General features: G+C 44.0%; 4 protein-coding genes across 8 annotated transcripts in view; 3 read left to right on the top strand and 1 right to left on the bottom strand.

Annotated features, from left to right (window-relative positions):
• The window catches only part of ARVCF (ARVCF delta catenin family member), a gene marked incomplete at both ends in the record, with an annotated part of 67357 nt that extends 58482 nt beyond the window's left edge, over positions 1 to 8875 (top strand). The window contains 7 exons of the mRNA XM_083373412.1: positions 875 to 1025; positions 3118 to 3310; positions 4391 to 4502; positions 5584 to 5674; positions 6113 to 6166; positions 6390 to 6481; positions 8774 to 8875. Coding sequence (XP_083229538.1) covers positions 875 to 1025; positions 3118 to 3310; positions 4391 to 4502; positions 5584 to 5674; positions 6113 to 6166; positions 6390 to 6481; positions 8774 to 8875 — 795 coding nt within the window. The remainder of the gene's footprint in view (positions 1 to 874; positions 1026 to 3117; positions 3311 to 4390; positions 4503 to 5583; positions 5675 to 6112; positions 6167 to 6389; positions 6482 to 8773) is intronic.
• A 13243-nt stretch (positions 8876 to 22118) lies between these two features.
• Positions 22119 to 44743, bottom strand: COMT (catechol-O-methyltransferase). 5 transcript variants are annotated; one of them, XM_083373312.1, is made up of 5 exons: positions 44672 to 44743; positions 29370 to 29658; positions 27447 to 27640; positions 26292 to 26423; positions 22119 to 25978 (listed from the first exon to the last, which is right to left on the bottom strand). In XM_083373312.1, the coding sequence occupies exons 2-5, from the start codon at positions 29656 to 29658 to the stop codon at positions 25799 to 25801; spliced, it is 795 nt and encodes a 264-aa protein (XP_083229438.1). In that variant the 5' UTR covers positions 44672 to 44743; the 3' UTR covers positions 22119 to 25798. The 5 variants fall into 5 exon arrangements, with proteins under 5 accessions (XP_083229438.1, XP_083229437.1, XP_083229436.1 ...); XM_083373311.1 differs by lacking the exon at positions 44672 to 44743 and adding an exon at positions 42630 to 42661; XM_083373310.1 differs by lacking the exon at positions 44672 to 44743 and adding an exon at positions 38529 to 38859.
• TXNRD2 (thioredoxin reductase 2) lies at positions 42969 to 74814 on the top strand. The gene is made up of 18 exons (XM_083373264.1): positions 42969 to 43062; positions 46488 to 46556; positions 48688 to 48744; positions 48905 to 49049; positions 50227 to 50301; positions 52372 to 52450; positions 52860 to 52922; positions 54097 to 54167; positions 58751 to 58770; positions 59649 to 59740; positions 61486 to 61657; positions 67536 to 67672; positions 68422 to 68517; positions 70290 to 70382; positions 70709 to 70780; positions 71981 to 72078; positions 72810 to 73020; positions 74342 to 74814. The coding sequence occupies exons 1-17, from the start codon at positions 42990 to 42992 to the stop codon at positions 72931 to 72933; spliced, it is 1536 nt and encodes a 511-aa protein (XP_083229390.1). The 5' UTR covers positions 42969 to 42989; the 3' UTR covers positions 72934 to 73020; positions 74342 to 74814.
• Positions 74815 to 78801: 3987 nt separating this feature from the next.
• On the top strand, positions 78802 to 124783 carry GNB1L (G protein subunit beta 1 like). Its single transcript, XM_083373295.1, has 9 exons — positions 78802 to 79144; positions 83812 to 83916; positions 107291 to 107708; positions 108570 to 108709; positions 110164 to 110292; positions 111121 to 111283; positions 115963 to 116061; positions 119750 to 119965; positions 123459 to 124783. Exons 4-9 carry the CDS (start codon positions 108594 to 108596, stop codon positions 123723 to 123725), a joined length of 990 nt encoding a protein of 329 aa, XP_083229421.1. The 5' UTR covers positions 78802 to 79144; positions 83812 to 83916; positions 107291 to 107708; positions 108570 to 108593; the 3' UTR covers positions 123726 to 124783.
• The last annotated feature ends 17561 nt before the right edge of the window (positions 124784 to 142344 follow it).

Below are 142344 nucleotides of genomic sequence, written 5' to 3'. Positions count from 1 at the left end.
AAGCCGGCCACTTAAAGTTTCTGTAACCCTTCTGGGATGACCCAGGGCACAGCACAGAGGCCAAACAGTCAACTGGCAGTTCAAACCGCCCTTTATTTGCTCCAATTTTCCCCCAAATGCTCCACGTTTCTGACAAGCCCCAGAACAAAAGGAAGACACACGCACACACCTTCAGCGGCCTCTGGCGGCAAGTAGTTTCACACACAGTTAGATCAGAAGAGGAATTTACTCAAGGCCACGTAGATAACAAGGGACGAAAGGTACATCCAAAATCTAACCAGACTGTGGAAACACAAGCTTGCCCAAGCAGTTTTGGAAGAGAAGCCAAAATCCAATCCGAGGTCTTTGAACACCAAATCAAGTTTGTCAACCAGTCCAGTGGTTAGAGTTTCAGGGTTTCCAAGCAGAAATCACAACGCCGAACAAGAGATCGGAGAGTTGTTTCCGAGATCAGCGACAGCACACAAAACTCCAAGGAATCAGCTGTTGGTTCCCCATAGTGTCTCCTTAATCTCAGTCTCCAGGTGTGCCTTGTGGAGAGGGTCGGAACGCTGTCCTCCCGAGTAGTTGAGCCTGCCTGCATTGTTCCCTCCTACTCTCCACTCTCCTTGCTCTAGGATCAGGAGGGGCTGGCCCTCGCTCATTGCCCGAGCTTTGTCTCTCCTGTTCACCCTGTCCCAATCCTGAAGGGCTCTGGCCTGCCTCGGCCTGCTCTTCCCCACATTCCTCTGAAGCCATATACACCCCTCCCTCGGCCTCCATGGGGTCCCATTCCAGCTCATTTTCCTCCGCAGACTCAGGGTCTGACAACAGACGGAGTCATGACCGCTTCTGAGCGGCTAGCTTTTCATCTTCTCCCTTCCTTCTTGAACAGTGGTCCACGTACATCCGGGCGACAGTGCGAAAGGAACGAGGACTTCCGGTCCTGGTGGAGCTCCTCCAGTCAGATTCGGACAAGGTGGTGAGGGCGGTATCCATAGCCTTACGGAATCTCTCCATGGACCGCCGCAACAAGGATCTGATAGGTGAGCTCTGCAAGGGGATTGATTGTGCTGTGCGCCAGAGCGAGGCTGCCCGTTGCGTTCCAGTTCAGCGGGTTGATTGCTGAGGCTTAGATGCTGATAGGATGATGATGATGACGATGGTGATGTTACCCATTTGGTCGAGCCCGACTCTTGGAGATTCTGCGGGCCGGATCTCTCCCCATCTTCCAATCTTCTAACACCAGGAAGTTTCTCCTTAGTTCCAGGTTGCTTCACTCCTTGATGAGTTTCCATCCGTTGCTTCTTGCCCTGCCTTCAGGGGCTTTGGAGAGTAGCTTGGCTCCCTCTTCTTTGTGGCGACCCCTGAAGAATCTTTGTTTCTTTCCTGAGCCTCACATCAGGAGGTTTTGTGTGGACAGGCCTACAAGAGTCCTTTAAAACGTGGATTCCAAGGCTCTAGTGAGAGAAACACTCCCCACAGTCAAATATACAGTAGTTTTAAGAAGGGGAAGCAGAAAGAAAAGGCGAATGATCTTTATTCTTCAGAGAATAAAGGTGAGGTAAGGTGAGATGTTCTTGGAACCCAGAATGGACTACAGATAACCAGTTTTGAGTTTTGCCATTCATCTATGGCAGGCGTGTCAGACTCACAACGTTGCGCAACGTATTGCGACTTTTCCCCCCATTGCCGGCAATGGGGTGGGTGTGGTTTTGACATGACGCATCCGGCAGTTTGACATGCCTGATCTATAGGGTTTCCTGCCTGAGCAGGGAGGTTGGACTAGATGACCTCCAAGCTCCCTTCCAACTTTACGATTGTTATTGTTATTATTATTGAATCTGGTCCTAGTTGTGTTCTGCTCTTGCCTATGTTGCCTTTGCCATTTGCAGCATCTCTAAAAACAGCATCGGACCTCTGCCGGTATCCCTTTTAAATCGAAAGAGAGGAAGAAAAAAAAATCGCAGTGTCAATCATCTTCAAGCAACCGACTGCCGTTCCCGCTGAAATAAATGCATAATGGCTAGTATTCCACAAGGGCTCGTGTAGTTTAATTGGGCTAATTGCAGTGGAATTTGGAAGAGAGTTAAATTCCCCAAACCAAACAACAAAGGTTAATCGTACGATGTTTTTATGATGGGCAAAAAAAAAAAAGCGTTTGGTGCCAAACGCAAATTAGCTGATGGATCTCAAAAACGTGAGGCTTGTTCGGGAAAAAAAAAAAAGCAGCGGTGGGCTTGTGGAGGTTCCTGGAATCTGTTTCAAACTTCTGATCCTAAAATGGTTCTAAACCTCGCTGACATTTTAAGGAGAAATGCTGGAAAATGAACTCGGGGGCGTTCTCATGTTGCAAGTACGGGGAGTCCTTGACTTGAGACAGTTGGAAGCAGAACGTCCGTCGCTAAGTGAAGCAACCATTAAGTAATCTGATGTAATGACCTTTTTTGCTGTGGTCGTTAAGCAGATCACACAGTCACCAAGTGAATCTGGCTTCCCCTGTTGGCTTTGCATGTCAGAACCCTGCTGGGAAAGTCACATGATTTCAGCAGCCCTTGTAAACACACCCCAGTTGCCAACACCCAAATCTTGCTATTCAACTGCAGGGACATTGCTGCAGTCTTCAGAGCAACGGTTGGTTGCAAGTCCCCTTTTTTCAGCACCGTTGTAACTTTATGCAGCTGCTAAATGAAGAGTCACAAATCAAGGGATGGCAGAGCACGCACAGTCTTTTTGCGCTGAGGTAACCCAGGAGTAAATGCGGTACACAGTGGTTTGTAATTAAATGTGGTTTATCATACAATATCTACAAATATAGGCATAAGATCCATACGTGTGGTGAAGCAGCAAACTCCAATACACAGCAATTACAGCAAACGGACGAGAGAGAAAAAATTCCAACAAAAAAAACCTTCCCTTTTATACTCAGGCTCTTAAAGGGATACACACACCTGCTGAGCCATTCCTATGATTGCATCATCCGCATTACATCACATCTTTACATAAGCTATTTAGCTATTAAATTATTATCCTGACAAAGGACTACCTGTAGGGGTTCTACCTTTAACTATAGCTGCCTTATTTTTCAAGTTAATAAATTCGGTTTGCAATGACAGACACGCCTTCTAATTTTTTCAGGTAGCTACGCCATGGGGGAACTGGTAAGAAATTTGCCTAGCCGGCAACAGCGATCTTCAAAAAACCTTGAAGAGGACACAATAGTTGCCGTCCTGAACACCATCCATGAAATTATTACCGACAGTTCTGAAAATGCCCGGTCCTTGATCCAGACGCAAGGCATTCAGAAGCTGGTGGCTATCAGCAAATCCAGGTGCGCATCTGCAAAAAAAATAATTCCAGTAATGTACAAAAATGTCAAAAGACATTGTATAAAGGAGATGACTTCTAATCACATCATCTGCTCTGGGGTTTCCTAGACTCAGGCACTGGATGTGGTGTAGACTTCAACTCCTAGAATTCTTAGCAAGAGTTGGCCGGCTGGGGGATTCTGGGAGTTGAAGTCCATACATAAAAAAGTGGCTTCTGATACTCTTCGCACCAGTGATAAGTACAATTATAGTTTAAGCTCTCAGTGGCTCAGCGGCTGAATGATACGGGAGATCAGGGGTCTTCAAGCTTGGCCCTTTTATGACTTGTGGACTTCAGCTGCTAGAATTCCTCAGCCAGCGTGAGGGAACTGTGACCCTTTCACGACTTGTGGACTTCAACTCCCAGAATTCCTCAGCCAGGCACGCTGGCTGAGGAATTCTGGGAGTTGAAGTCCACAAGTCATAAAAGGGCCACGTTTGAAGAGCCCTGCTGGAGATGGTCTCAGTTCTGGCGCTTTGGAGCCCAGGCACTGCGTGGCAGGGTGGACTCCTGTCATTTGCCTCAGCCTCTGGCCATCTATATTAATTTTTACTCCCAAAGACATTATTAGAGCTTATTTTCCAGTTAGGTCTTATTTGGGAGGAAATACGGTACTAAATGCATCCGTCTGGCTGACGATCTTAACAGGGCTTTATTTTGGGTGGAAGGGCTTACATTACGAGCATCCTGAAAAATGGTGCTAGGGCTTATTTTCTGGTCTTATTTTGGGGGAAACACACAGTAGCAGTTCGATAGCAAGCTCTATGCAAGTAGAAGTTGTCTTCTACAATCTGTGGTAACTTTAGTTCATCTGATGAAGCTACCCGGACTTGCTTTATCAGTCTCCGCGATGACAGAGTGAATCAGGACAATTTCCCTCGGGAGAGTCCCATGAAAGGCTTCCACCATGTCCCTGCAATAGCCAGGAGCAACGTCTTGGAAATAGTTTTGCAGATATGGCTGACCAGTTCTTCTGCAACTTATGTTTGTTTTTCCTTTTTGGGGGGCCTGTGTATTTCCTCTCCCGCCTCTCCCAAATCAGCCAGTCCTCCAGAGAAACGAAAGCAGCGTCTCACGTTCTTCAAATGACCTGGAGCTACAAAGAGTTAAGGAATGTTTTGCAGAAGGAAGGCTGGAATAAGTCTCATTTCCAGGTAAGGAAAACCCATGCAGTCTCTAGCTGGGAATTGCAGTAAGAGCTGAGAGCCACTTTGGTCTAGTGGCTAAGGCACCAAGCTAGAAAGCAGCAAGAGGTCGTGAGTTCAAGTCCCACCTTAGCCAATCACTTTGGGCCAATCACTCTCTCTCAAACCAACCCGCATCATGGGGAAAATAGGCAGTTATGGGGAAAATAGGAGGAGAAAGGTGTGTTTGGGTATGTTCACCACCTTAGGAGTTACTTGTAAAATCAATAAAGGCAGGATATGATAGATAGATAGATAGATAGATAGGTAGGTAGGTAGATAGATAGATAGATAGATAGATAGATAGATAGATAGATAGATAGATAGATAAATAGATAGATAGATAGATGATAGGCAGGCAGGCAGGCAGGCAGGCAGACAGACAGACAGACACACAATGAGATAGATAGATGATAGATAGATAGATAGATAGATAGATAGATAGATAGATAGATAGATAGATGATAGGCAGGCAGGCAGGCAGACAGACAGACAATGAGATAGATAGATGATAGATAGATAGATAGATAGATAGATAGATAGATAGATAGATAGATAGGCAGACAGACAGACAGACAGACAGACAGACAGACACACAATGAGATAGATAGATGATAGATAGATAGATAGATAGATAGATAGATAGATAGATAGATAGATAGATAGATAGATGATAGGCAGGCAGGCAGGCAGACAGACAGACAATGAGATAGATAGATGATAGATAGATAGATGATAGATAGATAGATAGATAGATAGATAGATAGATAGATAGATAGATAGATGATAGGCAGGCAGGCAGACAGACAGACAATGAGATAGATAGATGATAGATAGATAGATAGATAGATAGATAGATAGATAGATAGGCAGACAGACAGACAGACAGACACACAATGAGATAGATAGATGATAGATAGATAGATAGAGCGAGCAAGTAAGGATGGATGGATGGATGGATAAATGGACAGATAGATGAAAGAAAGAAAGAGAGAGAAAGAAATGTTGTACGCAAACCGCTAACAATTACCTTTTAAAAAAAACATTCTAGTCTGCCTCAGCAACTGCGAAGGGATCCAAAAGCACCTCTTGTAAATCTGGATATGATGACAGCACGTTGCCTCTGGTGGATAAAAGTCAAGGTCTGTGGTCTTTCCAAGGGCGTAATTATGGCTGCGTCCAAGTGAGATGAGATTTTATTTATTTAATTGCATTTCTGTGCCGTGGTGGTGCAGGGGGGTTAGAGGGCAGCACTGCAGGAAAAAATCTGCTGGCTGCCAGCTGCCAGCAGTTCGATTCCCACCGGCTCAAGGTTGACTCAGTCTTCCATCCTTCTGAGGTCAGTAAACTGAGGACTCAGATGGTTGGGGACAAAATTCTGACTTCAACTCCCAGAATTCCTCAGCCAACGCACCTGGCTGAGGAATTCTGGAAGTCAACAAGTCATAAAAGGGCCAAGTTTGAAGACCCCCTTGCTTAAGCTTTCCCTCTTGGCTTAGAGAATTCTTTGTTCTTCAAGAATGATGTCCTGGAGTTGGATCCCATACAAACTAAGTTCTGTTTTTTTTCCCTTTTTATAGATAACGAGAAGACCGGAAGCCAGGATATGATTCCAATGGATGAACTTGGACCAGGTAATGGTGGATAAAAGCAATGTCATGGTTTTGACAGATGAAACTCTTCAAAGAACTTTGAGGCATTGTTTACCTCAAAGAATCTTTATTTGAGTAGCATACAGTTGGCATGAACATAGGCAAAGCCCAAATCTGAATTCTGATAGGTTTTCAACAAGTTGAAAAGGTGCTCATTTTGGGCCAGGCAACTGCTTTCTTTAAAACCAGCTTCTGTTCTTCACAGATGGCTACTCTACCATCGATCACCGGGACAAGGAGCGGAAATACAAAACCAACGACAACATGGGCGATGCCTCAGAGAAGGAACCACTAAAGGTAAGCAGCTCTCTTTTGAGTCCGTTTCCTTGCAAAGATACATTTGGTCTGCCCTGCATTTGCAGGAAGGAGTAAGGCAGAGCATGTGTACGCTTCTAGGCGGCCATCAGTGTGAGTTGAGATGAGTTGGAGAGGAAGTCATTTACTATTGGTCTTCACGGCACACTTCTGACAATCGCAGTGTTGCAAGGAAGGCGTTGTCCCTTGTAAGACGGGCAAACTCTTCATATATATTTTATTTTGTTTTATTTTATTTATTTGTTTGTTTGTTTTGTTTATCATATTTTATTTATTTTATCATATTTTATTTATGTATTAATTTAATTTTATTTATTTATTTCATTTCATTTTATTTTATTTATTTTATTTTTGTTTATTTATTTTATTTTATTATTCAAAACAAAGTTAAAATACAAAATACCAAACTCAAAAAAAAACATCCAAGAAAAAAAAAGCACAAAACACAAAATATTAAAAGAGGTATATAAAACACACACACACACACACACACACACACACACACATATTATACCCTCCAGTTGAATACTAATATATTACTTACAAGGTTAGTTCTCGCCTCCTGTGAAACAAGCCCTCTCAAATTTTTTAAAATACTCACCTATTTGCAACTTGTTGACCTATCTTCTATATGTTATATTAATGACAAAGTAGTTAATAGGAAGAACAACAATTTTAAAGTTTCCAAACTCTCTGAACACAAGCTGTTTGTCAACATCCAACTTGAGGAGACTAATAAATGACCGGGTTCGTTTCCTTTCTGAAATTCTTACTATTTATTAAATACACAGCATGGGACTGTCAAAGCAAAATTAGCTCTGAGTTTCCCAGAGACCAGATCATAGAATGAAACAATGGTCTCTCTGGCCAAAGCCCTACCCTCTCACATAGTCCCTCTAAACAATTTCACTTTGTTATGGGAACCGTCTGCTTGTTCCCCACACCTGCTGCAGTGTCCTTGGAAAGCTTTCAGGCTTCACCGTCTTCAATGAATCTTAGAAGTTTCTTTTCTCCCTCTACACCATGGGTGACAAACCTGCCAGGTCACAGCAACTTTTTTCGCATTGCCAGAGCTGGGATGGGCAAGGCCTCCGCTTGGTGCAACCAGTTTGACACCCCTGCTTTACACACTTCTAAAACAACATCTCCCCCCCCTTCCTTAATTCTACTGGCAAGTCAAAACAAAGAGGCGCACAGCTGCCAAAGTTTCATTCTTGACACTGTTATTATAATCTACTCATAGAAAATTTACCACGGCATCTTAGCTATCTCCAAAATCATTCCCCAAATTATAAATAGATCAAAAATGGGTCAAATATCAGGTACAAACTCTTCACATTGAGCCTGGTGTGTGCAACCTTTCTCAGGCTGACAAACCACATTTGGCCTCGAACTATTGGAAGTGTTTGTAACCTTTGTAAGTGTTCATTTGGTCCGGTGTCCACCAAGCAGGAAATATCGGTGAGGTGTCTATGCCATATTTCACACTCTGGTTAAACTGGCTATAGCCATTGTGGTAACACAGAAAAGTCTAGCACTTATTCTGATGCATGCACACGTGTACACGGGAATTTAATGCTGTTGATTTCCAGTATTTGTTCATGAGTATAGCTATTCCTCAACTTACCACTCAAAGTGACAGCAGCACCCCCAAAAAAAGTGATGTAGGACCGTTTTTTTCACACAACCTGTTGTGTTTTGCCTTTTTAATGCCCCCTCGCCCCGTTGCAGCCTTCCCCCACAGTCATATGATCAAAATCTGGATGCTTGGCAACCGACTCGTTAATTAGGATGATTTGCAGCATCCTGGGGTCCCCTTTTGTGACCTTCTGACATGCAAAGTCAACAGGGGACGTCAGCTTCACTTAAGGGCCGTGTGTCTAACTTGACTCCTGCAGGGATTCGGTGAACTCCTGTTGTAAAAAAAGGGGGGGGGAGGAAAAAATCCTCACTTAGCAAGTGTCTCATTTAGCGACAGAAATTTGGGGCTCCCTTGCGGTCGTAAGTTGAGGACTACCTATATCCAGCAATGTTTTGCGTGTCAGCCACGCTCCTCTGATCTGCTCGGCCTTCCCAGTTACGACTGATGTTTGCCACGGACCAGCCACAAATCCTCGGATCCTCCGTTTCTCTTTCTTGTGACTCCCCATCTCAGCCACTAATGCTTCCTGCAGACCTTTTGAACGGACGTGTGTGTTGGCTGGTTCCGTTTAATCGATTAATCTGTTGTGTTTTGCCTCTTTAACACCTCCCCCCCCCCTCACCCCGCTGCAGAATGACACAAATAGGAAAACGCTTAACAGGAGCAATAGGCCTTCCGTGACTTTGGTGGACACTCGAGATTCTAAACCCCAGCCTGTTGACTCCTGGGTCTAACATTGCATGTATGGTAGGTTCGTGTGTTGTTGTTTTTCCCCACACACACAATCCTTGGCCCCGGTGATTAACCTGTCTCCGTTTCAGCATGACTTCGCATCGCGACTTGTTTTCTCTCTCCGTTGGTCGGGCTCTTTTTGAGACAGAGGCAGAGATGTAAAGAAGGCAACTGAGAGAACTCGGTGGCGCAGGGGTTAAGAATGCAGCCTTGCAGGCTAGCTGACTGCCCACAGCCAGGAGTTCGATACTGACCAGCTCAAGGTGGACTCAGCCTTCCGTCCTTCCAAGGTCGGTAAAATGAGGATCCAAACTATTGGGGGGTGGCAACAGAGGCTGAAATCTGTAAACCCCTTAGAGAGGGCTGTAAAACACTGTGAAGCGGTCTATAAGTCTAAGTGCTTTTGCTTTTGTGATAGGTAGATAAGATGATAAGATAAGATAAGATAAGATAAGATAAGATAAGATAAGATAAGATAAGATAAGATAAGATAAGATAGATGGTAGAGAGGGAGCAGACACAGAGAGATGATAGATAATAGAGAGGGGGTACGGAGAGAGAGAAACAGGCAGGAAAATAGATGATAAATTATATAGATAGAAAAATAAATGATAGAGATAGATAGATAAGATAAGATAAGATAAGATAAGATAAGATAAGATAAGATAAGATAAGATAAGATAAGATAAGATAAGATAAGATAGATGATAGAGAGGGAGCAGATAGAGAGAGATGATAGATAATAGAGAGGGGATACGGAGAGAGAGAGAGAAACAGGCAGGAAAATAGATGATAAATTATATAGATAGAAAAATAAATGATAGAGATAGATAGATAGATAAGATAAGATAGATAAGATAAGATGAGATAGATGATAGAGAGGGAGCAGATAGAGATGAAAGATAATAGAGGGGGTACGGAGAGAGAGAAACAGACAGGCAGGAAAATAAATGATAAATTATACAGATAGATAGATAGATAGATAGATAGATAGATAGATAGATAGATAGATAGATAGATAGATAGATGATAGATAGATGATAGATAGATAGATGATAGAGATTGAGCAGATAGACAGAGAGAGATGATAGATGATAGAGGTGGGAGAAAGAGAGAGAGAGAGATGATAAATAATATAGATAGATGATAGAAAAATAGAGCTGGGAGGGTCCTTGGAGGTCTTCTAGTCCAACCCCCTGCTCAAGCATAAGACCCTATACCATTCCGGAAGAACGGCTGGCCAATCTTTTCTTTTAGTGATGGAGCATCCAGAGCTTCTGGAGGCGAAGCCACTCCATTAGTTAATTTGTTCTAAGTGTGACTTTGTGACTTTCATGCCTGTTCTCAGTGGCAAGGCTGGTTAGGCCTCCATCCTAACACATGAGGGACGCGCCCCAACTTTCCACGTGGACAGAGCACATAAGGATCTGGGATGCCGTGAAAAATCACCGGGCTGAGCAACCAGGATATATAGTAGCTTTTACAAGGAGCATCCATGGAGTAGAAAAAGTGAAAATAAATCATAAGTGTTTTGAAATGAGAGGAGAGGCCGGGATTGCACAGTTAACCTCGTAAGGGGCATCTCTCGCCATGGGGATAGAATTAGGGGTTGGGGTTATTGTTTGAAGAAGGGGAGGATGCTCTACATCAGGGGTCCCCAACCCCCGGTCTATGTACCGGTACCGGGCCACGGCATGCCAACAACCGGTCCGCACAAACAAGCAAAGCCCCATCCGCGGGATGCAGGCAGCACACAAAACCACGCACCCTCCAGTCCGTGGAAAAACCTCTCTCCACGGAACCAGCCCCTGGTGCCCAAAAGGTTGGGGACCTCTGCTCTACACGCTTGTTTTGAGTGGGTGGGTGGGTGGGCCGATACTGTTCTCTCTTCCCATCTGTTGGCTGCAAAACCTGCCTCGCCGCCGCTGTTCTTGAAATTAACCATCCTTGGTTTGCCTTCTTTCCGCAGGGCTAAAATCCAGCCGCTTGTTTTACGATTTCTCGTTGTCCATTGTTTCCCTCGACTCAAAAGAAGACTCAACGCAGACACACAGACACACCCAGACACAAACATACAAACTCGAGAAAGGTTTGCAATTACCCACCACTGCCATTCTGGACCGCAGAATCGGTGAAGCCAGCCAAAGCTGCAGACTTGAAGGTTGAGGAGAAGAGCCACTCAACTCTCAACTGTAATCTGGAGGGCTCGCTCGTGCCCGGGACCGTTCTGCGTTGGAAGGAAATCTCCCCATCCAGGAAACAAAAAAAAAGGAAGGCAGAACGGAAAACACTCTCTCCCTCTCTCTCTCTCTCTCTCTCTCTCTCTCTCTCTCTCTCTCTCTCTCTCCCTCCCTCCCTCCCTCCCTCCCTCCCTCCCTCCCTGCAGGAGGAATCGCAATTCCAAAAGAGAACGGCAAATTTAGGTCAGCCCGATGTAGTTCTTCATGGACTCTTCCGGCATAGATGGTGCCAAATTGGGAGATGAAGGTCGAGAGAAGAGGAAAGGGGAGGTGGGGAGAAAGGAAGAACCAAAAGGGTTTTCTGAATGAAAATCTCCGGGATATTTGAGACAATAAGTATAATTGGTATTAAAAAAGGCACTTTTTTCTTCCTTCCTTCCTTCCTTCCTTCCTTCCTCCCTCCCTCCCTCCCTCCCTCCCTCCCTTTTTTTCCTTCCCTCTATCCCTCCCTTTCCTTCTTTTCTCTACCTTCCTTCCCTTCCTTCCTCCCTTCTCTCCCCCTCCTTTTACTTCATTCCTTCTCTCCCTCCCTCCCTCTCTCCCTTCCTTCCTTCCTTCTTCTTTCTTTCTTTCTTTCTTTCTTTCTTTCTTTCTTTCTTTCTTTCTTTCTTTCTTTCTTTCTTTCTTTCTTTCTTTCTTTCTTTCTTTCTTTCTTTCTTTCTCTCTTTCCTGTGAATTTTTAAAAGAGAAAACCAAGATGGAGAGTGATGGGTTTTTCTTTTTCCCTCTCCCTTTTTTTTCTTTTTTCTTGATTTTTTTTTTTGGGGGGTGGGGTGGGCTGTTGTTGAAGTTTTCATTTGGATCCTCGGGGGGAAGCGCAGAGTTTGTGCCGAGTTGGAGGGTTTTTTTTATGAAAAGAGAGAAAGAAAACCCAAATGCAAACGAATGTTGGGGCTGTCAGGCTTGGGAAAAAAAAAGAAGATGCCAACCTTGATGTGAGAGCGCCAATCTGCTTTTCAAGTTAAGGGCATCTCGCGTGGCTTATCGCTATTATCCTTGGCATATAAATCATCTGCCTTTCTGCCCTGGTTTTGGACATGGGAACCAATGTGCAGTTTTGCTCTTCCGAAAAAAAGAAAGAAAGAAAGAGAAATCTCAGCTCACCGTAGCTGATTTTTCCCCCCTGGTTGACGATGTCGTTCTTCATATCCAAGCGGTTCTAATGTCCGATGAGATTCAAGCTGATCTAATTTCCCCTCATCCTGAGCCACCTCGACCCGTCTACCATGGACAGCGCTTCTGATTTAAGAAGAGCCTTTTATTTTACGGTCAGATCGAACCCCAAATTGTCAATTCTTTCTGTGGTTTTCTTCAGGAACCACTTCCTTCCATCTGCTCTGTTTTATTTTTCACTCTGCTTTTCACTAAGATATACACACACACACACGCACACACACAAACACATACTTGCTGTTGATTGGTTTTAAAAAAACAAAACAAAAAAAAATTACCCATGTCTGGATAATAGCAGGCCGTCTTCTGAGGCCTGATAGTAAATTCCATCAGACTAAAAGGATGCTGCTTTTAGTCTGTCCTTGGGGTTGTATCCGTGAGGAAAAAGTGACATTTGTGTGTGTGAAAAACGCTTGTTTCTGGTTTCAGCGGCCCTCTGGAACTCAGTCGACGCATACAGACGCTCATTTGGTGACCGCGTGAAGTCACGACGGCGACGGAAAAGGGACTTCTGATCGCGTTTCACCCTTAACAACCGTTGCCGCATCCCTTATGCGCTGTGTACAGATAGTCCTTGTCGGGCCACCGCAACTCAGCCCCACATTTCCATGGCTAAGCCAAGCAAGTGAGGTTTGCCCCATTTGACAACCATTTTGGCCCCAGTTGTTAAGTGAATCGTACAGTTGTTGAGTCAATCTGATTTTGCTTGTCAGGAGGTCGCAAATGACCCCGAGGCCCTGCAACCGTCATAAGTAGGAACCAGTTGCCAAGCATCCGAATTTTGATCACATGACCTTGGGGACCCTGCAACCGTCACACGTACATGCCAGTTGCCAAGCGTCCGAATCTTGATCACATGACCAAGGGCAGAGGTAGGCAACCTTGGCTCTTTTATGACTCGTGGACTTCAACTCCCAGAATTCCTGAGCCAGCCATGCTGAGGGGAAAGGGAGAGGTTTCCAAGCTGAGCCAGGCTGGCTCAGGAATTCTGGGAGTTGAAGTCCACGAGTCATAAAAGAGCCAAGGTTGCCTACCCCTGACCAAGGGGATGCGGCAACAGTTGTAAGGGTGAAACGCGACCAGAAGTCCCTGTTTCGTTGCGGCTGTGACTTCGAACGCTCACTAAATGAACGATTGTAACTTGAGAACTTTCCTGTAGCGGTCTTTTTGAGTTTTAACCAGGTTAATTTTGTTGGGGTTATGACTGTGGTAAGAAAAGAAAAAAAAGCTGGATTTTCATTTTTATTTTTTTGATTTTTGATTTTATTCCGATGGCTTCTCTCTTTCATGGGTGGTCAAAAAAATTATTTGGTTGCCGGATATTTACTGAAAGTGTGTGGTTTTTGGGCTTTTTTTTGTTTCGTTGTTGGATTTTTTTCAATCCAGCGAGATTAATTTGAGGGATATTTTTTTCCCAGTGCCTGCTGCGTACTTTGTAATTTAAACATGAAAAGGGGTGAGGGTGGGGACAGCGGGAGGGAGAATAAAACACACACACAAAAAAATCCTGTATTCGTTGAGCATCTCACATTTTTGTAAAAAAATATATATATATATATTAAAAATTCGTTTAAAAAAAAGGGGGAAAGAAAATATTAACAAAGGGGGTTAGGTGAGTGGGTGGGCGGGAAGCAAGCGTCAAAAGCTTTGTATCTTCTGGAGTATAAAGAAAAATAAAATTTGACATGAATGACATATATAAATAAATATCTATATCTCTATATATTGTTGTGCAGAAAAACTAGGTTGCCAAACGTAAAATAACCTTTGTAGCAAAGAAAAGCATTTCCCCCCCCCCCACACACACACACACTTCGATTCAGGGAAAGCCGGTGTTGTTTTAGCAATTTGAATGATTACAGAGACATTATTTACCACTCAGACTTCTTCCCCTTCCGACATCTCAATTCCAAGTTGCTTTTTAAGTAATTTGAAAAAAACAAACAAACCTTCGCAGCGTCGTCCAGCTGCTTAGGAGGTAGGCAAGGTGAGTCAGCCTTTCCATACGGATCAATTTTGATTCGAAACTCCTTCGAACGGTGCTTTTTTTTTCATATTTCTACTCTTGATAGCTGGGAACCAACTTTCTTAACGGAAGCTGTACATTTTATACCATCTTTAAAACTCAAGTAGCCGTCTTTTCTTTTTTCTTCTTTTTTTTGTATAGGAAAATTGGAGGGGAGGGTGTTTTGGTTCCGCCTTTGCGTTTGTTTCTTAAAAAAAATATAAAAGGAAAAAAAACTCATCTGCATGGTTTTTTTTAGCAAACTCGAGTCTGCTGAGTTTTAGGCTGATGGGAGGGAAGAGGCTTAAAAGTCACTTTTCAAGTCATTTTCTTCCTCTCTAGGGTTAGGGTTTGGAAATCAATACAGGTAGTCCTCGGCTTACGGCAACGGAGCCCCAAATTTCCCTTGCTGAGCAAGACAGCTGTTAATTTTGCCCCCTTTTGCGACCTTTCCTGACACAGCTGTTAAGTTGGGCTGTTGGTTTGAGCTCTGAGCTGGGCAATTTGGTTGCAAACGTTTCATCACCATCCGAGGAGACATCGTCGGCGCGCTTTGAATTGTGCTCGTCTGTCAGAGCACTGGCCTTTAAATACCTTTATATGTGATGGCAATTGGAATGAATGTTATTTGTTTGGATATTTCTGAGTCCCGGTCTGGTTTTGGGCTGTTTTGATTGGATGGTTGTTGTGGCTGGGCCACAGTCTTTGGTGTTAAGTACTGTCTGTGTGATGCAAATACTGCGGCCCAGCAACAACAACCATTCAATCAAACAGCCCGAAACCAGACAGTGACTCAGGAATATCCAAACAAATAACATTCATACCAATTGGCATCACACCAAAACGTATTTAAAGGCCAGTGCTCTGACAGACGAGCACAATTCAAAGCGAATCCCTGCAGTTGTTAAGTTAGAAACACTTTGCTTGTCAGAAGGTCGCAAAAGGGGATCACATGACCCTGGGACACTGCGACCGTCATAACTATGAGTCAGTTGCCAAGGGTCTGAATTTTGATCACGTGACCAAAAGTTGTGAAAAAGAGCGGTCACTTTTTTACAATGCCGTTATAACTTTGAACAGTCAGTAAATGAGTGGTTCTAAGTCAAGGACTATCTCTATCATACTGATTTGGTTGCTACTGTAATTTTTTTAAAGCCTGCATGAGACCAGTGACATTTTGGAGAACTATCTGGATAGCGTTTTTGTTTTTCTAATAAAATAAAATAAAATAAAACCAGCCATCACTCAGCTCTTCTGATAATTTGCGGCAGGAAGGAGGTTTTGAAGGGCCGTGGAGATAAAGCAGAGAAAAAAAATAGAAGGAACTGTTTTATTCCCTTCTCTGACTGTAAAAACTCTCCACGGAGTGTCTATGGGGATTCTCAGTCATCCACCTCATAATTGTCCCAAAGGTGCTTTTTTTTTTCCAGAGGAAACGGGACTTTCTTGTTTTTCCTTGGAAGACCTTTTGCTTCTCATCCAAGAAGCTTCCTCAGCTCTGCCTGGATGGCAGAGAATGGAAGGATTTATACTCCTTGCAGATGGCTGGTCATTTGCAGTCTTTTAGAGAGCCGTTGAGGCCACTTGGAGGTTGATCTGTGTCCTCAGAGTCACCTGAGTGGTGCAAATTGGGTGTGGAGCTTCCAAAGGAAGTTGCCTGCTGAAAAAGCAGCTTTGGGATCTCCGCAGAGTGCAGTAACCTCCCCCTCTCCCCGGTAATTTCTGTTTTCTGTCATTTTCTCTTTTCCTCCAGATGTGTGCATTCCCAGGAGACATTTCTTGTAGCATCTCATTGTTTGATGGGTGTAAAAACAAAAAAAATGGGGAAAGTTAATCGATTGCAGAGAAATGGTACAGAGAGAAGAAAATCGGAAATGTAGGCTGCATAGATGCCAGAACACATCTGGCACGGGGGAGGGGGAAATACATACCTCACTTTGTCCACCCCCTCCCTCCCCCCCAAATTAAGAGTCATCCAACGTGCAGCTGATCCAAAACATAGGAAAGGGTTGTTGTTGTTTTTTATTCTCTCTGGATGGAAAATACGGACACCTTGGCTAAGTCTGGGTTTTTGCTTGCCCGGTAATCTTATTTCTGCATTGTGGAACTGTGAACATCTGTCAGGTAAGAACATCCATTACCTTCTCTGCATTGTTTGGGTCTTAGGGATCCAGGGTGGACAGTACGCACGCTGTCTAGATTCTGTTGGTCCACAAAAGTTTGGAGAAATACCAATGAAGGAGAATGTTTTTAACTCAGGGTTGAAATGAGGGGTATTTGCTGCTCCCTTCAACTTGCTTGTTTTCTGGCAGACGTTTCATTACCCAATCTAGGTAACATCATCAGTGCTCACGGTGTTAGCATTCAGCTCTGATGAGGTTACCCAGTTGGGTAATGAAACGTCTGCCAGAAAACAACCAAGCTCAGAAAGTTTGGAGAAATATCATTCCGGAGGTTGGTGAGGTCTAGCATCATAGCTGGACTTTTTGTGTCTCTTGCTAATGGATGAAGTAGCTTGCAATGAGTTAGACCTTTGGTCTTCCTGGACTTCTTTGGTCAGCCCGGGGTATCTCCATAAAGTTTTCAGCAGTTGCTTGCTTTGAGCCGTCAGCCAACGTTGAGTTGATCCCAGCTTTTGTACTTTGGTTGTTGGGTTCTTTCTCCCCACCCCCACCCCCCATCGCCTTGGAAAAGAGGAAGAAGCTAAGTGAGTTCAAAGTTCTGTCTTCAAGTTTGTTCAGTGGCTGCAAAGCCCTTTCTAGGGCTTGTGTGACCACTTAGGAGGATGATCAGGAGATGTTTGTGAGTCCTCAGCAACTTTTAAGATGTATGAACTTCGTAAAGGTAAAGGTTCCCCCGCACATGCGTGCTAGTCGTTTCTGACTCTAGGGGCCGGTGCTCATCTCCGTTTCAAAGCCGAAGAGCCAGCGCTTGTCCGAGGACGTCTCCGTGGTCATGACTAGATGCCAAAGAAAGCTAATAAAAAGGTCAAGGTTCCCCCCGCACATACGTGCTAGTCGTTTCCGACTCTAGGGGCCGGTGCTCATCTCCGTTTCAAAGCCGAAAAGCCAGCACTTGTCCGAGGACGTCTCCGTGGTCGTGTGGCTGGCATGACTAGACGCCAAAGACGCACGGAACGCTGTTACCTTCCCACCGGAGTGGTCCCTATTTTTCTACTTGCATTTTTACGTGCTTTTGAACTGCTAGGTTGGCAGAAGCTGGGACAAGTAACGGTAATATTATGAACTTCATAATACATGGAATAATAAGAGTTGGAAGGGACCTCAGAGGTCTTCTAGTCCAACCCCCTGCTCAAGCAGAAGACCCTATACCCATTTCAGATAAATGATTTGTCCAGTCTTCTTTTTTGAAAGCCTCCAGTGATGGAGCCCCCACAACTTCCGGAGGGAAGCTGTTCCACTGATCGATTGCTCTCACCGCTAGGAAGTTTCTCCTTAGTTCTAGGTTGCTTCTCTCCTTGGTTAGTTTCCAACCATGGTTTTCTTATCTTGCCCTTTTGGTGCTTTGGAAAATAGGCTGATGCCCTCATCTTTGTAGGAGCCCCTCAAACATTGGAATTGTGCTTCAACTCCCAGAATTGCCCAGCATGCATGCTGGTCCGCATACCTTAAAGTTACTAAGGTTAGAGCCTTGGTGGAGCAGTGGGCTAATGCCTCCTTAAGTAACACCAGCTGCCTGCAATTAGTGCAGGTTCGAGTCCCACCAGGCTCAAGGTTGACTCAGCCTTCCATCCTTCCGAGGTAGGTAAAATGAGGACCCAGATTGTTGGGGGCAATAAGCTGACTTTGTAATAATGCCGCTTGGGGGTGTGTGAAAACCCTAACAAGCAGGCATATACATAGAATGAAGGCTACTGCTAAGCTTGTAAGCCGCCCTGAGTCTTCGGAGAAGGGCGGGATATAAATGGAATTAAAATAAATAAATAAAATAAATAAATAAACATGGTTCTTTCTCACAAGATCCAGAATAAAAGCAAGGAGGATTACTTTTCCCCTGATTTGCTAAGGTTGTTCCTTTCTGATTCCCACACTCAAACACTGTGTAGGAAAGCGGGCAGGTGTCTCTCCTACCCGGAGGAGCCCAAATTTGTAATAATAATAGTAAAGTTGGGAGGGATCTTGGAGGTCATCTAGTCCAACCCCCTGCTCAGGCAGGAAACCCTATACCATTTCAGATAAATGGTTGTCCAGTCTGTTCTTAAAAGACTTCCAGTGTTGGAGCATTCACAGCTTCTGGAGGCAGGTTGTTCCACTGGTTAATTGTTCTAACTGTCCGGAAATTTCTCCTTAATGCTGGTGGCGATCTCCACCTTGTTAGTCCTTTTTTCCATATAGACCCTCAAAAAGGCTGAAGTGGTCTCAGCAGGTTTTTTTTTAAAGCTGTGATCAGGATAGCAAATGTCTCACCACTTGTGATAGGATCTCGTAAGCATCCATTTTGCACGCTTGCACCTCGGTGCGTCTTCTTCACATTTGGGGTTTTCATGGATAGGAAGGCGAAAGAATCCATACCGTGTACAGCTTTATATATATAGCACCGGTCTGGAGTACGCACTTTGACAAGACCAACAGCAACAACAACAACAAAACTAACCCAACAATGTAGGCCGTCAATATCATCTCTTCTTCTGGACTTTTGCAGCCAGAGGTCCACATGTCTTCTGTACCTTTAGATAGTTGCCTTGTGAGGATCCATTATCTAAATTCTTGGACCTGAATTGACCAAAAGGCATTGGGTTTTTTACTTGATCAAAGCGTTCTCTCCGCCATGGCATTGCCAACCAAAATAGACAAGCTTTCTTTAGAGCTCAGACTTGTGAACAGATTGAGGTGGTAGACGAAATATTAAGAGTTCTGGGGCGGACGGTGTTATTTAACCCAGTCAGACAGCATCGGAAAGGAATTAATAGAGAAATGCATGTGCCTATCAATCTGGCCTGGCTAATTTTTTTTTCATTTCCGCTTTCTTCTTTGCAACTCCAACCTGGGGGGAAAAAAATAAAATAAAAATAAAAACGGCCTGCATGAAAACGTGCATGCATTTTTCCTTGTGCATTTCTTTTGTGTTTTCCAATATGCAAACATTGTGTGGCCAATGTTCCTCCCACAGCAATGCACCTTTTGTGTCCGATTTTCCCTAGTGTGCGGTGTTTGCGTTCTTTGGGTGGGTTGCAATCAGCGTTGCAAACGTCTGGAAAATTTTGGGGGTTTGGGTAAGGCGACTGCGGCAGCACAGATTAGATTCAGGCAACATGGATTAGAAGAATCCTTTTCAATCTTGGCAACTTTTATGGTGCGTGGGCTTCAATTCTCATGGGGAATTCTGGGAGTTGAAGTCCACGCACCTTAAAAGTTGCTAAGGTTGAAATGCACTGGATAAGAAAACACACAAACATATTTACATACCTCCCAATGGGAAATTCAGATGTGCCTCTTCTTTTAAAAAAATAAAAATTGACATTTAGGAGAAAACAAATCTCATTCAACATTGCTTTGTTTTTTAAAGTCTAGGATTTGGACTCTGTCTTTTTAATTGGATTAGTCGTGCACTTGAGCTTGATTTTTTTTTTTTTTTGGAATTGTTTTCATTTACAAAATGTGGAAAAGAATTGAAACGTCTAGGTTGGCCCATCCGTGTTTTGTGAGGAAAAATTAGAAGGTAAGGTAGAAACACGGTACCTTGTTGCATATGCAAGTAAAATTAAAATAACAGACAGGCCTCGACTTATGACAATTGAGCCCCAAATGGGTTTGCTAAGTCAGACCTTTGTTAAGTTGAGTTTTGTCCCGTTTTTCGACCTTTTTTGCCCGTTGCTAAATCAAATCGCTGCAGTTGTGAAGTTAGGAACACAGTTGTGAAGTGAAGCTGGCTTCCCCATTGACTTTGCTGGTCAGAAGGTTGCAAAAGACCCCGGGACGTGATGCCGCCAAAGGGGATCCGGAGAGCATGTTGAATTGCATCGATACGTACTGTGGTCAGTATGAATGGGCCGTGAACGTTGGGTACGAGAGAGGTAACTAACACTTCGCCTTCTTTTAAGAGATTTTTTTTAAAAAAAGATGTCGGAACAGATGGAATATTCCTAGCTAAGAATCGAGAGCCTGTTTTAAATTAGCCTTCTGTGTAACAAGCTGCCTTCTCTTTTGAGCTGGTGAAAAGGAGAAACAGAAATACGTAGATGGGGGGTGGGGGTGGTCAAAGAAACAGAGGTGTGAAAAGCTGCTCAAAGCAAGCAAATTAGGTAGTCCTCGTCTTATGAGCCCAAAATTTCCATTGCTAAGCCAGACCTTGGTTAAGCAAATTTTGCCCCGTTTTGTGACCCTCTTGTTCAGCGAATCACTGCAGTCGTTAAGTTAGAAACGACGGATGTTACGTGAAACTGGCTTCCTCGTGGACTCTTTGCTTCGTCAAAAAGGTCGTGCAATTTGATCGCAGGACACGGCCGATGATGCGAGTGTGTGTTCACCCTTCACGCCCGATGTAAGATATGGTGGGAAACCAAACATCTAGCCCCCTAAACTGACGTGTTTGTAACAATCATGTGCCTTAAATTTTTTTCTTGTTGGAGGGGGGAGGATTAGGGATGCGGTGAAGGGTTGGGAAGGATCCTAACCCTAAAATGAAACCCACACTTGTCTTTCTGTAACCTTCCTAAGACTAATGCGGTGGTTTTAGGCTGGAGGGTGGGGTGGATGGTCCCCCTTTTTTTTGCATTGTATTTGTACTGTACAACAAACCGATCCGTTTGGTTTTAAGACTATAGGGAGCGGGCAACGGATTTTGCTTTCACACAACCCATGTCTAAACGTAATCCGAATGTATTAATATCACTCTAGGACATTTCCGTAACCCTGACGAGTAGAATGCTTGATGAAAACCAGGTGTGTAGGTTTAACAATTTGGTGTGTTTTCAATAAATGATGCCTGGAACGAATATGTCTCATCTCTGTTCTTTTGGGCCTGCCCTGCAAAATCAGAGCTTGGCAGGCAGGTGTTTGTGGCATTCAGCGTGGGTCTTTGATGGAGGGGAGGGAAATACTTTCTCCTTCCTTTTAGTTGTTAAATAATAAATTTTATTAGAGTTTACAAATACAAAGATAAAGTAATAGGAGCTAATAAAAATGTAAAAAGGAGACAGATGCATTTAAAAAGTGCAAAAAATAGATGGTTGGTATATATATATATATATATATATATATATATATATATATATATATATATATATATATATATATATATATATATATATATATATGTTTAAGTATTTGTCAAGGTTTTTTTGAGTGGACCTTGCTAATTAACTCTTTCATTCCTGTTTTGGCCCGGCTCAGGGCTTATCCGCAGGAACTAGTCAACTTATGACAGCTCATTATTTGTGCAAATTATTCAAATTGCTAATAAAGAATTTGGGAGGCTAGCCTCCCAAATTCTTTATTAGCAATTTGAATAATTTGCACATATATATATATATATATATATATATATATATATATATATATATATATATATATATAGAGAGAGAGAGAGAGAGAGAGAGAGAGAGAGAGAGAGAGAGAGAGAGAGAGAGAGAGAGAGATATGAGAGGGAGAGGGAGAGACATGGGCAATGTGCCTCTGTCAACTAGATAGATAGATAGATAGATAGATAGATAGATAGATAGATAGATAGATAGATAGAGATAGATAGATAGATAGATAGATAGATAGATAGATAGATAGATAGATAGGTGGGTGGATGGTAGAATGACTGATGGAGCAACGAATGGATGGGTGGATTAGACTTAAGAAAAAGCTTACAAATGACAAATACAAGACAAATACAACCAATTTCAATAACTTATCACCTTTCTTGATACAATAACAAAGGATATCTTCTTTACAAATCTCTTGTCAATAAACAAATTCTTAAAAGCTCCCAATCTTTAAATCCTAATCAGCAAAAGTCCATTAAGATTTACCAGAAACAGCAACGTACATATTTTAGCCTTAGTCAAATAAATCTGTTTTATATTCCTTTACTTTTAACATAATCATTTACAACTTTCTCTAAAATATGCATTTAAAAAAAACCACCACCACCACCTTCTCCTTTCTTTCCAAGTGTGCTAATACGACCATGAAGCCACTAGTAAGGGGAGGAAATTAAGCGTTTCTCTTTTTTTCCCCTTTTAATTTTCCCTTTTATGGCTCTCATTCTCTCTTGGTTTGGAGCTTATCATGATGGGAGGATGGAGACGTAACGAACGATTCATCGGATATTAGGTTGTGGTTGGTTCGGATATCCGGCTGAATCCAGTTCGCCACTTGGTTGAAGTATAATTTGTGGGAATCCCTCTATCAACCTTACTAAGTAGATCAGGCAGGAAACCCAGGCAGATAAATGTATTGTAAAGCTAGATTAGCAGAATCTTGCAGGTCTGAAATTACAGCTCTTCCCCCCTTCCTATACAAGCCCCCAAATTAGGGAGGATTCTCTCTGGGACTTCTTGTTCCTTCCATTATACAGCTATGGGCCATGCAATCTCTTATCTGGCAGTTCGTTAGGTGGTGTCTCTTGATCCAGTCTCTCGAGATCTTCCCTCTCATCTCTCTTACTATGAACAAGCAGATTCTGATCTCCAGTTCCCCCTCTGTACTGTACTGGATGATATTTATTCCAGGACTGGCCTGAAGTTCGGTACAAAAAGGACTGGGATGATGCAAAGAATTTTAAAACCAGGAAGGAAATTTGTTTGGAAACGTGATTTGTTCTGGCCTGAAACTGATTTTCAAACTCATGGGGGTTAAGCTTTGGCAGAAGCTGCCATTTTGTCCCGTTGCTTTTGACCACTCTTTGCCTTCTTCCGTTTCCTTTCATCTCCCTTCTGAGGATAATTCAAGTATGGTGGGGGCTGAATTGCTTCCCTTCCTTGAAACCGTCTTAAGATGATTGATAATGATCAGAAATGGTGGTGATGAATTCTTGGCTTTAAGCAGGTGGCTGGCTCTGTTTTATAAGGTGAGTGTGCAAAAGAAAAGAAAAAAAATATACGGAAAAGTGTTTTTCCTTCTCCCAAGAGTTTTTTTTTTTAAAAAAGAGACAAATCTGGGGCTTGAAATTTAGGAGCTGATTCTTGTGGATTTTAAAAGCCTGCTGCAGGAAGTTCCTGCCAGACAATCGAACTACTATTTGCAAATAGCATTTGGATGTTCACAATTGGGGGGTTATCTTGTGGAATGCAAGTTCCCTGCAAGATATTAAAAAAAAACACTTGGAGGGTGGAATGATGACAGGAATGTGTTCACCATGCCAACATAAGATCATTGTGGGAAACCAATCTAACACCTCACCCCCTCATCAAGGTATTTGCCACAAGCAAGCTGCAAGGTTTAGCTGGGACTCAAATTTTATTTCATAGGGAATGTGCCATTTCTATTCTGACTTATCAAAAATGGAGTCCCGAGTTTGACATTTTTCCTCGCGTTTAGGAGCCACTGTGAATAAATCCCAGCTTTCCTCTGCTGGACTTTATTAAACCAAATTAAATGTCTCTTAAATAAACTGAGGGTGCTCCTAATTCCTTTTTAAGTGTTAGCAAACTGACTTAATTGCCAGGATCTGCCAATATTTCTCATTTAGCTAATTGGTCTTCATTAGGATTGCCAGGATTATTTAGGGACTGAATTAACGGGAAAAAATGCACGTTCTTGCTGAGGTTGGGAGAAGATTTAAATGTTACGTGTTGGCAACTTTCTTCAAGGAAAGTTACTTCGGGATCGATAAAGATTTGTCTTGGAAAATATTTGAGTCTTAAGTTGCATTTGTGGTTCGTTCTTTACCACTTGAGTCTTTTTGCTGTTTTTTTTTTAAATTGTCTGTTACATTCTGCCTCTCTAACCTTTTGTGGGGAGGGAGAGTTGAATGCAAGGAAATTGGAAATGAACAAAAGAGGGCAAAGACGTACACAGGTTTGCAATAATTTAGAGAAACTAAGGATGAAACGGAAATGCATCAATTTAAAGAGCGATGCTTTCTCAGGGCTGCAAGTAGTTCCTGGAAGTGGTGGTGGAGGAAGCTGCCTATTTTATGTATAAATCTGAAAAGTCAGTCGTGGAGAATGTATGTCACTTTGAGGTGGATATAATAACTCTATTACTGAGCAATCATAGCTGAATCTCTATAACCAGGACCCTCCGGATAAGTAGGACTACAACACCTAGAATGCACAGGCTGAATTGCAGTATGGTCCTTGGTGCTCTCTGAGCTTGGCCGCCTGCTTGCAGACATTTCATTACCTGACTAGATAACATCATCAGATAACATGTGGGGTTTATTCTGTTTATAGTACGTTGGTTAGCACATAATTTTCTCCTTGGTACTTCCTTGAATAGGATATTGCTTTCTGCTGGATTGTTTGTCTGGTGTTAATCCCTGCTTATCTGGGTGTGTGCTTTTTCTCATTTCCTTTTCATGGGGGAAAATGAAGTCCCACTGTACAAAAGAAGCACATTTATTACGTGACCAAGAGACAGGATGTGGATTTTAGCCTGGGCTACAGTGTTGGACTTATTAAGCAGAGCATCACTGCTGCCATGGATTTTTTTTTAATGAAGATATCACTTTTTTCTATATATTGTCCTAGTAGCATTCGAAGAACACGGCAAAGTTGAAGGTGACTTTTTCTTTTGTCCCATATTTTACCAAAAAAAAATATTCCCCAATTCTTGGAAAGGAGATAATTTGTCCGTCCCCTGGCCCCCAAACTCTGTATTTCTGGGAGGGGGGGAATTAATTGATCCTTGCAGAACACAAAAATAGACCTTTACCCTTAGCGATCAAGCCAGCTGACGTCTAGTTCTGGGGTAGCAGTGAGGACAGAAAGGAAAGAAAAAAAGAAAGAAAGAAAGAAAGAAAGAAAGAAAGAAAGAAAGAAAGAAAGAAAGAGAAAGAAAGATAGAAAGAGAAAGAAAGAAAGAAAAAGAACGAAAGAAAAAGAACGAAAGAAAAAGAACGAAAGAAAGATAGAAAGAAAAGAAAGAAAGAAAGAAAGAAAGAGAAAGAAAGGAAAGAAAGAAAGAAAGAAAGAAAGAAAGAAAGAAAGAAAGAAAGAAAGAAAGAAAGAAAGAAAGAAAGAGAAAACTAGGATGGAACCATAACGAAAGGGATTCCCTAAGGCAGTGTTCTTCAACATCAGCAACTTTTAAGATGGGTGGTCCTCAACTCTCAGAATTTCCCAGCCAGCTTTCGTAGACTTCAACTCCGAGTATGCTGGGTAGGGAAGTCCACCCATCTTAAAAGTTGCTGAAATTTGAGAAACTCAGGTATAAAGAAGGGGAACTTGAGTAGTCCCGGCTGAGGATACCTAAATTCCATCTACAACCAGCTCTGAAACTTGCAGAAGGCTCAAATTGGCAAAAGTGAAAGCGAAAGTACTAAATTGCCTAGGCTTGCATGGACAGATAGAAAGGCTAGTCGCTAGTTAGTTCTCCTTCCCTGCCTCTTCCCCTTTATCCCATATAGACGGCTTTCTCCATGGCATCCTCCACCTTCATATATTCCAAAAAGGTAGGGTAGCTAGTACATTCGTAGCGGTTGTTACTCCGAATGTATTTAATGAACTCTGGAGCTCCTGGGTAGATAATGTTGTCGGCTAGAAGGATGGAGCCCTTGCGCAAGAGGCCACATTCCTGGAAAGAGGAAAGAAGGGGGGGAAAATTTAGACCTCTCTGAAAAATGTCCCCAAAGTGCTTTCCCCCCGCCCCCCCCCCAAAGGCAACCAGACTTTTTGGTTTTTTTAGAAGCAAAACCCAAATCGCCTCCAACTCGGCGTCTCCTTGGGCCTCAGAATAACACTTCTGCTCAAGAAGGGGAAAACAACAACTTCTCAGAATCCCTAATAAGGCTGCAAAAAATGCAAAACGTGTTCATGGGGGGTGGGGGTGGGGAGAGGAAAACTATGTCCAAACCCTTAAGATTTTTCCAAACGTAAAAATAACTTACTTCAAGGAGAATAGTGTCTGGGGCGTATCTCTCCTTCCAGTGGTCGAGAAAGACAAAATCCAGGGTTTCCACCTCGTATTTCTTCTTCAGCTGAGGGATAACATCCTGCGAATGGCCTTCAATGATGGTTATCTGCAAGCAGGAGCAACGAACTGATTTGAGCAAGGATCCTTGGACTGGGATCTGTCTCAGTTTTTCTGTCTCATTCTTCTCCTTCTTGATATGGTGGGAAATTAAACCTGGCTGCTATTCCCACAATGATTCCCAATGCCCAGGCAGCATTCTTGGGAAATTAAAGTAGCCTAACGATGAGGACTGCTCTCCTGGAGAGAAAAAGGCCAATACAAAATGAGGAGTCCCTGATGCTTCCTGAGTTTGGTGGTTTTCTTGCAGACATTTCATGACCCAACTAGGTAACATCATGAGTGTTAGAAAGGAGTGGAGAGGAAGAGGAAGAGGTGGGCAGTAGGGCCATTGGTGTTCTCTGAGCTTGGTGATTTTCTTCCAGATATTTCATGACCCAACTAGGTAGCATCATCAGTGCTAGGAAGAAATGGGATTTGGTCTCTTCTTTCTAGCACTGACGAGGTTACCTAGTTAGGTCACGAAACACCTGCAAGAGAACTAACTACCCAGCTCAGAGAGCATCAAGGACCCCTCATTTCAACCCTCAGCTGCGAATATTCTTCTTTTCCTCTATACTTGTATGTAAACAGAGGGCAAACCCTTCTCACACTGATGATGTTACCTAGTTGGGTCATGAAATGTCTGCAAAAAACCCACCCAGCTCAGAGAACCACAAGTACCCCTCATTTCAACCCTCAGCTACAAATATCCTCCTTTATAAATACAAAATGATTTCCAGAGTTATTGTTTTGCAGCAGAACTGAACAAGAGAATATAGTAAGAACACAGTGATGGTTTTATTATGGAGTGTTCCAAACGTTGGCCTTGTGGCTTGTGATTTATAAGGACTGGGCTCCTCCAGAACGACTGCCATTTTTGGTCCAATTTCTGCATTTGAATCAGTTGCTAACTAAACCGAGAAGCAAGGAGGGAAAAAATAATAATAATAATAATAATTGGGCACATTAAACAATGAAATCCTTCTCTTCTCTCTTGCCGGGAAGAACACGACACAAGCGTCATCCAGACCTTATCGCTGAGTCCTGCAATTTCAATGATTTCTTTCGCGATGGCGGCAAACTCGGGGTTGAATTCGATGGTGAGGAGGCGAGCGTTGGGTTTCAAGAGGCGAGCGATCCTGATGGCCGAATAACCACAGTAGGTTCCCATCTCCAGAGCTACAGTCGGGTCGGCTTCCTCGACAGCTTTGTCTAGAATTAACCCTAGGGAGGACAAAATAGAAATGGGGTGGGGGGAAACCGATTGGTTTTCATTAAATTAAGCCATTAAGTGTTCTGTCGATTCTGTGGGAGCCTTTTCATATCCTAAACTTTAGGGAGATTCATAAGAAAAAGGAGATTAGAACAATTAACCAGTGGAACGACTTGCCTCCAGAAGTTGTGAATGCTCCAATACCGGAAGATTTTAAAAAGAAATTGGGCAACCATTTGTCTGAAATGGTATATAGAGTTTCCAGCCTGAGCAGGGGGTTGGACTAGAAGACCTCCAAGGTCCCTTCCAACTATTCCCTCCTCTCCTCTCCTCTCCTCTCCTCTCCTCTCTTCTATTTCCATTCCATTCTAGTCTACTTCCATTCCATTCTTTCCATACAAGGGAAGAACAATTTGCCATTATAATAAATGAGCAAATGGACTTTGCTTTCTCTGAAGATTTAAGATGGATTTCAGGATTTGCTACATCTCGACATGTGACATTTCTTTTCCTACTGTAGGGAAGAGCCGTGTTCTCCAACTTGGCCACACTGAGATGCGTGGACTTGCAACTCCCAGAATTCCTCAGCTAGCATTCATGGACTTCCAACTCCCAACATACTGGATGGGAAGCTTTGGAAGTTGCAAGCCCACATGTCTTAAAAAGATGCTAAGTTTCAGAAAAACTGGCCCAGGGTGTCAAAAAATCAGGAGCCTCGTAGTACTTTGATAGCATCCAGACCAGTGTTTCCCATTTTCATATGTGGGGAATTCAACTCCCAGAATTCCCCAGCCAGCATGTCTAACCACAATTGTGCTTGGTGCTAGATCATAAATGTTTGGACTCAAAGAAGCCCAGGTCCAGATAATTCTCAATTTGGAAAATGAAACAGAAGAGATTTCCTCCTATACCGCCTTGCCAATTTAATTCCTTCTTAGTGCAAAACACAAACCCCAAGCGTTATCCGTTGTCTTTCCTGCTGTTCATATCAGATACAGCTCCCCTGAAAATGCGCGACAGGATGTGTGTTTGCCTCCAAAATAAATCACAAGCACTGCGAACAAGAGAACGGGGAATATGAAATCGAGAGAAAGACAGGGGGGAAGCTAATGAAAATTTCAAAATATTCACAAGTACCAGGTAGTCCTTGACTTAACATTTACGGACTGTTCAAAGTTACAACGGCACTTATAAAAAAAAAGTGACTTGTGAGCGTTTTGCACACTTGCAACTGCTTCAGCATCCCCAGGGCCACATGGGGCTTGGCCACTGAGCCACATTTATGACAATTGCCGTATCCCCGGGGATCACGCGATCAACTTGATGACTTTCCGACGAGCAAAGTCAATTTGGTAAGCCAGATTCACTTACCAACCGTGTTTCTAACTTAACAAGTGCAGTGATTCGCTGAACAACTCTGGCACACACAAAAAAGGAGGGGGGATGATAAAACGGGGCAAAATTCACTTAACAAATGTCTCGTTGGGAAGCAGAAATTTCGGGCTGAATTGTCGAAAGTGGAAGACTACATATTTGCTTGCTTTGATCTGCTTTTCACCTCTCTGTTTCTTTGACCCCCGATCTACGTATTTCCGTTTCTCCTTTTAACCAGCTCAAAAGAGAAGGCAACTTGTTAAATAGCCAGCTAATCTAAAACAGAGGCTGTTAGCTAGGAATACTCTATCTGTTCTGACATCTTTTTTAAAAAAAACTCTTAAAAGAAGGTGAAATGTTAGTTACCTTTCTCGTCCCCAACGTTCATGGCCCATTCATACTGGCCACAGTACTTATCGATGCACTTCAACACGCTCTCCGGATCCCCTTTGACGGCGTTGTACGAGACCGAATTTAAAATCCTCTGCTCTTTGCTCTGATCCATGACGAAGTTGGTGATCTTCTCCAAAACCAGCTCGTTCCAGAAGATTTTGGCGTGGACGTTATGCTTGACCAGCAAAATCGTGGCCACCAGGACCAGAACGGAGCCAACGCCTAGCGAAACGAGGATGGTCAAAATCCAATTTTCCAACATCTGGAAGGAGAGAGAGAGAGAGGAGAGAGATGAAATCAGAGAATCCGTTAAGGTGGCAGAGAGATGGAAAAGCCTCCGCGGTAGGGCTTTTAAGGAAGAGCCTCTGCAAGACAGGAATGAATTCAGGGAGATCTTAAATCCTCCCAAAAGCTTCCTTTTGCTTGAAATGTCTTCTGCTTACGGTTTGACAGCACCTGTTTGTGTGCAAATAATGTACACGTTTTGCATCGGCAGGTACTCTAAAAATAGAAACAGTGGACATTCAGTGACAATGTAATGTACTACAGGATGAAATCGTACTGTTCAATCCAGAAGAGAATTTGTCCCCTTGCTAAGCTCAGTGGAGAAGACAGAAAAGGCTCTAGTGTGTGCGTATGTCTGCCTGCCTGCCTGCCTGCCTGCCTGCCTGCCTATCTATCTATCTATCTATCTATCTATCTATCTATCTATCTATCTATCTATCTATCTATCTATCATCTATCCACCCATCCATATCTATCTTATCACCTATCTATCATCTATCTATCTATCCATCTTTCCATCTTCTATCTATCTATCTATCTATCTATCTATCTATCTATCTATCTATCTATCTATCATCTATCCACCCATCCATATCATCACCTATCTATCATCTATCTATCCATCTTTCCATCTTCTATCTATCTATCTATCTTATCTATCTATCTATCTATCTATCTATCTATCTATCTATCTATCTATCTATCTATCTATCTATCTATATCTATCATCTGTCTGTCTGTCTGTCTATCATCTATCTATCTATCTATCTATCTATCTATCTATCTATCTATCTATCTATCTATCTATCTATCTATCTATCTATCCTCCCAGTCCACTCCCTTCCCCATCACCCACCAATGTCTAACCTCCTCTACAGCAGTTCGTAATTAAGCAACTAAGTAAAAAAGACTAAGAAAGGTGCTGTTTTTTTAAAATCTAGAGTTACACCATACTTTGGGAAGCCTGCAAGAATTTAAATGCTGAGTCAGGTCAGTTAAAGATTAAAATATTGCATGCGTCCGGGTACATATCATTCCTCCTTACTTATCAAGCAGACCGCTATCAAAGAATGACCTTTATACTCAGGCCCTGCCAGTTTTTCTAGACATTTGGTGTCTTGACAACTTTTTGCTGGGCTGCAAGCATGTGAATTAAACCCCAAAGAATTTTTTTTAAAAAAAAAAAAGCAGGAGAAGGCTAACAGAACAACAGGACATGCTTTTAGTCCTTGAGATAGCTGCAACTTTGCAAATCTCTGTGGGCCGGTTGTTTGCCCAAATTTATACCCCCAAATTCTTAAAATCTAAACTAGTCACATTTTAAAAGCAAGGTTGCAGGCAGCAGGAAATCCTGCATGGCGGAAATTGAATATATTTCTGCTCCTCTTGGTTGCTTGGTGTAAGACAATGTCTGACTAGATGCAGGGTGGAGAAAGATTCAGCAGCCAGCACAGTTCTACCCCTTCTCATTAAAATTCATGCTATTATGCAGAGCACTTTTTTAATTCAGAATATAATTAAAGTTGCTATGGAGACATGGCCTTGCAACACAATGGGCATTTGTTCACCCATCTCTTTATTCAGGTCCTCAGATGTTGAGTTTCCCAAACCACATTGCAGAAGCAGCAAGGACCACGTCATCCGAGTTGCTTCCATTTCTGGAGGCTAATTCCTTTTCTCCACCAGACAGACTGCAACGAGGGCCCTTGGTTGTTTTCTTGCAGACATTTCATCACCAAACTAGGTAACATCATCAGTGCTAGAAGGGAGTGGAATTTATGCAGAGGAAGGAAGGAAGGAAGGAAGGAAGGAAGGAAGGAAGGAAGGAAGGAAGGAAGGAAGGAAGGAAGGAAGGAAGGAAGGACTATGGGGTCCTAGGCACTCTCTGAGCTTGCTTGTTTTCTTGCAGACATTTCATCACCAAACTAGGTAACATCATCAGTGCTAGAAGGGAGTGGAATTTATGCAGAGGAAGGAAGGAAGGAAGGAAGGAAGGAAGGAAGGAAGGAAGGAAGGAAGGAAGGAAGGAAGGAAGGAAGGAAGGAAGGACTATGGGGTCCTAGGCACTCTCTGAGCTTGCTTGTTTTCTTGCAGACATTTCATCACCAAACTAGGTAACATCATCAGTGCTAGAAGGCAGTGGGGTTTGCTGTTCTATTTACATTGCCCTGTCATTCTTCTTGGTGGTTTCTTGATTAAGCTGTTGTTTACTTGAGTTGGTGGTTGAGTTGATTGGGGTATTGTATTGGGGTATAAGCAGAGGCAAGCCCCACTCTTTTCTAGCACTGATGTCGTTACCCAGTTAGGTAATGAAACATCTGCCAGAAAGCAGCCAAGCTTAAACAGCACCAAGGATCCCATACTCCTCCTCCTCCTCTCCTCCTTCACTCTGCAAACACGACTCCCTTCTAGCACGGATGATGTTACCTACAAGGGTAATGAAACATCTGCCAGAAAACAACCAAGATCAGAGAGCACCAAGGACCCCACAGTTCAGCCCTGAGCTACCTACATTCTCTGTTAGAATCTGGATCTCCCCAGTTCTGATCCAACACCTTCTCTACTACCCCACACTGTCTCTGGGAGAGAATCCAGGAGCTTCTGCAGATGGTGGGGAGGGGACTAGAATTCAACAGTTGGGGAGGGGGAGGACTAGAACTCAGATCTCTGTGCTCCCAGGCCACTACCTTCCCCATCCCCCACCAATGTCTAGAAGAGCATCAGAATCTCCTCTACAGCCGTTCATAAGCAACTAAGTAAAAAAGACTAATAGTGTTTTTTTTAAAAAAATAATTATCTATAGAGTTACACCACACTTTGAGAAGCCTGCAAGAATTAAAATGCTGGGTCAGGTCAGTTAAAGATTAAAATATTGCATGCGTCAGGTGGCTCCGGGTACATATCATTCCTTACTTAACAAGCGGATTGCTATCAAAGAATGACTCAGGCCCTGCCAGCGTTTCTAGACATTTGATGGTCATTCAAGTTCAGCCTTATCAATAAACTTCCTTTCTTTTCTTTTTTTTAATTCTATTTATATCCCGCCCTTCTCCGAAGACTCAGGGCGGCTTACAAGCTTAGCAGTAGCCTTCATTCTATGTATATGCCTGCTTATTAGGGCTTTCACACACACCCCAAGCGGCATTATTACAAAGTCAGCTTAATTGCCCCCAACAATCTGGGTCCTCATTTTGAAATCTATACAGGCGATCCTCTACTTACAAGCACATTTGAGCCCAACGAGGGTTTTTTGTTGTCGTTAAGCGAGACAGTTGTTAAATGGGTTTTGCCCCGTTTTACGACCCTCCTTGCTCTGGCTGTTAAGGGAATCGCTGGAGCTGCTCAGTTAGTAGTAACCAGGTTGCGAAAGGAATCTGGCCTCCCCATGGACTCTTGCTTGTCCTAAGGTCGCAAAAGGGGCATCGCGGGAACCCGGGACGCTGCGACCGTCGTAACTAGGGAGTTAAGTTGCTACGCGTCCGAATTTTGATCCCGTGACTATGAGGATACTGCAATGGCTGTAAGTTGTGAAAAATGGTGATAAGCCCCTTTTTTTTCCAGTGTCGCAACTTCGGGCGCTAGGCAAACGGGCGTAAGTCAAGGACGGTATGTATTCGTTTGTTCCCATGACTTAGCTCTGTCTGGTTTTGGAGTTCCCCCCTCGGAGTTGCTAAAGGCCTCTAGCCTGATCTCGTTCCCTGGTGTACCAGCCCCGCTGTTTTCCCCTAACCAAGATTACTCTGTTGTTGTTTTTGGCTGAAGCTCTAGCAGCTGCTGCTGGCATCACGGTGAGAGAGCAGATCTGCCTTCTCCGCTGGGAAGGCAGAGCTGGGTGCCCGAGTCTGCACCAGGGTGGCGGGCTTCGTGCCGAGATAGGCTTCGCCACGAAGCGGGCTTTGTGCAAACAAGGAAAGACTGCTGCCCCCAGGGCTGAAATTGTCAAAAAAGAGAGAAATGCTTTGTGATCAGGAGGGTTTTGTATCAGCAAGGTAGTAAAAGGATGTTCAGAAGATACAGGAGGAGGAGGAGGAGGAGGAGAAAAGAAAAGAAAAAGAAGAAGAGGTGGAGAAGGAGAAGAAAAAGAAGAGGAGGAGGAGGTGGAGGAGGAGGAGGAAGAAGAAGAAGGCAGAGAAGGAAGAGAAGATGGAGGAGAAGGAGAAGAAGAAGAAGAGAAGAAGAAGAGGAGGAGGAGGAGGAGGTGGAGGGAGGAGAAGAGGAGGAGGAGGAAGAAGAAAGATGAGGAGGACAAGGAGGAGAAGAGGGAAAAGGAGAAAAGGAGGTGGAGGAGGAAGAAAGGAGAAGAGAAGAGGAGGAGGAGAAAAGGAGGTGGAGGGAGGAGGAGGAAGAAGAGGAGGAGGAGAAGAGGGAGAAGGAGAAAAGGAGGTGGAGGAAGAAGAGGAGGAGGAGGAGGAGAAGAAGAAGAAGAAGAAGAAGAGGAGGAGGAGGAGGAGGAGGAGGAGGAGGTGGAGGGAGGAGAAGAGGAGGAGGAGGAAGAAGAAAGATGAGGAGGACAAGGAGGAGAAGAGGGAAAAGGAGAAAAGGAGGTGGAGGAGGAAGAAAGGAGAAGAGAAGAGGAGGAGGAGAAAAGGAGGTGGAGGGAGGAGGAGGAGGAGGAAGAAGAGGAGGAGGAGAAGAGGGAGAAGGAGAAAAGGAGGTGGAGGAAGAAGAGGAGGAGGAGGAGGAGGAGGAGGAGAAGAAGAAGAAGAAGAAGAAGAAGAAGAAGAAGAAGAAGAGAAGAAGAAGAAGAGGAGGAGGAGGAGGAGGAGGAGGAGGTGGAGGGAGGAGAAGAGGAGGAGGAGGAAGAAGAAAGATGAGGAGGACAAGGAGGAGAAGAGGGAAAAGGAGAAAAGGAGGTGGAGGAAGAAGAGGAGAAGAAGAAGAAGAAGAAAAAGAAGAAGAAGAAGAAGAAGAAGAAGAAGAAGAAGAAGAAGAGGAAGAAGAAATTAACATACCTTCTTAAGATATTAAGTCATCTTTGCCCTATTTTACAACCATTCTTGCTACAAGTTGTTAAGTGAATCCACGCAGTTGCTCAGTTCGGAACACAAGGGAACCTGGCTTCCCCGTTGGCTTTGCAGGTCAGGAGGTCGTCCAAGGGGATCACGTGACCCCAGGACACCGCCACCGTCATAACTATGAGTCAGTTGCCAAGCCTCTGGATTTCGATCCCGTGACCGTGGGGACGCTTCAACGGCCGTGTGAAAAACAGTGCTAAGTTACTTTTTTCTTTTTTATTCAAAAGTTTTACAAACATTTTTAAATACAATAAACTCCCTCCTCCCCCTCCCCTCTCCCAAACCCTCCCCTCCCCGACTTCCCAGAGCTGAATACAGGGTGTAACAATACAAACATAAACTAAAATATGCTAACAACAAAAATAAAACATTAAGTTCTATCGGACTTTAACTCTCCATCTAAGTTACTTTTTTTCCAGTGCCGTTATAACTACTACTTCTTTTTTTTAAAAAAAAATTATTGTTATTTTTTAATCTCTACATACATATGTTAAGTTTTTCAAACAACATGCGAACTGGGTTCATAACACGCTAATACACAGTCAGATCCTACTCTTTGTTTCTCTCTTCTAACCATTTATAAAATAAATTCCAGCTTGGATAATATTCTGATTCTCCTTTTGTCTTTGCCATTATAACTTCTAACGGTCACTCAATGAACTGCTGTAAGTCGAGGGCTACCTGGAATCATGGAACAGGAACATGAGGACTAGACCCTTGATGTCACTCAAGCTATCATTGCTTGCCATTAGGCAAACTGTGCAACCAATTGCAATCTTGATTTGTTTTTTCTCTCTTTTTTGGAAAAGAGACAAATATGCCAGGAAAAAAAAGGAAAGAAGCAAAACTTATGAAATACGATTTCTGACTTTTTCTCCAACAGACAATTACCATCTCACGCAGTCTTCAGCCCTTCCCTTCATCCACCTCTTTTTAAAATCTTCCAATCGATCAATCAGCGTATCTCTTCTTCTTCTTTTTTTTTCCTTCTTCGTCTTTTTTCTTCCAGCAAAAAAGTCCATATAAGGTTTCCAGTCTTTCGGAAAAGTTTTTCTTTGTTTTGTTTTGTTTTTTCTCTGACTAAACAGATCGGGCTCTGCTATCTCAGCAAATTCTGACATCCTTCACAAAGTTCACAACCGGGACTTCCGGCTTTGTTTTCAAATGGAGTGTTGCCTTTGCTAAAGACTTATCAGAAGGTCAATATCTGCAAATGTGCACAAATTAAAATGGAATTTGTCTCTCTCTCTCTCTCTCTCTCTTTCCCTCTCTTTCTCTCTCCCTATATCCCTCTCTCTCTTCCCCCCTTTATCTCTTTCTCTTTCCCTCTCTCCTTTCCCTTCTTCTTCCCTTTCTCTCTTTCCCCCCTCTCTTTCCCTCTCTTTCTCCCTATTTCCCTCTCTCTCTTCCCCTTTCTCTCTTTCCCTCTCTCCCTCTCTTTCTTCCCTCTTTCTCTTTCCCTCTCTCTTCCCCCCTTTCTCTCTTTCTCCTCTCTCTTTCTCTTTCCCTCTTTTCCCCTTCTCTTTCACGCTATCTCTTTCCCTGTCCCTTCTTCCCTTTCTCTCTTTCCCCCCTCTCTCTTTCCCTCTCTTTCTCTTTCCCTATTTCCCTCTCTCTCTCTTTTCCCCCTCTCTCTCTTTCCCTCTCTCTTTCACGCTACCTCTCCCTTTCTCTCTCCCTCTCTCTTTCTTCCCTCTCTTTCCCTCTCCCTCTTCCCCCTTTCTCTTTCTTCCCACCGCTTTCTTTCTTTCTTTCTTTCTTTCTTTCTTTCTTTCTTTCTTTCTTTCTTTCTTTCTTTCTCTTTCTTTCCTTCTCCCTCTCTCTCTCCCTCCCTTTTTTCATATCACCTCCCAAAGTCGCCAAAAATGAGTCAATCAATCAATCCTATCCTTGAACCCCGAATGCGTTGTCCACACCAAAACACATTTCTGGTATTCAATATTTTCTGTGCAATCGATACGGACGGGTTAAGTCGGTGTTTCTCAACCCTGGAAATTTTAAGATGGATGGATTTCAACACCCAGAATTCCCTGGCCAGCCATACTTCAAAGAATCCAAGTCGGATCAAAGGAAACGTCTAAGTAATGCCAGGATTGTAAACTAAACCAAGAAGCTGGGGGATAAAAAGATCCTCAGAAATCCACTTGAATCTTAACCTTATCTGTCCCAGGGAAAACATAAGTCATTCTCCTCTGATTTTCCAGAAATTATGAGCAGGTTTCTCCATGTCTTGAAATGAAACATAGACGCGTGGGTTTTTTCCACGCTTAAAACTGCACACCAGGAAAAAGGAGACATTAAGGAAACAAATCTCAACAGATCCAGTGAAACTACCTTATGAGTAGGCCTCTCTGTTTCACTTCCCTAATCTTCTACTTGAATTCTGATTACAAATAAAAACACAGAGCAAACCACAGGATCAGGTGTCAAAGTTTGTTTGCTGATGTTGCAAGAATTAAAAACTGTAACGAACTAAAGTCCACTCTCTAGAACTATACCTGGAAGAGTCCTGCTTCTCACCACCTCCCCTGCAAATATTCTAAATATTTGGAGCCATATAAAAAGCCCCATGAACTTTGGTTAGGCTTTACTATTCTGGTGAGCAGATTAATTCACCTGCAAATAAGCCTGCTTGTTTCCTTCCTTCCTTCCTTCCTTCCTTCCTTCCTTCCTTCCTTCCTTCCTTCCTCCTTCCTCCCTCCCTCCCTCCCATTTTTCTCTCTTCCTGCAAATAACCCTTCCTGTCTTTCCTGTTCAAGCAAATCCATCCTTCCTTCTTTCGTTCCTTCTTTGAACACCGGGATGGATAAAAAAACAGTCGTTTATTGCTAAAAGATCATAATAATCAATAAAAAGTAACTGTTTAAAGCATATCTGCCTAATCTAAGCTTTCGCTGGTCCTCTGCCAGCGTCATCAGAGAAAGCAATTTATGTAACTAGCATCTTTTCAACAAACAAATTAAGCAGACCCAAACCCACAGAAAGTTATTTCCAGAATGGGACTTCTAGGACAGGGAATTTGAGAGCTTTAAAAGCATTCCAAGATCAGAAGCGTTCAGCCGTGCCAAGGAGCCCTTGCAAAGGATCGAGGCCGCGCCATTCAACTGGTGTTTAAGGACAGCAGAGGCTGTTGCCTTGTCTTTCAAAAGGAGAGAGAGAGAGAGAGAGAGAGAGAGAGAGAGAGAGAGAGAGAGAGAGAGAGAGAGAGAGAGAGGAGGGTTCCCCCCCTCCCCACAAAGGATGAAGTCCCGACCTTGACCCCAATGAAGTCTTTTTAGAGTCTCCGTCAACATGTAAACCAACTTGACCTGTTCCATTCCATTCTTTCTTGGGCAAAAACGCCTCCCGTCGTTTCTACTACACCGGAATGCAGCTCAGGAGAGGAGAAGACCACAGTGTGTGGAGACACAGATTTTTTGTGGCATTCCTGCCTCTGAACAACACACACACACACACACACCTCGTTCCCTTTCTCAGATCGGCTGTTCTGAAATCTGCCTCCCCCTCTAGTTCCTCAATTTCTCTCTCTCTCTCTCTCTCTCTCTCTCTCTCTCTCTCTCTCTCTCTCTCTCTCTCTCTCTCTCTCTCTCTCTCTCTCTCTCTCTCTCTCTCTCTCTCCCTGATAAACAGAGAAGGAAGGGAGAAAGAGACAAAAGCTTGCTTTCTCTTCTCCCCCCCCCTCCTCCGGTCTGTCAGCCATTGGGAACAGACAGGGGGTCTCTCTCTTGCATGCACACACAACTGCAACAGACACACGCACACCCCACACTCCCCAGATTGAGAGCTTCAGAAGAGAGGGCGGGGGGGGGGGGGGGAAATCAGAAACGGGTACCTTTCCAGAGAGGATGGATTTGGGTCTTGGTGGAGAGGCGAATCCTTCCTGGTTGAGTAAGCGAGGATCGGGTTTGTCTTTGGTTACGATGGATCACATCCCTGGGAGGCGGGGTGGGGTGGGTGGGTTCAGGAAGAGGGCCAAGCTTTGCCCCTTCCTCCTCCTCTTCCTCCTCCTCCTCCTCCTCTGCTCCCAATCGTCCTCCCTGCCTCGGCTTGGCGGTTTCTTAGGGTGACCTTCAACAGCACCACCTGCTCGGCTGGCTGCCTTGTCTTCTGACAGAGGACTGGTTCCTTGGTTACGGTGCTCGGTCAGGTGTGCTATAACTACAGCTCTGGGCTGACTCAAACTACAGCTCTGAGGTTTATTTATTAAGTTTTTTAAAAATTATTATTATCCCATCTTATGGCAGGCTAGCTAACTCAAGGTGGCGAACATGCCTAGTAGCAATAGCACTTAGACTTATATACCGCTTCACACTGCTTTACAGCCCTCTTACAGAATCAGCCTATTGCCCCGCAACAACCTGGGCCCTCCTTTTACCAACCTAGGACAGAGAATAGAATTAGAATTAGAATAGAATAATAGGGTAGGGTAGAAGAATAGAACAGAATGGAACAGAACAGAACAGAATAGAATAGAATAGAGAAAAGTAGAATAGAACAGAATAGAGAAATGTAGAATAGAATAGAATTAGAATAGAATAGAATAGAGAAATGTAGAATAGAATAGAATTAGAATAGAATAGAATAGAATAGAGAAATGTAGAATAGAATAGAATAGAGTAATGTAGAATAGAATAGAATTAGAATAGAACAGAACAGAACAGAATAGAGAAATGTAGAATAGAATAGAATAGAATAGAATAGAATAGAATAGAATAGAATAGAATAGAACAGAATAGAACAGAATAGAACAGAACAGAACAGAATAGAGAAAAATAGAATAGAATAGAATAGAATGGAACGGAATAGAATAGAATAGAATAACAGGAATAGAATGGAATAGAACAGAACAGAACAGAACAGAACAGAATAGAATAGAATAGAGAAAAATAGAATAGAATAGAATAGAACAGAATGGAATGGAATGGAATAGAATAACAGGAATGGAATAGAATAGAATAGAATAGAATAGAATAGAATAGAATAGAATAGAATAGAATAGAATAGAATAGAATAGAATAGAATAGAATAGAATGAGTAATTAGACTACTTTCTATCAATCTAAATGGACTTCTAGTCCTAGAAATACCTATTGCCCATTTGTACAGCAGATTGTGGAATTCAGGGGTCTGAAGTCCACACACCTGGAAATAGGCATGCAATACTTTTCTAGTTTTCAATGCACAGTCATAGGGACTGGAACCTTGCCCGATTCACAAAGGCAGCACGAAACTGGAGGGTCTAACAACGCTGAATGCCAAGCTCTATACCACATTGCACCTCCGTAGCTCAGGAACACCCGGTACACACACGAAGAAACGGGCACAATTAAGATCTCTGAATTTTCCCCGAAGCTGCAGGATTTCTTGAGAAAAATGCTACGGCTGTTTTTTTTATTTTCATCAATCCTTTCACAGTCACTGCTATTGTTCTAAGAGGCAGGACGAGTTCTGCAGAAAGGAAAATGATAAAAAATCTCTCCCGGACGCAACAGGATTAACTGGGCTTGTGCAACAAAATAGGGATTTTGAAAGACTTTGAAAGCAAGGAGAAAGTGTCCGGGATTTACTAACTGCAAAGGGCATACCAGAATTTTGTGTCATGCATTTTTGATAGATTGCATGCTTCAGGAGTCATCAAAGGGATCCTCCTGTTTTCCCACAGGAGGCACCTCCCAAACAAGTCCTTTTCCAAGATGGCGCCCTTCCTTTGGAACAGCTTACCTGCAGATACCAAATTTCCTTGCTACATTCCCGCAGAACTCTCCCAAACTAAGGAAGGAGCGTTATCACTCAAGAGAGTGATATTAGCGCGTTAGCACTATCACAAATGAGCTGCAAACCCACCAGGCCAACACTAGAGGGCAACGAGCATGGATAGAAAACTGGACCTGGTGCTGCCATCTAGAGATCAGCCAAATTTTTGCAGCTCATTATTTCTCTGTGTGTGTGTGTGTGTGTGTGTGTGTGTCCCTAAAAATCCCATAGTGGGCCGTGTTCTGGATAAACCAAGTCTTTCTACGGTCTGTCTGATTTCTAACCCTAACCCCCTCCCCCAAAAGAACAAAGGATCTATTCTGAGTACACAATTATCTCTTCTCTGGGGAGTTTATTGATGCACTTGCCATCTGCCCAACATCTAATTATGGCTCCTCTGGAGAGTTTTAAATGCTGAGGTGCCAAAAGCCTCTACAATTTTTTTTTTTTTGGTAAACAGGGATCATACGGTAGTTCAGCTTTGCTAAGCTGGCTTGAGGGCGAAGCAGAGTAAAGCAAGAATCTCAGGCGGCAAACAATGGGCGTTTCAGAAGATTTCCATAGTTCCGACAGATCTACATTTAGATCACAGAATCACAGAGCTAGGAAGGGACCACTGCGACCGTCATAAATGTGAGTCAGCTGTCAAGCATCCAAGTGTAAATCACGTGATCACGGGGATGATGCAACTGTCATAAGTGTGAAAAATGATCATAAGTCACTTTTCCCACTGCCATTGTTACTTCAAACGGTGTCTAAACAAACCAAGGACTAACTGTATTTAGGAGTGAATTACATTCCCAACAGCTATCAACTCTTCTTCCCAAGAGTACCACCAGCCAAATATTTTTATTCGGTTATTCCTGGTACAGTTATCAGCCAGGCCCCAGACGTCCGATTTTATCAAGCAACAGGCATGCAAAACGAAACACAATATTTAAAAACAACATCATACTGTTACAGTCTCTTATAACAATGCTAAAACAACGTTTCTGAATGATACTTCATCTTCCTTGCTACATTTCCCCCCCTCTTTTGGGGTTGGGACACTGGTCAAGCAAACATTTAAGAAATACACTAAACATTGGGGGGGAAATAGCCTCTTTCCCCACCTATATTTACAACAAGGAAAATCTGTCGAATCTCCTATATTTTTAACAGGCTGTCCTTCAACAGATCCCTTTTTCTGTGGCATGAACAGCAATCAATAAGAGAAAATCCATACTTGCAGGGATATCTATTATAATTAATTAAAAATTAAAATTAAAAATTAAATTAAATTAAAATAAATTAAAAAAATATCTATTTTCAGTTTTCAGGAGATGAATATTCAACCCAGTTGAATATTTTAAATAAATCCCAAACTACAAAGTTGGGAGGTTGAAGCATCATCGGCAGAAGGTCTTAACCCATGCAATTTAAAAATATCGATTAAGCCATGCAACTTTGAGGGGGAAAAAAATAGCGATTATTTACAGGGTGAGCTAGGCAAAGATTCCTCCTGCCCAATTTGATTTCTCCCTAGCCCCGTGCGTTCGTGCCAAAACATATGTCTATATGGAAAAAAGCACTTTGGGGGCATTCATGCCAAGGAGAACTGCACCGGTTGGATGCCTGCCGTGCAGGAAGAAGAAGAAGCTGCAATTTTTTTTTCTTCCACCACCCCCCCCCGTCCATTTCGGATTAATGCATTAGACCAAGGGTCTTCAAACTTGGCCCTTTTATGACTTGTGGACTTCAACTCCCAGAATTCCTCAGCCAGGCACGCTGGCTGAGGAATTCTGGGAGTTGAAGTCCACAAGTCATAAAAGGGCCAAGTTTGAAGACCCCTGCATTAGACCATGAGTCTTCAAACTTGGCCCTTTTATGACTTGTGGACTTCAACTCCCAGAATTCCTCAGCCAGGCACACTGGCTGAGGAATTCTGGGAGTTGACGTCCACAAGTCATAAAAGGGCCAAGTTTGAAGACCCCCCTGCATTAGACTTTTTGGATGGAGGGCCAAACTTCTTTAAAAACAGCCCGCAAGGCTTGCAACGTCCAAAATGAAAACAACAACAAAGAATACAATGCAAGAATCAGAATACAATGCATTCATCAGAATCTAGTACCCATATTGCTACGCTTTTGACTACATCGGACATGCATATATAGGAAATATAATAAATATGAATACTGTACCCAAGCTAATGAGATCCGTAGGGTAAATGCCACGCCTCCGCGGGCAGCAGAAACTCCTCCCCCTTCTCCCCCCCTCCCCACCCTCGCAGGTCGAAATAAGCCCCTCTCTGGGATTGGCGCCTACTCAAGTGCCTGTCTCTCACCTCGCCCTGCCTCGTCCGCGAGCTCGGCTTTTTCAGCCCTGAGGAGGAGAGACAGAGCTCTCCTTCTTTACTAGCTTCGTCTTATCTTTCCCCGGGAAAGGAGAAGACGACCATCTCGCAGGCGCCAGGAGGAGCCATCAGGCACTTTTTTAGACAGCTTTCCAAAGCACCGCCTGCCTTTCGGGGGCCCTGGGGCGAAGCGAAGCTGCCGTACAACATGGCGGCGCTCTGGCGAGGGCGCTTCCGGGTTGAATCCTGGCTCCGCTGCACGGCGCGGGCTCTTTCAGCAGGTAGGGGTGTCCCCCCAAAAAAGCAAAACTGTGGTGGGGGTGCTTCGAGGTGGGCTAGGGAGTGGCACGAGGCTTTTGGGAGTGGGGGGGGAGTAGAGGGGTTCTGCATTTTCAGGAGGGCTAGCAGAAAGCGCCTGGGCTTGCACAGGCAAACGTTCAACAGGTCGAGCTTTGCCTGGGATGGCTGCACCTGTTGCATTTCTGCCGGCTGCAGCCTGGCAAAAAGTTGGGGCGCAGAAGGGAGAAAGAACGCAGTCTGCCCTGATGGACATTTGCTCCCCCCACCCCGCTTTTGCAAAAGGAGCCCATGAAATCGAAGTGGGTGGATTCTTGGGGTGCACTGGGGGGGGGTGCGGGAACAAGTCAGCGCGCCTGGCTGTGGGAGATGGGCATTGCAATCCCCAGCCCCAGCTGCAAAAAGCATGCTCGGCCCTGTTCTGTTCCTCTTCCTTGGGATTTATTTGTTTGCTTAAAAGTTGCCAAAACTTCCCCAAACTTTTTTTTTAAATCCCATTTATATCCCACCCTTCTTCGAAGACTCAGGGCGGCTTACACTCTAAGCACAAATCAATGCGCTTAGCAATGTGCTTAGCATTCCTGGGCCCCAGGAATGCCACCCTATGCTTGCAGGGAAAATGCAGGCTGGCACCCAAGGAGGCAACCGGAGGCCCCATTGCATGCACTTTGTGCAGTTCCAGCTAGCCTACGGTTCAGTGGGTTGTGTGAACGAGGTCAAATCATCCCAAACCAGGTCAAGAAAGAAAGCAACATGGATTGGGGAAAGGTGCGTGTGCAGAAGTTACATTCGGGTGCAATCTGGATGAGCGGCTTCTGATTTGTCTGCCGCAAATTCTCTGGTGGTTTTCTGACTTGGCTTGATCTAGAATTCTCACACCAAGATTAATACTGGATTAACAATCAAGAATCCAGAGTCACCTCACTGGAAGATGGGCAGCAAACCAATTTAATAAATAAATATAAACAAACTACCAATGCAGACAAAGATGCTAATTGTAAACAGTTGGTGGCTTGAGAGTGCTGTCTCCGTCTTTGTAACTTGGCCTATTTCTGTACCATCTTATGGTTTGTACTTGAAATCTGCTCACTATCGCTTAGATAGTGAGATGGATGGTAGTACAAATTGGATGCACAAATGCACAAAATAAAATAGGCCACCGTGCCATAACCAAAAGTCTCTAACAGTTCCTACCAAATTGCCATGATGTTAATGTTTCAGAAAAAGAGAAGTGAGTCCATTAATGGGCTGTTGCTACATTAAAACTGTTTTAATAATTGCTGAAGCTGAAAGGAAATATTTATTTCAAGCATGTTCTGCTGTTCACTCTCTCTCAGCTTTTCAGGACTTTTAGCAGTTCGGTTCGTTTCCCCCCTGTTTCTTTAACTCAACCCTGCCCACCCAGACAGCTACAAAGCCAATCTAGAAATTCCTAACTGGATCTACACAGCTAGTTCACAGGGCCAAAGCTGATCTATTTCCAGCAAGATATGCTTCTAAGCTATAGGTCAACCCTTCTGGCCTTAAATCATGTTACCTGTTAACTGATTAACCTGGGATCTGGAGTACTGAAGCTTTAGCAGGATTCCTTACCTCTTCCTCCACGGGTTGAAGAATGTAGTCAAAGAGGACAGATTTCTACGTCAGGGCTCTGACTGATCCCAAATCCTCCCTTGTGGATTCTTGTAGAACTTGTTCAGTTTGTTGAGCAAGTCAGGCAGTTGTCCAGAGATATCGTGATGGTGTCGAATGCAAGGAACTGGATGGACTCCAACCTCAAGTCCGGAATGCAGGCAATGTAGAGGCCTGATTTTAGTTAACAATTAAGGCTATAGCTAGGAAACCAGCGTGGGTACCTCATATTTATAACTACTTGCTGATCTTTTGGATGGTTCTCCACATTGGCAGATGTGCAGACCACAAGCCCAGCTTCTCAGTTTCCTCAAGGGCAAACTACAGAGATAAGTACAGGTAATCCTTGACTTACGAGCGCAACTCAGCCCAAAATTTCTGTTGCTAAGCGAGACACTATTTTTATCAAAGAGAAATCCAGCCTAGAACTAAGGTGAAATTTCCTGATAGTGAGAACAATTAATCAGTAGAATAGCTTGCCTCCAGAATTTGTAGGTTTTTAAGAAGAAATTGGACACCCATTTGTCTGAAGTGGTGTAGGGTCCCCTGCTTTGACTATAGGACCTCCCAACTCTGTTATTCTCTTACTGTTACCTTAGATGCCAAGTTGGTCCAAATAATTCTGGGCTATTTAATAAGCACTGGATTTCCTGAATCTTCCTGGGTTTTTGCCTGCAACTTGTGGCTTCTCCGTCCATTCCTGTTGGCTACACGATGTGACATATTCTGCTCTTGCAACAGAGTTGGGATTCATAATCTGAACAATACATATTTGTGTGACTTATCTCTCTTCCCCCATATGTTTGGCCTGATGCTCAGAAATCCCAAAAGGAAAAAGAGCAGAGGATCTTTGGCGGGTGTCCACCCTTTCAGAAATAATAACGAAAGAGTTGCAGAATTGTTTGCGATGAGAACTGTTGGTGCAAAACACTCAAAAAAGTGAAATAGGTCTTTCTGATGATCGGGGGCATTTCAAAGGATGGGAAAATCACTCTGACTGCAACTTTAAGAGCAAAGAATTTGGGGAAACTCTTAAAACTAAATATAATTTAATTCGCACCGATGGTTGGGAATTTTTGTTTTTTGTTTTAGCTATAAGCACATTTTTATTTGTGTATGTGTGCATAAATAACTTACTGGTCACCCATCTTGACACAAGGCAAACTGGGCAGCTTGTAATCGTAAACATGTGCATACTTTTCTGGATAGCAACATTGAATAAGGCTGTTTAAAAATGATATCATTGGCTTCCCAGTGTAAATAGTGGCTTAGAGCTTAGAATAGAATAACAGAATTGGAGGGACCTTGGAGGTCTTCTAGTCCAACCCGCTGCTTAGGCCATTTCAGACTAATGGTTGTCCGTGGCTTCTTAAAAACTTCCACTTGTTGGAGCCCCCACAACTTCTGGTGGCAAGTTGTTCCGCTGGTTAATTGTTCTCACTGTTAGGAAATTTCTCCTTAGTTCCAGGTTGCTTCTCTCCTTGATTAGTTTCCATCCATGTTGTTGATTTCCTTTGGGTTTAGAGTCTTTTCCATTTTAACTTTCTTTTTTTAATTGATCCATTTAAATAGGGGGGGGAACGTTTTAAAGTTCTTCCCTCTATCCTCCTCTCTGGAATACTGTTGCCTTTTGAAGAAACAATGCAGAAATAAGGTTATGATATGACAATTCGTTACATTACTGTGGGTGCCCGGGCTTATATTTGAAGGCAGACCTTGAATAATATCTACTGCTGTTTTAAAATGTTTTCTTTTCTTGTTTTTTTTTTAAACACAGGGAAGAAGAATGAATATGACCTTGTGGTTATCGGAGGGGGCTCTGGCGGATTGGCCTGCGCTAAAGAAGGTTTGTGGATGGGATTTTATGGTGTGGCATTGTCACCCTTAGATGGGAAACACAACCAGATAAGCTAATTGTATTTATTTATTTGGAAAATTCATCTTGCCGCCTACTCGCTGGCGCCGCATACAGGAAATAAAAACACAGTATAAAAGAAACAAAAATAATAAAATAATTGCCCTTTTAGAAGATGAAGGGTTTTTACAAACCCCCAAATGGCCAGCTGGTAATAATAATAATAATAATAATAATAATAATAATAATAATAATAATAATAATAATAATAATAAAGTTGGAAGGGACCTTGGAGGTCATCTAGCCCAACCCCCTGCTCAGGCAGGAAACCCTATACCAGACATGTCAAACACAAGGCCCGGGGGCCGGATTCGGCCCGCGAAGTGGTTTCATGCGGCCCGCGAAGCCATCCTGGAAACAGTGAGGGAACGGCCCCCACTGCCTTGGCCCTGGCCCAGAGACCCTCCTTCTGCCAGAGACCCTCAGATCTGTCCCTCTCCTGCCCAGGCCCCCATAGGCACCCTTGATGCGAACGATGTAGAGCTGGCCATGCCCACCCAGTAGGCCATACGCACTTTAGCCACGCCTACCCAGTAGGCCACGCCCACCCAGGCCACACCCACCCGGCCCCCTGAGGGCAACCGCAATGCTGATGCGGCCCTCAATGAAATTGAGTTTGACACCCCTGACCTAGACCATTTCGGACAAATGGCTGTCCAGTCTCTTCTTAAAAACTTCCAGTGTTGGAGCATTTGCAGCTTTTGGAGGCAGGTTGTTCCACTGGCTAATTGTTCTCACTGCCAGGAAGTTTCTCCTTAGTACTAGGTTGCTTCTCTCCTTGATTCCATCCATTGCTTCTTGTCCTGCCTTCGGGCGCTTTGGAGAATAGCTTGACTCCCTCTTCTTTGGGGCAGCCCCTGAGATGTTGGAAGGCTGCCATCCTGTCACCCCTGGTCTTTCTCTTCATTAAGCTGGACATCCCCAATTCCAGCAGCCGTTCCCTATATGTTTTAGCCTCCAGTCCCCTAATCACCTTTGTTGCTCTTCTCTGCACTCTTTCTAGAGTCTCGACATCTTTTTTACATCATGGTGACCAAAACTGGATGCAGTATTCCAAGTGTGGCCTTACCAAGGCCTTGTAAAGTGGTATTAGTACTTCACTTGATCTTGATTCTATCCCTCTGTCAATGCAGCCTAGCACTGTGTTGGCTTTTTTGGCAGCTGCCTCACGTACTATTTCTGATGCTCTCGTGCTTTGACTTTGTACACTTTGGTCCTTTTCCATGCCATATCCTATTTTATCATCAGAGCAATCTTTATACTTCTGGAACCAAGTATCTTCTCCCAAAGCCTCTTTAAACCTTCACCTCAGTGAATCGTAACGCTAAACCTGGGAGGAATTTTCCCCTGCTCAGAAACCCCCTCCCCCAGCTGGCACTGCTTGAAGGGATCATGAAATTTACTACTACGTACTACTACTTACTACTACTTCCCTGGGACCTTTCTCCATTTCAGGTCTCAGAAGGGAAGAAAACCCAATTGGGCTTCTAGAAAGGGTTAGTTTAAGGTTGGCATAACAATGCGGTGTATTCAATAAACTTGAGTAAGATTTTTGGGAATGACAAATCCCCTTCATGACTTCAGGGCTTTCTGGAAGAGTGTCAGAGTCGGGGTGGGGTGTCTAATTTCCAGAAGGATGGTGTTAGAACAGGGGTCTTCAAACCTGGCCCTTTGATGACTTGTGGACTTCAACTCCCAGAATTCCTCAGCCAGGCACCCCTGGTCTAAAGCGGAAAGGAACTCTTTTTATTATTTTTCTGTGCACAATTCTCCCAGAATTGTTATGTTTGCTACTAACCACTAGAGGCTTTTATTCTTGTATTGTATTGGGACTCAAGGTCAAAAGTGGTCCTATAGTGCCCCCTAGTGGCCCGTACTAAATCTATCAACTTGCAAGGAAAAGTTGGAAACCCCGTCTCCACGCGAGAATGTTTGGGACAACTAATATAACAGCTTTATCTAAATAAAGCTTCAGTTGTCTTTGGACCAGTTTGAAGAGCATCACTATTACTGCATCCTTTTCCTCAAACACATCTGCAACTTGTCTTTCTCTTTGTTTCAGCTGCCCAGTTTGGAAAGAAGGTGGCTGTCCTTGATTATGTGGAGCCTTCTCCAAGAGGTAAGCCACAATCTGAGTGAATTGGAAAAATCTGCCCTCGTTGTGATCTTGAATGTATTAAGGCTGGCTGGGGAGTCGAATGGGGCATGAGAGCAAGTTGCTCAGGACTTGAGAACAAGCTGCACCCATGAATGAGCATGTGGCTTTTCCCCTTCCCCAGGAACCAAATGGGGGCTTGGTGGGACATGTGTGAACGTGGGTTGTATTCCAAAGAAGTTGATGCACCAAGCAGCTCTCCTGGGACATTCGATCCGAGATGCCCAACATTATGGCTGGAACGTACCCCACCGTATCAGTCACGACTGGTAAGAAAACTCTCCTGCCTGTTCTTTACAACTTAAAAAGGTAAAGGTTCCCCCGCACTTGCGTGCTAGTCGTTTCCAACTCTAGGGGCCGGTGCTCATCTCCGTTTCAAAGCCGAAGAGCCAGCGCTTGTCCAAGGACGTCTCCGTGGTCATGTGGCTGGCATGACTAGACACCAAAGGCGCACGGAACGGTGTTACCTTCCCACCGTAGCGGTCCCTATTTTTCTACTTGCATTTTTACGTGCTTTCGAACTGCTAGGTTGGCAGAAGCTGGGACGAGTAACAGGCGCTCACTGTTACGCGGCACTCGGGAGTCGACCCGCCAAACTGCCGACCTTCTGATCGACAAGCTCAGCGTCCTAACCCACTGAGCCACCGCGTCCCTGACTTTTGCAACTTACCTGTGCATAAATCCTTCATAAGATCCTCGAAGGACTGGGAAGATTGTGTTTCAGAAAAGAAAGGCTGTAGGACATCGTCTTCTCCTGAGTTGGTCTGTGGATTCATCCACTCTATTCTATGTGTTTGTCTAGAAGGGAAGAGGATTTTTTTTTTGGCCCCAACTAATTTCACTTTCAAATATGAAGATTTTAGATTTATCGAGAATATGCTAAGCCAGGACATTTTTTTCCCCTCGTTATCATCTCTGGGTTAGGACAGGGGTCTTGAAACTTGGCCCTTTGATGACTTGAGGACTTCAACTCCCAGAATTCCTCAGCCAGTGTGCCTGGCTGAGGAATTCTGGGAGTTGAAGTCCACAAGTCATCAAAGGGCCAAGTTTGAAAACCCCTGATGGTAAGCGATCTTTGGACACAACCAAAGGACTCTGGAGCAGGGGGGGTCTCCAAATTTGGCAATTTTAAGACTTGTGGACTTCAACTCCCAGAATTCCCCAATCAGCAGGGCTGGTTGAGGAATTCTGGGAGTTGAAGTCAACAAATCATCAAAGGGCCAAGTTTGAAGACCCCTGGGTTAGGAGGACTTACCATTTGGATTTTAAAAAGTCCATCTTTTCTAGGTTCCTCTTTTTGTCTCGTATGCTTCGACTGTCCTGAACATTTCTTTTTTTAAAAAACAAAAAAACCCAGCTACTTGTACTTATATTTTCCACTAACGCCCGTCAGTTCCTGTCCCTTTAATCCATTGTAAATTCTCTCCCTCTCTTTTTGCCTGCCAGGTCTGTGATGGCCAAGGGGGTCCAGAACTATGTCAAATCCTTGAATTGGGGACACAGGTTACAGTTACAGGATAAGTAAGTGCCTCTTTTATTCCCCTGTGCCGCCAAACACTTGGATTTAATTTTTGAAAATTCAGTGTAAAGATGTGTGAAGAGTTCAAGGGTAACATTGCCTTCTCACTAAGGAGAAGGTGAGTTTCCTCTCAGTTGTATCTTGCTTCAGGATCCCTGGCTTCTGATGGTCGTTTTGCACATCCAAGTCCTCCTTGTTTTGTTATTTATTATTATGCATCTTGTTTTCTCAAGATTTACTTGTACTTTTATTTCTATTTCGCATTGATTTGCTTCGTTTCAAAACCACTTACTGATTTATTTTATTTCTCATCCTTTCCTAATGGTAGTAGTAAAAGGTAAAGGTAAAGGTTCCCCCGCACATGTGTGCTAGTCGTTTCCGACTCTAGGGGCCGGTGCTCATCTCCGTTTCAAAGCCGAAGAGGCGGCGCTTGTCCGAGGACGTCTCCGTGGTCATGTGGCCAGCATGACTAGACGCCAAAGGCGCACGGAACGCTGTTACCTTCCCACCATAGCGGTCCCTATTTTTCTTCTTGCATTTTTTTTATGTGCTTTCGAACTGCTAGGTTGGCAGAAGCTGGGACGAGTAACAGGCGCTCACTCTGCTACGCGGCACTCGGGATTCGACCAAACATCTGGAGCACCACTTGAATAGCATCGGCATTGATACAATCCCCATCAGTCAATTGCCAAGGGCAGCTTAACTCGGAACAGCTTACATCCTGGAAGGATGTTTTAATATAATTAAACAACAGCAGCAACATATGCCAGGTCCTTAATTAAATGCTTAGTTGAGAGTGAAACTGGCTTGCAAAGATGTTTGATACAGGAGTTGAGTGGGCCTCTGGCTATTATTACTGCTGCTCTTGCTGCATTAATCATCTTCTTATTTTCCTCCTCCATCTCCTGTTTCTTCCCCTCTATCTCCTTCTCCTCTTCCACCTCTATCTCTTCTTCCTCCTCCTCCTCCTCCTCCACCTTCCTCTTATTCCTCCTCCTCTGTCCCTTCTTCCACCTTCTCCACTCTTCTCCTATTCCTCCTTCTCCATCTCATCTATCCCTTCTTCCCCCTCCTCCTCCCTCTTCTCCTATTCCTCTTTCTCTATCCCTTCTTCCATCTCCTCCTCCTCGACTCTTCTCCTATTCCTCCTTCTCCATCTCATCTATCCCTTCTTTCCCCCTCCTCCCTCTTCTCCTATTCTTCATCCTTCTCTATCCCTTCTTCCATCTCCTCCTCCTTCTCGACTCTTCTCCTATTCCTCCTCCATCTCATCTATCCCTTCTTTCCCCCTCCTCCCTCTTCTCCTCTTCTTCCTCTTTCTCTATCCCTTCTTCCATCTCCTCCTCCTTCTCGACTCTTCTCCTATTCCTCCTTCTCCATCTCATCTATCCCTTCTTTAACCCTCCTCCCTCTTCTATTCTTCATCCTTCTCTATCCCTTCTTCCATCTCCTCCTTCTTCTTGACTCTTCTATTCCTCCTTCTCCATCTCATCTATCCCTTCTTCTTCCCCCCTCCTCCTCCCTCTTCTCCTATTCTTCATCCTTCTCTATCCCTTCTTCCATCTCCTCCTCCTTCTCGACTCTTCTCCTATTCCTCCTTCTCCATCTCATCTATCCCTTCTTCCCCCCTCCTCCTCCCTCTTCTCCTATTCTTCTTCCTTCTCTATCCCTTCTTCCATCTCCTCCTCCTTCTCGACTCTTCTCCTATTCCTCCTTCTCCATCTCATCTATCCCTTCTTCTTCCCCCCTCCTCCTCCCTCTTCTCCTCTTCTTCCTCTTTCTCTATCCCTTCTTCCATCTCCTCCTTCTCGACTCTTCTCCTATTCCTCCTTCTCCATCTCATCTATCCCTTCTTTCCCCCTCCTCCCTCTACTTCTATTCTTCATCCTTCTCTATCCCTTCTTCCATCTCCTCCTCCTTCTCGACTCTTCTCCTATTCCTCCTCCATCTCATCTATCCCTTCTTCCACCTTTTCCTCCTCCTGCTCCACCCTCTTCTCTTATTCTTCCTCCTCTTCCTCCATTTTCCTTTATCTCTTCTTTCATCTCCTCCTCCTCCTCCTCCTCCTTCAGAAAGGTCAAATACTTCAATCTGAAAGGCAGCTTTGTGGATGCACACACCATCCGTGGGGTAGCAAAGGGCAACAAGGAGGTAAGAAGACTCTAACCCCTACCCCTAATGTTAAAAAGTTAACCACTCTCCCTTTGGGTGGTTTGCCCGGTGCCCGTGCAAAGGGCAGGGCGTAATTCACGTCAATGCAGATGCCATTTTAACTGTTTCGACAGACTCCCCCCCCCTCCGATGCCATTGAACCAGGTTGCTGGGGTTTGTTAACCCTGGTTTCTGGATGAGCCCAGCCCCTGCAATTGTTCCAGAATAAAAATCCCTTTTAGTCTCAAGTACGCGAATCAGATTATTGAGCTATAATTACAATGATATTATATTTTGGGAGATAACCACCTTCTCCCAGTGTGACGTGAAGACAGACCCAGGATGGTCTATAGAGAAGCTCAGTCTGAATTCTTCTTCCTGTTTTTCTTTTTCCTTTAATTCTTCCTAGACGCTGCTCACCGCAGACCACATAGTTCTTGCCACTGGTGGCAGACCAAGATACCCCACCGAGGTAACCCCTCTTAGTTTGTTCCTACTTGACATTAACCCGAGTTAACTTCAGGGCAGCTTTTTGGCTGATCTGTGGTTAAAGATTGATTTACAGCAAGGCTTCTCAACCTTGGCCACTTTGAAGATATGTGGACTTCTACTCCCAGAATTCCCCAGCCAGCATTCGAGGGCTTGACACTCCCAGAATTCCCCAGTCATGCAGATATTGCAAAGATTTTTTTTTAAAAAAAAGAAACAAAACCAATAACCTCCCAAAGCAATTTCAGTGCACGGAGAACGACAGAGTCCCATTTAATTCTTCGTACATGTTGATCTTTACCTGTCCATCTCTTCTGTGAATAATTCCAGAACATTCTCTCGTATGATGAACAGTTGAGGGAGCTAAGTAGGTTTAGTCCAGGGGTAGGCAACCTTGGCTCTTTTATGACTCATGGACTTCAGCTCCCGGGAATTCTGGGAGTTGAAGTCCACAAGTCATGAAGGGGCCAAAGTTTCCCCCATGCTGGCTCAAGAATTCTGGGAGTTGAAGTCCACAACTCATGAAAGGGCCAAAGTTTCCCCCATGCTGGCTCAGGAATTCTGGGAGTTGAAGTCCACAAGTCATGAAAGGGCCATAGTTCCCCCCATGCTGGCTCAGGAATTCTGGGAGTTGAAGTCCACAACTCATGAAAGGGCCATAGTTCCCCCCATGCTGGCTCAGGAATTCTGGGAATTGAAGTCCACGAGTCATAAAAGAGCCAAGGTTGCCTATCCCTGGTCTAGTCTAACGGAGAGAAGGAAGACATGACAGCTGTCTTCCGATATCTGAGGGTTCTCAAAAGGGGGTTGATTTATTCTCCAAAACACCTGAGGGCAGGACAGGATGTTACAGGTGGAAGCTTACTAAAGAAAGACTCAACTTGGAAGTAAAGAGACTATTTCCTGACAGCTTAGAACAGGAGTCTTCAAACTGGGAGTTGAAGGTCCACAAGTTATAAAAGGGCCAAGTTTGAAGACCCCTGGTTTAGGACAATTAATCAGTGGAACAGCTTGCCACTTGCGACTGTGGGTGCTCCATCACTGGAAGTTTTCAAAAATAGACTAAACCGCCTCTCCTGCCTTGAGGGAGAGGGTTGGACTAGAAGACCTCTGAGGTCCCTTTCCAGTCCTATGATGCCCTTTCTTCTTCTTTCCAGGTTGCAGGAGCCCAAGAGTTTGGGATTACAAGCGATGACATTTTCTGGCTAAAAAGATCTCCTGGAAAAACGTAAGTCCTTTCTGTCTAGTGCTGTTTTTTCACCGTTTGGGCAGGGAGAATTTTTTTACTTGATTTTCACGGTTATGCAGGCTCCTCTCGGCTTCTTCTGCTAACATTTGGCTGCTAAATAGAACTATCCTTTGAGGCGGGCGTTTCTCCAAAGCCTGTGATGTCGTATCATGCCCCCCAAATTGTGTGCAGGAATATTTGTGTTGTGTTTTTTTTTTAAAAAAAAGTTTTGTGTCCAAATGGGGATGTTAACAAAAAACAGGCGTAACTGAATAAATACAAATTAATATGGACTGATCCTTTTAAGCTTAATTCTCTCTCTCTCTCTCTCGCTCTCTCTCTCTCTCTCTCTGTGTGTGTGTGTGTGTGTGTGTCTTGTCTTCCTCTGAACATATACTTTCTCCCTTTGGCTTTTTAAATTTCGTTGTTGGCTTTATGACTTCAGCAGAGCCAGCAACGTAGGCTCCAGTTCTGGATAGGGAATCTGTAAATTGGATTGAACAGAGATGTATGTCCGAATAGAGTAATGGGTGGCTGTGTGTGTTTATGTGGAGTAAACAGTAGCCATTCCAACTGAGTGTCCAATAATCCTGGCTGTGTGTGGTTTGCTGTACTTGCATGAACCAGGAGAGGGCAGCAAAGGTTTATATTACAGAATAGTCTTCTTTCCATTGCTGCGGTCTCTTTGCTATTATTCCCTTCCCTTCCCTTCAGTCCACTTCACTTCACTTCACTTCTCTTCTCATTTACTTCCTTTCCTTTCTTTCCCTATTCCTTTCCCCCATTCCTTTTTCCTTCTCCTTCCTTCCTTCCTTCCTTCCTTCCTTCCTTCTTTCCTTCCTTCCTTCCTTCCTTCTTCTCTTTCCCTCCCTCCCTCTCTCTATTCCTTCCTTCCTCTCTTTCCCTCCCTCCGTCCCTCTCTTTATTCCTTCCTTCCTTCCTTCCTCTCTCTTTCCCTCCCTCCCTCCCTCCCTCTCTCTATTCCTTCCTTCCTCCCTCCCTCCCTTCCTCTCTTTCCCTCCCTCCCTCTCTATTCCTTCCTTCCTTCCTTCCTTCTTCTCTTTCCCTCCCTCCCTCTCTCCCTCCCTCTCTCTATTCCTTCCTTCCTTCCTCTCTCTTTCCCTCCCTCCCTCCCTTCCTTCCTTCCTTCCTTCCTTCCTTCCTTCCTTCCTTCCTCTACATTTAATTACCCGACTAGGTAACATCATCAGTGCTATTGGGTGGGGTGTTTATATACACTTGCTTCCTCTTCCAGTGTTAATGGAGGAATCATTTTCTCCTTGGTCGTTCCTTGATTAGGGCATTTGACTTTGTTTGTTTGTTTGTTTGTTTGATGGTTTGTCCAGAGTTAATCCCTGCTTATCTGGGCATTGTTTCAAAACGTGCAGAAGCAATGAGGGTTGTTATTATTATCCAGATAGTTCTCTCCCCGTCTTAGGCCCAGTACTCTTCAATATGTTGATAAATGACTTAAAGGAGGGAATAGAAGGGGAATTCATCAGATTTTCAGACGACACGAAGCTGGCAGGAACAGCCAACATCCCAGAAATTTAAGCTCAGGATACAAAAGGAGCTTGACAGACTTGAAGGATGGGACCCATCCAGCGAAATGAAATTTAATGTGGGGAAAAGCCAGGTTTTAAACCTGGGCAGGTAAAAACCAAAGGGACAAGCCCAGATTAGAGGTGAAACCTGGCTGAAAAACAGTAACTGTCAGAGGGACCTTGGAGTCCTCGTGGACGATCGCTTAAACCTGAGCGGCAGCAGCCAGAAAAATTTTCTGTTTTTTCTTCTTGTTACCTAAGGGGATACTAATAGCAGTGCCGTAGCCAGGGAAGTTGAATCCTGTCCCCTTTCTTTTTAAATGTACATTTAATAAAAAAAATTCAATTAAAAAAACAACAAAAAACCCCAATTAACTTAGTGCAATGGCTTGTGACTCCAGAAGTTGTGGGTGCTCCATCGCTGGAGGCTTTTAAGAAGCGTTTGGACAACCTTTTTTTTTTTAATCCCATTTATATCCCGCCCTTCTCCGAAGACTCAGGGCGGCTTTTACAATTTTAAGCACAAACCAATGTGCTTAGCAATGTGCTTAGTTTGTCTGAGATGGTATAGGTTCTCCTGCTTGAGCAGGGGGTTGGATTAGAAGACCTCCAGGGTCCCTTCTAGTTGTATTCTGATGGATTGTCTGCCGAAGATTCTCTCGTGGACGGCTTCGGATAAATACCTGCAGGCGCATTCTTTCAAATGGAGGGCTGACAGCTCACAGCCTCCCTCCAGAAGTACACCGTGCTCACTGCCGCCGCCTCCTCCTCCTTCTCCTCCTCCTCCTCCGAAATGGAATTACATTATTAGTACCTAGTGAGGATTAGCAGTGACATGGCCATTGTCTTGCTGATTTGGCCACCCGCGTTTAAGTTTGTCTTCTGGAGCAGCCCCTCACTTCGGCGCACTGTCTTGGAGCATTCTTTCCATTTTCTCTTTCGGCTAAGGGTGGTGGTGGAGCGATCTCTGGGAAAGGGTGTGTGTGTGTGTGTGTGTGGAATCCCGTTTACAAATTATCCATATTAAGTTGGGCGGACTGTATTCCCCACCTCCATTTTCTGCTTTCAAGGCAGCTAGGTTTAAAAAAAAAAGAAAGAAAGAAGAAAAAAGTTTTGTTTGCAAAAGGAATTCTTTCTCCTGCATTTGCGTCTCTTTTTTTTTTGCTCTTTAGGAAAAAAGAGAAGACTCTCCCCCCCCCCTTTAGTTCGACAGGCTCCAGCTTGCCCCAGGATAATGGTTTCAGACCCTGATGGTCTTTTTATCTGTGGTGTCCCCCTTTGGGTGTGCTTTTAACGGGTTGTTCTACTATCCGATGTGTTGCGGTGGTTCTTTTTAATTACCGTTTGGCTGGTGAAATTCTGGATTGCGAGAATACGTTTCCGCAAAGACCTCTTTTTTGTGTGTGTGTGCTGAGGGGCCTCGGAGGTCTTCTAGTCCAACCCCCTCTTGAAGGCGGGAGACCTTATGCCAGGGATGGCGAACCTTTTAGAGACCGAGGGCCCAAACTGCAACCCCAAACCCACTTATTTATCGCCAAGTGCCAGGGCTGTATCAGCATTATGGTGCCCTTGGGGAGGGGGTGGGGGGAACGTGACCCACTGGGTGGGTATGGCTGCAGTGGTCACGGCAGACTGGGTGAGCGTGGCCGGGAACAGTCCCTCGCCATCTCTGGGGCATCCCTGGGGGGGGCAACTCCGCTTGCTCGCTCACTTTTTTTTTAATTTTATTTTAATTCCATTGATATCCCGCCCTTCTCCGAAGACTCAGGGCGGCTTACAAGCTTAGCAGTAGCCTTCATTCTATGTATATGCCTGCTTATTAGGGCTTTCACACACACACACCCAAGCGGCATTATTACAAAGTCAGCTTATTGCCCCCAACAATCTGGGTCCTCATTTTACATACCTGGGAAGGATGGAAGGCTGAGTCAACCTTGAGCCTGGTGGGATGCGAACCTGCACTCATGGCAGGCAGCTGGTGTTACTTAAGGAGGCATTAGCCCACTGCTCCACCAAGGCTCTTTTATTTATTTTATTTTAATTCCATTTATATCCCACCCTTCTCCGAAGACTCAGGGCGGCTTACAAGCTTAGCAGTAGCCTTCATTCTATGTATATGCCTGCTTATTAGGGCTTTCACACACACCCCAAGCGGCATTATTACAAAGTCAGCTTATTGCCCACAACAATCTGGGTCCTCATTTTACCTACCTCGGAAGGATGGAAGGCTGAGTCAACCTTGAGCCTGCTGGGACTCGAACCTGCACTCATTGCAGGCAGCTGGTGTTACTTAAGGAGGCATTAGCCCACTGCTCCACCAAGGCTCTTTTATTTATTTTATTTTATTTTATTTTAATTCCATTTATATCCCACCCTTCTCCGAAGACTCAGGGCGGCTTACAAGCTTAGCAGTAGCCTTCATTCTATGTATATGCCTGCTTATTAGGGCTTTCACACACACACCCCAAGCGGCATTACTACAAAGTCAGCTTAATTGCCCCCAACAATCTGGGTCCTCACTTCCTGCCCTTTTGCATCCAAACGCCACGTGCTCACTACTCTGGCGAACTCTGCTGGGGCAATGGCACGCGTGCCCACCGAGAGGGCTCCGAGTACCACATCTGGCACGCGTGCCGTGGGTTCGCCACCACTGCCTCATACCATCCAGTCAAATGGCTGTCCAGTCTCTTCTTGAAAGCCTCCAGTGATGGAGCACCCACAACTTCTGGAGGCCGTTCCCCTGGCTAATTGTTCTAAGTGTGACTTTCTGACTAAGTGACTTTGCTGTGCCTGGTAGTGGAGCTGGTTACACCTCACTTAACAACGGTCTTGCTTAGCCATGCAAATTTTGGGCTCCGATATGGTGGTAAGTTGAGGACTTTAACCTGTACTTTGCCTTTGATTCCTTTCTGGAATGTTAATTAAAAACTGTTTGAAAAAGAAGTAAGTCAATCGCTTCCGTTCGGATTGAAGGCACCGGCTGAGTTTGATTTATTTTTTTCCCCCACTTTCTTTCTCTCTCCTCTGTTCCTTCAACAGGTTAGTCGTTGGCGCCAGCTGTATCTTTCAAACTAAGCTGCATTGTGGCATGGTTGCGGCATTGTCGCCTTGCCGCTTGGAGGGCTTGTGCCGTTTTCTGCACGTTGAAATCCACAGCGAAGTTGCCGTTGTAAAGAAAAGCGCCCCAACAGATTTATTCAGGGATCCAAAGAGACATCTCCGCTTGCAATTCCATCAGGCTTTCTTGCCTTTTTAAAAAAAAAATCAGTACGCACAAGAGCCGTGTTGTGTACAGGCTGAGGGTAAAAATTCTATCGGTCTATCCCAGGGGTAGGGCAACCTTGGCTCTTTGATGACTCGTGGACTTCAACTCCCAGAATTCCTGAGCCAGCCATGCTGAGGGGAAAGGGAGAGGTTTCCAAGCTGAGCCAAGCTGGCTCAGGAATTCTGGGAGTTGAAGTCCACGAGTCATGAAGGGGCCCTAGTTTCCCTCATGCTGGCTCAGGAATTCTGGGAGTTGAAGTCCACGAGTCATGAAGGGGCCCTAGTTTCCCTCATGCTGGCTCAGGAATTCTGGGAGTTGAAGTCCACGAGTCATGAAGGGGCCCTAGTTTCCCTCATGCTGGCTCAGGAATTCTGGGAGTTGAAGTCCATGAGTCATGAAGGGGCCCTAGTTTCCCTCATGCTGGCTCAGGAATTCTGGAAGTCCACGAGTCATGAAGGGGCCATAGTTTCCCTCATGCTGGCTCAGGAATTCTGGGAGTTGAAGTCCACGAGTCATCAAAGAGCCAAGGTTGCCTACCCCTGGTCTATCCGGATGCAAGGGAAGGTTTGCAAATTTTCTCGCCGTTTTTAGTTTTTCCCGTTTTTCCTCTTTCTCAAAAAAAAAAAAAATTCAAGCAGAATGATTTTTTCCTTGACCCGGATGCTTTTCTAGATGTATCCCTCGAGTGTGCCGGCTTTCTCACCGGCCTCGGATTGGATACTACCGTGATGATCCGGAGCATCCCGCTTCGAGGATTTGATCAGGTAGCTTCTGCGGCTTGTGATCTGCTGTTGATCCCTATCTTGTTGTTTTTTTCTTCGAAGACGTTTCGCTTCTCATCCAAGAAGCTTCTTCGGGTCTGGCTGAACGGTGGGGAAGGGAAGGATTTATACTCCTTGCAGACGGCTGGTCCTTTGCAGTCTTTTAGAGAGTCGTTGAGGCCACCCACCTGGAGGTTTATCTGGGTCCTCAGGGTCACCTGAGTGATGCAAATGGGGTCCTGGAGCCTTCTTGGCTGCAGGATGTTTTTTTCTGCCCTGTGTCCGTTGAAGGCGGGTGAAGTTCCTGAAAAAGCACCTTTGGGACAGTCGTGACCCGGGTGATTGAGAATCTCCGTAGACTTTTGATCCCGAGTTGACAGAGCGTCACCCAAGACCTTCGCTGGAGTCCCATCACAATGTGAGCAGAAGTGACCAGCTCACCTGGACCACTACAGATCAGTGGTCCAGTGGATTCAGCCGGTTAACACCTCTGTGGAAGAACCGGTAGCTAATTTTTTGTCGCTCAGGCTCAAAAAATGGACTTCCGGAAACGGCACCCACGCAGAGACCCGGTTATTCACATATTTGAATCCCACCACTGGAAGAAGGCATAAGAGAGATAGCAAAAGGAGGGAGGGAGGGAGGGAGGGAGGGAGGGAGGGAGGGAGGGAGGGAGGAAGGAAGGAAGGAAGGAAGGAAAAGAGGGACGGAGGCCGTGGTGGAATTCAGCCGGTTCGCACCACTTCGGCAGAACCGGTAGCTAATTTTTTGTCGCCCAGGCTCAAAAATGGACTTCTGGAAGCAGCACCCACATAGAGAACCAGTTGTTTGCCTATTTGAATCCCACCACTGCTACAGAGAGTCCTCATCTTTCAACAGTCCATTTAGCGACCATGCAAAGTTACAACATCACTGAAAAAAGTGACGTGCGACTGTTTTTCCGCACTTAACCACCGTTGCAGCGTCCCCCCACGATCACGTCATCAAAATTCAGGCAGTCGCCAACTGACTCATAGTTAAGATGGTTGCCATGTCCCAGGATCACGTGATTTCCCCCCTTTGGTGACCTTCTGACAAGCAACGTCAGTGGGGGAAGCCAGACTTAACCATGTAAGAACTGTAGCGATTCCCTTGTGGAAAGAAAGGGTGTAAAAATGGGGCTGTCCTGGTTCCGACAGATGAAACTCTTCAAAGAACTTCGAGGTATTGTTTAGCTTAAAGAATCTTTATTCGAGTAGCATAGCATCGGCGCTAACGCAGTTGAAGCCAAAAATTGAATTCCCCTCCCCTTGAGCACATAGTATCAAAGCACAATTCCCTCCTCCAATTAACAGTCATAAAGCACGTTCTCCAATTAGTTTGAAATGCGGGCTTCCCCTCCAGTTCTCCAGCCCGCTAATTCTTTATCATCTCTTATTTCGATAACCTTGGTTCTCACACTAGGTTCAGTATTGTTATGTCCAGCTAAACTCTCACGCACATTCCTCTCCCCAGAATTGTCTAACTCTAAGAGTAAAACATAAGGAGAAAAGGGTTGCATCTCCATCTGTCGTCAATGCAAAAATGTTAGCAGCGTGGACAGGGGCATAACTCACTTGAGAAATGTCTTGCTTAGTGACAAATTAATCCAGACGACCTGGATTAAAAATTAGCATATATAAACCACAGACCTCTGCCCCCCCCTCCTTCCCCCTTGCCACAAAGGCTTTGACGGATTAAAATTTGGGTTTACTGTTGTCTCTTGTTAGCAAATGGCCGGCCTGGTGACCAACCACATGGAAGCGTCAGGCACCCGCTTCCTGAAAAAATGCACCCCGACTAAAGTCAAGAAGCTGGACAACGGCCGTCTGCGGGTGACCTGGAAATATGACTCTGGCAAAGAAAAATCGGATGAGTTCGACACAGTGATGTGGGCAGTAGGTAAGGACACACACAGCCTCCCATACCTGTAAAACGTTGCTCTGGGCAAGGTGAGCACCTGTGAAGTCAGAACTTGTCGGCTTCCATTTTTTTTTTTTATTGAAAAGTTTTAACATACAATTTTTCCCTTAAAAAACCCCACTCCCTTCTCCCTCCCCCCCTACCTCTCCCCCCTCCCCCCCTCCCCCCCCCCGACTTCCCAGAGCTAAATACAAGGTATATATCAAAGAAAAACAATCATAAACAACCATATACTAACAACCATAAACTCTAAAATCTATCACTCTCTAGCTTATATAGGACAAAACAAACCTTAGTAATATTAAATATATATAAAAAAAAACTAAGATAGAAAAAGAAAAAAAGAAAGAAGACTTATTCAAATGCTACATGAAACTTCTTAACCCTATACTTGTTCTGGATAAACTCAATCCATTTTCGCCATTCCATAATATAGCGTTCTTGCGAGTAATCTTTCAAGTAGGCCGAAATCTTCGCCATCTCAGCCAGGTCGGAAACCTTTAAAGTCCACTCTTCTATGGTCGCAATAGTGCTTTGAATGAATGATCTGATGGGTGCCCGATCCAGGTAGTTCTCGACTTACAACCACTTGTTTAGCAACTGGAGTTTACGACCACTGGAAAAAAGTGATTGTTTTTCACCCTTACGACCGTTGCAATAGTGAATAGTCAGTGGTGGCTTGAATGAATGATCTCATTGAGTGCCGGACTCAGGTAGTTCTCGACTTGCGACAGATCGTTTAGTAACCGTTCGAAGTTACGACGGCACTGAAGAAGCTGACTTATGACCGCTTTTCACAGTTACGACGTTTGCGGCATCCCCGGGGTCACGTGATCAGAATTCAGATGCTTGGCAACTGACTCGTATTTACGACAGTCGCAGTGTCCCCTTGCGACCTGACAAGTGAAGTCAATGGGGGAGGGAACACGACCGTGTTACAAACTTAATCACGGCAGTGATTCACTTAGCAACCGTGGCAAGGAAATTCGTAAAACGGGGCAAATGTCACTTAACAACTGTCTTGCTTAGCAGTGGAAATCTGGGGGGCTCAGCTCCTGTCGTAAGTTGAGGACTGCTTGTAGACGCATATAGGAATATTCTTGCAGCCTGTCCAGTTGTACAACTTGGGGAGAATGTATTGAGTCTTCTGAATTGTTGGGTGATTTTTTTTTTTAAAAAAAAATTAACCTTAAAGGCAAAACAGGCTGGCTAGAGAATTCTGGGAGTTGAAGTCCACCAGTCTTAAAGTTGCCAAGGTTGAGACACACTGGAACAGACTGGATGATGTGACCAGATGGGTGGAAGTCTTAAGAATGGTACAACCAGCCACCTTCTGGAGCCAGGTTGCTCTGTTTCAGAGTCAGAAAACTGGCATCAGAACCATTAGCTTTTATATCTAGGACTGTTGAATGAATCCTGATTTGTTTTTGGTCATGGACGCAGCTGAGAAACGTGGAGAACTTGATGAATATTCCGGGCAAGGGTTGTGTGGGTTGAATTCTCTTTGCACAAATCCATTCGCTTTGGATCCTGTCTTGTGACCAAGCCATCTAGGTTTGTTAGCTGCCCTCCAAATCATTGGCTCGGCTTGACCTGCTTCTCTTCCAGCTGCAGGAGCCAGATGGTGTAGCTTGGAAGATATGTGTCAGCTTACTTACTCGTTCCCTGCAACGCTACAGTCTTGGAAGAGCCCTAGCTTACCCTGGAATGCAAACACAACCGATGTTTTCAGATTCCAGTCTTTTATTTTTGCTCATTAGCAAGGATTTTTTTTCACGCCAGCCGCTGGGGGGGGGGGGGGTTAACCAAACCGGCTTTCCCATCCCTGCTGCCTCAGATCCAGAGCTAAAGTCTAGGCACTCCACCCCAAGGGACTAAGGATTAAGTTGGCTAAGGACTAAAGCTGCCTAATTGATGCGCCCTTCGCTGTTGGTTTTGTTTGTCTTTGGTCTTTTAATTCTCTATCCACACACATCAACGCCAGGTGTCTGCGCTAGCCCTGACTGGGAAACTGGAAAAGCATTTCCTGCCTCCAGAGGTGTCCATCACAAGCCCTGAGTGAAAAGGGACAGCTTACAGAGGGGGTGGGGTGGGGTGGAGATAGGACTCCTGTTGAGCCTCTTAAAACAACGAATCTCGGGAGTTGAAGCATGCTCTGTAAATTGCATGCAGGCTTGGAGTCACCTTTGTAGAGTTACGGAATACTACCAGGCTGATAAAACTTCATGCTTCTTGCATTTGAAGAGAAGGACTTGTTTTCATGCAGTTACCAGCCCAAGTAGATCTGAAGAGCGGGCTTGGAGGTGTCAGGCTGATGGATTGAATCGCTGAATGACTGACTGATCATGGTCTTGTCAAGTTGGTGTTGACTCTTAGCAACCACTCAGATGGATTTTCCTCCAGGATCATCCATCCTGAGTTGGCCCACCAGGCCTTCTAACAGTACTCCTTACCACTAGTATATCCTTACCACTTTCCGCAGAGGGACGATCGGGAGCATCGCAGTCTGGTTTGGAAGCATCCCTGCTTCAGACAGGAAGGCGGTGCAGAGAGTGGTGAGGACAGCAGAAAAGATCATTGGCACTTCCTTTCCATCCATGGCACATAATCATTGCTTGAGCAGGGTCCACAAGATTGTCTGGGTCGCTACACACCCTCTTCACGACCTGTTTTCCTTGTTACCTTCTGGGAGGAGGGGGCTCCGTGGTATCCAAAGCAGAACATCTAGAATCAGTCACGGTTTTGTTCCAGACAATATCGACTTTGCGAACTCTCAAGCTTCCTCTCTCCGCTACGTATTCAGGATGGACAGTGATTAATATTTATATGTTGCTTATATGTAAGGGGGTAGATCTGTACATATGTTGCACGTAGTATTTTTTAAATGTGTGTTTTGTATGTGTACACTTCGAGAGCAAGCAACTAAATTTCATTTTGAATGTGGGCCATTGTTCCCACAGGAAAAGAATGACAACCAAGCTTATCTAATCTAAATCTAATCTACTCCATCAACTGCTGCAATAGGTCCACATATGAAGGCAAATATATGTGTCCCAGGATGACATTGCAGGGTCCAATCTGGGAACCAGAGGTTTTGTCTTCTGAGTTTTCAGACCTGTGCTGAAGCCCATCTCTAGGGAACGTCTCTCTAGCAGTCTGTGTGCTGTTCTTTGTGTGTGTGTGTGTGTGTGTGTGTGTGTGTGTGTGTGTGTGTGTGTTTGCAATAGGTCCATCCCTCTTGTTGTTTCTGGAGGGTTCAGAACCAAACCTGCTTCACAAAAAGGGCCTTCAAAACCAGCCAACTTTTCCAAACAAAAAAAAAGAAACCAACTTTTTTTTTTAAAAAATGAAAGAAGAAGAAGCATCAATATCTCAGGGGCTGCCCCAAAGAAGAGGGAGTCAAGCTATTCTCCAAAGTGCCCGAAGGCAGGACAAGAAGCAATGGATGGAAACTAGTCAAGGAGAGAAGCAACCTGGAACTAAGGAGAAACTTCCTGACAGTGAGAACAATTAACTAGTGGAACAACCTGCCTCCAGAAGTGGTGGGTGCTCCAACACTGGAAGTTTTTAAGAAGAGACTGAACAGCCATTTGTCTGAAAGGGTATAGGGTTTCCTGCCTGAGCAGGGGGTTGGACTAGATGACCTCCAAGGTCCCTTCCAACTACTACTACTACTACTACTTCTTCTTATTATTATTATTATTATTATTATTGTTGTTGTTGTTGTTGTTGTTTGTTGTTGTTGTTATTGTTATTATTGTTATTATTGTTATTGTTATCGTTATCGTCATCGTTATTGTTATTATCATTATCATTGTTACTCTTGTTATTATTTTGCCCTTATGGATTGCTTTCAGACTGCTCCCTTTTTCAGGCTTGTCCTTTATTTTTTATTCATTTATTTATTTATTTTCCCCCAGAAAATACAGTCACTGTAATTTAGCACTGAATCCTCAAAAAAATCCCTAATAATTATAATAATATAATAAAAGACCATCCTGGCTAACAGATTTCAGTCCATCCATCTCTTGATTTTGGTCATTGTTCCACAAGTAACGGGCAGTGGCATTCAGCGGGATTGTGTCTCCACGCCACACAAATAACACAACTAATATTATTGTTGTTGTGAGGTTTATGCCCTGCCTGTGTTCTGTACAACTCAGAGTAGTTTACCTCATGTTCTCAGTTAGGCTTTGCTGGCACACAGGTCAAGTTAAGTTGAGTTCCAGATGGATGAGATACAGTCAGTTTTAATGAATGAATCAATCTCCATTTAATTGTGTTAGTTTTAATGGGATGTGTTGTTTTTCTTTTGGTATCTTGATTAATGGATTTTTTTTCAATGCTGCCCAAGAGTCTCAGCTGACTTGGGCAGCCTTCGATATGTCTTAAATAAATAAACGTCTCAAATGGCGATATTATTGTAAAATTAGAAATAACAATCCGTAGGGCCGGTGTCACCATTACTTTGTAAGTCCTTCTGTTTCCTTCTTTTCTGCTTGTAGTTCTGGTTGTAACAGATGCGTGTGAAATTGGCAGCCTTGCAAACTTCAACAGGAGCTGATTGCTGTTCGGGTTTAACCCTCATTCTGTCTCTGCCTCTCTCCTTCCCTGTCTCCTCCTCCTCCTCCTCCTCCCTTCCTCCTCCTCTCTCCATCCCCTTCTCTTTCTCTCTTCCGCCTCTTCTTCCTCTTACCCTTTCTCTCCTTCCTCTCCTCCTCCTCTTTCCCTCCTCCTCCTTCTCTCCTCCTCCGCTCCTCCTCCTCCTCCTCCCTTCCTCCTCCTCTCTCCATCCCCTTCTCTTTCTCTCTTCCGCCTCTTCTTCCTCTTACCCTTTCTCTCCTTCCACTCCTCCTCCTCTTTCCCTCCTCCTCCTTCTCTCCTCCTCCGCTCCTCCTCCTCCTCCTCCCTTCCTCCTCCTCTCTCCATCCCCTTCTCTTTCTCTCTTCCGCCTCTTCTTCCTCTTACCCTTTCTCTCCTTCCCCTCCTCCTCCTCTTTCCCTCCTCCTCCTTCTCTCCTCTGCTCCTCCTCCTCCTCCTCCCTTCCTCCTCCTCTCTCCATCCCCTTCTCTTTCTCTCTTCTTCCTCTTACCCTTTCTCTCCTTCCCCTCCTCCTCCTCTTTCCCTCCTCCTCCTTCTCTCCTCCTCTGCTCCTCCTCCTCCTCCCTTCCTCCTCCTCTCTCCATCCCCTTCTCTTTCTCTCTTCCGCCTCTTCCTCTTACCCTTTCTCTCCTTCCCCTCCTCCTCCTCTTTCCCTCCTCCTCCTTCTCTCCTCTGCTCCTCCTCCTCCTCCTCCCTTCCTCCTCCTCTCTCCATCCCCTTCTCTTTCTCTCTTCCGCCTCTTCTTCCTCTTACCCTTTCTCTCCTTCCCCTCCTCCTCCTCTTTCCCTCCTCCTCCTCCTCTCCTCTGCTCCTCCTCCTCCTCCTCCCTTCCTCCTCCTCTCTCCATCCCCTTCTCTTTCTCTCTTCTCTTTCTCTCCTTTCCCTCCTCCTCCTTCTCTCCTCCTCCTCTGCTCCTCTTCTTTCTCCTTCTCCTCCTCCTCCTCCTCCCTTCCTCCTCCTCTTTCCATCCCCTTCCTCCTCTTTCTCTCTTCTGCCTCTCCTTCCTCTTACCCTTTCTCTCCTTCCCCTCCTCCTCCTCTTTCCTTCCTCCTCTCCTCCTCTGCTCCTCCTCTTTCTCCTTCTCCGCCTCTTTCCCTCCTCTTCCTTCTCCTCCTTCTCCTTCTCCTTCTCTTCGTCCTCCTCTGCTCCTCTCTTTCCCTCCTCCTCCTCCTTGTCCTCCTTCTCCTCTTTCCCTCCTCCTTCTACTCCATCCCCTTCCTCTTTCCCTTTCCTTTGTGCTTCCTCTTCCCTAAAGGCCGAGCTCCAGACACTGCAGCCCTTAATCTGCGTCATGTGGGTGTGGAAACCAATCCGGAAACGGGCAAAATCCTTGTCGATGCAGCGGAAGTCACTTCGAACCGCCATGTTTTTGCAATTGGGGACATCACAGAGGTATAAACGCTTCAGGAAACCCAGTGCGAGAGAGAGCAGCAGGGACCCCACTCTTCAGCCCCCAGCTTCTCATCTATCTTCTCTTCTATTTAAAACCTATTTATTCCACAGGCAGGAGCGATCGTAACAAGGCCTATGAGATACTCCCTGACATACGACATGGATAGAACAGAACAGAACAGAATAGAATAATGAAGAATAGAGTAGAGTAGAACAGAACAGAACAGAACAGAATAGAATAATGAAGAACAGAGTAAAACAGAACGGAATAGAATAGAATAAAATAGAAAATATGGAATGGAAAAACAACAACAGAACAGAACAGAACAGAATAGAATAGAATAGAATAGAATAGAATAGAATAGAATAGAATAGAATAGAATAGAATAGCTTTATTGTCACTTTAAATGTAGACTAATCAGCATACATTAAAATGAGATTTCGCTCCATACAGCTCTCAAAGGGTAACCACCTCCAATATACACTGCATAAACATGACCAATAAAATAATAAAATAATTATGCATATACCCACATACAAACGCATATATATGGCCCCAGAGAAACCCATATTGCAATATTTTTTTTTAAAAAAAAGGACCAGGGGAAATGAATTTAGAAATGGCAAATCCTAAGATGCTGAATAGTTAAGCAGAACGGTTGGGGAAACTTTGGGACTTTGGTCCTCGCTGCTTCTTTTAAAGAAATCTTGTAAAAAAAAAATCTCTTCTAATGTTCTCATTTTTAAAGGGCCGTCCTGAATTAACGCCCACCGCAATTGCTTCTGGGAAATTGTTGGCTCGGCGGTTGTTTGGCGCCTCTGCCGAACTCATGGATTACGACAATGTGAGTAAGGCTCTCTTTGTTGAGAAAATGACAGCTGTGGTGGGCCTGATCTTCACCAGCCCCTCTTTTTGTGTGTGTGTGTGTGTGTGTGTTTTATAATCACGTGCTTAATATTTTATCCGCAACATATTGTCTGGATTCCAACACCTAGCTTGTAATAGATATTAAGTTCCTTTCTCTCCACCTCTAGCCAATGATAAAAGGTATCCCATGTTCTGAAATAAACCGAATCTTCTTTCTCTTTCATTTTCAATGTCAATCTATCCATTCTTGCACACACTTAAGGGTTTTTTTTAATTAACTCTTCCTCCGTTGGTAAATCTTCATTTTTTCCAATGTTGAGCGAATACAATTCTTGCTGCAGTTAATATATGGAAAGTTAAATATATACACTCTCTCATAATTTCCTACAATTATGCCTAACAAAACTAATTCTGGCTTAAAGTCTATACATTTTTTTAGTCATTATTTCCTAAACATATATGTATTCTTAACCAGAATCTTTTAGCTTTAGAGCAGGTCCACCAAAGATGGTAATAAGTGACTGGTTTTTGTCTACATGTCCAACAATTGCTTAATATGTTTTTAAACATATTTGCTAACCTCACGGGTGTTAGATGCCATTTATAAAATGTTTTATATAAATTTTCTTCGTACGCTACCTCTTTTGTCATTCACCAGCCCACCTTGACTAGATCTTCACTCTCTTGTAGTTGAGGCCTTCCTGAAAATAGACACCAAGCTAGAAATTTATTCTTTACTCCGAAACGTTCACTTCATTTTTGGGGAGTGGGTGGGTAAGAATTAATTTTATTATTAAAAAGTATCCCTAAGGAAATAAAGGTCGTCCTTGACTCACAAAAGTTCATTTAGTGACTGCATGATGTTGCAACAGTACTAAAAAAAGCGACGTACGACCATTTTTCACACTTAACGGCCGTTGCAACGTCCCCACAGTCACGTGATCAGTATTCAGATACTTGAGTCAGATAAATGAGTCATGTTTAGGATGGTTGCGGTGTACCCCCAGGGGTTGTGTGGTCCCCTTTGGGGACCTTCTGGTAAGCAAAGCCAACGGGGGGAATGCCAGATTCACCTTAACAACCGTGTGACTCATTTAACAGCAGTAGTGTTTCACTTAACGGCTGTGGGAAGAAAGGTCGTGAAATGGGACAAAATTCTCTTAACAGCCATCTTGTTTGGCGACGGACGTTTGGGGCTCAGCTGTAGTTGAAAGTCAAGGACCTGTATCTGGAAGTAGTAGGTCCTTCAGGCTTACTGTCAACGCTGTTAACCTTGGATGTTTTTGCATTGACAACAGATGGAAATGTAGCCATCCTTTCCCTTTCGCTTTTAGAGTTAGATGATGCTGGGAGGGGTGGGGAATGTGAATGAGAGTCCAGCTACACGAAACTTAGCGTGAGAATCAAGGTTACTGAGCCCAGAGCTGATAAAGAATTGGTGGGCTGGAGAGCTGGAGAGGAAGCCCGCGCTTCAAGCTAATTGGGGAATGTGATTTATGACTGTCAACTGGAGGAGGGAATTGTGCTTTGATACCAGGTGCCCAGGGGAGGGGAATGCAGTTTTTGGCTTCGATTATGTAAGTGCCGATATTCTGCTACTCGAATAAAAGATCCTTTAAGGTAAACAATGCCTCGAGGTTCTTTTGAAGAGTTTCATCTGTCGGAACCATGACACTTAACGTTGCTAAAAATGCAGGAAGGAAGTCTCTGGTTAACGACTAATGTTATGGCTTCACCTTCTACCCGTAGGTTCCTACAACGGTTTTCACCCCTCTAGAATATGGCAGCGTTGGCATCTCAGAAGAAGCAGCTGTCCACCGCTACGGTCCAGATAACATAGAGGTAGGCTCTCATCCAGCTTTCTGGCCATCCGAATGATGTAACCAATTTATGGTGGTGCGTCCTACTTTGCGCTTTTCAGCCTTTGAGGTGAACCACAATTTTAGAAGCCGGTTAGGTAAGATCCAGGAAAGAGGATCTTAGGGTTTGAGAATGGGCTTATTGCAAGCAAAATGGTGGAGTAAGGTAGAAGAAGAGAGAGAGAGAGGAGCGAGGGAGGGAGGAAGAGGGAGGGAGAGACCAATTCAGAGTTGCAAGTTTCTGTTACTATTCCCAGTCTCAATGCAAGTAATTTTGGCCTTCGCGATAGAGTAACAACTCTCTTTCAGGTATACCACGCATTTTATAAACCCTTGGAATTTGTTGTGGCCGAAAGAGATGCTACTCAGTGCTACATAAAAGTAAGTTGGCCTTCCTAATGTCTCCTTTGGTTCAAGGGGCTTACGATCTCTATCAGAAACCCTTGTGGGTCATACAAGGGCTTTTTTTTAAACAAACAACAACCAAATAAAACACCTTTGTTTTTGCTTTTTTTTCCTGACCCTTCCATCTTCCATCCTCCCCGAGGGAGAAAAATACCTTGTGCAAATTCCTTGCACAAGATTTCGAAGGTTCTTGTTCTGTTCTGGCCTGGCCTGGCCTGGCCTAGCCTAGCCTAGCTTAGCCTATTCCATTTCAATCCATTCCATGCTTGCTCTACATTCTCTTCTGTTCTGTTCCGTTTCGTTGTATTCCATTCTTACTGTACATTTAATCTATTCTATTCCATTCCATTCCATATATTCTATTCTATTCTATTCTATTCTATTCTATTCTATTCTATTCTATTCTATTCTATTCTATTCTATTCTATTCTATTCTATTCTATTCTATTTCCATTCCATTCTATTCTATTCCCATTCTATTCTATTCTATTCCATTCTATTCCATTTTTTCTATTCTACTCTACTCTACTCTACTCTACTCTACTCTACTCTACTCTACTCTACTCTACTCTATTCTAATTCCATTCCATTCCATTCCATTCCATTCCATTCCATTCCTTTCTATTCTATTCTATTCTATTCTATTCTATTCTATTCTATTCTATTCTATTCTATTCTATTCTATTCTATTCTTTATTCCATTCCATTATTATATTATATTCTCTATTCTATTCTGTTCTATATTCCACTCCATTCCATTCTATTATTCTATTCTGTTCTGTTCTGTTCTGTTCTGTTCTAATCTAATTCTTATTCTATTCTTATTCTATTGTTCTATTATCTATTCTACTATTCTATTCTATTATTATTATTGTATTCTATTCTATTCTATTCCATTCCATTCCATATTTTCTATTCTATTTTATTCTATTCTATTCTATTCTATTCTATTCTATTCTATTCTATTCTATTCTATTCTATTCTACTTCATATTTTCTATTTCATTCCATTCTATTCTATTCTTTCTGTTATTCTATTCTATTCTACTCTACTCTACTCTACTCTACTCTACTCTACTCTACTCTATCCCATCCCACCCCACCCCATCCCATCCCATCCCATCCTCTCTAATCCTGGCTAGTTGCAAACTCCTTGTTCTTTGTGAATCCTTCGCAGATGGTGTGCCTGCGTGAAAAAGATCAGCGAATCCTGGGTTTTCATTTCATTGGCCCAAATGCTGGCGAAGTTATTCAAGGCTTCGCTCTTGGAATCAAGTAAGTTTAAAGAATGCCAGCCCCCACACCCTTAGCCTCCCCCAGCTGCTGTGTTTCTTAAACCTGCTCTTTCAAGTCGCTCCAAGATAATAATAATAAAAAAAAAATCACGATTGCCATTTTAGCCGGACTAAATCATATCCAGTGTTTGGGGTTTCTTTTATCTTCCTATTACCTCTGGTTTGATGAAAACTACGGCATCCTTTATTAATAAAAGTGCAGCTTAGGAACGGACGTACCAGCTTTGGGGTTTTTTTATGTTTACGAAATAGGTTTCTTGGCGAAACCTGCGTTTTTGATCCCTTCCCTGTTCTGCAAAAAAAAAAAGAAAAATTAGCTTTGCAGTCCAGCTGCTGCTGACTCTTCAAAGTGTAACGAAGGGGGAAGGGGCTTCCTGTTATGCGTTCCCCCCCCCTATTCTCAGGATAATAAATGATCATTCAGAAGCTTTTTTTTAAAAGAGAGAGGACTAAAACCTTGTTTTGATTACGTTTCTCTTTTGACAAAGAGAGAATCATTAGAGCTTTGGAGGGGGAGGGGTAAATCAGGATTTTTTTTCCCCCTCTTCAGATGTTTCCCTAATATTTTTTTGGCCCACGGTCTTCTAGTCCTGCCCAAAAGACTGTGTAAAGTTACTTGAAAACCTTAGATTGGATATAATTCAATTCATTTTTGCCTTTGGTTTTTTGTTTTTCATTTTCTTCTCTTTGGTTCTCCACTGTCTTCTGCAGGTGCGGGGCTACCTATTCTCAAGTGATGCAGACGGTTGGGATCCACCCAACCTGCGCTGAAGAAGTGAGTAAGTTGCACATCACTAAGAGGTCAGGTCTGGATCCGACCGTCACGGGCTGCTGAGGTTAAGCACCATCCCTGGTTCACCATGCGAAACGTGCTGGGCAGAAACTTCCAGAAGAGAAGGGAGGAGCAGATCAACACCTAAAGGTCCATTGTTTCAATTCTAAAACATCAATAGGTCTAAACTAAAAATAATATGTTTAAAAAAACTATATATATATCCCCCTACTGTTAATAGTTAAGATCTATCGACCCAAGTAAAATTCCTTGATTTTCTTCCGAAGTGGAAAACAATCAATGCAGGTGGTCTCGGCTTAATGACCATAATTGACCCCAAAATGTCTGCTGCTGCTAAGCAAAACATTAAGTGAATTTTGTCCCATTTGACAACCTTTCTTGCCACAGTTGTTAAGTGAATCTGGCTTCCCCTTTGGCACTGCGACCGTCATCAATGTGAGTCAGTTGCCCAGCATCTGAATTCTGATCTTGTGACCATGGTGCAACGGTCGTAAGTGTGAAAAACGGTCGTAAGTCCCTTTTTTCAGCGCCGTTGTAACTTCGAACGGTCACTAAATGGGCAGTTGTAAGACGAGGACTACCTGCATATTCCTGATGGTAGAAGAGTTGTGGTTTCCCCCCCCCAACACACACACACAAATTGTTTCTTATTTTCGCCTCAACCAGAAGGTGGAGATGCTGGCTAAGATATTAGCCCAGGAGTTAAGTGATATCAAATGATAATAAAATGGGCCGGATTGCTAGGAAAATGCCAATAAACTGCCATCCGCGGTGATTTCTACTATTAGCGATTGGATCGGGATAACCCTGCCTTAGTGTTTTAATTCCAGGACGAATAAAAGGTTATCTGGACTCTGCTCACCCCAAAATGTGTACCGCTTTATACTGCACTAGTGGAGGACACACTTGGAAAAACTGCATACAGGTCCTATCACTACAATCCCAAAAAGAGGTTGAGACCTCTGGAAAGAGTCCAGAGAAGAGCAACAAAGATGATTAGGGGAGGCTAAACCACACAAGGAACAATTGTGGGAAATAGGTATGCCTAGCCTAACAAAGTGGGGACGCGGTGGCTCAGTGGGTTAGGACGCTGAGCTTGTCGATCAGAAGGTCGGCAGTTTGGCAGGTCGAATCCCGAGTGCCGCGTAGCAGAGCGAGCGCCTGTTACTCGTCCCAGCTTCTGCCAACCTAGCAGTTCGAAAGCACATAAAAAAATGCAAGTAGAAAAATAGGGACCACTCCGGTGGGAAGGTAACAGCGTTCCGTACGCCTTTGGCGTCTAGTCATGCCGGCCACATGACCACGGAGACGTCCTCAGACAAGCGCTGGCTCTTCGGCTTTGAAACGGAGATGAGCACCGGCCCCTAGAGTCGGAAACGACTAGCACGTGTGTGCGGGGGAACCTTGACCTTTATCCTTATGCTGCCAATATTTGTTTTTGTGGTTTTAGACTTGCAAGGCCCAACTCCAGCGAAAGGCCTTCTGCAAAGCCACCCCATTTCTGGAACATTCGCTCTTCCTGTTTATTTCATGGGACGGAGACATCCAGATGGAGGTTGATGAAGCTGGAACTGGAGGAGAAGGACAGACGCCCAAAAAAAAGATCCACTGCTTTTTCTGAGAAGTTCTGCCTTGTGCTTTCCAGGGATGGTATTTTGTTTTTTTGCCACGACAACTTCCAGCAGCCTCATGCCGATGCCAAGAACCCAACCAACGTTGCGAGAGGTTTCCTGGGCGCGCAGCTGTTTGTGCCTTTGAGGAACAAGCTCAAAGTCGCGAGACACCGGCTGATGACGGCTTGTGTATAAATCCACTCAGCGGGGTAGACAAGTCTGATGCTTTCTGGTGCCTTATTGAGCAGAAAGAAATGACGTTGGGATCCGTGGGAGGCAATTTCATAGAAGGATTAAAAAAAACACACACCACCTTTTTGCTGAATTTTGTAGAGGCTGTGGGTCATTCGGGATAATGTTTCCTTCCCCAAAAGTCAAAAGCAGACTGCATTTTTTTTTCTTTTCCAGTTTCTCTCTCGTCCCTTTCCAAGGGTGTAGAACTCAGCATCTCCTGGTGATTGGCCCAAAGTCACCCAGCCAGCTTTCATGACTAAAGTGGAACTAGAACTCACCATCTCCTGGTGATTGGCCCAAAGTCACCCAGCTGGCCTTCGAACCTAATACGGGACTAGAGCTCACCGCCTCCTGGTGATTGGCCCAAAGTCACCCAGCTGGCTTTCTTACCTAATGTGGGACTAGAACTCACCATCTCCTGGTGATTGGCCCAAAGTCACCCAGCTGGCTTTCATACCTAATATGGGAATAGAACTCACTGTCTCCTGGTGATTGGCCCAAAGTCACCCAGCTGGCTTTCTTACCTAATGCGGGACTAGAACTCAGCAACTCCTGGTGATTGGCCCAAAGTCACCCAGCCAGCTTTCATGATTAAAGTGCAACTAGAACTCACCGTCTCCTGGTGATTGGCCCAAAGTCACCCAGCTGGCTTTCTTACCTAATGCGGGACTAGAACTCACCATCTCCTGGTGATTGGCCCAAAGTCACCCAGCTGGCTTTCATACCTAATATGGGACTAGAACTCACCGTCTCCTGGTGATTGGCCCAAAGTCACCCAGCTGGCTTTCTTACCTAATGCGGGACTAGAACTCACCATTTCCTGGTGATTGGCCCAAAGTCACCCAGCCAGCTTTCATGACTAAAGTGGAACTAGAACTCCCAGTCTCCTGGTGATGGGCCCAAAGTCACCCAGCTGGCTTTTGTGCCTAAGGCGAGACTAGAACTCAGGATCTCTCAGTTTCCAACCCTAGCACCTTAACCACTAGGCACAGCTGGCTCTATGGTAGATCGATATAAACTGGATTTGTCTCTTTCATCCATTTTCTATTATCTCTCTCTTCGCCCACCACTTTGTTGCAAACTTTTCAGCAGTCAACAGTGAGAAACCTTCAGGAAGAGAACACTTGGAGGCACTGTTTGAAAAACACCCTCTCCCACGCCCACCCCTCGGGATGACAACCGGGACAGGACTTGATGTAATTACTTGATCAAGTCTGAAAACCTGTCTGCCAGATGTCAGGGAGTTAATTGCGGCTCCATTGTGCCCGTCTTAAGTCGACATTGTCAGCTATTATTCCTCTTAATCTCCCAACATCGTGGTTTAATGATGGGCCGTTGAAGACGTTCCCTTCAGCGCCTCTGTGGCTCAGGTTCACCCATTTGCTGCAGGCAACAGGAGCGGTAGATGGCGCAGTGGCGTTAGGTGTTTGGCTGAGCTGTCTTTATTCTGGCAGGCAGGTTGTCCTTTACAACCGTTGTTTAGTGACCGGTCATAGTTACAACAATATTGAAGAATGAATTCCCCAGACGGCACGGAACCGAGGCCCAGGTATCTTAAACGTTGCCAAGTTTGAAGCACACAGATCTAGTCCAACCCAGTAATTATATTTATATCAGTCTGTCTGTCTGTCTATCCATCTATTCATTCATCTATCACTCGTCTCTGTGTGCCTCTATCATCTCTCTCTCTCTCTCTCTCTCTCCATCCATTCATCTATCAATCATCTCTGTGTGTTTCTATCAGCTCTCTCTATATCTATCTATCTATCTACCTACCTACCTACCTACCTACCTACCTATCTATCTATCTATCTATCTATCATCTATCATCTGTGTGTGTCTATCATATCTATCTATCCATCCATCCATTCTGTCATCTATCAATCATCTCTCTGTGTTTCTATCATGTCTCTGTCAGTCTTGTCTGTCTACAGGTAGTCCTCGACTTACAACAGTTCTCTTAGTGACTGTTTGAAGCTACAAAGGCACTCATAAAAGCAACTTACGATCCATTTTCCTACTTAACCGTTGCAGCCTCCTCACGGTTGAGTGATCAAATACTTGATAAGACGCTTGGCAACCGGCTCATACGTACGACGGTCGCAGTGTCCTGGGGTCACGTGACACCCCCCTTTTGTGAGCTGCTGATGAGCAAAATCAACCGGGAAGGCAGATTCACTTAGCAACCGTGTTCCTAACTGAACGACGGCAGTGATTCACTTGTGGCAAGAAAGGGCGCAAAACGGTGCAAAACTTGTTTGAGAATTGGCTCACTTAACAGAATTTTTGGGCTTAGTTGTGGTCTAGGTCAAGGACGACTTTGTGTGTGTGTGTGTGTGTGTGTGTGTGTGTGTGTGTGTGTGTGTATGTGTATTTGTGTGTGTATGTATATTATCTTGAGCCTTGGTGGAGCAGTGGGCTGATGCCTCCTTAAGTAACACCAGCTGCCTGCAATTAGTGCAGGTTCGAGTCCCACCAGGCTCAAGGTTGACTCAGCCTTCCATCCTTCCCAGGTAGGTAAAATGAGGACCCAGATTGTTGGGGGCAATAAGCTGACTCTGTAAACTGCTTAAGAGGGCTGTAAAGCACTGTGAAGCGGTGTATAAATCTAAGTGCTATTGCTATCATCTATGTATATCATTCATCTATCATCTATATCTATCTGTCTATCTATCTATCTAATCTATCTATCAATCATCTATCATCATATGGCTATTATCTATCCATATCTATCTATCTATCTATCTATCTATCTATCTATCTATCTATCTATCTATCTATCTATCTATCTATCATCATCCAGCCTTGGTGGAGCAGTGGGCTAATGCCTCCTTAAGTAACACCAGCTGCCTGCAATTAGTGCAGGTTCGCATCCCACCAGGCTCAAGGTTGACTCAGCCTTCCATCCTTCCCAGGTAGGTAAAATGAGGACCCAGATTGTTGGGGGCAATAAGCTGACTTTGTAATAATGCCGCTTGGGCCCCCCCCAAAAGCCCTAATAATAAGCAGGCATATACATAGAATGAAGGCTATTGCTAAGCACATTGGTTTGTGCTTAAATTGTAAGCCGCCCTGAGTCTTCGGAGAAGGGCGGGATATAAATGGGATTTTAAAAAAAATCTGTATATATATATATATTTATTTATTTATTTATTTGTTTTTATAAACCGCCCTTCTCCCAAGGGACTCGGGGCGGTGTACAGAATAAGGTAGGCATACAGAATGAACAATAGTGGAAAAAAACAATAGTAAAATACAAACTGGGACCCCAATTAGAGCTATCAGGCCAGGCCGGACTGCTGGAACAGGTAAGTTTTTAAGTCGCGCCGGAAGGTGCGGAGGTCGGGGGCCATCCAGATTTCGGTTGGTAAGCTGTTCCAGAGGGCTGGCGCCCCCACTGAGAATGCCCTCCCCCTGGGGGCCACCAGCCGACATTCCTTGAGCGGTGGCACCCTGAGGAGGCCCTCTCTGTGGGAGCGCACAGGACGGTGGGGTGCTGACATTGGCAGAAGGTGCTCCCGTAGGTAGTCCGGACCCATGCCATGTAGGTCTTTGTATGTCATTGTTAGCACCTTGAACTTCACATGGAAGGCAACTGGAAGCCAGTGCAGCGCACGGAGGAGAGGTGTGATATGGGAGTATCGGGAGGCTCCCAAGAGTGTCCGTGCCGCTGCACTTTGCACCAGTTGAAGCTTCCGAGTGGATCTCAAGGGCAGCCCCATGTAGAGAGTGTTACAGTAGTCTAGGCGAGAGGTCACAAGAGCATGGGTGACTGTACGTAAGGCATCCAGGTCCAGATAAGGCCGTAATTGGCGAACTAGTCGAACCCGGGAGAAGGCCCCCTTGGTCACAGCTCCTATGTGATCTTCCAGGGAGAGCTGCGAGTCAAGGAGGACACCCAGGTTGCGGGCCCTATCAACGGGGTAATAACTTGTCCCCGATGTTAAGGGATGGGATGTTCTGAGTATCCTGGCTTGCCGGTACGTACAGCCATATATATATGTGTGTGTGTGTGTGTGTGTGTGTGTGTGTGTATGTATATATGTGTGTGTGTATATGTGTATGTATATTATCTCTGTGTTTGTGTGTGTGTGTGTGTGTGTATCTTACAGGTGTTGCCAGCCTTGCTTCCGATAAGATCTGGCCTATCTGAGTGCAGAAAAAAATGCAACCTCGTTCCCAGGACCAGCTCGAAAGCGACGTTTCCAGAATTCGATTGCATCAGTCGGAGAGCGAAGAGCATGATAAGAAGTTTTTTAAAAAAGAAAGAAAGATCTAGCCAGGAGGATGGGAAGTGGGGAAGCCGTTCCTGTCTCAACAGGGCCCTCTACATTGTTTGTGGCGGAGATAAACGGCGAGATGGACGTGTGCCAGCTTCCCGAAGGAGAATTCATTCCCGAGAGCAGGTATGGGATAGGTGAGCCTAACAACAACAATAATAATAATAAACGCCCATCAGCATGTAAAGGTAGACTGTATTTATCACACACACACATACACACACACAGGCAAACGGAGAGACATTTTTTCCACTCTACTGGAAAGAAATGCAGGTAGTCTTTGACTTCACAACGCTTCGTTTAGTGACTGTTCAAACTTAACAACGGCACTGTAAAAAAAGCGACTTTATCCACATAGCCGTCGCAGCATCGCCACGGTCACGCGATCGAAAGTCATGAGGCTTGACGGCTGCTTCATACATACGACCGCGCGATCCTCTTTCCCCATCTTCTGACAAGCAGAAGCCCACGGAGGGAAGCCAGATCCGATTAACCAACCTGTTACCAGTATAACAGCAAAGAACTCACTTAACAATTTGACTTGCTTCACCACAACATTTTTGGCTCCGTTCTGGTCGTAAGCCGAGGACTCTCTTGTCATTCAGGGAGGGATGAAAGGAAGGAGGCAAAACAGGTGGCGTTGGAAGAGCCAAGAGCAGGAAAAAATCCAGGGAGCAAAATGGTGGCTTGGAAACCAAAAAAAAAAAGAGAGAGAGAGAGAAAGATCTGCAGCCAAAACTCCGTATCTCGTTTTTACAGCCCTGCAAATCACACCCAGCATGGAGTGGGGTTTTTTTGTGGTGTGTTTGTTTCCCTCCCTCTCCATTGTTTTTTAGCTAGTTGCGTTTTTTTTTCTACGAGTCACGGTGAAGAGAGGGGAAAAAAAACCCTCCGCATTTCCTTCCTCTGCGGGGCTGGCATTTCCCCCTCCTCTCATTTGCAAACCTGCCAAAGTTAGCCAGAAAAGTTCCAGATGGGATTTGCAGTAACATTTAAATTCCGAAGAATCCCCCTCCTCACCTTAGCCAGGGCAGGCAGTTTTGTAGGACTATTCAAACGTGGAACGATAGGCTTGGAAGGGACCGTGGAGGTCTTCTAGTCCAGCTCCTTGCCCAAACAAGAGACCCTATACCAGGGGTAGGCAACCTCGGCTCTTTTATGACTCATGGACTTCAACTCCCAGAATTCCTAAGCCAGCCAAGTCCATGAGTCATAAAAGAGCCGAGGTTGCCTACCCCTGCCCTATACCATTATAGACGAATCTCTGTCCAGTCTCTTAAAAACCTCCAGTGATGGAGCGCCCACGATTTCTGGAGGCAAGGCGCTCCACTGATTAATTGTTCTCATTGTCAGGGAATTCCTCCTTAATTCAAAGTTGGATCTTTTGTTTAACGATCAGATTCAGCCGTAGTTTCGTTCCATACGATATTCACCTTGTGGTCTCTAAAGCTTCCTCTTTCTGCTATGTATTCAAGATGGACAGTGATTCATGTTGATATGTTATTTATATGTAAGGGTGTAGGTTTATACGTATGTTGTATGTAGCATGTTTAAAGTTTTGTTATGTGTGTGTGCATTTTGAGAGCAAGCAATTAAATTTCATTTTTAATGTGTGCCAGTGTGCCCACAGTAAAAAATGACAATAAAGGTTGTCTATCTATCTGTCTGTCTGTCTATCCATCCATCCATCCATCCATCTATATCTGTCTATCTATCTATCTTTCTATCTCCATCCATCCATCTCACTATCCATCCATTTCTATCTATCTATCTATCTATCTATCTATCTATCTATCTATCTATCTATCTATCTGACAAGTTGAAACAGAGAGGCACGTAGCTGCCCATGTATCTCTCTCTCTCTCTCTCATCTATGTCTGTCTGTCTGTCTATATCTATCTATCTATCTATCTATCTATCTATCTATCTATCTATCTATCTATCTATCTATTTATCTATCATCTATCTATCTATCATCTTCCACCCATTACTTCTCCTGCCCTCAGAAGCTTTGGAGAATTGGTTGACCCTCTCTTCTCTTTGACAGCCCCTCAAATATTGGAAGACATCTATCATGTCACCCCTTGTCCTTTTCTTTGTTAAACTAGACATACCTAGGTCCCCTCATCATGCGATTTAGCCTCCAGACCCCTTACCATCTTTGTTGCCGTCCTGTGGACACTCTTCTAGTTGACCTTGATTCAATGAACAGGCATCTTTAGAGAAATATAGTCATCATCAGTGAGGATCTAATCCTTGCTTACCCTTTGGTGACCCTTCATCTTGGCCACCTCTGGGGACCGCTTCCTTCTGCCTTGTTATTATTGGTCTGGCTTTTGTGTCACTTTCAGGAAAATCTGGGCCGTGTGTAGCACAATAGGAGCTAATCTCAGCGAGAGAAGCCTTCTTCAGAACACCATTAGTGTAGCGTTGAGGAAGCTGTCGAGACTTGGGGAGACTTTTCAGAAATAGCTGAAAGCTTCCGTGGGACCCCGGGGGAAGGAAGCCCACAAATCGACACATCAGCTTGCCTGTCATCGTGTTTTATTTTTCTTCCAACATTAACTAATGATGTGTTTCCTCTGACTTCCTTCTGGGATCATCTGTGGCTCTCTTTATGGTCTCCTGCCTCCTTGTCTCCTGTCTCAACTGGCTGCCCCAAAGACTAGATCTTTGGGTGACTTCACTCCTCCTTACCTTGGCCTGAATGGATCTGTCATTCTGTCTCGTACCTTTCCCCCCCCCCTAACATCTACTTCCCACGCAAGCGGGTAACCTTGAGGTGTAGAATGAATTCGTAAGTCTCCTTTGCTTTATTTCCCTGTTCATCAGAAGGCAGGGCAAGTCCCCTCGTTAAGATAAGAAAATTGCCTTGGTGGCTGAACTTGTGAAAACAGGACCTTGCTGTTTGTACTTAACAAAGAGTCCTCCCTTTTTAATTTTTTAGAGTAGAGGCCAAGTGGCTTTGTCTCAGAAAAACCTGCATCTACATTCCCTGGTCAGATTGGGGTCAGTTGAAGTCTCATCGCAGTGGTCAACTTTTCCAAGGACAGATTTAATGCTTGTTCATCAAACAGAGGCCTCCAGGTGTTGAGTTCCTCAACATTTTCATGATCATTTCATTCCAACGTAGCAGAAGTCAAAACGCCATGTTTCATAATCTCAGGAAGAAATCCTACAGCTTCCTTCCTTCCTTCCTTCCTTCCTTCCTTCCTTCCTTCCTTCCTTCCTTCCTTCCCTCCTTCCTTCCCTCCTTCCTTCCTTCCTTCCTTCTTTCCTTCCCTCCTTTCTTTTTCCTTTCTCCCTTCCTTCCTTCCTACCTTCCCTCCCTCCATTGCCCTCCCACCCTCCAATCCATCCTTCCTTCCTTCCTTCCTTCCTTCCTTCCTTCCTTCCTTCCCTCCCTCCCTCCATTGCCCTCCAATCCTTTCTTCCTTCTTTCTTTTTCCTTTCTCCCTTCCTTCCTACCTTCCCTCCCTCCATTGCCCTCCCACCCTCCAATCCATCCTTCCTTCCTTCCTTCCTTCCTTCCTTCCCTCCTTCCCTCCCTCCCTCCCTCCCTCCATTGTCTTCCCATCCTCCAATCCTTTCCTCAACTTCTTGTGGTGGGTGTCCTGAGCAAAGCTAAGGCTATGTTTGATTTGGCTCACAAAGTTCTCCAGATAAGTCATCTGATGTTTCCATGTGTTCTCCACTGCACTTCCAAATGTGGGTGGCGATTTTTTGTTTTTTTTTTTTTGTTTTGGATCAGGCCAGCTGAGTCACGTCTTCCCAGCAATGGGATGATGGTTTGAAGCAACATGTTTTATGGCCCCATGGTGCGTCATTTGTGTGTCTCAATGAAGAAACCTGCAAGGAAGGAACTCTTCATCGAGTCGTGGAATCTGGGGTGGGGAAGAGAAGTTGGAGAACTAATTTGAAGGTTCAGGTATGTTTAGACAAAGCCGGGAATGAGAAAGAATTGTTGCTTACGATGAGAATAGAATAGAATAGAACCTTGGAGGTCTTCTAGTCCAGCCCCCTGCTCAAGCAGGAAACCATATACCATCTCAGACAGGTGACTGTCCATTCTCTTCTTAAAAATCTCCAGCGATGGAGCACCCACAATTTCTGGTGGCAAGATGTTCCACTGATTGATTGTCCTCACTGTCAGGAAGTTTCTCCTTAATTCCAGGTTGCTTCTCTCTTTGATCAGTTTCCAACCATTGTTTCTCGTCCTTCCCTCTGGAGCTTTGGTGAACAAAGTGACCCCCTCTTACTTGTGGCAGCCCCTCAAATACTGGAACACTGCTATCCTGTCACCCCTGTTTCTTCTTATCTTTAGACTAGCCAAACCCAAGTCCGGCAGCCATTCTTTGTATTGTTTAATCTCCAAGCCTTGGATCATTTTAGTTGCTCTTCTCTGAATTTTTTTCAAACTCTCAACATCTGTTTTTGTGATACGGGGACCAAAATTGGCTGCCGTATTCCAGGTGTGGCCTTTGTGGGCATTACTTCAACCCATCACCACTGCTAGTCTTCCCTTCCTGATTTCTCTTAATTAGATGAAGAATTGACTGCCCTAAGGCTGGTTTGGTTTGGGTTCAACCCGGGAAGCCACTGCCAGATGCATATCAGGACCAAAGCCAGTTTTGGTGCCTACGTTCTCTTATCTAGCGTCTTTGGCACAAAGGCAGCTCACACCCTACCTGTGGAAGAACAATTTAAAACATAAAAGATCTGATTTTTAATGCTTCCGGTGTATTTTGGAAAAGCAAATGGCGGGGTGTGTGTGTGTGTGTTTTTTTCCTCAGGGATCTGCACATTAGACCACGGAGAGGGTGACCACACGCGACTGCAGGATACTGCAACTGTTGTTGGCCTGCTGCTGTGAATTCTCATCAAGGGGTGCGGCAATGGTTGTAAGTGTGAAGCAATAGCACGTAGACTTATATGCCGCTCCACTGTGCTTTACAGCCCACTCTGAGCAGTTTACAAAGCACATTGGCCCCCAGCAAACTGGGTCCTCATTGTACCAACCTCAGAAAGACGGAAGGTTGAGTCAACTTGGAGCCAGTCAGGATCAAACTGCTGGCAGTCGGCAGAGTTAGCCTGCAATGCTGCTTTCTAACCACGGTCACGACTCAAAAGTGGTTGTAAATCACTTTTTCCTCAGTCAGTGTCTTTGTAACTTCAAACAGCCGCTAAACAATTGCTTGTAAGTTGAGGACTCCTTGTATTCAATTCGGCAGTGAGATTAGGGATAAGATTTCAGCAGCTCTGCGGTCACTACGTTCAATTTTTAGTTAGCATTTTGGTGCCCAGATCCAGCTTGGGAAGTAGCTTAAAGCGAGCTTCATCCTCACCGACATGGAAACTGCTGGATAATAAGGATTCAGTGGGGTTTAAGCGGGAAGCACAAGCAGTTTTTCGAAATAAATAACAGGATTGTGAACGGTTTGCCTCGATCGTTTTATAACCGACCGATTCGATTGGCTGGTTTTATTTGGATCTGTCTCCATCATAGACTCTTCAGCCCAAGTGGAATCCGTCGAAATTGTTTGGCTAGAGAGATAATTGCAGGTCTCCAAGGCCTTTTTCCAAAGTTTTATAAGAAACACTGGCTAACTCACAGAGCAATTGTACCCTTGGTTTGCATTCCGGATCTAAAAATACTGAGCTATACTTCCATTTGATGGGAGGGGAAAAGAAACGGATATCGTTTCTTTGTCTACCACCATCCGGCAGAAAAAAATATATTGATGTAATTCTCAGGAATGTGGTGCAGGATTTATTTATTTTATTTTTTGCCCTTCTGTTACAAGGTAGCTGGGGAGTTGTTAAAACCTGGTGGGCAACTTTCTCTGCGGCTCTTCTCTTCCGAAAAGCCTCTGGCTTCTCACACTGCTGTGAAATCACAAGGGTAGGTGTGAATTTGCAAAGTATAGGACACTTTTTTAAAAAATGACCTTGATAGGGCGAAGGAATCTGGCTGAAAACAGTGGTGACATTCCACGCCGTATTTTTTTCGCTCAGGAAAAAACGCAACCAAGAGTCTCCAGCAGTTGTGCAAAGGTTTTTTTTTTGGGGGGGGGGGTCCTGAACCTGAGCTCTGACTGAATTTATTTATTTATTTTTTATTTATTTTAATTCCATTTATATCCCGCCCTTCTCCAAAGACTCAGGGCAGCTTACAAGCTTAGCAGTAGCCTTCATTCTATGTATATGCCTGCTTATTAGGGCTTTCACACACACTCCAAGCGGCATTATTACAAAGTCAAGCTTAATTGCCCCCAACAATCTGGGTCCTCATTTTACCTTCCTCGGAAGGATGGAAGGCTGAGTCAACCTTGAGCCTGGTGGGATGTGAACCTGCACTAATTGCAGGCAGCTGGTGTTACTTAAGGAGGCATTAGCTGAATAGGAGTCAGCGACAAGCTCTGGGTTCGGGTTTTGCCTGCATGGCTAGGTATCGCTTCCAAATCCTCCGAAGTAATATTTCCAATTTATTCTGCGTTGGGGATCCATTGTGGCTCTTGGTGATCTTGGTGGCTTTCTTTGAAGATCTTTCCTTGCCAAACTAGACAACGTCATCAGTGTCAGAGAAGGAATGAGGGGTTAAGGGCAAACCCCATTCCCTTCTAGCACTGAAGACGCCAGCTGGTAGTTAATGCTTTAGCCTGAAGTCCTGCGTGGTACAGAGGAGTAAATTCATCCCTTTAGGTGACCCCTGTTATTTTGTGATCCTTTTTCTCTCTTTCTTTCTGTTCTGTTCTTCCCCGACCAAGTGAGCAACTCAAGAAACCTTGCAGAACTCTCGTCTGATCACTGATAAGAGGTTTTTGAATGTAGTTGTAAGAGGTGTGCAGAATTAATCCAAGGGTTGGGTGGGATTTAAAGCCTTCCCTCCCTCCTTCCTTCCTTCCTTCCTTCCTTCCTTCTCTTGAACCTTACTCCCACCTTCTTTTTTTCTTGATCCTTCCTTCCTTCCTTCCTGCTTTTCCTTCCTTCCTTCCTTCCTTCTCTTGAACCTTACTCCCACCTTCTTTTTTTTTCTTGATCCTTCCTTCCTTCCTTCCTGCTTTTCCTTCCTTCCTTCCTTCCTTCTCTTGAACCTTACTCCCACCTTCTTTTTTTTCTTGATCCTTCCTTCCTTCCTGCTTTTCCTTCCTTCCTTCCTTCCCTTGAACCTTACTCCCACCTTATCTTTTTTCTTCTAGATCCTTCCTTCCTTCCTTCCTTCCTTCCTTCCTTCCTTCCTTCCTTCCTTCCTTCCTTCCCTTGAACCTTACTCCCACCTTATCTTTTTTCTTCTTGATCCTTCCTTCCTTCCTTCCTTCCTTCCTTCCTTCCTTCCTTCCTTCCTTCCTTCCTTCCTTCCCTTGAACCTTACTCCCACCTTATCTTTTTTCTTCTAGATCCATCCTTCCTTCCTTCCTTCCTTCCTTCCTTCCTTCCTTCCTTCCTTCCTTCCTTCTTCCCTCCCTCCTGTTACCAGAACAGAACTGAGTGCTTCACCTGTCCCTGACACACACCTCCATCAAAAGCAATGAAAACATCTAATGTAAGAAGAGGTTAAGGCAAAACAGAAGGGAGGTGTCCAACTCCCCTTTACGTATGGAGAAGCTAGTCCTTAGCTGAGCTGCTAGGCTGGGCCAAAACAAATAGGCTGTTGAAAGAAAGCACACACTGAGTGGATATTGAGGAATTAGAACAGCCCCAACAACCTGGAATCTGATGCTACCGACAGGTTAGGGCTTTGGGGCTGAAGCTGGGGTCCCCCCCCCCGAGCAATAAAATGGGTCAATTGTTCCCAAACGGAACAATATTCAGGTAAAACAAATTCCCAGTATTTTCCCTGAAAAAAAGAAGGATATGTAGGGAAGAGGCGTGGATTTCTCCTGCCATACATTGCTGTCTAATGTGCATTTTCCCCCTCTTACTGATCTCATAAAATGTGCAGTTATAAGTACGTTTGCACCTTCAATTGTGCAAAAAGAAAATTTGGGGTCCTTCCTTCCCTTGATCCTTCCTCCAACCATAACATCTGTTCTTTTTCTCCTTCCTTCCTTCCTTCCTTCCTTCCTTCCTTCCTTCCTTCCTTCCTCCCTCCCTCCCTCCCTCCCTCCCTCTCTCCCTTTCATATAGTCTCTCTTGAATTAAATCAATTTTTTTCTCCATTCATCACTCGAGGATCTATTCATTAGAGTCCACTTTCCTGAAGACAGAGCCCCCGTCAGGCTAAATTCAGCTTCTAGTGCCTTTATGACTAATAGGTGCTGCCTCTAATCTGGAGAAGGATGGCTCCTTTCCCAATGAAAACATTTCATGAAAAGGCACGTGAGCTTCTACTAAAGGCGCTGCTAGTTTCCTTCTGATTGCTTTGCCATCATAGACCTTACTTTCCGCCTCAACTCCCCCACGGCTAGGTTGCCGTCTTTACTGCGACTTTCCTCCTACAACCCCTATCCCCAATGGATCTTAAATTAAAGAGGAAAGAAAAGAAAGAAAGAAAATCAACCCCCCGGGGGTAATTTGACAAGGGCGGGCGGCGGTGGTGTTGGGGGTGAATGGAGGCAATTTGTAACCCGCTTGTTTCTGAATTGATTGTCAAGGCGTGTGGGAAAGACCAAGGCAGCCAACGGACCAGACACAGATAAGAGATAGCACAGCCCTCACCTGCATAATGGGCGGGGTAAGAAATTCAGACGTTGTGTCATCCTGTAAAGGAGACGGCCTGAGAATTGTACTTGCGAGCTTCAGTCAAAGTCGCTTTGCAATAAAGTGGAAAAGCTTATCGGATCACAATTCTTTCGCTGTCTCCTTTATAGCCTGAGAAACTAAAAGACTGTACATTAGATCAGAGGTCCCCCGACCTTTTTGGGCACCAGGGATCACCGGTTCCGTGGAGAGAGGTTTTTCCGCAGACCGGAGAGTGTGCGTGGTTTTGTGTGCTGCCTGCATCCCGCAGATGGGGCTTTGCTTGTTTGTGCGAACCGGTTGCTGCCATGCCGCGGCCTGGTACCGGTCCATGAACCGGGGGTTGGGGACCCCTGCATTAGATAGTTCTGGGCTATGATGTCTCTTCTCTGACGGGTCCCTTAGCTGCATCTCTTCTCCTCTTGTCTCCAAGATCTTTCTCACAGGCTATTGTAGTTGAAGATCCAGTTTGAGACAGCTGATGGTGTGTAAAACAACACATTCTGTGGGATTTGGGGGTAATAACAGAATAACAAGAGTTGGAAGGGACCTTGGAGGTCTTCTAGTCCAACCCCCTGCTCAAGCAAGAGACACCTTGTATCATTTCAGACAAATGACTGAAACGACAATCTCTTCTTAAAAGATTCCAGTGGTGGAGCACCCACAACTTCTGGAGGCAAAGCTGTTCCACTGGTTAATTGTCCTCACTGTTAGGAAATTTCTCCTTAATTCCAGGTTGCTTCTCTCCTTGATCAGTTTCCGTCTGTTGTTTCTTGTCTTGCTTTATGGTGCTTTGGAAAATAGGTTGACCCCTAGTTCTTCTTTGTGTCAGCCCCTCAAATATCGGAAGACTGCTATCGTCTCACCCCTAGTTCTTCTTTTCACTAGACAAACCCAATTCCTGCAACTGTTCTTCATATCTTTTAGCCTTCAGCCACCCAATCATCTTCGCTGCACTTTTTTCCCAGAGTCTCAACATCTTTTTTATATCGTGGTGACCCAAATTGGATGCAGTATAATTCCAAGCGTGGTCTTACCAAAGCATTATAAAATGATAGTAATGACATTGTTCAAGACAGGGAAAAGAGGTAAGTGGGTCAAACCGTTTGACAAATCACCGCCCTGCCTATCATTTCCGTGGCTCTTACATTATTACTTGATGGGACAGTTCTAACCTTTTGAAATTAGCTCCCATAATCCCTGCTTAATAGCCATTTTGAGAGAAGGCCAAAACTTCTAGGTCTAGGAAGTATCTGGATAATGGTCCCTTGCTTTAGAGCAGGGGTGTCCAACATTTTGCAACTTTTAAGCCCTGTGGATTTTAACTCCCAGAATTCCCCAGCCAGTGTAGCATAGCTGGCTGAGGAATTCTGGGAGTTGAAGTCCACAAGTCTTAAAGTTGTCAAGGTTAGCCATCCCTTCTTTAGAATATGGTTTCACCCTTTTTTAAAAAAAATGCAGCAGAACATTTCATTCTGAAAAGAAAATACTTTATTTTTCTTTGTTTACAAATTCTGGACTTTTAAGCCGGGGAGGACGTGCCTGATTTGGGGCAACCTTGAACTTTATTGAGGCCCATAGCATGTTTTTAATTGTTAGATCACAAAACTTGCTAGATCATGAAGAAATTAAGCACGGAGACAATATCTTTATTTATTAGTGGCTGGAAACCCTTTATAGACTTTTTTGCATGAAGGGAAAAAAATTCGACGTATGATTTACGGTTTTGATGACTGGACAGGATAGATTGTAGAAAGAGGAGAGAGATGCTGTAACTACAGAGTAAGAAGTAAATTTGTAATTGCATTCATAGCTGCTGTAAATATTTACAGCTTCTTCATATCTTTTTCTATGCTGTTTTCCTTGTTTTCCCCTTTTCTTGCTCTTTTAGCTTTCTCTTTCATTTCTTTCTCTTTCTCTTTTCTTTCTCTTCATTTATATGGGTTTGAATTAGTCTTTATCTGCCTTTTAAAAAAAATTAATAAAAGTTACATAGAAACATATATAAATTAAAGCATTAGCGCAAGAGAGAAAACAGCCCTGGGTTTTATACAAAGTCTCAACAACTTGACTTATACAGTATTTAAAACATCCCGAACAATACAGATGGCAAAGAAATTTTTAAAATAAGATCACTTCATCTGTCGTTAAAGGGCATTTATTCTTTCGGCAAGATTAGGGTGAAAAAAAAAACCAGCAAGTATCTTTTCTCTCCTCTTTAATTACCAGCCTTCAGCAAGGCAGAGGAGATGATCAATGTATAAAAAGAGAAGCAACATTTACCCAAAGATTTTTTTTAATTAGGCTGTTATTCTTGTTTGTGTGTGCGTGTGCGTGTGCGTGTTTGTGTAGAGACCCTGCTAATCTTTGGTCTAGATTTTGCAGATCTCAGCTAGACATAATCATAGTGTTTATTGGCCAATGGCCAAAGAAATAATAATGCCATTATGGGACATATTGGCAGAGATTTTCACAGACTGCAATTATTACAGCTTTTAGATAAGAAACACATCCTATGCTCTATCATATTAAGGCGGAATCTGGCAACCGGTGCCAAATTAGTCACCTTAAAAATGTCTGGTTTTTTCTTCTTGCGTTTTAGAACTGTTCTTCGTGGCTGTTGACATGAACACGTAGAAGAGAGACTTGGGGCACCAATAAAGGAGACGATTTGTAGCTCAGGGTTGAAATGAGGGGTCCTTGGTGCTCTCTGAGCTGGGTGCTTTTCTTGCAGACGTTTCATGACCCAAACTAGGTAACATCATCAATGCTAAAAGGGATTTATGGAGAGGAGAGGGAGGGGGGGAGGAAGGAAGGAAGGAAGGAAGGAAGGAAGGAAGGAAGGAAGGAAGGAAGGAAGGACTATGAGGTTCTAGGTACCCTCTGAGCTTGTTTTCTTGCAGAGGTTTCATGACCCAAACTAGGTAACATCATCAGTGCTAAAAGGGATTTATGGAGAGGAGAGGGGGGGGGAAGAAAGGAAGGAAGGAAGGAAGGAAGGAAGGAAGGAAGGAAGGACTATGAGGTTCTAGGTACCCTCTGAGCTTGTTTCCTTGCAGACGTTTCATGACCCAAACTAGGTAACATCATCAGTGCTAGGAGGGAGTGGGGTTTGCACGGATGATGTTACCTAGTTGGGTCAAGAAACATCTTGAAGAAAGCAGCCAAGCTCAGAGAGCACCAAGGACCCCACGCTTCCTCTTCTCCCTCCTCCTCCTCCTCCTCTTCCTCAGTGACCCCAGAACACTGCAACCGTCATAAATATGAGCCAGATGACAAGCATTCGAATTTTGATCGCTGCAACGGTTGTATGTATGAAAAACGGTCCTAGGTCACTTTTTTCCAGTCCCGTTGTAACTTTGAAAAGTCACCAAATGAACGCTTGTAGACGGAGCACTACCTGTAAAGCCAAAGCAGTAAAAAGAAAAAAAGAAGAATACTGCAGCTTACAAGGATGTGTGTGACGTCTGTACCCTTTCAAAAGACTCTGCAGGATAAGGGCCCTTGTTTCAAATCTAACCCAAGCTGCCTTTGACCATGATTCAAGTGAAGAAATAGGATCTTTCTCTTCTCGGGAATTAAGCTGTGGTTTTGGAAAGTGAAAAGAAGTAAATACGGTACCTGAATCAGGGGTTTTGGACTCATTTTAAAACCAGTGATGGATTTGCTACTAGCTCAAACTTTTTTAATTTAGAGTTCAGTGTACCCTTTCATTTCACAAACCCAGCAACGGCATACAGAAGAAAACTCCCACGTCCCTTCTCAAATATTTTCGTCCTTTTATGATGATGGCCTTGGCCAGACTGCTGATAGTTTTGTCTACATTTTCCCTTCTCTCGTTAGGATATCAGAAACTCCTTCGGCATGTGCCGAGATTCCACCGTAAAGGTCAAGTCACCTGCCTCTCCTCAGTCGTAAATCAAGGGCCTCAGTCTGCCGTAAATCTCATCACCGTGACTTGAGGAGCTGTCCTTCCAACCGGCCGTTCCGGCTTATGGTTCTCATGCTGTGGCTGCAAAAATCAGCCAGGAAAATAGATAGATAGATAGATAGATAGATAGATAGATAGATAGATAGATAGATAGATAGATAGATAGACAGACAGACAGACAGACAGACAGACAGACAGACAGACAGACAGACAGACATAGATGATAGAGATAGAGATATAGAAATAGAAATAGATTAATAGATGATAGATATTAAGATGATAGACAATGGATAGATGGAAATTGATATATGGATAGATAGACATAGAGAGATGATAAAGATGGATAGAGATAGATAAATAGAGGGGGGTAGATAGATATGTTTTTCAAACAGCAATTTTAAAGATAGGTGGAATTCACCTGCCAAGGAGTTCTGGGAGTAGAAGTCTACCTGTCTTAAAGCATGCTGGGGGATGCTGGGAATGGACGTCAACCCATCTTAAAAGTGGCCAAGTTTGAAAAATTTTGCCTTAAATCATACCGAACTTTGCTTTGGTTGAATGAATCTGCCGTGTGAATGTACCCACTGCGGTTTGAAGGTCCTTGATTGCGCACTTCCTGCCCTGTGTCAGCTGTGGGTTATTCAGCTAAACAGGCCATAATTTGGTGTGGCGGGCAAGTCCTGATAATGGATTCCGGCTTGTGAAACATGACCATCACATTCCTCCACCTCTGATCTAACATTTTGGGTGTTGGTTGAAGAGGTTGGAAAATAGTGCCAAGCTATTCTCCAAAGCACCAGAAGGCAGGGCAAGGAAGCCATGAATGGAAACTAACCTAGAACTAAGGAGAAATTAACCAGTCGAACAACTTGCCTGCAGAGGTTGTGGGTGCTCCAACCCTGGAGATTTTCAAGAGGAGACTGGGACATCCATTTGTCTGAAATGGTATAGGATTTCCCGCCTGAGCAGGGGGTTGGACTAGAAGACCTCTCAGGTCCCTTCCCAGTCAGTTATTCTGTTTTAGAGCAATATTCATTTCATGACTCTCCCACTGCTAAATCCCTCTCTCTCTCTCTCTCTCTCTCTCTCTCTCTCTCTCTCTCTCTCTCTCTCTCTCTTTTTTTTTTTTTTTTACAAACGGTGTGCTGCTTTTTTAGCCAGCGCTCAGGTTTCAAAAATCTTCCCCCTCCTGCCTGCCTCTTCCTCCATTGCTTCTGGTGGGGCTTCCAAATACCTGTGCCATTACGGAGCAACACAAATATGCTTGCTGTTTAATTTAGCTTTACCTGAGGAGTGGGCCTGAGCAGAGCTGTCTTAGGCGGGATGTAGCTTTAATCCACACTCTCTAAAGAGGTTTAAGGCACTCCAGTTTCAGCTAATCCAGAAACCCAAGCCCAAACCTTTTGAAACCTTTCACGGGCCACCAGAGCAATAGGCAAAGAGAAGAAGATCCTTCCACGTTAAAATTATATGAAAAGGACACAGTGTGCTTTTCGGACTAAAAGCTTTACTCCGTCCCCAATAAAAGAAGATTTGTTTTGCAGCCAGTCCCGAGGATTTTGCTGACAATCTCTTTCTCCGTGACAGTTCGCCTGGTCTTAGAGGTGGGCAAAGAAGAGAAGAGGTTGCAAAAAAATGATTTATTTATTTTTTTCTGAAAAAGGGAATCAGGGTGGCAGGAAAAAAAAAAAAAAGCAACGACAAACCAACGGTGAAGTGAGGCGTCCAGACACTGTGAGCAACATTTTGCCTGCAAGACGGTGTCTTTTATCGATTTTATTGATTCTTCCAACTGTTCACAAGATATCGGAGAGGGTTCTTTAGCCACGATTCTTAATACAGGTAGTTCTTACAACCAGAACTGGACCATAAAGTATATCTTGCCAAACCAAGAGAGTAAAGTGAGTTTTGCCCCATTTTAAAATCGGTTTTAATTTAGTAACCGGTTCTAAAGTGAATCTGGCCTCCCCACTGGCTTTGCTTGTCGGAAGGTTGCAAAAGAGGATCACATGACCCCTGGAGACTGCAACCATCACAAATATGAGCAGTTTTAACGATTTGAATTTTGATCCTGTGACCACAGGGAAGCTGCAACTGTCCTAAGTGTGAAAAATGGTCATAAGTCACTTTTTCCAGTGCTGTTGTTACTTTGAACAGTCACTGAATGAAATGGTTGTAAGTCGAGAACTATCTGCAATGCTAATTTACAGGTGGGGCAGGGGGGGGAATGGGAAAAAAAAACGTGACTAGAGATATACTGAAAATCCTGGCAGCAACTGTAAAAATAAAAATATAACTTGGTTGCAAATAATTTACTAAACGTTTTGGTTTTACAAAGAAGCAAGGCAAATCAAGCAAGGCATTGCACGAACAAAAGCAAAAATATGAAATTATTTGCAACAAAGGAAAATGTTTTTGGGCGTCGTGGATAACCGGTGCTCTGAATAATATTATTTATTCGGAAATAAATCACTTGTTGGAGGCGAGGAGTTTGAATGAAGTTTTCCAGCTTTGGTTTCTTTTCAGAAAGCAGCCAGAGCAGCCACATTGGCTGGGGATGATGGGAGATTGTGGGTCGGCATATTTTGGAGAAGAGCGAGTTAATCGGGTTGCAGGTCGAATGCAGGAAATGATAGAAGAAAAGAAGAGGAGGAGGAGGAAGAAGGGACCTTGGAGATCATCTAGTCCAACCCCCTAAACCTGGATGCAAAGCAATCCAAACTCCAAACTTCTTAAGCCTGATGTGTTGGAACTACTGCAACGCCCAGGTTCCACGTTCGTCCAGCAGGTGCATCCCTCTGCATCCGCCTGGGAACATCCTGGACTACAAACCCCATCAGCCTTCAACTGCTTTAAACTACAAGCCCCATAACCCCGGGAGGGTACTGTGCATCAACCCTACGCATTTAATTTCAACGGCCGCTGGGTTGATTCACCCATCCCCCGGCTAACCCCCAGGGATGGGGACGATGGGAAGTGTAGTAGTCTAGCATCACATTGCAGGGCGCCAGGTTGGAGAAGCCCAAGTAGCCCTTCCAGCTAGCGCATGCGCCTTAGAAGGAAAAAAAAACCAAAACAAAACCCCGCAGCGCCGGGGAGCCGCCGCTACCACGTGACGCGACTTGCCGCCCTGGGCGCTCTAGTGGCTCGGCGCTCGGCAAGCCAGCCTGAGCGCTCTTTCCGTACATTGTACAAGCCTGGGCAGGCGTGGCTGGGCGAGTGCCGGAGCATCGATTCGTCCACGCTTGTTTGCTGGCAGTTTTCAAGGCAGAGGAGAGAGAGAGAGAGAAGCCCAGGTGGGGGGGGGGGGCTTGGGGGGAGGAATTGGGGTCTCTTTCCTGGATATGGGGGTGCATGGTCAGCCTTTCGCTCTACATCTAAGGGCTGGGGATAGTGGTGCAACGAGAGGGGATAATACAGTAATTTTAAATCTCCCCCCCCCCAAAAAGATGCATTTTCTGGTATTCAGTGTCTTTAGACCCCTTTTCGCACAAAGCAGGTTTGGAGAGCCGAGTAGCTTTGAAAACTGTTCTTCCTTCCCTTCCTCCCTCCCTTCTTTCTCCCTCCCTCCCCCTCCTTCCTTCCTCCTCCTCTCTTCCCTTCCTTCCTCCCTCCCTCCCTTCTTTCTCCCTCCCTCTCCCTTCCCTTTCCCCCTCCCTCTTTCTCCTTCCTTTCTCCCTCCTCTCCCTTCTTCCTCTCTCTCTCTCCTTCTTTCCTCCCTCCTCTCTCCCTCCCTCTCCTTCCTTCCTTCCTTCCTTCTCCTCCTCCTTTCCTTCCTCCCTCTCTTCCCTCCCTCCCTTCTTTCTCCCTCCCCCTCCTCCTTCCTCTCTCCCCCTCCCTTCCCTTTCCCCCTCCCTCTTTCTCCTTCCTTTCTCCCTCCTCTCCCTTCTTCCTCTCTCTCTCTCCTTCTTTCCTCCCTCCTCTCTCCCTCCCTCTCCTTCCTTCCTTCCTTCCTTCTCCTCCTTTCCTTCCTCCCTCTCTTCCCTCCCTCCCTTCTTTCTCCCTCCCTCCCTCTCCTTCCTTCCTTCTCTCTTCCCTTCCTCCCTCCCTCCCTTCTTTCTCCCTCCCTCCCTCTCCTTCCTTCCTCCCTCCCCCTCCTCCTTTCTCCCTACCCCTTCCCTTTCCCCCTCCCTCCTCTCTCTCCTCCCTTCTTTCTCTCCTTCCTTCTTCCCTTCCTTCCTTTCCTCCCTCCCTTCCTCCTCCCCTCTTCTTCTGTCCCTCTCACTCCTCCCTCCCTTCACTTCTCCCTTCCCTCTCTCCTTCCTTCCTCCCTTTCTCCCTCCCTTCCTCCCTTGCCAGATAGCTTCAGGTCCTAATAGCAGAACTAACCTTTTTTCACCAATGTAAGAAGCTTGGCAGAGTTTAATGAAACCAAAATGTTTTCCCAACCACATTCAGACAAACGATAATATTGGTAATTTGTACCCAATTCACTGATGTGTTTTGCAGACTGTGTTGCAGACCTGAAATTTGCTACAGGGACCCCTGGTTAAAATTCCTTTTGGATCATCTGCGATTGTGTTTGAATTCTAACTCCTCTGAACCGATTTCCTTTGCGACTGGTTTTAGGACTTGTTCTGATGCTCTGCAGGCTCTCCTGTGCCCTCCTTGGCCCTTTGGGTACCTTCCCTTGTGTTTCGGCAAAAGATACTTGCTAAATATTGCAAAGAAGGTTGCAAATACAGGTAGCCCTACGGCTTACGACCGCATTCGAGCCCAAAATTTCTGTTGTTATGTGAGACCTTTGTTAAGTGAGTTTTGCCCCATTTTGCAACTTTTCCTGCCACCCTTGTTAAATGAATCCCTGCCGTTGATAAGTTAGTAAGACGGCTGTTAAGACAATCTGGTTTTCCCGTAGACTTATGCTTGTCAGAAGCTCGCAAAAGGCGATCAAGTGACCTTGGGACACAGCGACGGTCGTTGCCAAGCCTCTGAGTCATGATGGGGATGCTACGAAAGTCCTAAGTGTGAAAGAGGCTCGTAAGTCACTTTTTTCAGGGCTGTGGTAACTTTGAATTGTTACTAAATGAACTGTGGTTAAGTCAAGGGACTACCTATATTAACAAGCCGGAGGTTGCCGACGTCTTGCTGAAACGTTCTGCCTTGCTGAAGTAGAGGAATTATTTTATTATCTTTTTTTTCTCCCCTGTGTGAAAAGCCCTAACAGACTCAGAAGTGCCAGATGCATCTACCAGCGATAGCTGAAGGCTGCATTTCCGCTCAGTCTTCAACACTACTTAGGAGATATTTGTAATAGGATCGCACAGATGCATTCCAGGGCAAATCCCTTTGAGGGATTCCCAGTGTAGCAGAACCACCAAAATACCTTAAAAAGTTGAGTCCTTGAACTCCAGCCAAGTCTCATAAAGACGTAATTCATCCATAAGCTTGCAAGAGGCCCTCCTCTCCCTACGCACACACTTTGACCACCAAAGTGACGATTGCTTCTGAGGCAATTAACCATGTGTGTAAAATAACTACCTTATCTGGAAGGAAAACAGTGCTTTTCCACATCAAAAATGCAAATGAGTAAGTTTTCCTTTCTCTATTATTTCCCCCCCCCCAAAGGAGTGAAGCTGCTAGAGAAAAGCGTTGGGGGGGAGAATTCTGGCACCTAGAGGAGCCATAGAGTGGGAGGTGGGGGCGGGGCTGAGATTGATGTTGAGTACCTTGATGAGAGATGAAGGTGGTGATTTTTAAGAATTAGCAGCATAAAGGTTGGGTTAGAACTGGAGTGATTTCAGTTCCATACTCCCATTGGGGCATGAAGTATGTTGGATGTCCTTGGATCAGGTAGACCGGTCTGATCTGGTTCCTGGAGTAGACGTATGGTCTGGTCTGGTTCTTGGACCACATGTATGGGCTGGTCTGGTTCTTGGGCCTGATCTATGGGCTGGGCTGGTTCTTGGACCACATGTATGGTCTGTTCTGGTTCTTGGGCCTGATCTATGGACTGGTCTGGTTCTTAGACCAGATCTATGGTCTGTTCTGGTTCTTGGGCCTGATCTATGGGCTGAGCTGGTTCTTGGGCCTGATCTATGGGCTGGGCTGATTCTTGGACCACATGTATGGTGTGAGCTGGTTCTTGGACCAGATGTACAGATTGGTCTAGTCTGCACTGCTAGTGGTTGCAAAGATGCAGTAGGGGTTTGAGGGGTGGTGGTGGTGGTGAAACAGTGTGAATTGTGATGCTACTTAGTTGGGTCATGAAATGTCTGCAAGAAACAACCAAGCTCAGAGACCACCAAGGACCCTTCATTTGAAACTTTTAACTATGCTTTGATTGAATTGGTATTTCTCAGTAACAGTAACAATATTTCATCCTTTCCATCATTAAAAATAATCTTTAAGAACAAAGCCATGACAGTAACCACTCTTTGATAATTACTGAAATAATGAAACACACCACCATGACACGACAAACTTTTGATTATGCATAATTGTTTATCATGATTATTATTTTTGATGCCAATGATATCCCATAGCCAACAGATGGCACTCGAGATGGTGAATTAGAGTCTTAGACCTGGTTGTTTTAGTCATGGTTGGTTGACACCAAAACAATAATCACACTTGGCTAGCTTCGCACAAAGAGCGACCCCATCCTATGCAAACATCTATTTGTGTAGAGTTCCAGAAAAAGAAATCCCTAGAGTACAGATAGTCCTCAACTTATGACTACGATTGAGGCCAAGATTTTGGTTGCCAAGCAAGACGTTTTACAACCTTTCTTGCTACGGTTTTTAAGGGAAACCCTGCAGTCGTTAAGTTGGTAATACGGCTGTTACTGTTAATGAATCTTGACTTTGCTTGTCAGAAGGTCGCAAAAAGGGGATCATGGGATGTTGGGACCCTGCAATCGTCGTAAAGACGAGTCAGTTGCCAAGCGTCCGAATTTTGATCGCGTGACCCTGGGGCTGCTGTAACAGTTGTGTGAAAAACGGTCACAAGTCCCTTCCAACTGCAAATGGACTGGACAATTACAAAGACTGCTTGTAATTGACGGCGGATGCAAAGATAGCTTCATTAAAAGGACACAATACTTTCCATTTGATTTTCAACCGCCGCGTTGATTATTTTGGTTGCAAGCCTTGAACCCTGCCAATGTTATTCTTGTACAAAACGCTTTGTTTGTGTACGTGTGTGTGTGTGTGTGTGTGTGTGTGTGTGTATTTTCTTAGCTGGAATACAATACCAAGGTGAATTTTGTGGTTTTCTGCTCCTGTTGCATAACGTGGGTGTGGATGTGAATATTTCCCTGGAATTCCCGCACTAGGGATCCGTATCTTTTGAAGCCGGTGATGATGCTACAATTACTACCTGAATCTTTTTCAAAGGCGGATACAGAGAGCAGATTCAATGAAATTGAAGGTCGCCTGGGCCTGGGAAGCGTTGAAAGATACCCCTGCCATGATACTCTTTCTGATTTAATAATGCCAATGAGAAGCTGGCCCTTTGTAATAATTAGGAGTAATTACGGAAGAGGTGTTGACAGATGGGCTAAGAAGAAACAAACTGCCTTTATCCTGTAGCTTAGAGTCAGATTACTAGGACTGCCTTTATCTGTTTCTCAGAAAATAGACACTTCAATCAAAGGCGAGCAGAGTTCCTGACAATATTCAGGATTTGGGGATGGAGCTATGAAATAACTCTTTGATTCAGGAACGACGCCATTAATCCCCCTTTTCGACAACGGTCCCATCTTGCGGTTGTGTGCGTTTTTTTTTTAAAGTTTGAATTACAGATGGAGAATCTGATTTGGAATTTTTGGGAGGCCGCTCCTTTCTTCCCTGGTGACAATAGACGTTCCTGTCCCTTCTCAGCCTTGTTCGTGGCTGACATTGCAAAGGGTGGTGGTGGTGGAAGGTTGTGTTGAGAACTTTGGTGTGTTTGCAATAGTGACGAATATCTGTAGCTCGGATGGAGGATGAGGGTGAAGATCTGTTCTCCCAGCTTCTCAAATCATTCTTCCTAAACTCGGGACAGCAACAAAGGGACCCACACGCAACTTTCCCCTGTTCCACCCCAGTATACTTGATGCATTCTTTAATTTTTTTCCCAACAAGGTTGGGCCTTCCCTTGACAATAGTCCTGGAATAGCCAAGTCCCATGCCTATAAGCACAATTGTCAAGTAAAGCAAATGTTCCAGAACATTGTGTTATTTCCAAAAACTGCACAGGGACCAAGAGTTCAAAATAAGGAATCCTTTTTTTAGTTCTATGCTGGTCTATGGCCATAATAAAGAGTTGGGTTGGGTTGGGTTGGGTTGGGTTGGGTTGAGTTGAGTTGAGTTGCATTGATTAGGTTGGGTTGGACTGAGTTGAGTTGCATTGATTAGGTTGGGTTGGACTGAGTTGAGTTGCATTGATTAGGTTGGGTTGGACTGAGTTGAGTTGCATTGATTGGGTTGGGTTGGATTGAGTTGAGTTGGGCAGGGTTGAGTTGGGTTGAGTTAATCTAGTTAGCTCTTGCTTATTTACAACTTTTTAATGACATAGTTGCCTGGAGTGTGATCATCTTGATGTAAAATATGTTCTCATTTGAAGTTTTGAAATGCTTTTTTAAGGCATGCTTCAATTTAAGGTGGTGTGGAATGTCTGTCGTGTATCATGTTCAGTCGCCTCAGGGAGAGGAAAGGAAAGTAACAGAACAGACAAATAAAAAAATGAAGTGTTGAAATTCGCTGACTTGGGTTGTTGTGCAACTGAACTGCAATCAGCTTACCATTTTTCTGGTGGGATGCCAGAAAAATTCTATAAACGTAGACCAAGGCTACATTAATTAAAGGGTAATTAGAAAGGAATAAATCGAGTAATCGGGGGGGGGGGAAGTTTGTCATGAGAAAAATATTTGTCTAAGATTAATTAAGTTTCAGAGGAAGAGTAGCTTCAAATTGCTGAAAATTACGGAGCCTTTAATTGCAGCTCAGCCCTAATTAATTTCAGATATTGTAACAACTTGACGCATAACAAGGCCTGTCATTTCCCCTTGGTTGGCACAAAGAAAGCCAGCCAGGGGATCCACCTCTTCTCTCAAGGGAGTTTATTTCAGGAAAATGTCTGCTAAAATGACTGGAAGGTGTTTAATTAAACCTTTGCTGTCTAAAGATATTAGCTAGATCTCACTGTTGGATAGAGGAGGCTTCTTCCTAATATATTTTCATTCTTAATTAAGGGGGGAGGGGTTTGAGCTTCCTGATTTCTAGCTGACAGATGACTGCATGGCTGAATGGGTAAAGCTTTTGTTTTTTGTTTTTCTAAATCACTTTTTCAAGGTTTGTTGGCTTGTCAATTTTCGGCTAGATTGCCGTGTTTCTCAAGGGGGGGGGGCATGCAAAATCCTTCTTCCTAAACATGGACAGCCACAAAGGGACCCACACGCAATTTCTCCGTTTCACCCCAGTATACTTGATGCGTTCTTTAATTTATTTTTTTTCCCTTTCCCAAAATTTGAGTTGGTTTCCAAATGTTTCGTTACCAGGCGAGGTGGCACCTTCAACGCTGCTGGAGATGTTACCTAGCCTGCTAATGAAATGTTTGGGAACCAACCCACAAGTTCGGAGGATGGACCTCCACCCTCAACACTGTGTGTCTTTCGTAGCGTGGGGGGGAATGACCCAGCTGCTGGCCGTTCGGGGAACATGAGAACTTGCGTGTTAGAAGAATGCTAGCGGCAAGGGTCACACAGAAACGCAAACCACAATTATTCATTTAGAGGGGAAAAATTAGGATGCAAGCATTCATTTTAGCCTCCAATGTAGTTCCCCTTACATCAGGGGTCTTCAAACGTGGCCCTTTTATGACATCTGGACTTCAACTCCCAGAATTCCTCACCCCAGGATACTTGATGCATTCTTTAATTTTTTTTCCCCCAACAAGGTTGGGCCTTCCCTTGACAATAGTCCTGGGATTACGAGCCCCAAATTTCCATGGCGAGACAGATGTTAAGTGAATTTTGCCCCATTTTATGACTTTTCTTGCCCGGTGTTAAGGGATCCATTGCCATTGTTAAGTTAGCAACAGGGTTTATTAAGTGAAACAGGATTCCCCATGGAATCGACTCGTTGATAGGTTGCAAAAGGGGAATCGCTCGGCCCGGGGACGCTGCATCCGTCATAAATATGAACCAGTTGATAAGTCACATGGCTTTGGGGACGTTGCAACTCGGAACATGGGGTGCTATCTAACAAAATGAAATTCAGTAGTGAAAAAAAGTAAGGTTCTACATTTAGGCAAGAAAATCCCAAATGCACAGGTAATAGTATAGGGCGGTGCCTGGGTCAGTAGCAGCAACTGTGAGAGGGATCTTGGGAGTCCCAGTGGATAATCAAATATGAGCCACAGTGTGTGCTGCAGCCGCCAAAAAAGCCAACACACTGCTAGGCTGCATTAACGGAGAGATAGTATCAAGATCATGTTAATACCACTTTACAAGGCCTCGGTAAGGCCACACTTGGAATGCTGCATCCAGTTTTGGTCACCACGATGTAAAAAAAAAAAGATGTTGAGACTCTAGAAAGAGTGCAGAGAAGAGCAACAAAGTTGAACAGGGGACTGGGAGCTAAAACCTATAAGGAACGGTTACCAGAGGATTGGAAAATTGCTGATATGCTTCCCATCTTCAAAAAAAGGGAGGGGGAAAGAAAACAGACCCAGGAAACTACAGACCAATCAGCCTAACATCAATACCTGGGAAGATACTGGAAAAATAATAATCCAAAAACAGATCTGTGAACATCTAGAAACAAATTTGTCTGGAATGGTATAGGGTTTCCTGCCTGACCAGTGGGTTGGACTAGAAGACCTCCAAGGTCCCTTCCAACTCTTTTCTTCTCTCCTCTCCTTTCCTCCTCTATTCTATTCTATTCTATTCTATTCTATTCTATTCTATTCTATTCTATTCTATTCTATTCTATTCTATTCTATTCTATTCTAATTCCGTATTTCTATTCTAATTCCGTATTTCTATTCTAATCTAGTCTACTCTACTCTACTCTACTGTACTCTACTCTACTCTACTCTACTGTTCTATTCTATTCTATTCTATTCTATTCTATTCTATTCTATTCTATTCTATTCTATTCTATTCTATTCTATTCTATTCTATTCTATTCTATTCTATTCTATTCTATTCCATTCCATTCCATTCCATTCCATTCCATTCCATTCCATTTTCTATTCTATTCTGTTCTGTTCTGTTCTAATTCCTTATTTCTATTCTATTCTATTCTATTCTATTCTATTCTATTCTATTCTATTCTATTCTACTCTACTGTTCTGTTCTGTTCTGTTCTGTTCCGTTCCGTTCCGTTCTGTTCTATTCTAATTCCTTATTTCTATTCTATTCTACTCTACTCTACTCTCTACTGTTCTATTCTATTTTATTTTATTCTATTCTATTCTATTCTATTATTCTATTCTATTCTATTCTATTCTATTCTATTCTATTCTATTCTATTCTATTCTTCATAATTGTCTTCTATTTCTATTTCTATTCTACTCTACTCTACTCTACTCTACTCTACTCTACTCTGTTAAATTATAAGTACCGGTAGTAGCCATCACGGGTTTGTTAAAAACAGATCATGCTCAACCAATCTTATTTCATTCTGGGACAGAGGTGACTACATATACATTCTCTTGGTTGCAAACCAGAGATAATGTGGTCATCTCTGTTTTCCTAAGTCTGATCCTCCTGTCCCAGACATATATATATATATATGCCCGACTTCCCTTAAGCTGAGGTGCCTTTTTTGGGAACTGGAGAGAAAGAGGAGGGCAAACCAAAGTTTCTGGTGTTGATTTCAGTTGCGTGCTTGTGTTTTATCGGAGGAATTTACGGCTTGGTGTAATAGGACAGCTGTCTGTTCCTCTTCTTCTTTTTTTTTTTTTTCTTTTTTCTTTTTGCAAAGTTGAGCCGGTGGTGCACTGCAGAGGAACGTCTCTTTGGCTTCAGCTGTTTTTTTCATGCTTCATTTTAATGTTTAATGTGTTTTACAGCGAAGGCTTTAAAGACTTTTCCCCTCAATTCTTTCTGCCTTTACATCACCGTATTTTTTTTTTCCCCTGAATATGTTCTATGTTTTTGCCCAGCCTTTGAAAAGTTATTTTTTTTTTATTCCTGGGCTGGCGGTGTGTGTGTGTGTGTGTCCCACACAGCTGAGAACTGAAGGCAACTGTGTCCGATGGTTGGAAAGGGGGGTGGGGGTGGAGAGAGAAAAAAAACACACACGCACCACTTTTGACACCTTGAGAATATTAGAATGATGAATGTTTATGTTACTCTATGGGTTGTTCATATTGATTAATAGCTCTCTCTCTCTCTCTCTCTCTCTCTCTTTTTTTCTTCCCGTGACTCGTCTATATAAATGGCAATGAGATCCATATGCTTCGCTCGGCCGTCCTAAAAATAATTACCATCGCTCTTAGTTTTGGCCCCTTTTTTTTGCTGAATATGGGTTTTCGTGTGGAAAATGGTTCTAGCAAAAGTTCACGACGCCCAGATGGAAGCATTTGGAAACGAGCCTCAAGGCGCTAAGCTCAGATTCCAGGGTTTTTCTGGAAGTTACACTCCAGGCAGCAGAAGTTTTACTTATAGGGCATTATTTCCTCCAAGGAAAATACTCTTGACTTTGGGGTTATGCCGATGGCAGCGCCGGCACGAGGGAGGGGGCGTTGCGTTTAGCAAGAAAGAAGCAGTTAATGAAAGTCACTTTACAAGTGCTACTAAAGTTTTAACCTCCTTCTGTTTAAAGAATGGATAGGGCACCACTCAGAGCTCCAGCTCTTTCTCGGCTACATGCGTTTGGGTGTGGTTTATTCCTGCAAACACTGTTGTGAGCTGTCGCATCGTGCTTGGGCAAACGGTGGTTAGAACGAATCATTGCCTCTCTGTCACAGGCTGTGTGGTGGTGGGTGTTTGCGTGTCTGTACCGTGTGCGTATGTGTGGGGTTCTTGGTGCTCTCTGAGCTTCGTTGCTTTGCTTGGTTGGTAAGGCACTGATGTTGTTGCCTAGTTGGGTCATGAAACGTCTGCAAGGAAACAACCAAATTCAGAGAGCACCAAATACCCCACAGTCATGGTCCTCCTCTTCCTCTTCCTCCTGTGTCGCCTCCTCCTCCCTCCTCCTCTCAGCAAACCCCACTCCCTTCTAACACTGATGTTGTTACATAGTTGGGTCATGAAACGTCTGCAAGGAAACAACCAAATTCAGAGAGTACCAAAGACCCATAGTCATCGTCCTCTTTCTCCTCCTCCTCCTCCTCCCTCCTTCCTCCTCCACTCACAATCCCCACTCCCTTCTAACGCTGATGTTGTTGCCTAGTTGGGTCATGAAACGTCTGCAAGGAAACAACCAAATTCAGAGAGTACCAAAGACCCATAGTCACCTTCCTCCTCTTCTCCGCAAACCCCACTAGTACTGATGATGTTGCCTAGTTGGGTCATGAAACATCTGCAAGGAAACAACCAAATTCAGAGAGTACCAAAGACTCATAGTCATCGTCCTCTTTCTCCTCCTCCTCCTCCCTCCTTCCTCCTCCACTCACAATCCCCACTCCCTTCTAACGCTGATGATGTTGCCTAGTTGGGTCATGAAACGTCTGCAAGGAAACAACCAAATCCAGAGAACACCAAACAGCCCACAGTCGTCGTCCTCCTCCTCTTTCTTCCTCCATCCTTCTACTCTCCGTAACCCCCCCCCACACACACACACTCCCTTCTAGCACTGATGGTGAGCAACAGAAAATTTGGCCTCAATTGTGGTCAAAAGTCAGGGACTACCCGTATCTGATCAGTAGCACATCAGAATGGGTGGAATAACTATAGAAACACACCTGCTGGTCTTGTGGGTTAGCTAGACGCAAGGCGAAAGATTTATTCCTGTCACCTCTGTCTTTGGATGGTGTTTAAATTGGGTAGAAAAAGTAATGTATTTTTAGTCTGGGCTTTGGACGTTTTTTTGCTTATCACGGGAAGCAGGAGAATGGGAAAGTGCACGATACGATACACGCAGTTTTGTTTTTATTTCAAAATGTGAGACTGAAATGCAAGTGACAGGACTGGGAACGCGAGAGTTGCCGAATTCTGCTGGAATTTTTCCTGTGGGAATCGGGGAATGTTTGTAAAACTCCGGGAGGTAGGGATTGTTGTTGTTGTTGTTGTTCTTATTCAAGAGGTGACCCTCTCTGACACCTGCATATTTTGAGGGGATCTGATGAATTAGAAAACGAACCTTTTGGGGGACCCCGGGTTGAAATAACGAGCGCTGGAATTTGGAACAACGTCAGAAAGATTAAAAAAAGCTACACTTAGTTGGGAGACAATCAGCGTACGACTGAAACACTTCTATTTTTCCTGCTGAGGTTTCCAAATTCCAGAAGTGAATTTTACTCCTGGTTGGCTACTAGAATGCACTTGGTTTGAAGGCACTTGGAGAGAGTTAGGAATTAGGGGCTCTTATCACACGGTATGTTAGTGAGATCTATGGTTGATGAAAGGACCAGCTTGCAACCCACCTTAGTTTTATTGCATCCGTGAAAGCATATTGTAAACGAGCCCTTATTTCAATCAATCAGAATAGATTTGGAAGGGACCTCCGAGGTCTTCTAGTCCAACCCCCTGCTCTGGCTAGAGACCCTATCCAATTTCAGACAAGAGGCTGTCCAGTCTCTTCTTAAAAAACCTCCAGTGATGGAGCACCCACGACTTCCGGTGGCAAGCCGTTCCACCGGTTAATTTTTTTTTAAATTCTATTTATATCCCGCCCTTCTCCGAAGACTCAGGGCGGCTTACAAGCTTAGCAGTAGCCTTCATTCTATGTATATGCCTGCTTATTAGGGCTTTCACACACACCCCAAGCGGCATTATTACAAAGTCAGCTTAATTGCCCCCAACAATCTGGGTCCTCATTTTACCTACCTGGGAAGGATGGAAGGCTGAGTCAACCTTGAGCCTGGTGGGACTCGAACCTGCTGTAATTGCAGGCAGCTGGTGTTACTTTAAGGAGGCATTAGCCCACTGCTCTACCAAGGCTTTTCCTCACTGTTAGGAAGTTTCTCCTTAATTCCAGGTTGCTTCTCTCCTTTTCCATCCATCGTTTCTTGTCCTTGCTTTGGAAAATAAGTTGACACACACACACACCGCCCCTCTTCTTTGTGGCAGCCCCTCAAATATTGGGATAGTGCTACCATGTCACTCCTAGTCCTTCTTTTCTGTAGACTGGCTATAACTTGTAACCTTTCTTCCTGTGTTTTAGTCTCCAGGCCTTTAATCACCTGAATTGGTCTTCTCTGCTGCACTTTTCCCAAAGTCTCAACGTCTTTGGAGAAAGTATAGAGAAAAGCAGCGAAGATGATTTAACCAGACCGATATGATGGACGTTGGTAACTCCCTTTTCCTCTGCCAAGCACCTTAGATAACACCTTTGTAAAAACACGCACTCATCACATCTTATTCTGTGCCAGCTAAAGGAGCCTTTCCAAATTCATACAACCACGAGTCTTATCCTTCCATCAGCAAAAACGTCAGTCAATTATTTTGGGGAAGGAAGAACAAGCGTGATTAAATTTTCCCCTGATCCTTTCAGATTGCCTTTAGGGTGATTCTGGTTTGTTTTATCGTTCTGCTTAGCTTGGAAAATATCTTTTTTTTTTTCTTCTAGAATTGCTGCTTTTGCTTCCTGGATAATTCCTTGTGGCATGTTTCTGAATTAAGTCGGGGCGTTTGGAAGATCTTGAGAAGTTTGGGCATTGTTCTCGATGGAGCTTAGAGACATCTCGAGAATTTTGTAGCAAGAACGAAGCCGCACCGAGAAGATTCCCCCCCGGGAATTGAAAGTAACCCAAAGCAAAGCAATCTTGTAGACAATTCATCAGCATTGACAGCTGACATTTGAAAAGCTAACAACCCCAAGGGTGACATCAAAGAACGTCGGTGGAGGAGTTGCCTTCGTGCCTTGCATTGCAAACAACGGACCAGCTTGTAAAATTTGTTTCTTAATAAGCATCTGGATGGAGTCGAGAAATGCAATCTGTTAAAATTAAAAACTCCCGGCTAATGGTGGATCTCGCCCATCCAAGGTAACTCAGGTTTCTCAGTCTGATTCAGACGTCAGCTAGAGCTAGACCTCGTTTGCTTTTTTTTTTTTGACCGTTCAAAGTTACGACAGCCATAGAACGGGTGCTTTCCGGGCCCTAAAGCACCCTCCATAGTTCTCGTAAATAGTGATGCCCCCTCCCCCAATGGTCACGTGACTACTGGTGGGGTGGGCCACAGCATGCCACAGTCACATGACCATGGTTCACCATGTTTCTGGGGGATAATTTCCAGCCAATTTCACAGTTGCCGGCAGACCATTGAAACGAATGCTTTTCCTTAAAGACCATCGTGCAAAATATGTGTGTGTGTGTGTGTGTGTGTGTGTGTGTGTGTGTGTGTGTGATATGTTAACTCTTAGATTACCTTGCTAGGCCCCAAACATGGGGCAAATCTTTATTTCCTGTTTTCAGCCTTATCTCAAAGGCCATCGAACAGGCTATAGTCACACCGGACAGTTCATATATTTGTGTAAATTATTTAGGGAGGCATATCAGCCTCCCTAAATTCTTTGTTAGTAATTTACACACACACACACACATATATATGGAGAACTACTTTTGATGACATGAGTGTTTCGGCTTACGACTGCAATGACTTACGACGGCAATTGTAGGCTCAGATACGGTCGCAACTTGAGGTCTGCCTGTAGTGTGCTTTTCAGCCTGTGCAAACCTGTGCATTTTGGAAGCAATGCAAACGTACGTTGGGAGGCTTTTAACCGTTGCCCGATAAGATTTTTTTTTCCCAAGTTTGATTTAGCGCAAGGCGACTGAGCGGTGAAGACATCCGGCAGCCTGGTTGAACCAGACTGTCTTTCCATCTTCGTTTCTTCTGTTTTTCAGGAGCTGCTAATTAGCTGCGTCACAATGGCTCTTCCTGTGCCAGACCCGGTCTACGTTTTACGAGGAACAGACGGTAGCATTAATACGTTGTGTTTTCAGTGCTCAAACGCAGATCCAGATTTTCCCATTCTTTACTCAGGGTGAGTAAAGAAAGATAAGATAACATAAGATAAGATAACCTTTATTGTCATTTTTTACTGTGGGCACAACGGCAAATGTCTTCAAAGTGGAACGCATACATGACACACACCTGACCATACTATATGTCTGCAAATACAAATTTGTATTTGTCTGCAAATACAAATACAATGTGGTGGTGCCATGGCTCAGTGGTTAAAGACACCGAGCTTCTCAGTTGGAGAGCTGAGAGGCAGGGTTCAAGATCCCAGCTCAATGCAATGGGGTGAGCTCATGTTCCCTGCTCCAACTCGAAAGGAGGCAAATGTGTCAGAGCGCGTACAGTGTTATTGCACTGAGATAATCCAGGAGTAAACACAGGAAACAGTGGTTTGTAACTAAATGGTGGTTTATATTACACTACCTACAATATACACTGGGAACAAAATACATACACATGGTGAAACCAGCAATTACAGCAGGAAACGAACAAGAGAGGAAAACTCCCATAAAAGCCTTCCCTTTTATACTCAGGCTCTTAAAGGCACAGACACAGATCATGCGGAGTCATTCCTATTATTCCTGTCATCCACCTTTTGTTTCATTACATCACTACATTAGCCTTTAAGTCAGGGGTAGGCAACCTTGGCTCTTTTGTGACTCGTGGACTTCAACTCCCAGAATTCCTGAGCCAGCCATGCTGAGGGGAAAGGGAGAGGTTTCCAAGCTGAGCCATGCTGGCTCAGGAATTCTGGGAGTTGAAGTCCACGAGTCATAAAAGAGCCAAGGCTGCCTACCCCTGACCTAGGCCTAGGCCGCTTTATGACTCGTGGACTTCAGCTCCCAGAATACCTGAGCCAGCCATGCTGAGGGGAAATGGAGAGGTTTCCAAGCTGAGCCATGCTGGCTCAGGAATTCTGGGAGTTGAAGTCCACGAGTCATAAAAGAGCCAAGGTTGCCTACCCCTGCTTTACATCATTATCCTGACAAGTAGATAAATGCAAATAGATAAATAGGCAACACTTCAGGGGGAAGGTAACAGCTTTCCATGCGCCTTTGGCGTATAGTCATGCTGGCCACACGACCACAGAAATTGTCTTCGGACAACGCCGACTCCCTCAGCCAAAGAACGGAGCTGAGTGCTGCTCCATAGAGTCGGACACGACTGGACAGGGGAAACCGTTACCTTTACAAATACAACCATGCGGTGTTTATATTGCCACAAACACAGCATTTTATTTTACAAGTGATCCCGTCTTTAAGTGGCTTAAAACCTGTAACAAACACACAGAAACATCAAAGGAACTACAGGGGTCTTTCCTTTAAATAAAGAGATGTATGTAATTACCTCGTCTTTTTAGCTTCTCGCTTTTTTGACAACTGTGTCGAAGATCGGTTGTATTAAACACTTGAGTCAGAAGGTCAAAATCAGGGTTAATTCTCATTTATTTATTTATTTATGTTGGTTTTAAAACAGATCTTCTAACGGGCTGATCCATATCTGGAATCTGAAGACACGGCGAGCCTGTAGTAGCCTGAATGGCCACGGTGGAAAATCGGTGTATTGTGTGAAAACGTTACCCGACAAAAGAAATGGACTTCTTAGGTGAGCCTGTGATTAACAAGGCGTAATTAAAGTTTGGTAGCATTGATGATAAGTCGTCCTCCTAATGTATGGCCACGACTGAGCCCAAAATTTATGTGGCTAAGTGAAACATTTGTTAAGTGAATTTTGTCCCGTTAATTTTTTTTTGTACAATTCAGTAGTAATCATTCAACAAAACGTGTTTTTCTGAGTATCTTCTTCACTAATACAAATTAAATTCCTGATCCCTAATTCTTTTCTCTAACCGTTGGTAAAACAGGCCCCAAGTTTGAAAAATATTCTGTTTCTTCTTTTTCTTTCAACCTTAAAGTAAGTCTGTCCATTTCCGTACAGTCTAGTATTTTTTTTAAATCATTTCTTCTTCTGGTGGTGTTTCTTCATTCTTCCAGTATTGTGCAAATATAATTCTTGCCGCTGTTATCACATGTAAAATCAAGTATGTCCTTTGCTTATCGAGCTTTTCTGGCATTATACCTAATTAAAAAAAAATCAGGTTTATAGTCTTGGTCAGGGTAGGCAACCTTGGCTCTTTTATGACTTGTGGACTTCAGCTCCCAGAATTCCTGAGCCAGCATGGCTCAGCTTGGAAACCTCTCCCTTTCCCCTCAGCGTGGCTGGCTCAGGAATTCTGGGAGTTGAAGTCCACGATTCATAAAAGAGCCAAGGTTGCCTACCCCTGGACTAGGTGTTTCTCTAATATTTTTTCTAGCCAGGTGTGAAGTTTTGTCCAATATCTCCTTGCTTTAAGACATGCTCCCCACATAGGATAGATAATAAGTACCTGGTTTATCTTTACTTATGTTTAAGTAATAATTTTGATTGCCAAAGTCAGGGCCGTGACCAGAACATCTGCCTGTGGGACTTATCTGAAGGACGGAACGTGGTCACTGAAACTCTTTTCACCGACAATGTTGGGTTCTGCAAATGTTCCCTCTCTGAGGTGACGGAGAAACGGTCCCTCCTGGCCACCCCATGGAAAGGGTTAGAAGAGGTGAGTCATTCCTCTCTAAGATGTATCTTCTCTGCCTTGCGTGGTGGCCAAGTACTCCCCAGATGTTCCTTTGAGCTTGGCCCCTGGCAAGGCGTCATGGGAATGGTATTGAAGGCATCTGGAACGTTGCTCAGGTTTCATAAATTGGACGGTGGGAAATATTGCTGGATCAAAGGACTTATGGGAGAGGCGACATCATCTTTGACGGTGGTGTTGGGGTTTCTTGAGCCCAGTTTTAACCAGGGTTTCCCATCTGCATATTCGTAGTTAGGTTGATCTCATCTGAGATGGGGTTCTGAGCCCAAAACACGTTTTATCGCTTCGATGCACTTAGCAGTTGATATACTGTAGAATCTCCTTCTCTGTTCTTACGTGATGAATTGGTCATATACTAAGAAAGGGTGGAGTTGCTTTGGAGAGTCTGATGAAGCATCAACAACTTCTGGAGGCAAGCTGTTCCACTGGTTAATTGTCCTCACGGTCAGGAAACTTCTCCTTAGTTCTAGGTTGTTTCTCTCCTTGATCAGTTTCCATCCGTTGCTTCTTGTTCTGCCTTCAGGTGCCTTGGAGAATAGGTTGACACACACACACCCTCTTCTTTGTGGCAGCCCCTCAAATATTGGAAGCCTAACTATCATGTCTACCCTAGTCCTTCTTTTCTCTGGACTGGCCATGCCCAATTTCTGCAGCCATTCTTCGTATGCTTTACCCTTCAGGCTTTTAATTGTATTAGTTGCTCTTCTCAACACTTTGACCAAAGTCTCGACATCTAAAAGAGCCTTGGTGGAGCAGTGGGCTAATGCCTCCTTAAGTAACACCAGCTGCCTGCAATTAGTGCAGGTTCGAGTCCCACCAGGCTCAAGGTTGACTCAGCCTTCCATCCTTCTGAGGTAGGTAAAATGAGGACCCAGATTGTTGGGGGCAATTAAGCTGACTTTGTAATAATGCCGCTTGGGGTGTGTGTGAAAGCCCTAATAAGCAGGCATATACATAGAATGAAGGCTATTGCTAAGCTTGTAAGCCGCCCTGAGTCTTCGGAGAAGGGCGGGATATAAATGGAATTTTTAAAAAAAATTAAAATAAAAAATCTTTTTTGTAATGTGGTGACCAAAACTGGATGCGGTCTTCCAGGTGCGGCCTTACTAAGGCGTTATAAAGTGGTACTAATTCTTCACGTTATTTTGATTCTATCCTTCTGTTTATACTACCAAGGATTGTGTTGGCTTTTTTGACTGCTGCTGCCGCACACTGCTGGCTCATGTTTAAGTGATAAAGTAATCAAAAATTTGGAACAAAAAAGAAGCTCCATAAAATCCGTAAAAACCTGGAAACCTCCTTAAAACCCAAGCCAAGGCACTTTGAGGCTTATGATTAACGCGAAGACTTAATATGTGTTCACACTTGGCCATTACCCAAAATAGATTTTTTTCCCCCCTTGAAGCAGGTTCTGTCTATGAATAATACGATCTAAGCCATTTATTTGTTCCTGATTGCGCTAAAACTGCCAGTTATGAGCTACACGCATTTCTCTTGCCAATTTGCCAGAAACATGTTTAAAAAGTCTTAGAAATCTGGAAAAAAAAGAAAAGAAAAGGAATGCGTATTCTTGGGGTGACCTGTAGCCACAGAAGTACCTTATTAACCCCAGGCAAAAGTAAAAACTTTTTTTTTTCCCTAGGGGAAACCTCCTCATGGTTTTAAATTACGTGCTAAGTAGGATATTACTTTTCCAAAGCCCGACGGCTACGTGGGTGAAGGTTCTCTCAATCTAGTCAAAGATGCTCATGCCATAACTTGTCCACTGTTTGAACAAGCAAAACTAATGTGTGGTGTGGTTAGGGCATGTCAGACTGGGACCGGGACCATATTTGTGGCCAATCTCAGCCAAGAGAAGTCCAAGAGAAGACTAGAACCATGTCTGAGGCCAATCTCAGCCATGAGAAGTCCAAGAGAAGACCAGGACCATGTCTGAGGCCAATCTCGGCCAAGAGAAGTCCAAGAGAAGACCAGGACCATATTTGAGGCTAATCTCAGCCAAGAAAAGACCAAGACCATGTTTGAGGCCAATCTCAGTCAAGAGAAGTCCAAGAGACATCAAGGACCATGTTTGAGGCCAATCTCAGCCAAGAGAAGACCAGGACCATATCTGAGGCCAATCTCAGCCAAGAGAAGTTCAAGAGACGTTCAAGAGAAGACAAGTGTCATGTTTGAGGCCAATCTCAGCCAAGAGAAGTCAAGGACCATGTTTCCATGCAATCCCTGCCATGAGAAGTCCATGAGAAGACATGGACCATGTTTGAGGCCAATCTCAGCCAAGAGAAGTCCAAGAGAAGATCGGGACCATGTTTGAGGCCAATCTTAGCCAAGAGAAGACAGAGACCATGTTTGAGGCCAATCTCAGCCAAGAGAAGTCCAAGAGAAGACCGGGACCATGTTTGAGGCCAATCTCAGCCAAGAGAAGTCCAAGAGAAGACCAGGACCATGTTTGAGGCCAATCTCAGCCAAGAGAAGTCCAAGAGAAGACCGGGACCATGTTTGAGGCCAATCTCAGCCAAGAGAAGTCCAAGGAAGGAAGGAAAGGAAGAGAGATCTGAATGGTAGTAAAAAATAAATATGGCAGCTTCTTCCCCTATTCTTCTCTTCAAGAAAATGTACAGTCGAATCGGACAGCACATTTCGCACTTGGGGCAGCTCCTCTAAAGGCCTCCAGCGCTGTTCACTTTCTGCACATCCTTGGTCTCAGCTGACTCTCTTGGTGGTTCCAGAAGGGGAATCAAGCAAGAACAGGACCAATTTGATTCTCTCTGAGATCCGTTCATTGGCCTCTTTTCCCTGCTTCAGCTCAGCTTGCTATCCTTCGTGTTGGAAAAAGTGTCAGCAGTAAATTATAGATGTGGGGCGTCCTCTCTCTTCCCCCCCTCCCTCCCATGTTCTCTCTCTCTCTCTCTCTCTTTCTCTCTCTCTCTCACACACACACACACACACACACCCTCTGCAGGAACTGAAATACAATCCACAAACAGTTCCAACTGGCGTTTTTTTTGTATTCTTGAAACAGCTTGGTCTCGTTCTTTTTGGTCTCCCGTGGGGACAGCAGGGGCTTCGGCACAAAGGCGGAGGGTTAGTTTTGAAGGTTAATTTTTAAGTGGTGTGTTGACTGCAACACGCTGGGTTGGCAAGGCCACCCTCTAGCTACTCGGTGTGCAGCCTCAAAAATTGCATTTCAACGAGCAATTATTATTATTATTACTATTATTATTACTATTATTATTACTATTATTATTACTATTACTATTACTATTATTATTATTATTATTATTGTATTATTATTATTATTATTATTGTATTATTATTATTATTGTATTATTATTATTATTATTATTATTATTATTATTATTATTATTATTATTATTATTATTATTATTATTATTATTATTATTATTATTATTGGATTTTGCATTTCAACGAGCGTGGTTTTTTTCCCCCCCGTATAAGTGCGTAAAGCTGGGAAGGAAGCCAAGGAGGAAGAAGCAATGGGAAGGGGTGGGAAAGTATTGCAAGAAATATTGAAGTGAATTAAATTTTATCGAGCCCCTCACTCGTGGGGCTCCTTCTGTTGGGGGGGGTAGCAAATGGGTTGCGTGAATGCATGGAGTCATATGCCTTAATTGTCAAAAGCGGGATGAAGCACAGTTTTATTTAGAGCTAGGGCAGGGGTCGGCCACCTCGGCTCTTTTATGACTCGTGGACTTCAACTCCCAGAATTCCTGAGCCAGCATAGCTGGCTCAGGAATTCTGGGAGTTGAAGTCCACGAGTCATAAAAGAGCCGAGGTTGCCGACCCCTGAGCTAGGGTCTTCCTTAGCTTTTCAGCTAAGATATTTATATGTTACTTATATGCAAGAGTGTAGATCTATCCCTATGTTGTATCTAGTATGTTTAAATGTGTGTTATGTATGTGTACGCTTTGAGAACAAGCAACTAAATTTCATTTTCAATGTGTGCCAGTGTACCCACAGTAAAAAATGACAATAAAGGTTTGTTCTTTCTCTCTCTCTTTATATGTGTGTGTGTGTGTGTGTGTGTATCTCTATCTCTATTTATCTCTATCTCTATATATCTGTCTGTTTATATCTGTCTATCTATATCTGCCTGCCTGCCTGCCTTCCTACCTCTCTCTCTCTTATCTATGTATCTATCTACCTATCTATCTTATCTACCTACTTTCTATCTACCTACCTACCTACCTCTCTCTTCTCTATCTACCTCTATCTAATCTCTCTATCTTATCTATCTACTTACCTACCTACCTCTCTATTTATCTATCTCTATCTATTTACTTATCTACCTACTTTCTACCTACCTACCTACCTACCTACCTACCTCTCTCTTATCTATCTACCTTTATCTATCTAATCTCTCTCTTATCTACCTATCTACCTACCTCTCTCTATTTATCTAACTTATCTACCTACCTACCTACCTACCTCTCTATCTTACCTACCTACCTACCTACCTACCTGTCTCTATTTATCTATCCTATCTATCTATCTATCTATCATCTATCTATCTACCTACCTACCTACCTACCTACCTACCTCTCTCTATATCTTATCTCTCTCTCACTCTACCTACCTACCTATCTTTCTCTCTACCTACCTCCATCCATCCATCCGTCAGGTTCACGTTCTGGAGCTGCCATCTAAGACACCCATCTGTACCTTGAAGGCGGAGGCCGATGCCAAGCTGGGCCTGCCCATGTCTCTGAGGATCTGGCAGGTAAGCCATGAGAAGCTAATTAGAAAACTCTTCCTCTGCGCACAAAGGGAAGGCCAGAACTCATGAATCACTCTTTCCTCCAAGTAATATTTCTCCCGGGATTGTCAAAAGCAATCAACTAATTATGTTCTTAAAGGCAGGAAAGGGAACCGGGAATCTCCTTTGGCAAACTGCCGGAGCCGTGTTTCGCAAATCCGGGAAGTCCTCGACTTACGACTGCAATTCAGCTCAGAATGACCGTCATATCCTGCCGGTTGTTAATTGGGTCGTCGTGTGACTGGCCTGATTTTGTGACATTTTTGGGGGGGGGTGTTGTTAAGCAAACGTGGCAGTCATACTGTAAAGTCATACTGCTCTGGTTATAAAACAAACACATGGGTTCACAAATATATATATATTGTTGTTTTTTTAAAAAAAGTTTTATTGATATTCTAGTTTTAAATTTAAATATTTAAAAAGCAACGTGGCGGCTGAGTTAATTGATAATTCAATAACATACAAATACCTTTAGTACAAGTCTCAAACTATTACATTAAATATTTCCTCTCTTTTCCCCTTAGTGTTCACTGACTCATGTTTAAACTAATACAATTCTTATTATATCAATTAAATAAAAATAACTTTCTTACACTGATCAATAATTTTTAGTTTAGACCTATCCTGGCTATTTTAACATTCAATCTTTATAGACTGTCACTGTCCTAACTGGGTTTTCCCAAGTTTTAGTTTCCCATTAATATTTAAACTTAACATTTAATGTTTATCATTTCCAATTTTTAAATAACCACAGTTCCCTTTATCCCAATTCATCACAAAATCTAATACTCAGGATACACGTCTTATCTATTTGAATATATTCCATTTCTCACCGTCTTGCAAAAAATATTATATTGGTTTTTAACATGGGTTCGCAAACTCATTAACGACACAGGTTTTATTTATTTATTTATTTATTTATTTATTTTAATTCCATTTATATCCCGCCCTTCTCCGAAGACTCAGGGCAGCTTACAAGCTTAGCAGTAGCCTTCATTCTATGTATATGCCTGCTTATTAGGGCTTTCACACGCACCCCAAGCGGCATTATTACAAAGTCAGCTTAATTTCCCCCAACAATCTGGGTCCTCATTTTACCTACCTTGGAAGGATGGAAGGCTGAGTCAACCTTGAGCCTGGTGGGACTCGAACCTGCACTCATTGCAGGCAGCTGGTGTTACTTAAGGAGGCATTAGCCCACTGCTCCACCAAGGTTGATTTGCAGCCGTTCGTTTAGCGATGGGTTTGAAGTTATAACAGCCCTGGGAGACTTCAAACAGGTTCTTACACCGTAACTGTCACAACATCGCCGGGATCACGTGATCAAAATTCGGGCACTTGACAACTGGCGCGTATTAAAGACGGTCGCAGTGTCCCCCTGGGGGTGTGTGTGTGTCACGTGATCTTTCGTTTGGCGACCTTCCGACAAGCAAAGTCAAGGGGAAGCCAGATTCGTTTAACAATCTAACTTAACAACTGCAAGGTCGTAAGGAGTGTGTGTGTGGGCAATCTCACGTAACAATGGACATTGTCATAAGTCAAGGACTACATCGTTCGTTCTCCAGTTCTTACATGCATTTTCTTAAGAACAGTCCCGGTTGCAAAACAACTTTGGGAAGGGAAGACTGTGTGTGTGTGTGTGTGTGTGTGTGTGTGTGTGTGTGTGTGTACATGCACATGCAAATTCAGCCTCGCCCAGTTGGCCGGAAAAGTGTGTGACTTTGCCTTGGAGGACTTGATGGGTATCCAGACAATCAAACATCCTCCTGTAAAGCAGGAAAAATCAGTCAGCCTGCCTGGAGCCCAAACAAGCCGAGGTGCCGTACAAGCCATAAATCGATATAAAAATGGAACAACCGAACAATTGCACGCTCATCAGCGTGTTCTGTAGCAAGCTGATCCCAAGGTCAGCCCGGTCCAGTTATAGGATGGTGAAATGGTGAAGGAAAAAAATAGCATGGATGCAGAAAAATAGCCACAGATATGGGCTATTCTTAATTTAGGACTACAGGTGACCCCCCAACATTTCCATCACTAAGCAAGACAGTTGTTAAGTGAATTTTGCCCCCCCCCTTTATGACCTTTCTTGTCCAGTTGTTAAGTGAATCGCTGCAGTTGTTAAATTAGAAACACAGTGAGGTTGTCTTCCCCATTGATTTTGTTTGTCAGAAGATCGCAAGAGGGAATCACGTTAGAGAAAGAGAGAGAGAGATAGTAGGTAGAGATTAGAGAGAGAGTAGATAGATTAGATATGATAGAGAGATTAGAGATTGAGATAGAGATTAGATATGATACAGAGATTAGAGAGAAAGATAGTTGATAGATATAGAGATACACATAGAGAGATAGATAGAGATAGATATAGATTAGATAGATATAGTTGACAGAGATTAGATAGATGTAAATAGAGATAGAGATTAGAGAGATAGTTGATAGAGATAGAGATATAGTTAATAGATTAGATCAGGGGTGTCAAACTCAATTTCATTGAGGGCCACATCAGCATTGCGGTTGCCCTCAGGGGGCTGGGTGGGCGTGGCCTGGGTGGGCATGGCCTACTGAGTGGGTGTGGCTAGAGTGCGTATGACCTATTGGGTGGGCGTGGTCAGCTCTACATCGTTTGCATCAAGGGTGCCTATGGGAGCCTGGGCAGGAGTGGGACAGATCTGAGGGTCTCTGGCAGGTGGAGGGTCTCCGGGCCAGGGCTAAGGCAGCGGGGGCCATTCCCTCACTGTTTCCAGGATGGCTTCGCGGGCCGCATGAAACCACTTCGCGGGCCGGATCCGGCCCCCGGGCCTTGTGTTTGACATGTCTGGATTAGATAGTGATGATAGATTACACACACACACACACACACACACACACACACATATATACACGTACATGTGGTGGCTCAGTGGGTTAGGACGCTGAGCTTGTCGATCAGAAGGTCGGCAGTTTGGCGGGTCGAATCCCGAGTGCCGCGTTACAGAGTGAGCGCCTGTTACTCGTCCCAGCTTCTGCCAACCTAGCAGTTCGAAAGCACGTAAAAAAAATGCAAGTAGAAAAATAGGGACCGCTACGGTGGGAAGGTAACAGCGTTCTGTGCGCCTTTGGCGTCTAGTCATGCCGGCCACAGGACCACGGAGACGTCCTCGGACAAGCGCTGGCTCTTTGGCTTTGAAACGGAGATGAGCACCGGCCCCTAGAGTCGGAAACGACTAGCACGCATGTGCGGGGGAACCTTTACCTTTATATATATATATATATATATATATATATATATATATATATATATATATATATATATATATATATATATATATATATATATATATATATATATATATATATATAAAGAGAGAGAGAGTGAGAGATAGTTGTTAGAGATATAGTTGATAGAGATATAGTTAATAGATTAGATTAGATAATAGATTAGATATATAGATTAGATATTTATTTATTTATTTATTTATTTATTGTATTTATAAAATAAAATAAGATATAGTTGATAGATAGAGATTAGATAGATGGATAGATAGATAGATAACCTTTATTGTCATTTTTTCACTGTGGGCACATTGTAACTTCCAGCGGTCACTAAGCAAACGGTTGCAAGGCGAGGACCCCCTGTATTTGCCTTTGTTCTATTTTGCCTTCTATATGCTCTCAGCCCAGCACTGGCTCTCACCCTCACCTCCTGGCCGGCTACGAGGACGGATCGGTGGTTCTGTGGGATTTGTCGATGGGCCGAATGTTGAGTCGGATCACTTGTCATCAGGAGCCGGTCATGAGCCTCGACTTCGATTTGGAGAAGACCAAAGGAGTGTCCGGTTCCTCAGAGAAGAAACTTTGCGTCTGGAGCCACACCGGGCTGGAGACCTTACAGGTCAGTCTCATAGCCCTTCCTGTATAGCTTTTTCTTCATTTGGGGGGCCCTCACAGTTTGATAAGACTGTTAAGTGCAGTTTTAAAATGAATTGCGCTAAAAAAAATAGTCGAGGATGGAACAGACTCGGCTTTGCACCTCATTGGATAATAAACTGCGGTACAAAATCTCTGTACGCCGAGCGCCACCGTCTCACAAACTGTGAAAAGAAAGGGCATCAAACAGGCAAAACTCACTTAACAAGTGTCTAGCTTAGCAACATAGATTATGGGCTCAATTGTGGCCGTAAGTAGAGGGCTGCCTCTGTATGATTTCCATTTTTTTCTTTAAAAAGAAAGGTAACAATATTTGAACTGTATACAGTAAATGGCTGCTACATTTCCAGTTCGGAAGAAAATCCACAGTTTTGTTTTTTAGCAAACACGATGCTCCTCCATGGAGCATTCACTAGGTCTGTGCAGCTTCGGAAATAATTTGGGAGAACACGTCGGACAACTCATCCGATTCTAGCGAGAACTTCTGGAAAAGAGAAAAACTTTTTTTGTTTGTTTTAATTGTCTGATCTAGCAGGGCCATAAAAGAATACCAAAAAAATATAATAATAATAATTGTGGACTGGGCAATAGGGAAGTTATTATTTATGATCCTTCTGAGTTCTGGGTTGCTTCCCAGCTCTTTAAAAAAAAAAATCTCTCCAAGCGGAACGGCGTTTGTGCTTTGTGTCCCGTGCAATTGAAAATTCAGAATCTGCTAATTTTGACAAGGTCTGTATGTCGTCACGCTTCCTAATAACAAGTCTGGGGTCGCGTGCCCAACAAATGGCAGCCGAAACAGGCTACTGAGGAAGGCCAGACGTAATTCTACTTGCGGCCGTATTGAGCTTTGCGGAAATAGGAAAAAAAATGAAAATTTGACGGCCAGGAGGATAAAGCTAGCTTTTTTTCCACAGTAGCCAATTAGGATGGACTAGGTTTAACAATTTGAAATAATCTCCTCCTCCTCCTCCTCCTCCTCCTCCTCCTCCAGACTTTGATAGACCCCCATTCAATTGTTCCCTTCTACCCGTTTGAATTAATAATACAAACCAGATGGGGCTTTTCCTGGACATTCCAAGCTCCTGAGATAATCTGGCATTTTGGAAAGCCACTCGGCTGTCACTCTATTGCTTTTATTGCAGGGAAGGGTTTCAGCAGCTCTCGTTCCGTAATGAATGTGTTACTCCTAGGGTAGACATCCCAGGCGTCTATTTTGCTGGAGGAAGCGCCAAACAATGGGCCATTTCGGCATGGCCTGACAGGAGAGTGTGGCCATTGTGCAGATCCAGGTTGTCCAAACATGGCAAGTTTTGAGACCTGTGGACTTCAACTCCCAGAATTCCCATTGTGGGAATCTTACACTGGCCAAGATTGAGAAACATTCTTCTAGAAATGTCGGCCTCTCCTCTTCATCCCAGCCAAACCAAAAAATTGGGGGGATTGATCTCCACTTATTTGAAAAGCATCCAGTGGAGGAAGGCTGGTGCCAGAGAAATTTGATTCTCTTGGGTGATTGGAATCCACGGCTTGCTTTCTGAGGATTATGGCCAACGACAGCGGGACCGTTTCCTCCAGCGAACTAGGCATAGGAAATCTGCTCTAGATGCAACTCAGATATGTGTTATCCTTTGATAGAAAAACCCTAACCCTAACGCCCAAAGGTGAGAGAGCTGAAAACTCCAGCCCTTCTCCCTTTGGTAACTTTATCAGCCTGACCATGGAGGTCCTAGTTAGCAGCCAAAATGTGGTTTCAAGAGACGTGCAGTCAAAGAGGTAAATTGCTCTCAATTTGTATGGAAAGGAAAATAGATTTGGTAGATTAGACTAGATAGAATAAAATAGAAATGAATAGAGTAGAGAGTAGAATTCAGAAAGAATAGAATAGAATAGAATAGAATAGAATAGAATAGAATAGAATAGAATAGAATAGAATAGAATAGAATAGAATAGAATAGAATTAGAATAGAATGGAATGGAATGGAATGGAAATGGGAAATTAGAATAGAATAGAATAGAATAATAGGGTAGGGTAGAAGAATAGAATAAAACAGAACAGAACAACAGAACAGAATAGAATAGAATAACAGGAGTAGAATAGAACAGAATAGAATAGAATAACAGGAATAGAATAGAACAGAACAGAATAGAATAACAGGAATAGAATAGAATAGAATAGAATAGAATAGAATAGAATAGAATAGAATAGAATAACAGGAATAGAGTAGAATAGAATAGAATTAGAATAGAATAGAATGGAATGGAATGGAATGGAATGGAATGGAAATGGGAAATTAGAATAGAATAGAATAATAGTGTAGGGTAGAAGAATAGAATAAAACAGAACAGAACAACAGAACAGAATAGAATAGAATAACAGGAATAGAATAGAACAGAATAGAATAGAATAACAGGAATAGAATAGAACAGAACAGAATAGAATAACAGGAATAGAGTAGAACAGAATAGAATAACAGGAATAGAATAGAATAGAATAGAATAGAATAGAATATAGAGCTGGAAGGGGCCTTGGAAGTCTTCTAGTCCAACCCTCTACTCAAGCAGGAGATCCCATACCCTTTCAGATAGGCAGCTGTCCAGTCTTTTCTTAAAAACCTCCAGTGATGAAGCACCCACAACATCTGAAGGCAACTGGTTAATTGTTCTGACTGTTAGGAAATTTCTCCTTAATTCCAGGTTGCTTCTCTCCTTCGTTAGTTTCCATTCGTTGGTTTCTAGTCTTGCCTTCTGGTGTGGACCCCCTCTTCTTTGTGGCAGCCCTTCAAATATGGAAACACCACTATCATGTCCCCCCTAGTCCTTCTTTTCATTAGACTAGACCTACACAATTCTGTTACTCGTCCCAGCTTCTGCTAGCCTAGCAGTTCGAAAGCACATACAAATGCAAGTAGAAAAATAGGGACCACTGCGGTGGGAAGGTAACAGCGTTCCGTGCGCCTTTGGCGTCTAGTCATGCCGGCCACAGGAACACGGAGACATCCTCGGACAAGCGCTGGCTCTTCGGCTTTGAAACGGAGATGAGCACCGGCCCCTAGAGTCAGAAACGACTAGCATGCGTGTGCGGGGGAACCTTTAAGTTTTACCTTACACAATTCCTGCAACCGTTCTTCATACGTTTTAGCCTCCAGCACCTATATATCAATTTAGTTGCTCTTTCAAGCAGCAGGTAGAATTTGTGTCAGGAAACGCAGAAGACAATTGCAAGAACCATCTCTAAGTATGTTTGTAGCTTATAAGTCACGTCATAGTGTCAAAATAGTGGTAGGGAGGGAAAAGGCAGGAAGTGGAGGATGGGAGAGATGGTACTTCAGCATGCTTCCATTCTTTGGGGAGAAATGAGGTCAATTTTATCTGAGTGTTTCTTTTGTTTTGTTTTTCCCTTTGACTGCACAAATAAACTTTGGCCATGCTCATCTTTCCACATCTGATGTTTTCCATAGCTTCAACAAACATACCAGCTCACCAACCCTGGGATCTCCGAGGTGACTCTGCGTCAAGACAAGAAGATCTTGGCAACGGCCGGCTGGGATCACCGCATCCGTCTCTTTGGCTGGAAGAAGCTAAAGCCGTTAGCGGTCTTGGACTACCACACATCCACAGTCTATTGTGTAGCCTTCTCAGATCACAACCAGCCCAGTGAGAGACTAATGGCAGCTGGCTCCAAGGATCACCGCATCAGTGTCTGGTCAATATATAATCAGACATGAAATAAGGACTGGAGAAGACCGACATTTGCAGAGCTGAAAGATGAGAGAGAACTAGTTAATGGGAGGAGAACATCAGCCAGCCACCGTCCTACAGAATGGAAGGAGAACATCAACCAGTCACTGTCCTACAGAATACAAAGACAACATCAACCAGCCACTGTCCTACAGAATGGAAGGAGAACATCAACCAGCCACTGTCCTACAGAATAGAAGGAGAACATCAATCAGCCACTGTCCTACAGAATGGAAGGAGAACATCAACCAGCCACTGTCCTACAGAATGGAAAGAGAACATCAACCAGCCACTGTCCTACAGAATGGAAGGAGAACATCAACCAGCCACTGTCCTACAGAATACAAAGAGAACATCAACCAGCCACTGTCCTACAGAATGGAAGGAGAACATCAACCAGCCACTGTCCTACAGAATGGAAAGAGAACATAAGCTAATGTTGAGTTCAGTTCCAGGTAAAATCCTTTGAGAATCCTTGGGTGGGAAGCCCTCTCAGTCAGTTCTCCATTGCTACTGGTTGCCCAGTGACTGGGCAAGTGTCTCTTGGTGTCCTTCTGCTTCTCAGCCATCTTACAATTCTGAGCAAGGATGCTTACAACCACACATTTGTTATGACAAGGGTGTGTGTGTGTGTGTGTGTGTGTGTGTGTGTCTCCTCGTGGCTTAAGGAATTACCTTAGGGTAATTTGGTCCAGCCATCCCCTTCTGTCTCATTAAAGTCAGCAAGAAAAGTTGGTCCCACCTGAGTGCTGGATGATTTCAAGGTAATCACAGCGTGTACCTGCCTCTCCCCTTGGAATGTGAGACCTAGAACCTTGAGAGACACTTTTGAGACAGCTTAACTGTGTTGTAAAGTGGGGCAAAATTCACTTAACAGGTGTTTCGCTTTGCAAGAGAAATGTTGGGCTCAACTTTGGTTGTAAGTCGAGGACTATCTGTACTATATGTGTAGGGTCTCCTGCTTGGGCGGGGGGTTGGACTAGATGGCCTCCAAAGTCCCTTCCAACTCCTATTCTATTCTATTCTATTCTATTCTATTCTATTCTATTCTATTCTATTCTATTGTTTTATTATCTATTATTCTATTCTATTATTCTATAATTATTCTACTGTTCTATTATTCTATTCTATTCCTCTTTTATTCTATTATTATTCTATTCTATTATTATTCTGTTTTATTTTTCTATTCTATTCTGTTCTGTTCTGTTCCGTTCCGTTCTGTTCTTTTATTCTATTATTATTCTATTCTATTATTCTATTCTATTATTCTATTCCGTTCCGTTCCATTCCATTCCATTCTGTTCTTTCATCCCAATTTCTATTCCATTCCATTCTATTGATTCTATTCTACGTACCAGATTCCATTTTAGCTCCTCTTGATTCTGCTTCAGAAATCTTGCCCAATTCTCCCCCATCCTTCCCTCTAAGCTACACACCTGCTATTTCAAAGATCAGACAACACCATCGGCGGGGCGGGGGGGAGGAAGAGTTGTAAATTTAATTCCCGGACATAAAAACTGCTTACCCACAGGTTCTCCCCACTGTCAGGATTTATCCTGAGTTTGGCTCTGCTCCAGCTCATTCCAACATCAGCTTGGCAGCCATCTCACCTCACCTGACTCACAGGCCGCCGAGCTTACCTGGGGGCCAGCAGGCTGAGAACCTTGGAGTCTGCAAGGTGAGCCTGTCTCAGGAGCTTCACCTGGGTGCAAAGCTGAGGTTTTGCAGCTAAGTGTTGGACTTCGCCGCCGCAACGGACCCCCCAAAATTTCTGTCGCTAAGCAAGACCGTCGCTGACTTGATTTTTGCCCCATTTTCACAACCTTGCTTGCCCACCCATTAAAGTTTATAACACGGTTATAAAGTTTGTAACACGGTTGAAAAGCGAGTCTGATTTTTTTTCCCCCCATTGACTTTGCTTGTCAGAAGGTCGCAAAAGGGGATCAGGTACTCTCCCCCCTTTCCAGGACACTGCAACCGTCATAAATGTGAGTCGGTTGCCAAGCCTCCGAATTTTAATCGCGTGACCGCGGGGAGGTGGCAACAGTGCTGTGAAAAATGGCGGTATCCCTTTTTTTTCACCTCCTTTGCCACTTCAGCCGTCTCGCTTTCTACAAGGTAAGCAGCACTAAAGGAGAAGTGGATCCTTAGTGGTGCGTGTCCCAGAAGGGACTAGAGCCGTGGTGGAGAACGTATGGCACGCGTGCCACAGGTGGCACACAGAGCCCTCTCTGTGGGCACACGTGCTGTCACCCCAGTCCTAGGCCCTCAGCTGGGCTTTATAAAACCTTTTCCCTTTAGGCCTCCGCCGCCGTGTGCAAAAAAATAAAAAAAGGTTCAATCAATCAATTTCGACTTCTCACGGGGAAAAAAAAAGATCTCGCAATGTTGGAATTGATTGAACTTTTTAGTCCCGCCCAGTCTGCCATTACCACCGCAGCCACGCCCACCCAATGGGCCACACCCACCCAATGGGCCACACCCACCCGGCACCCGACGATACATAAGTGGGTTTGGGGTTGCAGTTTGGGCACTCGGTCTCCAAAAGGTTGGCCATCACTGGACTAGAGCAACGTGGGCAAAAGATGCCCTTTTGACATTCCTGATGGCATCGTAAGTGATCCTGTGTCTCACACACACAAACACACACAACATACAAATCAGACAGCGCAATTGCTTAAAAAGCAGCTTCCTATTTTTGGCTCCCGGTGGAAAAGAGAACGAGACAGTGGCCTGGGGCTACGGGAGTAATTGATTTTAATTATTTCACAGTTCCCAACCTGCCTTGCTGCTGCTGCTTCTCCTCCTGCTGATGGAGGGGTGCTGGGGGGGGGGCAGAGCAATTTTAACAACATGGTAGGAAGGCACAGGAGAGAAGTGGACCCCATTGCTGAAAACCAAGCTCATATAATTGCATTTGGATGGGCAGGGGAGGGGGGGGTCCCAATCTGATTTTATTTATTTATTTATTTTAATTCCATTTATATCCCGCCCTTCTCCGAAGACTCAGGGCGGCTTACAAGCTTAGCAGTAGCCTTCATTCTATGTATATGCCTGCTTATTAGGGCTTTCATACACCCCCCAAGCGGCATTATTACAAAGTCAGCTTAATTGCCCCCAACAATCTGGGTCCTCATTTTACCTACCTGGGAAGGATGGAAGGCTGAGTCAACCTTGAGCCTGGTGGGACTCGAACCTGCACTAATTTTGCCGTCCAGAAGATGAAATTCCAGATTTGGTGTAATGCAAAAAAAATAATAATAAAAAGTCTTGCAGTTCAGTATTTGGGAAAGGGGTGGAGAAGAGTAAGAACACACTGCTTAAATCTGTCACGTTGGGAATGTTAAGTTCAGTTTGGGTGGGGACGTTTCCATTTAGTGGACCTCACGTGGTCCCAAAAGACAACTCTTTAAGTTGTTTTTGTCCCATCGTAGAACAGGGAAGGGAAGAGATGTCTGTGGAGATCCTCACTCACCCAGATCATGGTTTCAAGAGGCAATTGGACTTTCTTGCTTTTCTCTGAAGATGTTTCACTTCTCGTCTGAGAAGCTTCTTCAGGTTCTGACCAAATGGTGGGGAATGGAAGGATTTATACTCCTTGCAGACAGCTGGTCATTTGCATCCTTTTAGCGAGTCGCTGAGGCCACTTGGAGGTTTATCTGTGTCCTCAGGGTCACCTGAGTAGTGCAAAACGCTCTCAAAGAAATAATTTTGCATTCAACAAAGCTTTGAATGTTGTCTTCCTTCCTCTTTCCTTCCTTTCTGTCTTTTCCTTCCTTTTCTTCCTTCCTTCCTTTCTTTTTTCTTTCTTCTTTTTCTTTCTTTCTTTCCCTTTCTTCCTTCCTTTCTCTTTTTCTTTCTTTCTTTTTTCTTTCTTTTTCTTTCTTTCTTTCTCTTTCTGCCTTCCTTCCTTTCTCTTTTTCTTTCTTTTTTCTTTCTTTCTTTCTTTCTTCCTTTCTCTTTTTCTTTCTTTCTTTCTTTCTTTTTCTTTCTTTCTTTCTTTCTCTTTCTTTCTTTCTTTTTCTTTCGTTCTTTTTCTTTCTTTCCTTTCCTTTCCTTTCCTTTCCTTTCCTTTCTTTTCTTTCTGAAAACACTGTTTTTCAATAGCATCCATAAATATTACCGTTGTGAAGTTAATCTACTTTCCCCCATCGATTTTGCTTGTCGGAAGGTCGCAAAAAGGGGATCACGTGACCCCGGGACTTTGCAACCGTCATAAATACGAGTCAATTGCCAAGAGTCTGAATTTTGATCACGTGACGACGGGGAGGCTGCGACGGTCGTTAGGGTGAAAAAGTCACCTTTTTTAGTGCCATTGTAACTTTGAACGTTCACTAAATGAATTTCTGCCAGTCGACCACTTGTCCTCGACTTACAACAATTCATTTAGTGACCAAAGTTACAACGGCAGTCAAAAAAGTGGGGGATTTTCACACAACCTTCGCAGCGTTCCCCATGGTCAGATCAAGTGAACACAGCAGGTATTTAATTGCTAGGGCAACACATTGTGTGTATAATTAGCTTTCATGAGAAAAATGTGGAGGGGAGGCTGAAATGCAAGGTTTCCTTGAACAAAACTACAAAAAAAGAGCAATTTCCCCCCCCCCCAGAAACCAAAAGATAAAAACAGATTCTACAACCAGAGAAAAACCACAGTTCTAGGCAAGTTTGGAACCGTCTGAGCAAGTTTTTCTCGCTATCTAAAATTATCTTCTAAAAAGGATCATTTATTATTAACTGGATTAATAAAAAAAACATATCTATCATCTATCTCTACCTCCATCTCTATCTACCTCTATATCATCTATCTATCATCTATATCAGTCCTGTCATCTATCTATCTATCATCTATGCCTATCTCAGTGCTATCTATCTATCTATCTATCTATCTATCTATCTATCTATCTATCTATCTATCTATCTATCTATGCCGCTTGGGGGTGTGTGTGAAAGCCCTAATAAGCAGGCATATACATAGAATGAAGGCTACTGCTAATGCTTGTAAGCCGCCCTGAGTCTTCGGAGAAGGGCGGGATATAAATGGAATTAAAATAAAAATAAAAATAAAATCTATCTATCTATCTATCTGTCTATCTATCTATCTATCTATCTATCTATCTATCTATCTATCTATCTCTGCCTATCTCAGTGCTATCTGCCTGCCTGCCTGCCTGCCTGCCTGCCTGCCTGCCTGCCTATCATCTATCTATCTATCTATCTATCTATCTATCTATCTATCTATCTATCTATCTATCTATCTGTTTCTATCTATCAATCTATCTCTCTATCTCTATCATCTATCTGTATGTATCTATCAATCTATATCTCTATCATCTATCTATCATCTATCTATAATCTATCTATCTCTATCATCTATCTATCTATCTATCTATCTATCTATCATCTATCTATCTATCTATATCTGCCTATCTTAAGTGCTATCTACCTACCTACCTACCTATCAGTCCTATCCGTCTGCGTGGATAAATAATCTGGGGTCCAACATACAGTTTGAACACCACCAAATTATAACCTCAGTATTTCAATCCTGCATTGAAACGGCTCCCTTTTTTTTTCAGCCAAGCATGTAATAAAAACATTTGAAAAAATAAAAGCTCAGGCATGTTAGAGAGGAATGTTGCCAGGCTGGTTTATCACAGAGGGTGCAAACACCACCTGGCCAGAAAAACCAAAGGGGGGGGGGAAAAACCCCACCATCGTCCCTTTTGCAAGAACCAAGAAGACACTCTTCCACTTTGCGGCTGGAAAAAAAAAAGAACTTCAGGATTGCGAGCGTACGCCTCTGCACCAATCATTTTTCACCAGGCATTGTGGTAAACCAATACTTATTATTAACAATTAGCACTAACAAATCAGGCTTCACTGTGATGAGGGAGATTATTGTAAGCGGCTTTGAAATAATAAAATTAGGGCTGGGTAGAAGCTGTGCCAAGTCAGCTCTCTTCTTGTAGGTGCAAAGATTCAAAGGACCCTGTTTCTAATGAACCATTAAGAATAGGGAGTCAAGTTAATCTTCAAAGCCCTTGGAGGTCATCTAGTCCAACCCCCTGCTCAGGCAGGAAACTCTATACCATTTCAGACAAATGGCTGTCCAGTCTCTTCTTAAAAACTTCCAGTGTTGGAGCATTCACCGCTTCTGGAGGCAGGTTGTTCCGCTGGTTAATTGTTCTAACTGTCAGGAAGTTTCTCCTTAGTTCTAGGTTGCTTCTCTCCTTGATTAGTTTCCATCCGTTGCTTCTTGTCCTGCTTTCAGGTGCTTTGGAGAAGAGCTTGACTCCCTCTTCTTTGGGGCAGCCCCTGAGATATTGGAACTCTGCTATCATGTCCCCCCTCGTCCTTCTCTTCATTAAACTCAACATACTCAATTCCAGCAGCAGTTCTTCATGTTTTAGCTTCCAGTCCCCTGATCATCTTTGTCGCTCTTCTCTGCACTCTTTCTAGAGTCGCAACATCTTTTTTACATCGTGGTGACCAAAACTATTCCAAGTGTGGCTTTACTAAGGCCTTGTAAAGTGGTATTAACACTTCATGTGACTTCACTCTCCTTTCACGCTTCATGCCGAAAGGGGGGCTTATAAACTGGCCAGCCATTTGTCTGAAATGGTGCAGGGGGTTGGACTAGATGACCTCCAAGGTCCCTTCCAACTTATTATTATTAATTTACAGTCTCCAGACTTATTCAGAAGTCTGTAAAGCCCACTGGCTTTTTGGCTGGCATTCTTTAGTTCAAATTTGTTTTCTATTATGGAAATATTTTCTTTGAAATGAGTAAGAAGTGGGTGGCAAACTCCGTGAGAAACAGTGACTGAGTGGATGAACTACAATTAGGTGACCTCATACAGCAACACCAATCTAAACCGGGGGTGGGGTGGGTGTGTGTGTGTCTCCAAAGCTGGCAACTTTTAAGACTTGTGGACTCCAACTCCCAGAATTCCTCAGCCGGCATGAGGAATTCTGGGAGTTGGAAGTCCACAAGTCTTAAAAAGTTGCCAAGTTTGGAGACTTCTGATCTAAACCACAGTTGCCCTGCCATGCTTGGTTGGGTTACCTCAGCAATCACTCACCCAAGGCTTACAAACAGGATGGTAAAATTCTAGTCCTCAAGCCCAGCAAGCAGCAGGGCTCCCACGCAGCTCCAGCCAAGCAAAAGCAAAAGCAAAAGAGATCTTGCAAAAATCAGCCAATCTGCTTCGGTCATGTGACCAGGCACAAAAAAAAAAGTAACCCACTTCCGGCTTCTCCTCTCCAAGCCACGTGGCTGCAAAGGCCTGTTTTTGGTAGCGATTTTGCATGCCTAACTGTAAGTATCCTTTCTGAATTAATTCTTTTTTGTGAATACTAGCTAAATAAACGTTCAGACCTGGGTGAATTACCTGTATATGGCCATTTTTGTTAAAATTAAGAATAGGTCCCTTTCATTTTGGAAGTGGGGAGTGGGAAGGTTTTTTTTTAAAAAATAAAATAAAATAAACTGCTAGGGTTTTCTTTGCATTTGTTCCAATTTACTGTGCATTTGAATAACTTCCCCCTGCTTTTAATTAAGCAGCCAGTTGCATTTAAACATGGAGGCCTTGTGGAAGAGCCATTGAGAGTCTCTGGGCCTCCCTTTTTTCCCAGGCACCCAGTGGAAACGGTTTTTTTAAAAAATAATAATAAAATAAAATAAACTCCTAGCGTTTTACTTTGCATTTGTTCCAATTTACTGTGCATTTGAATAACTGGCCCCTGCTTTTAATTAAACAGCCATGTTGCTGCATTCAAATATGGAGACCTTGTTGAAGAGCCACTGATGGACTCTGTGGCTCCCCTTTTTCCCAGGCACCCAGTGGAAAGGTTTTTTAAACAATAAAATAAAACTCCTAGGGTTTTTTGCATTTGTTCCAGTTTAGTGTGCACTTGAACAACTGCACCCTGCTTTTCATTAAACAGCCAGTTGCATTTAAATGTGGAGACCTTGTGGAAGAGCCACTGATGGACTCTGTGGCTCCCTTTTTCCCCAGGCACCTGGTGGAAAGGTTTTTTAAACAATAAAATAAAACTCCTAGGGTTTTAGTTTACATTTGTTCCAATTTACTGTGCATTTGAATAACTGCACCCTGCTTTTAATTAAACAGACTTGCATGTCCACTGCATTTAAATATGGAGAAGTTGTTGAAGAGCCAGTGATGGACTCTGTGGCTCCCTTTTTTCCCAGGCACCTGGTGGAAAGGTTTTTTTTAAAAATTAAATAAAATAAACTCCTAGGTTTTCTCCTCCGATTAGCCGGGCGAGGTGACCCGGTGACATGCTGAACCTGCCTGTGTGCACCCAGAGAGATCAGCTCTTAGAGCAGGGGTGGGCAACTTCGGCTCTTTTATGACTCATGGACTTCAACTCCCAAAATTCCTGAGTCAGACTCAGGAATTCTGGGAGTTGAAGTCCATGAGTCATAAAAGCCGAGGTTGCCTACCCCTCTCTTAGAGCATCTTCAAAACCTGGCGTTTTCTCTCCCTTCCTTTTATGCCAAGGGTAACCTAGTTAAATTTCATTCTGACTTGGTCTTGTTTCTTGCGCTGAACTCCCATTTTGCTAACTTATCTTCTCCAAGGTCAATCTTACGTTGGTCTGTTGCCATTTCGCTTTCAAATGGCTGGGATTTTATGCTAGATTGGGTATATAACCTTGGGTGTAACCTTAAAAAAAACTTTTGGCTTTTTTAAAACAATATTTTTTTTTATTAGTTAAGTAAAACATGCAAACGTAATTGCTGCGTTGTTGCAATGTTTAATTTTGTTCACTTCTTGAGACGGGACCCTTAGAATTTGAATTAATACTTAATAAATAAATAAATAAGGTAAGCAAAGAAAAAGATACCTACACATACTTAAAGGATTTAGATTAAAAAGGGGAAAAAAAGATTTTAAAACTATTATAAGACGGGCATTCTGGTAGCTTCTTCTCTTTCTATATACCCCTCCCTTTTCCCTCCATCCATTCAACTGATTATTAAATATTTTTATACTTTGAACGTTTCTGTTTGTATCGTTTTTTATTATTATACAGTTTCTTTTTCACCAAAAACCACACACTAGGTGTTTCAGCTTGATATGTTTCATGTAAGGAAACCACACCTGTGTGAATTTGGTTAGACTTCTGCTGTGAATATATTCAGAGTTTTTCCATTGCTGTATATTCTTTCATTTTAATCTTCAAATCCTATGTGGATGGGACAGTTTTCCTTCCCCAATGTTGTGCCAATGTGATTCTTGCCGCTGTCAGCTAACACCTTAATAAATTACTATCCTTTTCATTTATATCCCCTGGGATCAGACCTAATAAAGATATCCCTGGTTTTAATTCAAATTTCAGTGTCAGAATTTCCTGCATGTTAGGGTGTATTTCCTTTTCTCCTTTTTCTGATTATTTCCTTTTTTATTTTCCCTTCCTGAAATGAATCTCTTTTCCTTCCTAATCTTAGGAGCCGGATCAAGTCTACAAAGGGATCACATTTGACGATTTCCTGAAGGTGAGTCAATCTTTTTGCATTTTTATTGGCTTAGAAAGACAGGGCTGGCATCCTGCCCGTATCTCTACTCAGCTCTGCCAAGCAAACCCCCTGGTCATTTCCAAATTCACAGAAAAAAAATCTCCACTCAGGTTTTTCCAACACAAAGTCTCCCAAATAATCAGCGTAGGGGAGAGATGGTGGTTTAGGGCTGGAAATTCAGTGGACATCACTCAATCCTGTCTTTTGCTATCTTGCAAAAACTGCTATACAGATAGTCCTTTGATTAAGTCAGAATGGCACTGAAGAAGCTGACTATTTTTCACACCACCCTTGCAAGTATCCCAGTGATCACGTGATCAGAATTTGGGCGCTTGGCAACTGGCATCTCTTTATGATGGTTGCAGTGTCCTGGGGTCAAGGCATCCCCTTTCAAGACTTTCTGACAAGCAAAAGTCGATGGGAAAGCCAGATTCACGTAACAATGTATTACTAACTTAACATCTAAAGTGTTTCCCTTAATGGGGCAAAACTCACTTAACAACTCTCTTGCTTAGCCACAGAAATTTTGGAGTCGCTTGCGATTGTACGTTGGGATCTACTTGTTGTCTTAGGCTAGAACAGTGCTTCTCAACCATGGTAACTTGAAGATGGGTGGAAGATACTAGTGGACTTGGCCTACTCTTGTGTCAGTTCTAGGAAAAAGGTCAAACTTCTGAAGTTTGACTTGGGGGAAAATAATTGGAGCTAAATAATGATTGGTCCCAAGCATATCCTTGGAGCTTCCTGGTTGAGCAAACATCGAAGCAGGTTTATGCTTAATTTAGGGATTGAAAAGGGACCTCCTGTAACGACCAAGCTTAGCGAGTTTCAGATCTTGCCTTCCCTAATCTCAGCCCCACAGGCCTCTCATCCGTGGCCCGATGGGAATCCCGACTACCTTCATCTCTGTAGGGGTAGACAACCCTGGTTCCTCTTTGCTTAGTGGACTATTTCAACTCAACTTGAAATTGGAGAAAGGTGTTATGAACTTTACAAGGGTGGTAGGGTTAGGTTAACTGGCCAAAGGAAAGCAGAAAAGTCCTTAAGGCAAAAGGTTCACAAGAGGAAGCCACCTCAGGCAGGACCAAGCAAAGGTAGGGAAGTCCATGCATCCCCTTTGGAGTGAATCTCTTTCCCACCAGCTATTTTTTGGGAAAAATCTAAGGCCAAGTCAACTGTGAGTCAGAGTTCTGGAATGTAACATTTGCTCCTTTCTGAAGTACGACTGAAGATTTGCAGGATCAGAAATTGTCTTCTCTAATCCCTGTTTTTTCTTTCCTTCTGATGCCAGATATGGGAAGGAATCGACATAGAGACCAAGATGCACGTCCGCTTCCTGACGCTGGAACCCATGGCGCTCTGCTACTGATGGCGGAGTAGCTGCAACAGGGTGGTGGGAGGCTTTGGAGATGGCTGTGAGCTTGTTTGGGTTGGTGGGTGGGAGGGACACATGTCTCTTGGAGCAACTGTCACGGATCCACGAAGTTCAGACTCATCTGGACCAGCCACATGGATTCCCGTCTTGAGTTGAAGACCAACCTTCCAGCCTCCAGTAAAAGGACCTCTGCTTTGATGCAGTGTTGTTGTTGTGTTTGATATATTTGTGCAGTTGTTACGTGTTTTACTTCTAGCTTCCTGGGCTGTTACAAAGCCCCAAACACCAAAAGGACCCCCTCGCTCCACGTCATGAGCAGGGGTGCCATTATAAGGGGGCGCCCATGGTAAGCTAGCTTTCGGGGCGAATGGCTATATATATTACAGGTAGTCCTTGACTTAATGGTCACATTTGAGTCCAGAGCTTCTGTTGCTAAGCAATGCATTTTGTTAAGTGAGTTTTGCCCAATTGTTAATTGCAGTTGTTGAGTTAGTAACACGATTCTTAAGTGAATCTCACTTCCCGATTGACTTTGCTTGTCAGGTCACAAAATGCGATTACCTGACCCCAGGGCACTGCAACCGTCTTAAGTATGAGTCAACTGTCAAGCTTCTGAACTTTAATCGCATGCCACGAGTATGTTACAATTGTAAGCTACTTTCTTCAGTGCTGTTATACCTTCAAACAGTCACTAAATGAACTCTTAATTCAAGGGCTACCTATAGCAGCTTTATGTAGTAATATATATAGGCATTCCTCTATGTACATATTAGCATTTCATACAGATAGTTCTATTTACTAAAATATGCTAATATGCACATATATGTGTATGTATATATATATATATATATATATATATATATATATATATATATATATATATATATATATATATGCACACAGAGAGACATAATTTGTCTATTCCTGCAATAAACTAATTATGCCAACAAGTCTCTGCATGTGTATATATTTATATAGACATGCCCCAACGTTTCACTTCTCATCCAAGAAGCTTCTTCAGTTCTGACTGACTGGTGGGGAATGGAACGATTTATATTCTTTGCAGTCATCTGGTCGTTGGTACTCCAAAGGTAAGCCGTTAGCTCTCAGAGTCGTTGAGGCTACTTGGGGATTTATCTGTATCCTCGGGGTCACCTGGACCAGTGTGGCGATGGGCGTGGGACCTTCTTGGGACTGCTGCAAGGACCGTGTTGGAGACAGGAGGTAAGTGGTGTATCCCTCCCCCTCTGTCGAGAGAGGCCTGTTGGGTTTTAACACAGATGGCCTCTTTGACCCCTCTTTCAAGCCAGCGGTCCTCTCTATCCAGAATGTGGACTTTGCTGTCTTTGAAAGAGTGCCCTTCGTCTTTCAAATGCAGATGGACCGCTAAATCTCGTCCTGGTGGGCTTGTTCTCCTAGGTTGTGCCATGCATTTGTGGTTTGTTTTGTTTCTCCAACGTACAGATCCGTACATGTCTCACTCCATTCTACTGCACATATTGCATTGCTCACTTTGTGAGCATTTTATCCTTGGGGTGGACAAGCTTCTGCCTTGGTGCAGTTTCTCAATCTTTGCAACTTTTTAAGATGTGTGGACTTCAGCTCCCAGAATTCCTGACTGAGCATGGTGGCTGAGGAATTCTGGGAGCTGAAGTCCACACATCTTAAAAGTTGTGAAGGTTTTGAGAAACACTGCCTTAGTGTATTTTGGGGTTGAAAGTGTGCATGTACGTTGAGTTAGTTGAAAATCCTCCCGAGCTTTTCAGATATTCCTGCACTTTATGGATTGATGTTGCTTTGTTGGTTCTTTTGTTCTTATTGGGTGGATAAAGGATCCTACTGGACCTTTATCTGGATTTGATGAAGGCCCAATTGGGATAGTCACAGGTTCTGAGGGCTTCTTCGATGTCTTTGTCTTTTCCATCTGCTGGTAGGTAAACTTTCAGCCCAGTGGTGTAGGATTTTGATGACTTCCATGTTTTTGCTCCAGTGAATGGTGAGAATAAAATGTAAACACTGGGTTTTCTGTATACTTCAGTGTTGAAGTATGAATCTTGTCCTAACAGGTTTGTTCTATGTTGTGCCATGCGCTTGTGGAATGCTTGTTTTGTTCATGAACACATGGCACAACATAGAACAAACCCATCAGGACAAGATTCAGCAGTTCATCTGTCTGGAGATTCTTAGCCAGGTCAGTTTGTTCCAAAGGTCCTTTTCCAAGAAGCAACTAGACTTAGTTTTTTCTTGAAGACTTTCACTTCTCATCCAAGAAGCCGCTTGGATGAGAAGCGAAACATCTTCAAGGAAAAACGAAGTCGTTGCCTCTTGGAAAAGCAAATTGGAACAGTGGTCCATCTGCATTTGAGAGACAAAGGCCACTCTTGAAGACAGCAAAGTCCACATTCTGGATGGAGAGGACCCCTGGTTTGAAAGGGGTCAAAGAGGCCATATGTGTTACAACGGAACAGCCCCCTCTTGACAGAGTGGGAGGGATATGACACCACCTTTCTCCCATCTCCAGCACGGTCCTTTCAGCAGTCCCAAGAAGGTCTCAGGCTCATCTCCACACTGGTTCAGGTGACTCCGAGGGTACAGATAAACCCCCAGGTGGCTTCAACGGCTCTTGGAAGAGCTAACGACTGTCCTTTGGAGTACTAATGACCAGATGACTGCAAAGAATATAAATTGTTCTATTCCCCACCATTTAGTCAGAACTGAAGAAGCTTCTTGGATGAGAAGCGAGGCGGCAAAAAAAAAAAAACCCACCCAAAACACAAGCACCTCCGCACCCAGAGAGATTCACGTATACAGTCAAGTCACAGAGTGTCCAGTTCATTCCAATATATTAGGACATACCCCTATTACTGTATGTGCCTGTGTACATTAACACAGATGCATACAGTCGTCTAAGATCTATTGGGACCCTTTTTCCTAATAGATCTTAGCCTATGTTGCTCTATATGTCTGTGTTAAGATACACAGACACATAGAGCAATATAAGCTAAGATCTATTAGGAAAGCCCCAATGTATGCAACTGTGTTAATGTACACAGGCACATACAGTAATAGGCATATTCCCTAATATATGGTATATGTTTATATATCTACATATTACCATATATTAGGGTGTATACCATACTAAGGTTACCAGCTCTGGGCTGCAAAAGAAGAAAAAACCACTAGAGGGCAGCAAACTGCATTTGGCACCCTCTAGTGGCCTAGCATGTTTTTGCAGCCCAGATCTGGTAACCTTAGAGCAGTCTTTTTCAAACTTAGCCACTTTTAAGGTGGATGGCTTTCAACTCCCAGAATTACTTGGGAGTTGAAGTCCCCCACATCTGACAAGTTTGCAAAACACTGCCTTGGCTCTATACACAATATACATTGAGCTGCATGTATGCATCTTTCTTCTGCAGCTCCACTGATACATATAAATATAGGCAATCCAGGGACCCCCAGCATGTCACAATTTTCCTCTACAGCAAGTTTTCAAGAAGGAAGTTCCTAGAAAAGGAAGTGTCTTGATGGGAGCATCAGGATACCTCCAGACTACCAAAACCATCTTCCTGTTCTGGAAAGATTCCTTTGGGGAAACTGCTGGATTAGCCCAATTGGCGTGAGGAAAACAAGGACATTTAAAGTTGCCCAGAAAAGACCCTTTTGCCCATATATATCAGTCACTTTTCTCCCGATTGCACAAGCACCGCAAACTCTCAGCTACTGAAGTCTTGCCCATCCGAGTTCTCTCTGGCCACCAAGTCCCATCATCCTCAGCCCGTTGCAATGGCTGAGGAGAGGAATACCTATGGTGCTCTCCCTGCTGGTTTGGCAGCTGCCCTAGCCCACCCAGCAGGGAGGCCCCACAAGATGACTTGTGACCAGGCAAAGCAAAAACTGGCCTAGAGAATGGAACAGGCAAAGATCCTCATGCTGCACCATGTTAGAGAAGTACTACAACTCCCAGCAGCCCCAGGCAGCAGAGTTAAAGAGGAGTGCTGCTTCGGCAGTCCTGGTGCGATCAGGCAAAGTGCCAGCGGAGCTGGAGAAGAAAGGATACTTACACACACATGCTTGACTTACCTGTGGCAGGATTTTCTCCAACTGAGATGGCCTCTGGATTTTCTCCTAATGTGGGATTTCGAAAATCAACAACCCCGACAATAAAACAGTCATTTTCAAGCACACCAACCCCCTCATCTTGAGACCAACGCTTAATAAAGATATTTTATTTACAAGAAAAAAGCTCCCAAAGTCTCATTTTCTTCTTAAGATCTCCAGATGTTGCAGGTAGCATCAGCACCTGTTCCAGAAATGCAGCACTGAACTATCAGCTAGGTGCAAGGAATGGAAGCCCTCCCTTCCACTAGGATGGTCTCTGCACACGTGGGCTACAACCTGTCTTACAACCTCCTGATTCTTGGGCTAAAGCCTTTATTATCATCTCCTGATTCTTGCCTATCTATCATGGTTCCTGTTGGCCACCACCTCTTCTTCGTTCCTACAGCGCTGTTATTAAAGCTTTGGGGAGACCCCCATGTGCCCACCCCCTGCTGCTACCTGCTTGGCCAACCTATGGTTTCTGAGCCCTCCAAAGAGGTCTGCAGGAACGCCATCCTCGGGGTTCTCCTTCTCCAGGGTCCAACTCAGCTGGACTTCCCTTCTTCCCACCCTGCCTAGACGTTGTCATAGGGGACCACAAGGCCAATGTTGTAGCTGTAGCCGGCCACGTCGTTGTAAGAGGAGCGGCAGATAGGAAGGACGCTCTCTGCCACCAGCCTGTCTGTGGAGAATTCGTAGGCGTAGATAATGCCTCTGTGCCTGTTCAGAGAAGCAAGGGGAGAAAAGGGAAAAGAAAATAAGCAGGGTGTTTTTCAACCAGCCTGGTTCCCAGCAGTTCAAAACCCTCTGGAGCAACTTTCCAACTTTGGCAACGTTAAGATGTCTGCATTCAAGCTGGCTGGGGAATTCTGGGAATTGGTCCACACATCTTAAAGTTGCCCAGATTGAAGAACGTTGCTCCAGGCCAGGGGTCTTCAAACTTGGCCTTTTTATGACTTGTGGACTTCAACTCCCAGAATTCTTCAGCCAGGTATGCTGGCTGAGGAATTCTAGGAGTTACGTCCACAAGTCATAAAAGGGCCAAGTTTGAAGACCCCTGCTCCAGACTCTGGTTCCTCTCTAGGGCCAAGGAGATGTTCAAATGCAAGCACATCAATTCAGAGTAGGCCCATGTGCTTGAAGGAGCACCCTTAATGGTTCCAGGTTGTTCTACTTTTAGAGTAGTGCTTCTCAACCTCGGCCACGTTAAGACGTGTGGACTTCAATCCCCAGAATTCCCTGGCTGGGGAATCCTGGGGATTGAAGTTCAGTCCTCTTAAAGCAGGCATGTCAAACTGCTGGTCTATGGGCCCGATGTGTCACACCGAAACCGTGCCCACCCCATTGCCTGCAAGGGGAAAAGTTGTGATACATCACGCGACATCACATGACGTCACACAGTAATCAAGGTTGAGAAACACTGCTCTAGATATGTCAACTGTCTTGTATTCACCTTCTTGGAAGTCAGCTCAGAGTATGAGGAAACAGATGGGAAGGGAAGGGAGAAGGGGAGGAGAGAGAAGATAAGAGAGGGAAGGGAAGTGGGAGGAGGAGGGGAGAAGGGGAGGGAAGAGAGAAGGGAAAAGGAGGTAAGAGGAGAGGAGAGGAGGGGAGAAGAGAGGAGGGAGGGGAAGGGAAAGGGGGAAGGGGGAAGGGGGAAGGGGAAGATAAGATAAGATAAGATAAGATAAGATAAGATAAGATAAGATAAGATAAGATAAGATTTAAAACAGGATTTGGATAAGCTAAACTACTATGTTTTCCAAGAGGAGGCGAGGCCAATAGCCATCCAGAAGCAGCTGGACTATAATTCCCATCAACCTTAGCCAACCCAACCCATAATAATGGGTGCTGGAACATCTTACCACCCTTCACCCATCGCCTGGGTTTGTTCTTCCAAGCCACTTGCTGCTCACCAAATTTATAGCTGGCTACCCTCCCATCCTAAACCCCTGCCTGGCTTGGCCACAACATCCTGGCTCTCTGCCACCATAAGCCCTCAAACGCTCTTCCATTGCAGCTTCTTCTCTGTTCCTGTTTTTACTAGGGATCTTCAAACTTGGCCCTTTTATGACTTGTGGACTTCAACTCCCAGAATTCCTCAGCCAGGCACGCTGGCTGAGGAATTCTTCGAGTTGAAGTCCACAAGTCATAAAAGGGCCAAGTTTGAAGACCCTTGGTTTAAACTGAGGAAGGCCAACTTGGGGGAATGCCTCCCAGCGTCCCGCAATATTGTCTAGCTAAGGCTGCTGGGAATTGTAGTCTAGCAACCCTGAGAGTGGTGTCACAGGGCGCCTCCTGCTGGTTGAGATAAAAAGCACCACCGTGAGGGTCAGTTCTCACCTTTGGTGAGCGGTCAAGGCGTTGTCCGTGATGCTGGCCCCTCGGGGAGTCTTCTCACTGGGGATGTTGGCCGTGATGAGGCTGTGGGAGCTGAAGCGGAGGTGGCGAACTGGGTGCCTAAGGGAGCCACACAGCCCATCAGGGGCTCTTCAACAAGGCCTCCATGTTTAAGTGCAGCGGACAAGCGACTGGCTGTTTAATTAAAAGCAGGGGGCGGTTATTCAAATACACAGTAAATTGGAACAAATGCAAAGAAAACCCTTGGAGTTTATTTTATTTTATATTATTATTATTTTTAAAAAACCTTTCCACCGGGTGCCTGCAAAAAAGGGAGGCCCAGAGTCTATCAATGGCTCTTCAACAAGGCCTCCATATTTAAATGCAACTGGCTGTTTAATTAAAAGCAGGGGGCAGTTATTCAAATGCACAGTAAATTGGAACAAATGCAAAAACCCTAGGAGTTTTATTTTATTTTTTAAAAAAACCTTTCCACTGGGTGCCTGGGAAAAAAGGGAGCCACAGAGTCCATCAGTGGCTCTTCAACAAGGCCTCCATATTTGAATGCAGCAACATGGCTGTTTAATTAAAAGCAGGGGGCATTAATTCAAATGCACAGTAAATTGGAAGAAATGCAAAGTAAAACCTTAGGCGGTTTTTTATTTTATTTTATATTATTATTTTAAAAAAAAACCTTTCCACTCGGAGCCCCCGAGTCTATCAATGGCTCTTCCACAAGGCCACCATGTTTAAATGCAACTGGCTGCTTAATTAAAAGCAGGGGGCAGTTATTCAAATGCACAGTAACCTTTCCACTCCCCACTTCCAAAATGAAAGGGACTTATTCTTAATTTTAACAAAAATGGCTATATACAGGTAATTCCCCCAGTTCTGAACGTTTATTTAGCGAGTGTTCACAAAGAAGAATTAATTCAGAAAGGATACTTACAGTTAGACATGCAAAATCGCGACCACAAACAGGCCTTTGCAGCCACGTGGCTTGGAGAGGAGAAACCGGAAGTGGGTCACTTTTTTTTGGTGCCTGGTCACATGACCGAAGCAGATTGGCTGATTTTGGCAAGATCTCTTTTGCTTTTGCTTTTGCTTTGCTGGAGCTGCGTGGGAGCCCTGCTGCTTGCTGGCCTTGAGGACTAGAGAGTTGGAATTTCTTCTGTGGGTACTTTGAAATATTCTTTTTCCTTACTCTGTGGAACTCTACTTCTGCCGCTTGTAATCCCTTTTGGGA

This window comes from Vipera ursinii (assembly GCF_947247035.1).
Source record: "Vipera ursinii genome assembly, chromosome: 14".
NCBI classification, from domain to species: domain Eukaryota; kingdom Metazoa; phylum Chordata; class Lepidosauria; order Squamata; family Viperidae; genus Vipera; species Vipera ursinii.
Note: the sequence above shows the minus strand (reverse complement) of the source record. Positions and strands in the feature narration are given on the sequence as shown.

Excerpts from the sequence above, each read along its gene's own strand:
- GNB1L (XM_083373295.1), top strand. The coding sequence starts at position 108,594 with ATGGCTCTTCCTGTGCCAGACCCGGTCTACGTTTTACGAGGAACAGAC. Across the intron at positions 108,710-110,163 it reads TTTCCCATTCTTTACTCAGG|ATCTTCTAACGGGCTGATCC; the intron begins GTGAGTAAAGAA and ends GTTTTAAAACAG. Across the intron at positions 111,284-115,962 it reads CATGGAAAGGGTTAGAAGAG|GTTCACGTTCTGGAGCTGCC; the intron begins GTGAGTCATTCC and ends TCCATCCGTCAG.
- TXNRD2 (XM_083373264.1), top strand. The coding sequence starts at position 42,990 with ATGGCGGCGCTCTGGCGAGGGCGCTTCCGGGTTGAATCCTGGCTCCGC. Across the intron at positions 61,658-67,535 it reads CACAGTGATGTGGGCAGTAG|GCCGAGCTCCAGACACTGCA; the intron begins GTAAGGACACAC and ends TCTTCCCTAAAG. Across the intron at positions 72,079-72,809 it reads GGCTTCGCTCTTGGAATCAA|GTGCGGGGCTACCTATTCTC; the intron begins GTAAGTTTAAAG and ends TGTCTTCTGCAG.
- COMT (XM_083373308.1), bottom strand. Across the intron at positions 27,641-29,369 it reads GAACGTTGGGGACGAGAAAG|GGTTAATTCTAGACAAAGCT; the intron begins GTAACTAACATT and ends TGTCCTCCCTAG. Across the intron at positions 25,979-26,291 it reads CAGACACTATTCTCCTTGAA|GAATGTGGCCTCTTGCGCAA; the intron begins GTAAGTTATTTT and ends TCCTCTTTCCAG.